The sequence below is a fragment of the Somniosus microcephalus genome, chromosome 13, assembly GCF_052327205.1.
Source record: "Somniosus microcephalus isolate GS21.2 chromosome 13, FLI_Smic_1.0, whole genome shotgun sequence".
Lineage (NCBI taxonomy): Eukaryota > Metazoa > Chordata > Chondrichthyes > Squaliformes > Somniosidae > Somniosus > Somniosus microcephalus.
Window position 1 is genome coordinate 192,480,933 of NC_140999.1, and position 114,726 is coordinate 192,595,658.

Below are 114,726 nucleotides of genomic sequence, written 5' to 3' on the forward strand. Positions count from 1 at the left end.
ATTTGGGTGCGCAGTGAAGCTCTTTCAACCCTATCAGGAGTGCGAGCAATTTGAAAACTCCTAATTATTTCAATGCCTTACACTTCTCCATTGTGTTGTCAGCTTCATTCAGCTCCGGGCTCGAGCGAGCCAAGTCTCTGAAGGAAGAAGGGAACGAGCTGGTGAAGAAAGGAGAGCACAGGAAAGCAGTGGAGAAATACAGTGCGAGTCTGAAGCTGAATAACAAGGAGTGCACCACCTACACCAACAGGTACACAAGCAGCATGGTCTGATTGTCAGTCCAGGCCTCTAGATTATTAGTCCAGTATTGTAACCACTACACTACCATACCTCATTCCTGGTACAATTCTGGCAAACCTCTCCCTCTCTCTCTCTTTCTCTCTCTTTGAAACGTATAAAATTCTAACAGGACTAGACAGACTAGATGCAGGAAGGATGTTCCTGATGGTGGGGAGTCCAGAACCAGGGGTCAAAGTCTAAGGATAAGGGGTAAGCCATTTAGGACAGAAATGAGGAGGAATTTCTTCACCCAGAGAGTGGTGAACCTGTGGAATTCTCTACCACAGAAGGCAGTGGAGGCCAATTCATTAAATATATTCAAGAAGGAGTTAGATATATTTCTTAATGCTAAAGGGATCAAGGGATATGGGGAGAAGGCAGTGACGGTACTGAATTTGGATGATCAGCCATGATCTCATTGAATGGCGGAGCAGGCTCGAGGGGCCGAATGGCCTACTCCTGCTCCTATCTTCTATGTTTCTATGTCCCACACAGTTGTGATGCCTTGTGTTTCTGCCTCTCCCAGGCGATTGCAGGGCTCTGGGTGGGGTGGGGAGTGTCTACTGTGATGCACAACTGTGTGGACAGGCTGGCGAGGCTAGCATTTATTGCCCCTCCCTTGAGAAGGTGGTGGTGAGCCGCCGCCTTGAACCGCTGCAGTCCGTGTGGTGAAGGATGGACAGGGTGGCAGGGAGTTCTACAGTCTTTAGTTCCTGAGAAAGAGTCTCGCGTAAGACGCAGTGGCCCAGAAATTCCGTTCGCAGGCCTCCTGCGGGCGGAGGGCTGTGATTTGGGAAAATCTGCGCCTGGACCGGAGGGCTCTGGGGAGGCGCAGAATTCCGTTGCTGGGCCTCTTCAAACTGTCGGTGCGCAGGGCCCACGTATCCCAGGGGCGCAGGTAGTTCGCAGCGTCCCTGGGATCACGTGGGCCATGGGGAGCCAATCAGAGCAGGGAATCTCCATTCATAGATTTGATAGGAAGACCTGTCAAATCTATGAATAGAAATCGGCCCCAAAACATAAATAAAACTTCAATAAATTAAAAAAAAAACACATTTTTAAAATGACTTAATTTATGTAATTTATAATTTTAAACAAAAATGTAAATTTTTGGAAAAAATAATTAAAGTTTATAACGGGGCTAAAAATAAACTTTAAAGAATTTTAAAATGATAAATCAGTGGAATTTTTTTTTTTTTTTTTACTTCACCTCTTAGCCTGGTAAAAGGCCTTGCGTCTGCTTTTCCAGGCGCAGCTGTTTCGGACTAACCTGGACTGAAGCAACTGTGGGGGGAAAAAACGGAAGTTGCAGCCGTACGCGCTGCCTCTCTGGCGCAGGCGTTTGTTCTGTGAAGCCCTTTCTTCACAGAATGGAAGTTCCGGTTTCCAGCGCATGCCTAAAACCGGCACTCTCGTTGGCCCTACGGGTGAGCTCACAGCGCGTACACACCCGTAGGGAACGGAATTTATGGGCCAATGTGATGAGTTCTTGATTGCAACACAGTGAGAATACAAAGAGAAGGGGTGTGTAAGACAGAGTAAGCGTGTATGGATCTTGTCCTCGTACAAGACCTGGGTCAGGCCTCAGTTAGAATACTGTGCTCAGTTTGGGTCTCCTCACATGCTGGGTGATGTTGAGGCTTTAGAAAGGGTGCGGAGGAGAGCCATGAGATTAATTTCCAGTTTAAAAACCCCCTTAGTTAGCCAGAGAGGCTCAACGAACTGGGTCTCTATCAATGTTCCCTTAAGGCTGCACTATTTTCTGCGCAGCCTGTTTCTTTCAGTGCAAAAGCTTGTGAGCGGCTTGCACTGGAGCTTGCAGATTACTGCGTGGCCGTGCGCACACCCAGCTTAAAGGAAGAACTGGTCTCTCTAGTGAAGTGTAGCTCGAGATTGATTTGATTGAAGTTTATAAAATAATGAAGGGACACGATTGTGTTCATGTGGACCACTTCTTTCAACTAATTAGGTTAGGGAGGACCAGGGGACACACTTATAAAAGTTATATAAGGGCAGAACTGGGTTGGATGTTGGGTCCTTCTTTTCCCAGAGAATAGTGGACCTGTGGAGAACAGGCTGCTGGTTTGTGCGGTGAATGCTGATTTATCTGTTTCTTGCCTCCCAGGCGATTGCAGGGCTCTGGGTGGGGTGGGGAGTGTCTGTACTGTGATGCACAACTGTGCGGACAGGCTGGGTGAACCAGTAGCCCTTTTCCTGTCCCATCATCCTATACACACAGGCTACGGTAGCGTAGTGATTATGTTACTGGACTAGTAATAATGAGCAGAAATTTTCTCCAATTAAATATTGGGAAGACTGAAGCCATTGTTTTCGGTCCCCGCCACAAACCCCGTTCCCGAGCCACTGACTCCATCCCTCTCCCTAACATCTGCCTGAGGCTGAACCACACTGTTCGCAACCTTGGGGTCATATTTGACCCTGAAATGAGCTTCCGACCACATATCCGCAGCATAACAAAGACCGCCTATTTCCACCTCCGTAACATCGCCCGTCTCCGCCCCTGCCTCAGCTCATCCGCTGCTGAAACCCTCATCCATGCCTTTGTTACCTCCAGACTTGACTATTCCAACACACTCCTGGCCGGCCTCTCGCATTCCACCCTACGTAAACTGGAGGTCATCCAAAACTCGGCTGCCCGTGTCCTAACTCGCACCAAGTCCCGTTCACCCATCACCCCCTGTGCTCGCTGACCTACATTGGCTCCCGGTTAAGCAACGCCTCGATTTCAAAATCCTTGTTTTCAAATCCCTCCATGGCCTCGCCCCCCCCCCCCCCGTCTCTCTAATCTCCTTCAGCCCCACAACCCTCCAAGATATCTGCGCTCCTCTAATTCTGCCCTCTTGAGCATCCCTGATTATAATCGCTCAACCTTTGGTGGCCATGCCTTCTGTAGCCTAGGCCCTAACCTACCTAAACCTCTCCATCTCGCTACCTCTCGCTCCTCCTTTAAGACGCTCCTTAAAGCCTCCCTCTTTGGCCGAGCTTTTGGTCACCTGCCCTAATTTCTCCTTATGTGGCTCGGTGTCAAATTTTTTGTCTTAAAATACTCCTGTGCAGCACCTTGGGACGTTTTACTACGTTACTGTGAAGTGGCCCTCGAAATAGTAGATGCATTGCTGGTCATCGTCCAAAATTCGATAGACTCTGGAACAGTTCCAATGGATTGGAGGGTAGCTAATGTAACCCCACTATTTAAAAAATGTGGTAGAGAAAAAATGGGGAATTATAGACCGGTAAGCCTGACATTGGTAGTGGGGAAAATGCTAGAGTCCATTATAAAAGATGTAATAGCAGAGCACTTGGAAAACAGTGACAGGATCGGACAAAGTCAACATGGATTTACAAAAGGTAAATCGTGCTTGACTAATCTACTGGAATTTTTTGAGGATGTAACTGGTAGAATAGATAAGGGAGAACCAGTGGATGTGGTGTATTTGGGCTTTCAGAAGGCTTTCGATAAAGTCCCGCATAAGAGATTGGCATGCAAAGTTAAAGCACATGGGATTGGGGGTAAGGTACTGACTTGGATAGAGAACTGGTTGGCAGACAGGAAGCAGAGAGTTGGAATAAACGGGTCTTTTTCCGAGTGGCAGGCAGTGACTAGTGGGGTACTGCAGGGATCGGTGCTAGGACCCCAGCTATTCACTATATATATTAATGATCTAGACGAGGGAACTAGATGTAATATCTCCAAGTTTGCAGACAACACAAAGCTGGGTGGGCGTGTGTGCTGTGAGGAGGATGCAGAGAAACTCCAGTATGATTTGGACAGGTTGGATGATTGGGCAGATGCAGTATAATGTGGATAAATGCGAGGTTATCCACTTTGGTGGCAAAAACAGGAAGACATTATTATCTGAACAGCAATAGATTGGAAAAAGGGGAAGTGCAACGAGACCTGGGTGTCCTTGTGCACCAGTCGCTGAAGGTAAGCATGCAGATGCAGCAGGCGGTTAAGAAGGCAAATGGTATGTTGGCCTTCATAGCAAGAGGATTCGAGTACAGGAGCAAGGATGTCTTGCTGCAGTTGTACAGGGCCTTGGTGAGACCACACCTTGAGTATTGTGTGCAGTTTTGGTCGCCTTATCTGAGGAAGGATGTTCTTGCCATGGAGGGAGTGCAGCGAAGATTCACCAGACTGATACCTGGGATGGCAGGAATGACGTATGAGGAGAGATTGGGTCGATTAGACTTATATTCGCTGGAGTTTAGAAGAATGAGAGGGGATCTCATTGAAACTTATAAAATTCTAACAGGACTAGACAGACTAGATGCAGGAAGGATGTTCCCGATGGCGGGGGAGTCCAGAACCAGGGGTCACAGTCTAAGGATAAGGGGTAAGCCATTTAGGACTGAGATGAGGAGGAATTTCTTCACCCAGAGAGTGGTGAACCTGTGGAATTCTCTACCACAGAAGGCAGTTGAAGCCAATTCATTAAATATATTCAAGAAGGAGTTGGATATATTTCTTAAGGCTAAAGGGATATGGGGAGAAGGCAGGGACCGGGTACTGAATTTGGATGATCAGCCATGATCTCATTAAATGGCGGAGCAGGCTCGAGGGGCCGAATGGCCTACTCCTGCTCCTATCTTCTATGTCTGTTTCTATATAAATACAGGTGGTTATTGTTGTAATCCAGAGGCCTGGACTAATGACCCGGAGACACAAGTTCAAATTCCACCATGGCAGCTGGGGAATTTAAAATTTATTTAATTAAATAAATCTGGAATAAAAATGGTGACCATGAAACTAACGGATTGTCGTAAAAACCCATCTGGTTCACTAATGTCCTTTTAGGGAAGGAAATCTGCCGTCCTTACCCGGTCTGGCCGGTATGTGACTCCAGACCCACAGCAATGTGGTTGACTTAACTCTGAAATGGCTCCTCGAGGGCAATGAGGGATGGTCAATAAATGCTGGCCTTGCCAGCAACGCCCACATCCCACGATAAAAATCATTTAGTTATGTTGCTTGGTTGACTTCCCCTGGGCCAGCATTTAGTTTCTTTCCCTGGACTCTGTCAACTTCCCCTTGTTGCAAAAGCCCAAATACGGATGTGAGGAATTGGGAGTTTGAGTTCCGTGCGCCAATGGTTCTGTATTTTTTTTTTAAGCTCAGCCTGTGCCTAGTTAGCTGACCCCATCTGTGTTGTGTCTGCTCCCTCGCCAGAGCCCTGTGCCACCTGTACCTGAAGCAGTACCGTGAAGCGGTGCAGGACTGTACATCCGCGTTGGGTTTGGATCCCAGCAATTTGAAGGCATTCTACCGACGCGCACAGGCTCGGAAGGAGGTGAAGGTAAGAAAGTACTGAAATCAAACGAGGATTTGTAAATGTTGCTAAAACGCGAGTAAGTTTCCCGTGGCATTGCCGCGATCAGTTGACGGAGAAGTTTTTCCTTTACACGTACAAGATGGCAACGGGAGCGAGACTTTAGAAACTGTTCCACTTCCCCGCTGCTGGCAGAGGGTGAAACTGTTCACACAGTATTTACAGCCCAGAAACAGGCCATTCGGCCCAACTGGTCCGTGCTGGTGTTTATGCTCCACACGAGCCTCCTCCCACCCTCTTCATCTCACCCCATCAGCATATCCTTCGATTCCTTTCTCCCTGTTGTGTTTATCCAGCTTCCCCTTAAATATCTATGCTGTTCACCTCAACCACTCCCTGTGGTAGCGAGTTCCACATTCTCACCACTCTCTGGATGAAGAAGTTTCTTCTGAATTCCCTATTGGGATTCCAAATGTTTAAATAGCAAGTTTCAATGTTAAATGTTGATGAGCGTGAGTAGAAATTGTGATGACAGGAAATTGGACAGCACGTGTGTGCATACACAAGATTTTTTAATAATACTGTCATGGCATCGCACACAGTGAGTCCGAGAATATGGATTCCCCATTTCCCGCCTCCGCTGTTTGAATGTTGCTATTTCTCTTTCTGTGCACCTCGAGTTCACTCTCTCTCTCTCTCTCTCCTTCTCTCCTTTGGGTGGTGGTTGGTGTCATGGGGAAAGGACTGACCAGCAGGGGTGCATTTGGGGGTTGCGGGGAAATGTAACCCTAAGTGGTTGCCTTCCCATCTCTTTCTTTCCCCCCCCCCCCCCCCCCCCGAACACTCGTACTTGTCCCAATCCCCTCGCTCCCACCATGTCCCGCTACCCCTTCCCACTGCCCTACCACATCCTCACTCCCATCGCTATCCCTACCTCTCTCTCTGAGCAACCCACAAAATCCCTTTATAAACCCCTTTATCCACCCCTCTTTGTTGCTCCACTGTCACTTTACCCTTAACCCGACCTCTAACCTTCCTCACCCCAGGGGCAGGTGGTGAGAGGCCTGCATTCCCTCAACCAGATTCCATCCCAAACTCCGTTCCAATCGGTTTCCCTCAAAGAGGCTAAGTTTGCTTTCAAAATTCAACTTGCATTTTTTTTTCCCCCAAAGAAAATAAATCAAATTAGTACCATTGAATGATACTGCACAGAGGGAGGCCATTTGGCCCATCGTGCCTGTGCCGGCTCTTTGAAGGAGCGATCCAATTAGTCCCACACCCCTGCTCTTTCCCCACAACCCTGCAGATTTTTTCCTTTCAAGTATTTATCCAATTCCCTTTTGAAAGTTACTATTGAATCTGCTTCCACCACCCTTTCAGGCAGCGCATTCCAGATCACAACAACTCGCTGCGTAAAAAAATGTTTCCTCATCTCCCCCTCTGGTTCTTTTGCCAATAACCGTAAATCTGTGTCCTCTGGTTACCGACCCTTCCTTCTGCCACTGGAAACAAGATTCATGATTTTGAACACCTCTATCAAATCTCCTCTTAACCTTCTCTGCTCTAAGGTGAACAACCCCAGCTTCTCCAGTTTCTCCACGTAACTGAAGTCCCTCATCCCTGGAATCATTCTAGTAAATCTCCTCTGCACCCTGAAGATGGTTGGGACTAGGACACTGCCCTGAGGAATTCCTGGGGCTGAGATGATTGACCTCCAACAACCACAACCATCTTTCTTTGTGCTCGGATATGATTCCAGCCAGTGGAGAGTTTCCCCCCCTGATTCATGTACTTGAAATTGCGCTGGTTGGGTTACACTTCCAAGTTTCCGATAAAATTAATTCACATAACCGCAAACGTAAAATCTTCCATGAACCAGCATAATAGAGCGTAATCGTTTATTTTTTATCTTTCCATTAAAAAGTATTCCCTGATGTGTTTAGGAGCGGTGACCTGGAGCAGTTTTATTAATAAGCATTTTAATCAGAGCGTCCAGTCCTACACCTGTCAGTAACCCGATTTAAAATCACCAAAAATTAACTTAAAAAAAACTACACTGAACCATTTAATAGTTTCATTCTCATTGGTTTCTCAGAAAACTAAATATTTTTTGATATGAGAAAATGTTTAAAATGTGCCGAATAGTGCCCGTGCACGAGAGACTGTCCCAAGCACCTCCCAAACCTGCGACCTCCACCACCTAGAGGGACAAGGGCAGCAGGTGTATGGGAACACCACCACCTCCAAGTCACACACCATCCTGACATTGGAAATATATCCACGTTCCTTCATCATCGCTGGGTCAAAATCCTGGAACTCCCTCCCTAACAGCCCTGTGGGAGCACCTTCACCACACGGACTGCAGCGGTTCAAGAAGGCGGCTCAGCACCACCTTCTCAAGGGGCAATTAGGAATGGGCAATAAATGCCAGCCTCGCCAGTGACGCCCACATCCCAGGAACAAATTTTTTTTAAAGCCCGAGGGCGATTTGAAGCGCCTTCCCGGGCCAGCGCACTCTCGCAATTTCCACCGGGGGCGGGGGCCATTTTGCGTCCAGAATGTGCTGGAATCTGGGCACAAAACTCGCGGAAGCTCAGCCCCGCGATGTTTGAAGCAACGTGTTCAGCAATACTCGAGAGATGATCTTCATATCGGTTTCACCCTAACATTCTATGAAGCTGCACTGAAGGGCTTGGTTGGAAATAGCGTGCTAAATACTGTTTTTTATTTCTTCAGGATTACAAGGGCAGCATTTCTGATCTTCGGGAGATGCTTAAACTGGACCCAAACAATGCGGCTGGACACCGACTGTTGCAGGAAGTCCAGAAACTCGTTAAATAAAAGCTTGCTGTTTGTGTGTGGGGGGGTGGGGGCTTCAGATTCGAACTTCTGAAACTAGCTCTGTGTACCTGTACGTCAGAGGGGGGCTCGGGCGCGTTTCGAACCCCTATATATTCAGTTATTTTTTGCTTTTCAAGGGCTTTACGGGTTGGTAGTCTGACACCAAAGAGCTCTATGTGAGAGTATTTGGAATTAAACGGAGAGAGATGTTGTCAGTGCGACTCGACTTGACGCTTATTCCTGCGCAATTAGAACAACGTTTGAAAATAGAAACCTTTCTATGCAGCTAGAAACCTGTTTTGTTCCTGACCGTGGCAACAAATTAATCTCTCTAGATTGCACAGCTCAATAATATTATAACATTATAATATAAAGAGTGAGAGAGAGCAACAGCCTGCTTGCAAACTAATTGTTGTGGAGGGATTTGATGTGTAATGTAACATTTCAGTTTTTTTTCCATTTTTGTTCTGGCTGTATTTGCACTTTAACCTTTTGGGTTGCATTTCGTTTTTCCCCCTCTCCAATTTTCTCTCCTTTCTCTTCCCCCTGCCATCCCCGCACTTTTCCTGATGCTGTTGACTCCCTGCTGGAGTACAGTTCCAGTCGTGCACCCTCTTCCAGCATCCTGGCTACCTGTGGACAGTGAGGATTAACAGGTGTCACAGCCAAACCTGACCATGTCCTCCCCCTCTCCACACATGCGCGCACACACACACACACTTTTATATATACACACACACACACACACTTTCAGATAAGGTTAGTTGTAACCTCCCCGAGGCCTATTAACTCGACACAAACCGGGCATCAAAACCTCTGGCGCTTTTTTTTTAAGGATCTTTTAAGTGGGTTGTCCTTGCGGCGAGAGGGAGAGGAGATAGTGGGACAAGACATCGGTGGTCTTTGCTAACTTGGTTCACGGTTGTTCTCTCTTTCTCTCTCCCTCCAACTCCAATCCCCCCCCCCCCCCCCACCTTATCGTTATTAACCCCTCGTCTAGATGCTTTGCATGGTTGCTGACTGCACTGTTGGGCTGTCTCCAATGAGAGTGCTCCTGACTGGGGAACAATACTTAGAAATTTAATTGGAACATGTATGTGGGGGGGGAAAAAACACACGCCAACAGGATGGTGGAAATAAACCATCCAAATAATGCAAGAGTTTGTATATGGGCGGGGAGAAATACCACCGAGAGGCATCAGAAAGTAACGGCGCTGTCCACAAACCCCGAAAACGTGGAATTTACTGGGATGTAAGTCACCAATTCCTTGGCATGGCAATCTGGAGTTATCCAAGGGTTTTGCTCTAGGTCACCGCATGTTGTTTAAAGGTGCCCAGAGGTGGTGGCCAGCAGTCGACAGACAGTTGGAATAGTTCTGAGATTCAGGCTGTTTTGACCCATTTACTGATGGACATGAGCGGAGAATGATGCTGAAAAGACCCAGAACAAATTGCACATTTGATCTCCCGCACAACACTTCTTCACACAGCTCCCAACTACTGGGAGAACAAATCTGGGAGTAAACTGGTTAAGTACATCTTTGCTGCTGAAGTGCTTTAAAAAAAAAAAAAAAAAAATTATATATAGATATATATATATATTGTTTTTGGTGTTGCTCTTTGTTGCTCCAGATTTTGTTGTTGAATTAGTGGAATCATCCACTGCAGCTTAAATTTGTTCTGTTGTCCAGTTCAACCAACTCCTGGTAGCAGCTTTTGCAGGTTCAGGAGAAACTGAGTTTTCCACTAACAAAAGTCCTCTTCAGTATTTTGATCAGGAAATCTTTTTTGCACAAGTATTGAGCGTGTGTTAGTGATTGCTGCAACTGAGGGGGGGGAATAGGGAATATTAAACGGTGTAGATTGAGTCAAAGTTAACCCACTTTTGCAGGCATCTGAAGATGGTTCTGCGAGTCAACATTGTGTTTTATGGACAAAAAGCTTTTAGCAAAGGACAAGTTTGTTTTGATTATTTAACCTGCCCCTTCACAGAAACGTAATGTTTATATCATTGTGTCTGGACTGTTAATAAACCACCTGTCTTTTGAGTCCAGTTCCACTGGGCCTGATGTTCAATTCCAGATATCTCGAGCTGTATGCTATTGGTTTAGTTTGAATGTTATATTGCACTGTAAACCTCTTGGACTCAGGTATTAAACTGTTAAGGTAATGACAACAGGCGTCCTTTTTATTTTGCTAGAGTGGAGGCATCGCCAGGGTCCAACCTCTCCGGAGGACGACAAAACAAACGACCGCAGTGGCGACTGCTCAGATACAGCAACAAAAAACCTAACCAGTTGTCAGCAGTGCCTCAGTGGGTAGCACTCTCCGCTGCGTCAGAGACTTGAGCACATAATCTAGGCTGACGCTCCCAGTGTAGTAGTGAGGGAGTGCTACACTGTCGGAGGGGCAGTACTGAGGGAGCGCCGCACTGTCGGAGGGGCAGTACTGAGGGAACGCCGCACTGTCGGAGGGGCAGTACTGAGGGAGCGCTACACTGTCGGAGGGGCAGTACTGAGGGAGCGCTACACTGTCGGAGGGGCAGTACTGAGGGAGCGCCGCACTGTCGGAGGGGCAGTACTGAGGGAGCGCCGCACTGTCGGAGGGGCAGTACTGAGGGAGCGCCGCACTGTCGGAGGGGCAGTACTGAGGGAGCGCCGCACTGTCGGAGGGGCAGTACTGAGGGAGCGCCGCACTGTCGGAGGGGCAGTACTGAGGGAGCGCCGCACTGTCGGAGGGGCAGTACTGAGGGAGCGCCGCACTGTCGGAGGGGCAGTACTGAGGGAGCGCCGCACTGTCGGAGGGGCAGTACTGAGGGAGTGCCGCACTGTCGGAGGGGCAGTACTGAGGGAGTGCTACACTGTCGGAGGGGCAGTACTGAGGGAGTGCTACACTGTCGGAGGGGCAGTACTGAGGGAGCGCCGCACTGTCGGAGGGGCAGTACTGAGGGAGCGCCGCACTGTCGGAGGGGCAGTACTGAGGGAGCGCCGCACTGTCGGAGGGGCAGTACTGAGGGAGCGCCGCACTGTCGGAGGGGCAGTACTGAGGGAGCGCCGTACTGTCGGAGGGGCAGTACTGAGGGAGCGCCGCACTGTCGGAGGGGCAGTACTGAGGGAGCACCACACTGTCGGAGGGGCAGTACTGAGGGAGCGCCGCACTGTCGGAGGTGCTGTCTTTCGGCGGAGACGTTAAACTGAGGCCCCACCTGACCTCTTGGGTGGGTGTAAAAGATCCCACGACAATAATTTGCGAAGAGCAGGGGGAGTTCTCCCCGGTGTCCTGGCCAATATTTATCCCTCCGCCAAATTCACTTTATTTAAAAAAAAAAAAAAAAAATCATATTGCTGCTTGTGGGATCATGCTGTGCATAAATCGGCTGCTGCGTTTCCTACATTACAACAGTGACTACACTTCAAAAAGTACTTCATTGGCTGTAAAGCGCTTTGGGACATCCTGAGGCTGTGAAAGGTGCTATGTAAATGCAAGTCTCTTATTACTTGCATTGGCAAGGCTCAAGCCAAATTGCCTGCCAGTTGAGATTGTGTTTGCCAAAACCTCCGCCCTTTCAGTAAACTTCATTCAAAGGGCAAATGGCCAGGAATATGTGATAGGAGATGTCCACTAACTGCATCAACTGACTTCCCTCCCTTTACTGCCCACACAGAGCATCCAAACAATCACCTCTTGGTATTTAACCAAATGATGGAATGTTTCCGATCTGGTGAGATCTAGAAAGAATTGCATTTATATAGCACCGTGCAGGACATCCCAAAGCACTTTACAGCCAATGATGTGCTTTTGTAGTCACTGTTGTAATATAGACAACGTAACAGCCAATTTGCCCACAGTAAGCTCCCGTAAACAGCAATCAGTGAATGCTTACAGCACAGAAGGAGGCCATTCGGCCTGTCGATTCCGTGCCGGCTCTCTGCAAGAGCACTTCAGCTAGACCCACTCCCCCGCCCTTCCCCCGGAGCCCTGCAATTTTTTTTCCTTCAGGTACTTATCCAACTCCCTTTTGAAAGCCGTGATTGAATCTGCCTCCACCACCCTCTCAGGCAGTGCATTCTAGATCCTAACCACTCGCTGCATAAAAAAGGTTTTTCCTCATGTCGCCTTTGGTTCTTCTGCCAATCACCTTAAATCTGTGTCCTCTGGTTCTCGACCCTTCTGCCAATGGGAACAGTTTCTCTCTCTCTACTCTGTCCAGACCCCTCATGATTTTGAACACCTCGATCAAATCTCAACCTTCTCTGCTCTAAGGAGAACAACCCCAGCTTCTCCAGTCTATCCATGTAACTGAAGTCCCTCATTCCTGGAATCATTCTCGTAAATCTTTTCTGCACCCTCTCTAAGGCCTTCACATCCTTCCTAAAGTGCGGTGCCCAGAATTGGACACAATACTCCAGTTGTGACCAAACCAGTGTTTTATAAAGGTTCATCATAACTTCCTTGTTTTTGTACTCTATGCCTCTATTTATGAAGCCCAGGATCCTATAAGCTTTTTTTAAACTGCTTTCGCAACCTGCGCTGCCACCTTCAATGATTTGCACACACATACCCCCAGGTCTCTCTGTTCATACACCCCCTTTAGAATTGTACCCTTTAGTTTATATTGCCTCTCCTCACACTTCCTACCAAAATGTATCATTTTGCATTTTTCTGCGTTTTCATCTGCCATGTGCCCGCCCATATCACCAGCCTGTCTATGTCCTCTTGAAGTCTATCACTCTCCTCCTCACTGTTCACTATACTTCCTTTGAGTCATCTGCAGATTTTGAAATTGTGCCCTGTACACCCACATCCAAGTCATTAATATATACCAAGAAAAGCACTGGACCTTGTACCGACCCCTGGGGAACACCACTGTGTACCTTCCTCCAGTCTGGAAAAAATACATTCACCACTACTCTCTGTTTCCTGTCACTTAGCCAATTTTGTATCCATGCTGCCACTGTCCCTTTTACATAGAAACATAGAAGATAGGAGCAGGAGTCGGCCATTTGGTCCCTCGAGCCTGCTCCGCCATTCAATGCGATCATGGCTGATCATCCAAATTCAGTACCCAGTCCCTGCTTTCTCGCCATACCCCTTGATCCCTTTAGCCTTAAGAAATATATCCAACTCCTTCTTAAATATATTTAATGTATTGGTCTCTACTGCCTTCTGTGGTAGAGGGTTCCACAGGTTCACCACTCTCTTGGGTGAAGAAATTCCTCCTCATTTCTGTCCTAAAAGGCCTACCCCTTATCCTTAGACTGTGACCCCTGGTTCTGGACTCCCCAACCACCGGGAACATCCTCCTTGCATCTAGTCTGTCCAGTCCTGCCAGAATTTTATAAGTTTCAATGAGATCCCCTCTCATTCTTCTAAACTCCAGTGAGTACAAGCCCAATTGTCCCAATCTCTCCTCATACATCATTCCTGCCATCCCAGGTATCAGCCTGGTGAATCTTTGCTGAACTCCTTCCATGGCAAGAATCTCCTTCCTCAGATAAGGCGACCAAAACTGCACACAATACTCAAGATGTGGTCTCACCAAGGCCCTGTACAACTGCAGCAAGACATCCTTGTTCCTGTACTCAAACCGTCTCGCTACGAAGGCCAGTATACCATTTGCTTTCTTAACCGCCTGCTGCACCTGCATGCTTACCTTCAGCGACTGGTGCACAAGGACACCCAGGTCTCGTTGCACGTTCCCTTCTCCCAATCTATTGCCATTCAGATAATCTGCCTTCCTGTTTTTGCCACCAAAGTGGATAACCTCACATTTATCCACGTTATATTGCATCTGCTATGCTTCTGCCCAATCACCCAACCTGTCCAAATCATCCTGTAGTTTCTCAGCATCCTCCTCACAGCACACACGCCCACCCAGCTTTGTGTCATCTGCAAGTTTAGAGATATTACATCTAGTTCCCTTGTCTAGATCATTAATATATATTGTGAATAGCTGGGGTCCAAGGACCGATCCCTGCGGTACCCCACTAGTCACTGCCTGCCACTCGGAAAAAGATCCATTTATTCCAACTCTTTGCTTTCTATCTGCCAACCAGTTCTCTATCCAAGTCAATACCTTGCCCCCAATCCCATGTGCCTTAACTTTACACGCTAATCTCTTATGTGGGACCTTATATTCCATGGGCTTCAACTTTGCTGGCAAGCCTATTATGTGGCACTTTGTCGAACACCTTTTGGAATGGGATAATGACCAGTTCATCTGTTTTTAGTGATGTTGGTTGAGGGATAAATGCTGGTGCTCCCTGGCTTTGTAAGAAAGAACTTGCATTTACATTGGGACTTCCTGAGAAGCACAAAGAACTACTTGAAAAGTAATGGTTGTTGTAATGTACGGAAACACAGGCCAATTTGTGCACAGCAAGCTCCCACAAATGAGATAAATGACCAGATAATCAGCTTTAACAAGGGGTAAGTATTGGCCCAGGAGAGCGGGGAAGAACTCCCCTGCTCTTTTTCCGATAGAACCGCGAGACCTGAGCGGGCGGACATCTCTTGGTTTAACGTCTCATCTGAAGGATTGAGCTTTCTTTCCGGACGGAAGTCAGGGCAGAAGGATGCGCTCCTCGTTGTCAGCCAAAAGATTTCCTGCATTTCTCCAAAGCAGGGCAATAATCATGATGCAGATCCACGGCTGAGATAAAAGTAGGCCGGAATAATCATTGATTGGCTGCTAAACTCACTCTATGATGCCAAATGGATTTCAACCAGCACCGTCTCAGGGCAACTAGGGATGGGCAATAAATGCTGGCCTTGCCCTCGACGCCCACATCCCGAGAATGAGATTTTCAGGGAGCCGCGAGGCAGGCTTTTAGGCGTGCGGGGGGCAAAAACCCCGAATTCAGGGGTCCCGACAGCATCCCGCCTCCATGTAAGTTTCAGAGGAGGCGGGTACCCGCCCCACACTGGGACCCACCGACCCGTGGCGGGAAGGGATTAGTGCCAATTAACTGCCTATTAACAGGTATGGTGTGGAGATGCCGGAGTTGGACTGGGGCGGACAAATGTAAGAAGTCACACAACACCAGGTTATAGTCCAACAACTTTATTTGAAATCACAAGCTTTCGGAGCGCTGCTCCTTCGTCAGGTGAAGTGGAGAAATGCATAAAGACACAGCTTATATAGTCAGAGAATCATGTCAGATGTTTACAGGTAATGTTTCTGTAGTGTATGTACCTTTAAGAGGAACTATGTTTTTGAAGCCCCTGTATACTGTAGTACCAGTAGTGACCACTCGGGTATATAACTGGTAAAATAGATAAGGGAGAACCAGTGGATGTGGTGTATTTGGACTTTCAGAAGGCTTTCGATAAGGTCCCGCATAAGAAATTAGCGTGCAAAATTAAGGCACATGGGATTGGGGGCAAGGTATTGACTTGGATAGAGAACTGGTTGGTGGACAGAAAGCAAAGAGTTGGAATAAACGGGTCGTTTTCCGAGTGGCAGGCAGTGACTAGTGGGGTACCGCAAGGATCGGTCCTAGGACCCCAGCTGTTCACTATATATATTAATGATCTGGACGAGGGAATTGGATGTAATATCTCCAAATTTGCAGACGACACAAAGCTGGGGGGGAGGGTATGCTGTGAGGAGGATGTCGTGAAACTCTAGCACGATTTGGACAGGTTGGGTGATTGGGCAGAAACATGGCAAATGCACTATAATGTGGATAAATGTGAGGTTATCCACTTTGGTGGCAAAAACAGGAAGGCAGATTATTATTTGAATGGTAATAGATTGGGAGAAGGGGAAGTGCAGAGAGACCTGGGTGTTCTTGTACACCAGTCGCCGAAGGTAAGCATGCAGGTGCAGCAGGCGGTTAAGAAGGCAAATGGTATGTTGGCCTTCGTAGCAAGAGGGTTCGAGTACAGGAACAAGGATGTCTTGCTGCAGTTGTACAGGGCCTTGGTGAGACCACACCTTGAGTACTGTGTGCAGTTTTGGTCGCCTTACCTGAGGAAGGACGTTCTTGCCATGGAAGGAGTGCAGCGAAAATTCACCAGGCTGATACCTGGGATGGCAGGAATGACGTATGAGGAGAGATTGTGTCGATTGGGCTTATACTCACTGGAGTTTAGAAGATTGAGAGGGGATCTCATCGAAACCTATAAAATTCTGTCAGGCCTGGACAGACTAGATGCAGGAAGGATGTTTCTGATGGCCGGGGAGTCCAGAACCAGGGGTCATAGTCTAAGGATAAGGGGTAAGCCATTTAGGACTGAAATGAGGAGGAATTTCTTCACCCAGAGAGTGGTGAACCTGTGGAATTCTCTGCCAGAGAGGGTGGTGGAGGCCAGTTCATTAAATATATTCAAGAAAGAGTTGGATATATTTCTTAAGGCTAAAGGGATCAAGGGATATGGGGAGAAGGCAGGGACCGGGTACTGAATTTGGATGATCAGCCATGATCGCATTGAATGGCGGAGCAGGCTCGAAGGGCCGAATGGCCTACTCCTGCTCCTATCTTCTATGTATCTATGTATAAGCCTGTGTAGCATCTTGTGTTGTTAGTTCACCTCGACTTTGTTCAGTAAACACTTGTTAAATCAACTCCTGCATTCCGTGTCTCCATTAACACACGGATCTAACAGTTTCCAACTGCAGTTAGAAACATTACCTGTAAACATCCGACATGATTCTCTGACTATATAAGCTCTGTCTTTATGCATTTCTCCACTTCACCTGACGAAGGAACAGCGCTCCGAAAGCTTGTGATTTCAAAATAAAGCTGTTGGACTATAACCTGGTGTTGTGTGACTTCTTACATTTGTTAACAGGCAGTTAACAGGCAGTTTTTAGCCTAATCCCTATTTTAAGGGTGTCATGTGGGATTCCCGATGGCTCCAAACCACGGCAGGTTAGAGCAGGTGGGCCGTCGGGTTGAAGGACTTGGAGAGGTCGCGATGTCGGTGTTCAGGTGAGTGATGGGTGCATGAGTGCAAAGGTAAGTGTGTTTGGTGTGTCTAAGGGGTGTAAAGAAATTTAAATTACCTGTACTTACCTTAACAGCCTTTCTTCCTCTAGGTGTCGGGAGTCCATCACTCAGCCGGCACTGAAAGCTGAATGGCTGCGATCTGTCAAAAGTGACAGCCTGCAGCTTTCAGTGCCGGCGAGAGTTCTAACTGAGTCTGCGTAGAAGGACTCAGGTTAGAAGTAAGACTGTCAGTGTTTGACAGCTTCAAACAGCTGTGAAACACTGATATTTCATCTGTCAAAAGCTCTTGATAGATGAAATTTCAGTCTGTGACGTCACCTGTTGCTGGGTGGCCCTTAATTGGCCTGCTGAGCCCACTGGGCGGGCTCAACAAGGTCAATGAAGGGAAAATCGCGTGGATTGGCCGGATGTCGATGGAGGCGGGACTAAAACCCAAAAGTTGTAGTCCCGCCTCCTTCCCGACTGCTGAATGAAAATCCAGCCCAGAGGGTGGATTGCCCCAGGGCGTCTCCAGATCCACCGCCCCAGCTTTGGCAGAGGCAATAAACTCATGAATGGGGGTTTCTGAAACTAGAAGCCCTGAGAAAATTCACCTCCAATTCACACACCATCCGGTTCTGTCCAAATCTTGGAACTTCCCCCCCCCCCCCCCCCCCCACCCCCACTGAGCACCATCACCACACAGTGCTTCAAGAAGGGCTAGTGTTGCCCATATCCCAAGAAAAACAATATTGCTTGGTGTTATGGCCCATTATCTGGAGAATGTAATTGTTTATTTATGAGATGTGGGCATCGCTGGCAAGGCCAGCATTTATTGCCCGTCCCTAATTTCCCCTCGAGAAGGTGGCGGTGAGCTACCTTCTTGAATCACTGCAGTCCGTGCGGTGAAGGTGCTCCCACAGTGCTGTTAGGGAGGGAGTGCTAGGATTTTGACCCAGCGATGATGAAGGAACGGCCGATACATTTCCAAGTCAGGATGGTGCGTGACTTGGAGGGGAACTTGGTGGTGGTGGTGTTCCCATGCGCCTGCTGCCCTTGTCCTTCTAGATGGTAGAGGTCACGGGTTTGGGAGATGCTGCTGAAGAATTTAACATGCTAATAGGTTATTTAGTTTGTGAAGTAAAATCCTCCAATTTCTTTTTCCACCCAGCCTAGCATCCTCCTCCAATCCCCCAACTCACCCAGCCTAGCATCCTCCTCCAATCCCCCAACTCACCCAGCCTAGCATCCTCCTCCAATCCCCCAACTCACCCAGCCTAGCATCCTCCTCCAATCCCCCAACTCACCCAGCCTAGCATCCTCCTCCAATCCCAACGCACCCAGCCTAGCATCCTCCTCCAATCCCCCAACTCACCCAGCCTAGCATCCTCCTCCAATCCCCCAACTCACCCAGCCTAGCATCCTCCTCCAATCCCCCAACTCACCCAGCCTAGCATCCTCCTCCAATCCCCCAAACTCACCCAGCCTAGCATCCTCCTCCAATCCCCCAACTCACCCAGCCTAGCATCCTCCTCCAATCCCCCAACTCACCCAGCCTAGCATCCTCCTCCAATCCCCCAACTCACCCAGCCTAGCATCCTGCTCCAATACCCCAACTCACCCAGCCTAGCATGCTCCTCCAGTACCCCAACTCACCCAGCCTAGCATCCTCCTCCAATCCCCCAACTCACCCAGCCTAGCATCCTCCTCCAATCCCCCAACGCACCCAGCCTAGCATCCTCCTCCAATCCCCCAACTCACCCAGCCTAGCATCCTCCTCCAATCCCCCAACTCACCCAGCCTAGCATGCTCCTCCAGTACCTCAGCCTGATCCAAGTTGGTTGTCTTCTGAGCCTTTTAGTATCACCTGTCAGTCTAAGCATAATTAATCATTAGCACCAGTGCTACTCCAGGCAACTCCTCCCAAGCTCATACCATACGGTGACAATAAATTGAGAGTGAATGAAGTGGTACCCCTCTCCACTGTACAAGCACAGGTCTGCACCATCCTCGATAGGATTGCACAGTCAGAGAGAGAGGGAGAGAATGCCATCGTAATGGAAGGAACAAGAGGCAGTGTTGGGAACTGGTTTAATTGTGGTGTAACACTAGCACAATTCTACAACTTCAAATACTACTCAGTGCAAAGGGGAGTGTGTTTAAAAAAAAAATTTAGTTACCATTCAACCACCCCCCCCCCCCAAAAAAAAAATGGTGTCCCCTTCATTGTCAAAAAATAATCAATGCCTACTTTGGGTATTGTCCATCAGGCCATCCAGGATCTGAACATACACTTCAAATTACTCCGAATCTTTTTCAGGGGAAAATAAAAGATTCAAAGACCAAAGCAGCCGCAATCCAGTTTCAGTGTACTTTAATAAAGGCGAAGGCGAAGAACCACACACGACAGGCCAGGACAGGACAGGGCAGGACACAGGCCAGTCTCGACACACGACTGATCTGTAATATCAGCAGAACCTTTATTCCCTCCCCCCCCCCCCTCCCCATCAAATCCTTGCTCAGCTTCCTTTCCCATCCAATCTTTAAATCACGTGACCAATTTATTCCAATTGTGTTTTACGGAAGATCTTTTCTTCGTGAAGCAGTTCTCGCAGAGTTACTCAAGTCTCCTGCAAAAATGGGAAATTCATTAACCAGCCACACCTTGCAGTTCTTGTGTTCTCAAACTGCCTCCTGCAAGTACAGCCACCCCGTCTCTCTCCTCCCACCACCCACCTCTTACTCACACACACTCTTGTGCTATTGGCTCCTTAATTTGTTCTGGGGATGAGAGAGACGCTGGCTTGGCTGCCCGTCCAGAGTTGACCCGAGGGCATGACGAGTCAACCATGTAATGTGGGACTGGAGTCACGTAGACCCAGACCGGGTAAGGGCCACAGGTTCCCTTCTCTGAAGATCAGTGAACCAGTTGGGTTTTTAAAAAGACAATCTGACAGCTTTCATGGTTATATTCTGGTCCAGTCTCCAGATTACAAAAAACAGATACAGAAGCACTACAGAAGGTGCAAAAAAGGATGTACAAGGATGATACCACAACTGAGGGGTTATAACCATCAGGAAAGACTGAACGGGCTGGGGCTCCTTTCTTTAGAAGAGTGAAGGCAGGGGGGTGACCCGATAGAGGTCTTTAAGATTATGAAGGTGTTTGACAGGGTAGACGTAGATAAGATGTTTCCATTTGTGGGGAGTCCAGAACCAGGGGTCACCAATACAGGATAGTCCCTAATAAATCCAACAGGGAATTCAGGAGAAACTTCTTTACCCAGAGAGTGGGGAGAATGTGGAACTCGCTCCCACAGGGAGTGGTTGAGGTGAATAGTAGATACATTTAAAGGGAAGTTAGATAAACATGTATAAGGATATGTTGACGGGGTGAGATGGAGTAGGGTGGGAGGAGGATCGTGTGGAGCATAAACACCAGCATGGACCAGTTGGCCTGAATGGCCTGTTTCTGTGCTGTACATTCTCTGTAGTATCATGTGGTGCCTATATTGAATTTAGACAGCAAGCTGCAAGAGCTGGAAAATATCCAGCTTCAGTCCAGTTTGAAAAGGGCACAAGCCAAAAACTCTTGTACCTTCCCACCGTACCACTTAACTACAGTCAATAGTCTTACCTGCTCAGGCAACGGTACTTCCCTTTCTCGGCACTGTATCTTTAGCTTGGTGAGCCTGGAGCACGGCCACAGCTTCCTCCACCTGGAAGAGCCCAAAACACACCAGATTCTTCAAGCTGCAGCTTAACCGAGGACAAGATACTCACTCGATACTCTTCGCAAAACCCTGCGAAGCGGCACGATGCAGGGAGATGGAATTGATCCAGAATCCGAAGCCTTGAGCAGATTTCCAGCATCCGCAGTATTTTCTTTGTGTATTAGTGTTTGGTTCACAGCCACTTCTCTTCCAGGAATGCCCACCTTGAAGAAGTTCTGCTCTTCTCTCCGACAGGATTTCAGTGCGTCTTTTACCTTGTTCATCTTCATTGCTTTCTGGTTCCCTTCTTGGGGGAAAAATTCGGTATCGCCCCATTTGGGGTGCCGTTATCGGCCGTGCGCAAAGTTTAGTGCCCGGCGCTAATTATCGCCTCCGACAGCATACTTGGCTTTTATCGCCCCTGGAGGTGATTGGAGCGCTAAATCAGGCGCTTCACACCTGTCTTAAGGCGCAAATGCCGAGGAGTGAGGCGTTAACTCAGAGCGCTGCGAAGCAAGGAAGGGCAAATCAAGATAAACCTGCAAAGTGCTGCTCAGTACTCAAAACTCCTTCACACAGCGTCGAATCTCTCCAGAAGTCTCTCTCTCTCTGACTGCATGCTGCAAAAATGTCAACGACAAAAAAAGGTAGGAAGCGGTCGCCTTTAAATAGCGCTCCCCTAGTCCCTTTCTGACAGCATAATGCTCCCCTCAACCTGTCATTGCTAGCGGCAGGCGGCGCCACTCAATATCCGGTCCGGGGCACTAACGGGGCGTTGCGCACTCGAATGACGTCACAATCTGCCGGCGCAGGAGATCGTGGCGGAAGTGTTTAGCGCCGCCGCAAAATGTCTAGTTAATTTTGCGAGCGCCACAAACATCGCCGCGCCCGGGCGCTAGTTGCTTTGCGCCCCAATTGGCGCCCTCTTAAGGCGCTAACGGGAGGCGCAAACAACGGAATTTCCCCCCCTTGTGTTTTATCAGGTATCTACCAGCGCTCCCTCAGCACTGCACCGAGAGTGCCAGCCTTGATTTTGTGCTCAAGTCTCTGGATTGGAACTTGAACACAACCTTCGGACCCAGAGGAGCGTGTGCCACCCACTGAGCCACAGCTGACACCATATTTTCGGGAGTGTCACTTTCAGGATGAACATGGAGACCTTGGATACCATTTTGACACAATGGGAATTCCTATTATTCGTTGGAATTTGAACAGAGTTTTATAGTTCTAAGTTTCAGTCTACATCTTGTAAATCAAGAAAAGGCAAGATAACAACTTGGCTCTTTCTATAGTAGAGGACACTGCAGATTAGAGAATGAATCTGACAAACACATCTAACCAAAAAAGGGACCCACACAACACAAATTTTCAGTAATCATAGACCTTCACTTAAATCTTGATTTACATCTATAGATATCTTCATTAACCTTGAGTGCCATGCACCCCATCCAACACCGGTATACCGTGGCTGCAGTGTGTACTATCTACAAGATGCACTGCAGTAACTCACCAAGGCTTCTTCAGCAGCACCTCCCAAACCCGCGACCTCTTCCACCTAGAAGGACAAGGGCAGCAGGTGCATGGGAACACCACCACCTCCAAGTTCCCCTCCCAGTCACACACCATCCTGACTTGGAAATATATCGGCCGCTCCTTCATCATCGCAGGGTCAAAATCCTGGAACTCCCTCCCTAACAGCACTGTGGGAGCACCTTCACCACACGGACTGCAGCGGTTCAAGAAGGCGGCTCACCACCACCTTCGAGGGCAACTAGGGATGGGCAATAAATGCGGGCCTTGCCAGTGATGCCCACATCCTAGAAATGAATTTTTTTTTAAATTATGTTATCCTCTGGATGACCCAACCCTCTCACCATTGGAGCTGCAGGTCATCACCCCACAACCTCTGCCACCACATCAAGGACTCCATTGGCTGGTTCCAAGACTTCAGCCACTTGCTGTGGGCCAGTAAAGTCTCACGGACTAGCTGCTGGGACACGATGCTCATGTATTTTAACCCCTCCCACACCCAAGTATTCAGAAAGTCATTGTTGACTTGTGTATCTGCTTTGTTCGCTGTGTGAACCCACCTGGAGAACTAGAGCAACAATTCTGCACCAAAAATTTACTCTGACACACTGTGCAATCGGACAGTTAAAGTTCTTTATTATTTTGCATCCCGGTTCTACTTTAATTAAAAATTGCAACATTTGGTCCTGGGACAGGGTTTTTACTCAACATAGCTTGTCCTGAATCTCAAGCCTTGGGCATCAAGGTGACCGTTCAGCCTTTCCCAATCTTTGGCAAGATCCATGTCACCAAATCTGGGAAAGCCATTGAATCCTCTACCTCCAAGTACTGGGTCAGGTTGAAGACCAGCATAGCCCTTAAAGGGGTCGGTGTCTCTGCAAGATTTTAACCAAATGGCCACGTCAATATTTTTGAAGAATAGTCACTGTTGGCCAGAGCACCGAGGAGAACTCCCCTGCTCGGCTTCGAAATGGTGGCCGTGGGATCACCTGAAAGGGCAGATGGGGTCCTCGGTTGAACATGGGCTCAGTACCGCACTGGGAGCGCCAGCCTAGATTTTGCATTCAAGTCTTTGGAGTGGGACTTGAACCCACAACTCAAGAGGTGAGGGTGCTACCCACTGAGCCACAGCTAAGGCCAAGACCAGTAGCGTACGCTGGCAGGGAAAGCGGCCCATAGCAATTCTATTGAGGAACTTGCCAAAAATCTAATCGAGAGCTCAGATTTAAATGAAACATTTTATACGAGGCGACTCCGAACGGTCCCGAGCTCCCAACATGGACCACTTGAAGTCTACCTGAAGCTCAATCAAGAGAAAGGGAGCAGGAAGCAGAGGAGCCCAGCTGGTCTTCATAACTGGGAAAAGGAATTCCTCTGTAAAAGCAAAAGACTATTTTGGCACCCTTTACATGCCTCAAAAGGAATGCGACAAAAGATTGTGGGGGCACAACCTGAAGGCATCCCTCACTTGAGTGCTTGGGTATAGATTATATATACACATCACAGGACACAAACCATTCATTCAGCTACGCCCGGAGGCAAGAACTGAGCACGAGTGACTCCATCTACTCCATGCCAGCTTCCCAAACACCCGATTTTTATTCGTTCCTGGGATGTAGGTGTCGTCGGCAAGGCCAGCATTTATTGCCCATCCCTAACTGCCCTCAAGAAGGTGGTGGTGAGCTGCCTTCTTGAATACAACCAAGTGTCTCGCTCGGCCATTTCAGAGGGCAGTTAAGAATCAACCACATTGCTGTGGGTCTGGAGTCACATATCGGCCAGACCGGGTAAGGGTGGCAGATTTCCTTCCCTAAAAAAGGATATTAGTGAACCAGCTGGGTTTTTAATGACAATCTGGTTGTTTCAAGGTCACCATTACCGACATCAGCTTTTTAATTCCAGATTTATATAATAATTGAATTTAAATTCCCCAGCTGCCGTGGTGGGATTTGACCTCATGATCATTAGTCCAGGCCTGTGGATTACTAGTCCAGTAACATAACCACTGTGCTACCATTCCCCTGTGACATCCAACTCCCTGACAAGTAATGTTAACCTGGTCTTCCCCTCCAAAAAAAAAAATCCTACCTTGGAGCGAAGGGATTCTTGCGATTCCAACATGTGTAGGAGCTCCGAGTTATCAATCTCCAGCAGCATTCCTGTAATTTTGCCGGCCAGGGCTGGGTGCATGCCATGGATCAGTGGATACAGGCGCTCACCTGTACAAAAGACAAGAGCTCTGAAACTTCCACAGGTAACGACCAGCGTTGCTTTTTTTATAAAAAAAAACAAATGGCCAATATTTAGAAATTTACGCAGGATTTTTTTCTCTCAAAAAACAGAAGCCGGATTAAACCAAAAGATGACGAGCTCAAAGCCGTACCACGAAGGCAACCCAATAGGCAACCCAATTATCAAGTCAACGATGGGAAGGTTGGGGTTAAGTCGAGAAGCAGAGAGACTTTGGGCGAGCTGCCGAGTCTGAAGGCGATGGCTTCCTGAGTCAGAGAGGACAATGCCTCTCCGCTTCCTTACCCCACAAGTGAACTGCGGTCAATATTTGCCAGGAGAAAAAAAAGTGACACAACAGAGATAAGTGATCCCATCAAGCTTGGCAACCGTGCCCCCACATCAATGGGGGAAATCAGTCGTCCAGCTCCCATGTGAAGGATGACCACTTGGGAGAGATACCAAATGGTGGCCAATTTCCATGGAACTGTACCTCAACAAATCACTGCCTCTGGGGAGGAAAGAGCGAGAGCAGAAGGCTATGTTTTAAATATTGTTCACTCATCAAATGCTTATGCCAACAACTTACATTGCTATAGCACCTGCAACATGGCAAAACATCCCAAGTGGCTTCACAGGAGCATAGTCAGACAAAAGCCGACACCGAACCAAAGGAGCCGATATTAGGAGGGGGCGATTAAAAGCTTGGTCAAAGAGATAGGTTTTTAAGGAGGACAAAGAGGGGAGGAGGTTGTGGGAAATTCCAGCGCTTAGGGCCCAGACAGCTGAAGGCACGGCTGGGGTGAAGGGAATGGGTACGAGGCCCCAATTGGGGGGAGTGCAGGCAGATTAACGCACCATCAGTGGTTCAGTGTCAGGATGGGACGCCGGATTGCTTTTACAACAACCTAATGCTTCCACCATCCCTACGTGGTCTCCGTTTTAAAACACGTACCCAGCATCTGTTTCTGTTCCTGTGGCAGTGCAGCAGCCAGCATAGAGGCAGTGAGTGGCATCTGACCGTGGACAAGGACAGCTGGCTCAGACACCTGCAACATCACCGCAAAACAAAATAAGCAAACCCCACTACAGACAGACCAACTTCAAACCCGGCTCAAAATAGGAAGTTACCTTCCTCTTACAATTCAAGTAGTGTAGGAGCAGGAGGAGGCCATTCACCCCTCGAACCTGTCCCGCCATTCAATCAGACCATAGCTGATCTGCACCTCACCTCCATTGACCCGCCTTTGCTCCGTATCCCTCGATCCCCTTACCCAACAAAAATCTATCGATCTCAGTCTTGAAAGCTCCAACTGACCCCCAGCATCCACAGCCTTTTTGGGAGAGTTCCAGATTTCTACCACCTTGTGTGTGAAGAAATTATTCCCGAGTTTAGAAACAGAAAAATAGGAGCAGGAGTAGGCCATTCGAGCCTGCTCAGCCATTCAATAGCATGGCTGATCCTCGATCTCAATATAATAGAATTTTGGATAACGACAACTAATGCATCCACTATTTCCATGGCTACTTCTTTTAGTAGTCTGGGATGCAGATCATCAGGCCCTGGGGATTTATCACCTTTCAATCCCATTAATTTCTCCAGCATTATTTTTTTTACTAATACTAATTTCCTTTAATTCCTCCTGCTCACTAGACCCTCAGTTCCCTAGCATTTCTGAGAAGTTATTTGTGTCCTCTTCCGTGAAGACAGAACCAAAGTATTTGTTTAATTGCTCTGCCATTTCCTTGTTCCCCATTATAAATTCTCCCGTTTCTGACTGTAAGGGACCTAAATTTGTCTTCACTAATCTTTTTCTTTTTACATACTTGTAGAAGCTTTTACAATCCGCTTTTATGTTCCTTGCAAGTTTACTCTCATACTCTATTTAATCAACCTCTTGGTCCTTTTTTGCTGAACTCTAAACTGCTCCCAATCCTTAGGCTTGCTACTTTTTCTGGCAACTTTAATGATAGTATTAGATCATTGGATCTAATACTATCCTTAATTTCTTTTGTTAGCCATGGTTGGGCCGCTTTTCCTTTTGTGTTTTCGCGCCAGAAAATAATGTATAACTGTTGCAATTCATGCATTCGTTCCTTAAATGTTAGCCATTGCCTATCCACCATCATGCCTTTTAATGAAGCTCCCCAATCTATCATAGCCAAGTCTCTCCTCATACCTTCGTAGTTTTCTTTGTTTAGATTTCAGACCCTAGTTTCAGATTGGACTACTTCACTTTCTATCTTAATGAAGAATTCTATCATGTTATGGTCACTCTTCCCTAAAGGACCCCGCACAACAAGATTATTAATTAACCCCTTCTCATTGCACAATACCCAATCTAGGATAGCCTGTTCCCGAGTTGGCTCCTCAATGTACTGGTCTAAAAAAATCATCTCGTACACACACCAGGAATTCATCCTCCACAATATTATTGCTAATTTGGTTTGGCCAGTCTATATGTAGATTAAAGTCACCCATGATTACTGTAGTACCCTTGTTACATGCATCTCTAATTTCCCATTTGATGATGTCCCCTACATTACCACTACTGTTTGGAGGCCTATAGACAACTCCCACCAATGTTTTCTGCCCCTTGGTGCTTCTTAGCTCCACCCAGACTGATTCTACATCTTGATTTTCTGAGCCAATATCCTTTCTCACTGTTGCTCTGATTTCATCTTTTACTAACATGGCCACCCCACCTCCTTTTCTTTTTTGCCTGTCCTTCCTAAATATGGACTATCCTTGGATATTCAGCTTCCAGCCTTGGTCATCCTGCAGCCTCGTCTCCTCAAAAGCCTGGCTCTAAATTTAAGATTATGTCCCCTTATTCTTAATTCCCCACCAGAGGAAATGGTTTCTCTGTAGCTACCCTATCCAATCCTTGAACATTTTAAGCAGATCACCACTTGCCCTTCTAAACTCGAGGGAATACAAGGCAAGTTTGGGCAACCTGGCCTCATAATTTAACCCTTTTAGCCCCGGTATCATTCTGTTGAATCTGTGCTGCTCCCCCTCCTTCCTGAGCAGGCCAGGCAACAGTCAAACTGTAGGATCCTTGCACACCACCACGGAGAGACCGGGGGGGGGGGGGGGGGAAAGGGGACACAGAGAGAGGGGGCGAGATAACTAGTTGGATTGTGTAAAAGGCTCTCGCTGCTCCGATAGGCAAGAGGTAACAAAGTATTCAGGAAAGCTGCTCGGCGATGGGAGCAGACATGTGCCACTATTGCAGCGACCGAGCCTCATCACCGGCACAAATGCTTCAGAAATTTAACCCAGTTTTTACTTTCTAACCAAAAGCTACAATGAATCGAGAAACATGCGAACAAAACCCCACGAGGATCATTGCCACCCGCAGATCTGATTTTCTGGCTACTGATTTTTTTGTTGTTTTTTTTTTGGCGCAGACCATTACCATGGTTTCCGAACATTTCACACACAAAGGTCGGCCAGAGCCTCTGGGGTCAGTACCTGCTGTGTGCTGGGAGGGCGCTGGGTATTGCAGACCCCAGTGGTGTATTTATACTGCGGGAGTACCCGCACCATGGGTCCAGAAAGGGCAGTACGTGGTCCAGCTGTCTGAGTTCCTATGGTGGCTGTAAGGTGCGAGTAGAGGATAATAAGAAAAAAAGAGAGAGGGGTTAAAATGCACACAGATTGTTAACGTAATGAACTGATAAAGACTCCTTTGCTCTAGATTGGGACCCAAAACTAGTTGAGTTTCACAAACCAGGAATAACAGAACAAAGCACATAGTGTAGTGGTTGCGTTACTGGACTAGTAACACAGAGACCTGGACAACCCAGAGAATGAGTCCAAATCCCACTCTGCTAGTTTTGAGAATCTCAATTAAGTTTTGAAAAATAAATCTAGAAATAAAAACCTGACTGGTTCACTGATGTCCTTTGGGGAAGGAAACCTGCCGTCCTTACCCGGTCTGGGCCTACACGCGACTCCAGTCCCCACACACCAACACGGTTGACTCTTAACTGCCCCTCTACATGTATAGCCGTCATCTCAAGGCAACTCGGTAATGGGCAGTAAATGCCAGCCTTGCCACATCCACAGAATGAATATTGTTTAAAAAAAACACTCGGCTAAATTGACTCAAATTTTAACCAATCACTATTTTAAGGCAGTTTTTAAAACTTTAAAAAAAGTAAATTTCCGTGAGATTGAACATTGCCTCCAGAAGGATATGATCGGTACTGTGCGGATTAATTACAAACAACAGCTTACATTTATATAGCGCCTTTAATGTAGTAAAGCGTCCCAAATGCGCATCACAGGAGCGATTATCAAACAAAACCTGTCACCAAACCACATAAGGAGAACTTAGGACAGACTAAAAGCTTGGTCAAAGAGGGAGGTTTTAAGAAGAGACTTAAAAGGAGAGAGAGAGAGAGACGGAGAGGTTTAGGGAGGGAATTTCAGAGCTTAGGGCCCAGGCAGCTGAAGGCACGGCCGTAAATGGTGGAGCGATGGAAATCGGGGAGACACAAGAGGCCAGAATTTTTGAACGTCCCGCGGAGATTTTCCTAGCCTGTGGTGAACAAGAGTTGCTGACGGACTCGGGAAGGTACTCACCCACTCTCTGTGTGTTGGACTGGAGCTGGGGGACCTGTGTGGATGCCTGCCTCACTGTGCTGATGGCTGTGGCCACTCGCCTGGGTGCTGCCCCTCTCACTGGGGGTAGGATGTTGTGGTAGGGGGCTGCAAACAAAAATAAAAACCCACTCAAGTCTCAGTTTAGAAACACAAACCAACCAAGATGGGTTTCACCTTCCAAAAAAAAACCGCAGCTAACATTACGTCACGCCCAGTGCAGTTACTGACAGGCCTGTCATCGAGCCCTGCCCACCTCCCGCTAACTCACTCGCCTCAACCCCAGAACGCAGAGGTGAGGGAGGCAAGATCAGGATTTCACGAAAAATCCGAATACTTCCCACCAATAACAAGGCTGAGCTCGGGAGGGGAATTGCAGATGTGATTCCTGGATCTTGCTGTGATCCAGCACTTGGGGCACCTTCTGGGCCAGTTGAATGAGTTCACCATCTCATCCCCTAATCTTCACAGCATGAGGAAGAGTTCCCCATTCCTCCTTCTATTAAATCAAAGATTAAATCAAAGATCATTCATCATCAGAATCGCTAGACGATAAAAGACCCAGGGCCCATCTAGTTCGCCTTGTCCCATCCCAGTAGTCGCACAATCCAATGATAATGGAGTTGTTGACCAATCACAGCGATCGATCTCTATCAATGAATCTACAACAGACCCAGGCACGAGGCGAGGAAAACCCCCAGTGGTGGAGAGCTTTGGGAACCACAGGTCCACAGTCACCTGTTCCTCCCATTGAACGCTAGTGTTGAACTCTTGCGTATCTCGCTGATATGTGACACTGTGCTGTGAGATGCTCAGTGAAACCTTTTAAACATTCACCTGTTTTGATACAAATCTATTTGAGTTACATGGCTATGGGGTCCAGCAATAATTTTTTTTTTTTTTTTTTTTTTTTTAAATATTTAAAACATTTTATGTTATAATAATTACAAAACATCAAAGCCAGCCTAGTCTCAGTGGTGGCGTTTCAGCCTCTCGGAGTTAGAAGGCTACGGGTTTGAGCCCCACTCCCAGGGAGCGGTCTCTGAACACGGGGTTGACATCCAGTGGGGCTACTCATGTTCGATGGGAGTGGATTGGCAACCCCTTGCGCCCCCCCCGCCATTGTATCTAGTTGGTAGGGAGTTACAAGTCAGGGTGATGACCTGCCCACACAAAAGTCGGTCGTTAGTTAAGATGCAACCCAGAGCACAACCTGCTGGATGCAAAAAGCAGTGGAGGGAATGGGTGGTCTTTGTGCACCACTCGACACAGAAGAGAAAAGAAGATCAAGAAAGAATTACAAAGCAACTTCCAATCAAAAAACACAAAGGAAATTCCCCATTTCATCCAGACGGTGACGTTTACAGAGGATCAGGACAAACCAGGCAGTCGAGTTTGTGGTGGAGACTGCCCTCTGTTGGTCAGTTTATGATCAACTCAAAAGGCTGGACAAGACCAACTCTCTCCTTGAAATGAGCTCCTGAAAAAAAGTGACCACATACATGATCCATGCTCATGTTTTTTTTGAGCTAGCAGAGTTCGTTATTTCCTCCCAATAATTCTTTAGTGGGCGGGTGGGAAGTCCGGCTTCACCAGATTGCTCCCTCTTCCTGGTGAATACCTGCGTTGCCTCAAATCCTCACTTACTTGGAGGCCTGACGGGCTGCCCTGTCCAGCGTTGAGATGGCCGGATCGGGGTCACGGGAGTGGTGGTGTAATACGCAGTGCGATTTTGAACCTGCGGAGACCAAAGCACTTTTAACAACGAACGTGCAGCTACCAGAAGCCCAAACACTCCAGTCAGAACAAAGACCACGCGACTCACTTTCATTCATAAAAACATGTCCAAGACACACAAAATAGTTCAGCCGCCCTCCACTTCACATGGAATCAGGAACTGGAATTCCAACACACCGGAAAAGCGCCTGGAATCCCGTGTAATAAAAATAGAATTGTACTTATGAACAGTACAGGAAACTTTGTTATATCCGGCACTGACGGGACCGAGCTGTTGCCGATCTATCAAAACTGCCGGACATACCAGCGTTAATGTTGAAGCATACGGAGGTTTTCATCTCTGTATCTAACAACAAACACTGTTGCTTAGCAACAGCGTCAAACAGTCGGCCCGTACCTTGGAAGCGTCTCTGTAGCTTAGCAACAGCTTCAGAGACTTTCCAGAGCCCGACTGTTGAAAAAAAAAAGCCACGAGAAGAAAAAAAACCTAACAAAACGGCTCCTGATTTCTGCCGGTAGATCGAGGTTTCCGGACATACAACCTCCGGATAAACCAAAGTTTCCTGTACTTGGGCACACTGCCCAGGACGGCATCAACAGCTTATATTTATACAACACCTTTGATGCAGAAATACATCCCAGGGTTCTTCAGAGGTAGAAAGAAAAACTGACGGCAAGCCAATGGAAGGAAAGATTAGGATGGAGTGACTCAAGAGGCTGGTGTGAGAGGAACAGTATTTGGAGAGTTGTGGGGCTGGAGGATGTTAGAAAGATAGGGATGGATGAGGCCATGATGGGAATTAAACACAGGATAAGCACTTTAAATTGGAGGAACCAGGAGCCAAGGTAGTTCAGTGAGGACAGGGTGGTGGGCGAACGGGACTGGGTGCGAGTTAGGACACGGGGCAGTGAGCACAGGGGGTGGTGGGCGAACGGGACTGGGTGTGAGTTAGGACATGGGGCAGTGAGCACAGGGGGGTGATGGGTGAACGGGACTGGGTATGAGTTAGGACACGGGGCAGTGAGCACAGGGGGGTGATGGGTGAACGGGACTGGGTGTGAGTTAGGACACGGGGCAGTGAGCACAGGGGGGTGATGGGTGAACGGGACTGGGTGTGAGTTAGGACACGGGGCAGCAGAGTTTCGGATGAGCTGAAGTTTAGAGAGTGGAGGATGGGAGGCCGGTCAAGAGGACATTGGAGTAGTTGAGTCTGGAGGTGACAAAAGACATGGATGAGGGTTTCAGTAGATCAGCTGAGGTAAGGGTGGAATTGGGCGATGTTACAGAGGTGGAAGTAGGCGGTCTTTGTGATGGGAGAGGATATGGGGTCAAAAACTTGGCTCAAGAGTCGAACAGGGTGCTAAAGGTTGTGAACAGTCTGGTTCAGCCTCAGAGACCCAAGGAGAGGGACGGAGTTGGTGGTGGGGGCTGAAGATGATGGCGAGTCTTCTCAAGGTTTAACTGGAGAAAGTTATGGCCCGTCCAAGACTGGCCATCAGGCAGGCAGTGCAGCAGCAGAGGGGGAGCTGGGCATCATCAGCATACACATGGAACATGACCCCATGCTTGTGGACGATGCTAAGAGGGGGGTGGAGATTGATGAGGAAGAGGAGGGAGCCAAGGATAGTTCCTTAAGGCAAACTGGAGGTGGTGGTGCAAGGTTGGGAAGAGAAGACATTGCTGGAGATGTTCTGGCTACAATTGGACAGGTAAGAGTGGAACCAAGGGAGTGCAGTCCTACTGTGCTGGACAAGTGGAGAGACATTGGATGGTCAACGGTTGAAGAAGAGGTCAAGGAAGACAAGGCCAGATGGTGCACAGGTACACTGTCAATCATGAATTGGGTTAGGGCCATTTCAGTGTTGTGGGGGGGGGGGGGGGCGGAATTCAGAAGGGAGTCGCGAATATTTAGTGCGTACAACTGAACCCTTTCCGCGCTTCAATATACGGACCCGGGTCATTGGCCAAAATAATAATAATGAGCCGCTGCCAACAAGGCTACGCCCCAGTTCCCGCGAGCCCTCCTCCCACCTATCGAAGGTTGACGAGCACCCACCACCCGAGGTTAGGAGAGCGGGGAAATGGCACTCGTTTGAGGAATTGCACAACTCTGGTGTGGTGCAGTCCGCTCAAACATAGCTCCATATTTAAGTGTGTTTGTAATCTTGTGTCACGATGAATCATCGCTAAAACGTATCCAGTGCTGCAGCAATGAGGGTGCAAAGTATTATTTTAAAACACCCAATTCTCAGGGTGTGGGTGTCGCTGGCGAGGCCGACATTTATTACCCATCCCTAGTTGCCTCGAGAAGGTGGTGGTGGGCCTTCTCCTTTAACCGCTGATGGCAGGTTTGGTCCAACTGAGGGGCCCCTTCGGTGGGCAGCTAAAACTCAACACGTTGGTTTGGGTCTGGAGTCACATATCGGCCAGACCGGGTAAGGATGGTAGATTTCCTTCCCCAAAAGGACATTAGTGAACCAGATGAATTTTTACGACAATCCGACAGGTTCAGTCACTTTTACTCAGACCGGCTTTTTATCTCCAACTTAAAATTTAAATTCTCAAACTTGCTGCGGTGGGATTTAAACTCACAATCTCCAGTAACACAAACCACTGCTGCACCATACCCGGTTATCCCATTATTTCAGAAGGTTGGCACAGGGCAGCACCACATCTCTCTCTCACTCTTTTACCTGCGGCACAGCCGGCATGAAGTACCCGGAGTGTGTCAGGTGTTGGAACGAGCCGAGCAGGGTACTGGGTATGGCTCTCAGGTTGGCCAGTCTCTGCATGTACTGGTTGGTCAGATGCGCTTTGCGTTCCTCCTTGCGCTGAGCCAAGGCCACGTACAACGGCTTGGTGCTGACGATCCGCCCGTTCATCTCAGTCACGGCTTTCGTAGCTTCTTCCGGTGAGGAGAAGCAGACAAAGCCGAAGCCTTTGCTGTGGCTTCCATCGGTCATCACCTGGAACAAAAAAAAAGAACCACAATGCGGGTCGGGAGTGCCGCGGGGTCAGAGGCGGTAGCGGATGCAGTGACTGCACCAGGAACTGACTGGCCTCCGACTTTCATATCGGGCCGAGCCGAGCTGGAGAAATAACGGCCGCGGTAACGACGCACGCCATTATTAATGCGCGAATCGGCCGGCACGTCCAGGGGATGAAGAGATACCTCATTAGGCGCGAACACTGTTCCCTTTAAGCTGCACGGCAGGTCCCGCGCAGCCGGTGAACCGGCTTTTAAATAGAAAAACCGCGGAATCTTGAACAACCCGCGCAGCCCATTACAAGGCAGCTCCGAAAATAAAAAAATTAATTAATTAGAGGGAACATTGGTTGCGAATCTCCAGAAATCACTGGTCAATTTACGCCGCTCTGCTCTGTCTCACACAAACGGCATCACACCCTTGGCCTCCCGTTAATTTTAAGAACTTGCTGGATTTGCACATTAATTGCCCGTTAACTTTCTACGGCGAGTTTAAGTCTGGCAATTAAGAGTGCAAGTACCCTTGTAATGATGTGATAATTGTTAAAGCAATGCCAATCAATCTCTCTGGTCCAGAATAGGAACAATTTAAACTGTGGAGTCATTCCTTCAGGTGGTAAATTGTTCAAGAGAGATTTTAACATTTTTACATTTTTTCCTTACTTTTCCTTTCTGTCTTTTTTTTCCGCTCTCTCTCTGAATCCAATCTTTCTCTTCTGTACCCGATTTGATTCTAATTCACCCGATTTCTTTCTCGGTCATTCCTCTGTTTCCTCCTCAATCCTTAAATCTCACTGGTTAAGGAGATAGATGGTTGGTCCCGCCGCTCACCGAGGTCTCGGATGCCCCATTGCCGTCGCCGTTATCAGCTCGTACTCCCAGCAAGTTACTGGGCGAGGAAAAAATTCTAAATAACGGGGCACGCTGCGAGATGCCCCACTCCAGCAAGATCTGGCCCATTATCCCTAGATATGGGCACCCACACGGGCAAAGATCCATTCATTGCCCATCTCTAGTCGCCTTGTAGCGATTGCTCAATAACCCAATGGCTTGCGAGGGCACCAAGAATCAACATGCAGCGAGAGACTGGCGTCACATGTAGACCCAACCGGGCAGGGGTGTTCGGTTCCCTTCCCTGTCGGACATTCGTGAACCAGCTGATGTGGTTTTTTAATTTTCTGATGCCAACTCACAAATTACGAGTTATTGAATTCAATTTCTCAGCTTTCCAATGTAGGAACTGAACTCATGACCTGTGGGTTGCTGGTCTGGTACCAGAACCACGATACTCCTATAACCAGCAAGAACCAGTTTCTTGCCAAGAACATTTCAGATCACAATGTCTAGGATTTACTTCAGGAGGGGTGGGGGGTGTTGCCAGTCCTTCACTCAACAGGGTTTAATTCAAAAATCACTTCCCCCACCACCCCCCCCCCCCCCCCAAAATGCCCCACCGCACACAAGTTGCCATCAAATCCCCAACTCCAAAGCTGCCTTTTCCTCTTGTACTTCTTTCTATGTCAGTGGGGAATTCATGTCTCGTACCTTTGCACTAGTGATTGTCCCATACGGAGCGAACTCCTTCCTCAAACGCTCATCGTCAATCCCATCGTCCAGATTCTTCACGTACAAGTTCACTCCCTAAAAGCCAAGAGCCGGTAGAATGCTTAGAACCCAGGGAGGGAGATGCCGACCCTAGCAATACATTTCCAAAAGGTTGCTCCATGCTTCTAGAAATCACTAGGATCAAAGTCCATCTGAGAGACACCTGGAGTACTGCGTACAGTTTTGGTCTCCTTATTTAAGGAGGGATATACTTGCATTGGAGGCAGTTCAGAGAAGGTTCACGAGGTTAATCCCAGAGATGAGGGGGTTGTCCTATGAAGAAAGGTTGAGCAGGTTGGGCCGATACTCATTGGAGTTTAGAAGAATGAGAGGTGATCTTATTGAAACATACAAGATTCTGAAGGGGCTTGACAGGGTAGATGCAGAGAGGATGTTTCCCCTCGTGGGGGAATCTAGAACTAGGGGGCAGTTTCAGGATAAGGGGTCACCCTTTTAAATCGGAGATGAGGAGGAATTTCTTCTCTCAGGGGGTCGTGAATCTTTGGAATTCTCTTCCCCAGAGAGCTGTGGAGGCGGAGTCAGTGAATATATTCAAGGCGGAGATAGACAGACATTTGAACTACAAAGTAATCAATGGGTATGGGGAGAGAGCAGGAAAGTGGTGTTGAGGCCAATATCGGATCAGCCATGAGGTTATTGAATGGAGGAGCAGGCTCGAGGGGCCAAATGACCAACTCCCACTCCTACGTCTTATGTTCTTATGTTCCGTCCTCCCTCCCAGTTCTGGGCAACACCCTGTGCAAGCCAGCTTCAAAGAGGGAAGTCCTCGGAGCGGATAGCGAGATCAAAGCATTGCCAATTGGCAAGTCAACTTCATGTTATTGCAATTGGCTACCAAAATAGCTACATCTCCTCAATGCTGCACTCATAGGGACTACAGAAAGTAGTTTGTTGGACATAGTGCCCTCAATGTGAACTGGGGGCTCATACTCAAACTCTTTGAAGGTGGCAGGACAAGTTGAGAAGGCTGTTAAACAAGCACATGGTTTTATTAATAGAGGCAGAGAGTACAAAAGCAAGGAACTTATGCTAAACTTTCATAAATCACTGGTGAGGCCCCAGCTGGAGTATTGTGTTCAATTCTGGACACCGCACTTTAGGAAGGATGTCAAGGCCTTGGAGAGGGTGCAGAGGAGATTTACCAGAATGGTCCCAGGGATGAGGGACGCGAGATAAGCTGGGCATGTTCTCCTTAGAGCAGAGGTGGTCAAAGAGAGATTTGATGGAGGTGTTCAAAATTATGAGAGGTTTTGATAGAGTAAATGAGAAACTATTCCCACTGGCGGGAGGGTCGGTAACCAGAGGACACAGATTTAAGATAATTGGCAAAAGAACCAGAGGGGAGATGAAGAGAATTTTTTTTACACAGCGAGTTGTTGTGATCTGGAAAGCTCTGCCTGAAAGGGCGGTGGAAGCAGATTCAATAGTAACTTTCAAAGGGAATTGGATAAATACTTGCAGGGGAAAAATTTGCAGGTCTCTGGGGAAAGAGCAGGGGGAGTGGGACTAATTGGAGAGCTCTTTCAAAGAGCCGGCACAGGCACGATGGGCCGAATGGCCTCCTCCTGTGCCGTAAGATTGTATTCTATGAACATGAACTGTAGTTACGGGGAAGGGCAGTCACTGCCCCATGGGGAAAGTCAATCTTACCGAGACTCCCAAGCCTGTGAATCACTGACCTGGTAGCGACTGATTCGCTCTTGTTTCATCATCTCAAACTTGCGTTTCAGCTCACTCTGCCGCTCCATCTTCTTCTGAGCTCGGCCCACGTAAACAGCCCGGCTGTTAATCTCTTTCCCGTTCATCTCAGCCACTGCCTAAACACAACAAAAAAAAGAGATATTTTGGAGGTCTTCTCTGCCTAGCTCTCCCATACAGGAAGCACGAGCCATTACCAGATGCCCCAAGACACACGATCAACATCAGGTGCTTTCATGTCATCAGCGAAAGAAATGGCCCAGTGCCCAACTCCTTCCAGATATCGAGTCACCAACGGAGAAGCCAGATTCAGCACAGTGGCCAGTGTGACTTGGACAAGAGGAACTATTCCATTGGCGGGAGGGTCGGTAACCAGAGGACACAGATTTAAGGTAATTGGCTAAAGACACGGAGGGGAGAAATTTCTTTTATGCAGCGAGTTGTTGTGATCTGGAACGCGCTGCCTGAAAGGGCGGTGGAAGCAGATTCAATAGTAACTTTCAAAGGGGAATTGGATAAATACGAAGGGGAGAAACTTGAGGACTTTGGGGAAAGAGCAGTGGAGTGGGACTAATTGGAGAGCTCGACCAAAGAGCCGGCACAGGCAGGGTGGGCCGAATGGCCTCCTCCTGTCACTGTAAGATTACTCGATGAAGACTGTGAAACCAAACTACAGAAGACGACAGCCATTTACAATGCAACTTCTGGTTTGGTAGTTGAGGACTTTGTATATGAATGGTCACCACAAACCCTCAATTAATTCCTCAAAATCGATCCTGGGCCCCGTTACAATGTTTAGATGAGGCTCAGATTACCAATTCTGAAGGACCATTACGTTTAGACATGCTCCATCCCTGGAGACCACCCGTGAAGAAACCCACTCAAATTCTCACCTTGCGAGCGTCTTCGTGCTTTTCAAAGTTAACAAACCCAAATCCCCTGCAGCGACCTCTCTCGTCAGTCATCACCCGAACACTCAGCGTCTTTCCTTAAAAAAAGAGCGAAAGTAACTTTAAGACTGGCTGATGCTCTGGACCGTAGAATTCAAGTACGCTGCTGCAAACAGGTTCAGGCTGATGCAACTACAAGCCTCCTCCAGCCCTACAACCCGCCGAGATCTCTGCGCTCCAATTCCAGCCTCTTGCGCATCCCCGATTTCCTTCACTCCACCACTGGCGGCCGCGCCTTGTGCTGCCTGGGCCCCAAGCTTTGGAATTCCCTCCTTAAACCTCTCCGCGCCTCTCTCTCCCCTCAAATCCTACCTCTTTGACCAAGCTTTTGGTCACCATTCCTAATATGGTCATGTGGCTCGGTGTCAAATTTTGTCTGATAAACCATTCTAAGCTGCGTCACAGAAGCGTTACTATGTTGAGGTGTTATATAAACACAAGTTGCTGTTGATGTAGGGGCCACAGTTACCCTCGCCGGAAGTGATTGAAAGAGGACCAGGTTTGGCTGTGAAATCCCTGCTCCTCCACAATCCGTCTGCGTGAGGTGGAGTGGAATCTTTGCTGCACACCACCTAGAGTTGTGTATGAACATTGGCCATGAAGATGAAGGACTGTACCCCAACACCTTCTGGAGAGGTTTGTTAATTGGGGGAGGCGCAAGAGGGCTGGGGGGAGGGGGGTAAAGAGACAAAGGGAGAAAGCGGAGCAGAGATTGATCAAAAACACATTGAGACTATTCACAACCACTTACTGGAACCTAACCCAACGGCTGGGAAGCAATTGGCAAAGCCAATCGCTCTCGACATTCAGCGCTGATGGACTATATACGGTGCGAGAGGGGTATGTGCACCTCTATCCACTCCCCTTCTGCCCCCTTTCCCCAAAGTGCCCAGTGGGGAGCAGGAAGTTCTGCAGTCGTTGCCTCGCTGTAGTTATCAGCTCTACGGGCACAACAATGCTTCCTTCGCCAGTCCAACCTGTGCCTGCACCATGAATGAAAAGGCCTCAATAAAATGAGCTCTTCATTAGGAACAGAGGGAGGCCATTCAGCCCCTCGAGCCTGTTCCGCCATTCATGGCTCATTTGTTTCTTAACTCCATCCACCCGCCTTGGTTCTGTAACCCTTAATACCCTTACCCAACAAAAATCTATCAATCTCAGTTTTGAAATTTTCAATTGACCCCCAGCCTCAACAGCTTTTTGGGGAGAGTTTTCCAGATTTCCACCACCCTGTGTGTGAAGAAGTGCTTCCGGACATCACCCCTGAACGACCTGGCTCTAATTTTAAGGTTCTGCCCCCTTGTTCTGGACTCCCCCCACCAGAGGAAATAGCTTTTCTCTCTCTACCCTATCAAATCCTTTAATCATCTGAATCATTTCAATTAGATCACCCCTTAATCTTCTAAAGTCGAGGGAACACAAGCCCAGTCTGTGCAACCTGTCCACATAATTTAACCCTTTTAGCCCCGGTATCATTCTGGTGAATCTGGGCTGCTCCCTCTCCGAGGCCAGTGTATCCTTCCTGAGGGGCGGGGCCCAGGAATGAACACAGTGACTCCAGATGGGGTCTGACCAGAGCTTTATATAAGTTTAACATAACTTCCACCTCTTTCATTTCTGGTTGGCTGGTTAAGAAGTCTGGGAGGATGGGGAAAGACCAACAGGCTAAACTTGAGTGTCCATGTGTGACTGAAACCGACTCCAAGGCAGTCTTAATATAAAGTAGAACCGAGCTACAACCTGTAAATATGGACCCAGACTCCTCATTGCTCAGTAGGGCTTGTGGAGTTCGTCAGAAATTTTCAGGACTGTCTGAATTTTAACAACTTGTATTTATATAGCACCTTTAACATGTCAAATTGTGAAGCGCCTTAGGGCATTTTGCTAAGCCACACAAGGAGATGTTTGGACAAATGTCTAAAAGTTCGGTCAATGAGGCAAGTTTTAAGGAGCATCTTAAAAAGGAAGAGAGGTAGAGGCAGAAAGGTTTAGGGAGGGAATTCCAGAGCTTAGGGCCCAGACAGCTGAAGACACGGCCACCTATGGAGGGGCGATGGAAATCGTGGATGTGCAAGAGGCCAGAATTGGAGGAGCGCAGAGATCTCAGAGGTTTGTAGGGCTGGTGGAGGCTACAGAGATAAGGAGGGGGCGAGAAAGGGCCACCGAGCCCTCGACACCCACTCCTTTCACAGCCCATTGACTGCAGAGGTTCAAGAAGGCGGCCCTCCATCACTTTATTGATGGCAACTAGGGATAGGCAATAAATTCTGGGCTGGTCAGCAACGCCCACATGAATTGATTTTTATTTTAATTTTTTTAAAACAATCTACTACATTATGGAATCTACCCCACACATTTAATCCCCTGGGGTGAGGGGAAGGGAATTTCTGCAAAAATTCTCCGATCCTGAAAATTAAAATCAAACAAAACTTCATCCATCCATCATCCAACTTTGGCCTGCTGTCCTCAAACAAACAATCATCCAACCATCTCCAGCCAAGCGGCAAAAGAACGATAATTTCTTAAGAGTTTTTAATCATCTCAAACCTGGATACTCAACCCTGATTGAAACTCGTCACCCCCCAATTCCCCTCCCTCAAAAAAGGGGAAACCACAGTCCCATCCGATCTTGTACATCATCAGCAACCTAGCGGGCCAGTGCCACGTAAACTGTTGCCGAACATCACAAGAGGTTTTTGATCCCAAGAGGATTTCAAGCCAACACCGATCCTCACACTCAGCAACCGAGCAATTAAAGGCAAGAAGTCGACAGCAACTGATGGCAGCCTGCCATACAAACAGAACAAGTGACCGAATCAAGCAGCCAATACAATTCAGGATCACCAGCTCGCCGAGTGCAGCGGTGACCGGATGTGGTTTTACTGAACTGCTCTGGTCTGCAAAAAGGAACCCAAACTGACCAAAGTCGTTGAAGATCTCCCTCAGTCTGGTGCTGCTCATGTCTTCCCCAAAGTTCTTGATGTAGATGTTGGTGAACTCCACAGTTCTAGTTCCAAATTCGGCCTCACGCTCTTTATGGGACTTGAAGTGACCCACAAATCTTTTACAAACACAAACCCCAAATTAGTCAATTCACAAAAAGGGGTAAAAGTGGATCAAAAATAAAGCTTTCACTTGGTTAATTAACAGCAAACTTTTAACATGGTCAACAAACATCTCCCTGATTAAAATGACTATTCGGAGTTACTACCTTGCCAATTTTAGCTCCCGTTGTACTTTAATTAGATTCTCACATTATTTGACCCTAAAATGTATCTCTGCTGTCTCCACCTAGAATTCAATCATCTTACAACATTCAACAGAAGTCCTGTAAACAAATCGCAGGAGAACACAAACAGGAGGTCCCATGTCTATAGGACGATCTTCCATCTGAACACTGGAGATTCTGCCCAATATCAAAACCTCAACCGAACACCCCCTTGGGATTCATCAAAAGATGACATGAGCTTAGCTCGGAAGAGACGCCACCTCAATGGAGGTGCATCAGACAATCCCCAAGTGGTCCCAGCCCCTCAAGATGGAAGAGGTGCTGGACTGAACAACTATCGGGAGTACCTCCATCGCCAATTCTGAACAATTAGCAGCCCAACGTCAGCAGAGTTGGGATTAAAAACTCAAGTTCCTCATGGATCTGACGCACAATGTGCCGCAAATTCACCCGATGTCCCACCAATCACTGGGAGGAAGTTACAAGGGAGTTCTCCCCGGCATGCTGGTCAATATTTTTTCCTCAACCACACATCACTTTAAAAAGAACCCAGATTATCTGGACACCTTGCTGTGCGCAGATTAGCTGCCGGTTTTCCAATAGCAGGGCAGATCTCAAAATGAAGAGACAACCCTCCTAGTCCGAGTTTCCTTCAGTGCTAGCTGTCTGTTGACAAATCAGCCAGCTTGGGGAACTGGGCCGGAATGGGCTCACCCAGCATCGGGTGTACGTACTGAACAGGACAACCTCAACTTAAATCAATGAGACACCTTGTTTAAATATCTCTTTGGCTTTAGGTTAACAAAGACACGCACGACCCAGCAATTATTTTACCTACAACACCGCCACGGTCAAAAGTAAAATAAGTGACAAGAAAAAAAAACCCTGCAAATGTTGGATATTTGAAACAAAAACAGAAATTGCTGGAAACACACAGCAGGTCGGTCTGGAGCGGAGGAAAGGGCGGACAAGTTAACTTTTGGGAACTGATCCTTCAATGGAACAGGTGACCTGATGAACTGTCCGTACCCCAAACATTAGCACAACCGTGCCTCTCACTCACTGACCTGCGGCTTCGAAAGGGACAAGTCGGGAAAAAAATGTCAACTCATTTAGTTTGAAATGGGACCAAATTCAGGAACAGTTGTATTTGTTTACAATCGGTTTGTGTCGGCTCGCTCTCAACATCTCTCCAAGGTTAACAGATCCAAGGACTGAGAGATTCACACCATCACACAGCTCAGGTCAGCACCAACACTTTGTGGCAGAGTGTGTTTAAAAGTGAGCAGCGTCACAGCGGAAACCTTGGGGACCCCGCTGCACTACCCTGTCTCTATCTCGGTCTGATCATCCCCCCACCTCCCTTTCATCTGTCCATTCCCCCTTCCCTCCCTCCCTATACCCCCTTCCCTCCCCACTCCCTTCCCTCCCTCTACCCACTTCCCTCCCCCTCCACCCCCTCCCTCCCCGACCCCCTTCCCCCCTTCCCTCCCTCCCCCGACCCTTCCCTCCCTCGACACCCCTTCCCTCCCTCCCTCCGACCCCCTTCCCTCCTCCCTCCGACCCCCTTCCCTCCCCCGACCCCCTTCCCCCTTCCCTCCCTCCCCCGACCCCCTTCCTCCCTCGACCCCCTTCCTCCCTTCCTTCCCCGACCCCCTTCCCTCCCTCCCTCCCCGACCCCCTTCCCTCCCTCCGACCCCCTTCCCTCCCTCCCTCCGACCCCCTTCCCTCCCTCCCCCGACCCCCTCCCCTCCCTCCCTCCCCCGACCCCCTCCCCTCCCTCCCTCCCCCGACCCCCTTCCCTCCCTCCCCGACCCGACCCCCTTCCCTCACTCCCTCCCCGACCCGACCCCCTTCCCTCACTCCCTCCCCGACCCGACCCCCTTCCCCCCCCCCTCGGCCCCCTTCCCCCCCCCCCCCACCCCCCTTCCCCCCCCCCCCCACCCCCCTTCCCCCCCCCCCCCCACCCCCCCCCTCCACCCCCCCCCCTCCCCTCGGCCCCCTTCGGCCCCCTTCCCTCCCTCCCCCCCCCCCTCGGCCCCCTTCGGCCCGCTTCCCTCCCTCCCCCCCCCCCCTCGGCCCCCTTCCCTCCCTCCCCCCCCCCCTCGGCCCCCTTCGGCCCGCTTCCCTCCCTCCCCCCCCCCCTCGGCCCCCTTCCCTCCCTCCCCCCCCCTCGGCCCCCTTCCCCCCCCCCCTCGGCCCCCTTCCCCCCCCCCTCTGCCCCCTTCCCCCCCCCCTCGGCCCCCTTCCGCCCCCCCCCCTGCCCCCTTCCGCCCCCCCCCTCGGCCACCTTCCCCCCCCCCCCCTCGGCCCCCTTCCCCCCCCCCCTCGGCCCCCTTCCCCCCCCCCCCTCGACCCCCTTCCCCCCCCCCCTCGGCCCCCTTCCCCCCCCTTGACCCCCTTCCCCCCCCCCTCGGCCCCCTTCCCCCCCCCCCCTTGACCCCCTTCCCTCCCCCCCCTTGACCCCCTTCCCTCCCCTCCCCCTCGACCCCCTTCCCTCCCCTCCCCCCCTCGACCCCCTTCCCTCCCCTCCCTCGACCCCCTTCCCTCCCCTCCCCCTCGACCCCCTTCCCTCCCCTCCCCCCCTCGACCCCCTTCCCTCCCCTCCCCCCCGACCCCCTTCCTTCCCCCCCTCGACCCCCTTCCCTCGACCCCCTTCGACCCCCTTCCCTCGACCCCCTTCCCTCCCCCCCGACCCCCTTCCCTCCCCCCCTTGACCCCCTTCCCCCCCGACCCCCTTCCCTCCCCCCTCCCTCGACCCCCTTCCCTCCCCCCTCCCTCGACCCCCTTCCCTCCCCCCCCTCGACCCCCTTCCCTCCCCCCCTCGACCCCCTTCCCTCCCCCCCTCGACCCCCTTCCCTCCCCCCTCGACCCCCTTCCCTCCCCCCCCTCGACCCCCTTCCCTCGACCCTCTTCCCTCCCCCCCCCCCTCGACCCCCTTCCCTCGACCCCCCCTCCCTCCCCCCCCTCGACCCCCTTCCCTCCCCCCCTCCCTCCCCTTCCCTCCCCCGACCCCCTCCCCTCACCCCTTCCCTCCAGTTCCCAGACTTACACTTTTCGATCATTGAGCAACATTCCGTTCATTGTCTCAATCGCCCGGTTTGCAGCTTCCTGTGTTTCGAAGTGTACAAAACCATATCCTTTCGATCCGCTCTCGTCACTGACCACCTACAACAGAAAAGAGAAAAGATTTTCGTTTTTAAGAGCAGGCATAAAAGTGCATCCCTTTGAAGGGCGATGCCCCCCCTCTCTCTCCTGAACCCATTTATTGTGTCTGCCTCAATGCCCTTCCCCCTCAATGCCTACAATCTATAATTCGATCACCCTCTGGGTGGAAAAATAAAAATTCACCAGACTTCGCTTCCTAACCTTAAACGTGCCTATTTTTTCCCCAAAACCGGTGACTCTCCTCCACCCCCCCACGCCCCCCCCCCCCCCCCTCAGTATCTAAACCCTTTACCAGTGAACAATTTGCCTGGATCGACTCGGTCACTCCCCTTCATAACATTGGGAGGTTAATGGCTGCAGCTGCACATGTCTTGGGCTAGACTGTCATAGGGTGAAAGTGTTATTCCTTCCTCCTGGCCCTACTCACCTGCCACAGTAAGCGACTCCACCGAGCTGCCCACTGAACCAGTACTTGCCTCAGCACCACCCCCCCCCAGTCCAAAACCTACATCACTTGTCCCAATGCGTTAGCTTCTATACAAGAGGCCAATTAGGAATCCAGATGTGGCTAGATCTGCACTTCTGTTTAGTGAATAAAACACAAGTCATTGGGCCTGTGTCTCGATACGTATATTCGCACGCGTACTTTAACCATATTGAGCGTTTGTTGGTAAAATGTTGAGGGGATAAGCAGAGTGTGTCAGTGTGTTTTTTGATCAATGTGACTGCTTTACTCCCTTGGTCACAATGGTGGGAGATGGTTGTTAAGTAACATTGTGTGTCAGGCAATGGCTCAGTGAGTAGCACACTCCCCGAGTCAGAAAGTTGTGGGTTCAGTCCCACTCCAGGGACTTCAACATATAAAGCTAGGCTGACACTCCCAGTGCAGTGCTGAGGGAGTGCTGCACTGTCGGAGGTGCCGTCTTTCAGATGAGACATTAAACCGAGGCCATGTCTGCTCTCTCAGGTGGACGTAAACAATCCCGCGGCCACTATTTCGAAGAAGAGCAGGGGGAGTTCTCCCCGGTGTCCAATATTTATCCCTCGATCAACATAACAAAAACAGATTATCTGGTCATTATCACATTGCTGTTTGTGGGAGCTTGCTGTGCGCAAATTGGTTGCTGCATTTCCCACATTACAACAGTGACTACACTTCAAAAGTACTTCATTGGCTGTAGAGCGCTTTGAGACATCCGGTGGTTGTGAAAGGCGCTATAGAAATGCAAGTCTTTCTTTAAATATACACGTGTGGAGTTCATTTACCCATGTTGTGTGTAAACAAACAGACCCCAGTCTGTCAAATTAGGTAACCACACCTCCCCCCCCCCCGACCCTGAACACAGGGGCCCCACAAGGATGTGTGCTGAGCCCCCTCCTCTACTCCCTCTTCACCCACGACTGTGTGGCTGTTCATGGTTCCAACACCATCATCAAGTTTGCGGATGACACCACGGTAGTAGGCCAGATCACCAACAACGATGAGTCAGCCTACAGGGAGGAGGTCCAGCATCTCGTGAAGTGGTGCGCCGATAACAACCTAGCACTTAACATCAAGAAAACCAAAGAAATCATTGTGGACTTCAGGAAGTCTAAACGCGGAAGTCACACCCCCATCCACATCAATGGGGCTGTGGTGGAAAGGGTGGACAGCTTTAAGTTCCTCGGAGTCCACATCACGGAAGACCTCTCCTGGTCCCTCAATACCTCCTCTCTGGTGAAGGCCCAGCAGCGCCTATATTTCCTAAGGAGGCTGAAGGGATGTAACCTGTCACCCCCTGATCCTCTCTAACTTTTACCGCTGCACAATAGAGAGCATCCTGACAAACTGTATCACAGTATGGTATGGCAGCTGTAGCTACTATGACCGGAAAGCCCTGCAGCGGGTAGTCAAAACTGCCCAACGCATTACCGGCACCCGGCTACCGACCATAGAGCACATATACCAGAAACGCTGTTTACGGAGGTCACGGTCCATCATCAAAGACCCTACCCACCCCAGCCACAGTCTGTTCGCCCTCCTGCCATCTGGGAGACGCTACAGATGCATTCGCACCCGTACGACCAGATTTAGGAACAGCTTCTTTCCCAGGGCTGTCATCCTACTGAACTCCACAAATAAACTCTAAAGCCTGCACATCTGCCAATGCACTTTATTATGGTTATGTTTATGTTAATGTATTTCAAGCCAAATGTATGTTGAATGTTTAAATGTCTTAATCTAAATGTACACTCTCGGGAGCCGCAAGCCTACATTTCGTTGTACTGCACTTGTGCACTAACAATGACAATAAAAGTTGATTTGATTTGATTTAAAGGGTTTTCTACTGAAATTAGTGCAGTGGTTAAAATAGCATCACCATAGCCACATCTGTGGCTGGGCAGCAATTTCTATTGGACAACACTGTCCAACAAGGTGGCTCAGTGGGCAGCACGCTTGCCTGAGTCAGAAGGTTGTGGGTTCAAGCCTCACCCCAAGGACTTGAGCCCATAATCCAGGTTGACACTCCCAGTGCAGTGCTGCACTGTCAGAGGTGCCGTCTATCGGATGAGATGTTAAACTGAGGCCCTGGCTGCCCACTCAAATGGGCATAAAAGATCCCACGGCAGTATTTTGAAGAGGAGCAGGGGTGTCCTGGGGCCAATATTTATCCCTCAACCAACTTCACTAAAAAACAGATTATCTGGTCATGATCTCATTGCAGTTTCTGGGAGCTTGCTTTGCGCAAATTGGCTGCCGCGATTCCAAATTACACTTCAGAAAGTACTTCATTGGCTGTAAAGCGCTTTGGGATGTCAAGCGGTTGTGAAAGGCGCTATAGAAATGCAAGTCTTTCTTTACATATCAAGGTGATGATTCAACTTCCACCTCTCTGTCTGACAGCCCGGTACAGGATATGTTGCGGTTGCAAATCCCCCACCCTGAGGGTCTTACCTTGCAGGACAGAATGTTTCCAAAAGCAGAGAACGTATCATACAGAGCCTTGTTATCAATGGATTCGTCCAGGTTTTTTATGAAGATGTTTCCCACTCCCGACTTGCGCAGCGAAGGGTCACGCTGGGACCACATGATACGTACGGGACGGCCTTTAATTACTTCGAAATTCATAGTGTCGAGGGCACGCTCGGCTGGAGACAGAAGGAAGAGAAATTACTGCCCGCATGGAGTAGCTCAACAACTACTTCTTCAGTACGGACATCGCTGTAGTGACTTAACACCCAGGGCTGTTTAAGCTGATGTCAAACCATAGACTCTACAGCCCAGAAGGAAATCCCTCGGCCCATTGCGTCTGTACTGGCTCTTTGCTAGAGCAACCCAAAAATAATCCCAACGCTCCCCCCACTTTCCCATATCTTCCTCTACTTCAAATATTTATCCACTGAAAAAGGTGCAATAGTCTCTGCCTCAACTACGCCGTGGCAGAACATTCCATGCACCAACACTTGGCATAAAATATTTTCTCCTAACCTCTCTCCTCACTCTCAGCGATGACCTTAAATTGATGAACCTTCTTCATTGACTCCTTAACCGGAAAAAAAACTGTCTTCCCCTATTTACTCTTGCAAAACTCTTCATAAATCTTAAAAAACTCTATTAAATCTCTGAGCCATCACTCCTTCAATAGAAATAGGCCAAAGTCTCTCTTCAAAAACTATAGTCTTCCATCCCTGGCATCATCTTGTTGAATCTACACTGAATGTTCTCTTATGGCTTTCATGTCCTTTCTGTAATGGGGTGACCAAACCTTCACACAGTGCTCCAACAGTGGCCTAACCATTGCATTATACAAACCTTCACACAGTGCTCCAACAGTGGCCTAACCATTGCATTGTACAAACCATTACACAGTGCTCCAACAGTGGCCTAACCATTGCATTGTACAAACCATTACACAGTGCTCCAACAGTGGCCTAACCATTGCATTATACAAACCTTCACACAGCGCTCCAACAGTGGCCTAACCATTGCATTATACAAACCTTCACACAGCGCTCCAACAGTGGCCTAACCATTGCATTATACAAACCATCACACAGTGCTCCAACAGTGGCTTAACCATTGCATTATACAAACCTTCACACAGTGCTCTAACAGTGACCTAACCATTGCATTATACAAATTTATTACAACTTTTGTATTCATGTAAAATATGCTCCCATTTATAAAATCTAAAATGCTATTTTTTTTTTTAATGGTTTGATCCATCTACACTCGCACTTTCAAGGAATGATTTAATTGAATCCCAAGGTCTCTCTGTTCATCCACGCCAGTCAGTATCTTCCTGTTGAATGTATATTCCCATTCCTCATTTTTCCTGCCAAAATCCATTACCTCACATTTATACAAATTAGATTGCCTCTACCATCTGCCTACCCATTCCACTAAAGTGTCAATGTCCTCTAGAAGTCTATTGTGGTCCTACTCTCTGTTTTCCAAACCCCTACCTTTGTGCCATCAGTATATTTCACATTCAGGCTCCTTATCCCAAAGTTCAAATCACCAATATACACTCTGAGAACAACAGTGGACCAGCATTGACCCCTTGGGGTGCTTCATCCAACCTTTCTCCAATTCAAGCAACGCCCATTAACCCCAGTGGAAATATGCAGAATGCTGGAACTCAATTTCACTCCCATGTACTGGGATGAAGTTCTCCTCTTTGCTGGTTGCAAGAGTCCCACATGAAATGAGTCCGTGTAGTCAATTTCCCCCCTCTCTCCCCATTATAAATTCCTGTGTCTACATTTATAATGGTAACTGTCTATGTAAACCCATCACGCTGTAGTTACACCTTCCTGCCAGTTGGTGGTGCTATAGCACCACAGTTTTGAAACTCCCACTTCCTCGGCCTGTGCTCAAGAGAATCTCTTCTGCTCCAACTTTACTTCTTGGTTTCCCAAATTACCACACGTTTAAATATAAAATCAAATATTATTTAAAAATAAGGACAGAACCCATGACTTTAAAAATGGAGACTGAATTACATCAGTATGCCTCGATCCTTGCTTCACTTGAAGGCTACATTTAGTCTTGGTTCCCCGTGTGCGAGGCTACAGGAGATAGACAAACAGTGCGTCAGCCCTGGTGAACACTCTCGTCTGAATCAGTAGATCGTGGGTTAAATCCCGGCTCGGGCTGGAGCACATAATCCAGGTGGACACTGCACTGCAGTACTGAGGGAGCGCTGCACTGTCAGAGGAGCTGTTAAACCGAGACCCATCTGCTCTCAGGTGGATGTAAAAGACCCCATGGCACTATTTGAAGAGCGGGTTGCTGGAAGTTGAGTCCTGGCCAATATTTATACCTCAACCAACATGACTTTTTAAAAAAAAAAAAAAAAAAAAAAAAAAAATTATCAGGTCATTATCTCATTGCTGTTTGTAGGAGCTTTCTGTGCGCTAATTAGCTGCAGAATTTCCCGACATTACAACAGTGACCACAAGGACTTCATTGGCTGTAAAGCGTTTTGGGGACATCCTGAAGTTGTGAAAGGTGCTATAGAAATGTAAGTCTTTCTTTTACTACAAGTATTGTTTTGAGCCAATATCTGTGCTACAGCAGTTTATATTTAGGGACACTAAATGTGTACAAATTATTGGAAGATTCACCCTGCAAACAACTGGGATAGACCTTTGGAAGCTTCATCACTCCTTCGTAGCATTACAAAGCCCTCCAAGCAGCTCGCTTGATTGGCACCCCATCCACCACCTTAAACATTCACTCCCTCCACCACCGGCGCACCGTGGCTGCAGTGTGTACCATCTACAAGATGCACTGCAGCAACTCGCCGAGGCTTCTTCGGCAGCACCTCCCAAACCCGCAACCGCTTCCACCTAGAGGGACAAGGGCAGCATGCGCATGGGAACACCACCACCTCCAAGTTCCCCTCCAAGTCACACACCATTCCAACTTAGAAGTATATCGCCGATCCTTCATCGTCACTGGGTCAAAATCCTGGAACTCCCTACCTGACAGCACTGTGGGAGTACCTTCACCACACGGACTGCAGCGGTTCAAGAAGGCGGCTCACCACCACCTTCTCAAGGGCAACTAGGGATGGGCAATAAATGCTGGGCCTTGCCAGCGACGCCCAGATCCCATAAGTGAAAAAAAAAATTACACGGATGGCGAATTCCTTGGTCCTTCACTCACCATCAGCGGGTTGCTGGAAGTTGATGTATGCATAGCCCAGGGATCGGCGCGTGACCACATCGCGGCACACTCGGATGGACATGATGGGTCCAGCGGGGGAGAACTTCTCGTAGAGCATTGCTTCAGTGACATCATGGTGCAGGTCCCCAATGTACAGCGAGGCAATCGGGTAGCCAGGGCCAGTTGCATTCATTCTTGGTGGTGGCTCAATTCTACAAGACATTTCAATAGTTATCTTTGGGGGAAAACAAGCAAATACCATCATCTGAGAGTTGAATTCTTTTTAAACACCATTTGGTGCACTGCAGGGAGTGAAGGGACTGGGCCGTTAGGTACCTGGTTTCATAACCTTCCACTCCATCTCATATTTGGTTTCAAATTCTATCTCGGGGCTTCTTTTGGTGGAGTGGGGGTGAGGGGGTAAAGAGAAGATGGAGTGAAGACAAGGTTCTCTCAGACAGCTGGGTATCACAGCAAATCAAAACTAAAGGCACCACCGGATCACTATCCAGAGACGCCCCCGCTGGAAAGTGTTCATCAGGTGAGAACGGGATCAGCCATGATGCCCCTCAGAGTTCAACAGCTGCCAAACACTCACTCTTTAGGCTTATGGTGATGAATGGGTGGCTGGCAACCGTGTTACTGCAGTCCAGAAAAAGATAAACGGAAACTGGAGGGAAATACTCATAACTAACAGAAACATAGAAGATAGGAGCAGGAGTAGGCCATTCGGCCCTTCGAGCCTGCTCCGCCATTCAATGTGATCATGGCTGATCATCCAAATTCAGTACCCTGTCCCTGCCTTCTCGCCATATCCCTTGATCCCTTTAGCCTCAAGAAATATATCCAACTCTTTCTTGAATATATTTAATGAACTGGCCTCCACCGCCCTCTGTGGCGGAGAATTCCGCAGGTTCACCACTCTCTGGGTGAAGAAATTCCTCCTCATTTCAGTCCTAAATGGCCTACCCCTTATCCTTAGACTGTGACCCCTGGTTCTGGACTCCCCGGCCATCAGAAACATCCTTCCTGCATCTAGTCTGTCCCGACCTGACAGAATTTTATATGGCAACGATACACACAAGGTGGTGATGGACCTTAGCACTGAACTATCGGCACTGTTCCATCAGCCAAGGAAAAGAGAACCGATCATTCAAAACTAAAGGACAAACTCATTCACATTAAAAGTAATACACAGCTTCAAGTGTACTTTGCCCATTGATCATTTGTTCCATTTGTTGGCAGAGTACAGCTGAACATTGATACCATTCACTGAAACGTCGCTGAAAATGAAGCCATTTGGTCATTAATGGACCAAGAAGCAAATCCAGACCAGACCGGACCGGACCAGGGCGGACCAGAGCGGACCGGACCAGGGCGGACCAGCACTCACGGTAATCAAAGGAACCCATCCATCCGAAACTACCGGATTGTGAAAAACCCATCTGGTTCACTAATGTCCTTTATGGAAGGAAATCTGCCGTCCTTACCTGGTCTGGCCTATGTGACTCCAGACCCACAGCAATGTGGTTGACTCTCAACTGTCCTCTGAAATGGCCTAGCGAGCCACTACAAAACACTGCAGCGGTTAAAGGCGGCGCCTCACCACCACCTTCTCCAGGGTAATTAGGGATGGGCAATAAATGCTGGCCTTGCCGGCGACGCCCACATCCCGTGAAGGAATAAAAAAAACTCTGCAGGACCACAAACAGTATCAAAACTTTGCATAGCAACAGATGGACCAATGGACAACCTCTGGTTACTGTAGTGCCCCAGGCCCATTCAGGCTACATCTGCATTAGAAGAGGATACATGCAGTTAGGCTGCAATAAGTCAGAGAAAAGGATTGAAGAGATATTCTTGGTCGATATTGGGTAGATTTGTGATTCAGTGTCAGGCTCACTCATTCCTCCAGACCAGTCTCTACTCTTCTCCCCAACCACCATTCCCCCAGACCAGTCTCCACTCTTCTCCCCAACCACCATTCCCCCAGACCAGTCTCTACTCTTCTCCCCAACCACCATTCCCCCAGACCAGTCTCTACTCTTCTCCCCAACCACCATTCCCCCAGACCAGTCTCTACTCTTCTCCCCAACCACCATTCCTCCAGACCAGTCTCTACTCTTCTCCCCAACCACCATTCCCCCAGACCAGTCTCTACTCTTCTCCCCAACCACCATTCCCCCAGACCAGTCTCTACTCTTCTCCCCAACCACCATTCCCCCAGACCAGTCTCTACTCTTCTCCCCAACCACCATTCCCCCAGACCAGTCTCCACTCTTCTCCCCAACCACCATTCCTCCAGACCAGTCTCTACTCTTCTCCCCAACCACCATTCCCCCAGACCAGTCTCTACTCTTCTCCCCAACCACCATTCCCCCAGACCAGTCTCTACTCTTCTCCCCAACCACCATTCCCCCAGACCAGTCTCTACTCTTCTCCCCAACCACCATTCCCCCAGACCAGTCTCCACTCTTCTCCCCAACCACCATTCCTCCAGACCAGTCTCTACTCTTCTCCCCAACCACCATTCCCCCAGACCAGTCTCTACTCTTCTCCCCAACCACCATTCCCCCAGACCAGTCTCCACTCTTCTCCCCAACCACCATTCCCCCAGACCAGTCTCTACTCTTCTCCCCAACCACCATTCCCCCAGACCAGTCTCTCTTCTCCCCCATTCCCCCAAACATCCACTGTTCAAAGAAAACAAAGAAGGGGATTGAATGATTCAATAGTTAACACACTATACTTTCATCTCAGAGATAAAAGACTGGGTGAAACAAGATTAAAAAAAAAAGTTTAAAAGGTAGCGTAGAGAGAGCTTTACTGTGCAGCTAAACTCGAGTGTTGTTGTGAATACTGAGTGTAAAAGAGTTCAATCTTGCAGCAGACACCATTCACCTCACCACCTGTCCGCCCTCCCCTTCCAAAGTTTTACTGGAGTGAACTCAATCAATACCCTTTGCACAAGTCCCAACGCATTTCCCGTTGGACTGAGTGCTTATTACAAGCAAGGTCCGTGGAAAACCTCGCCAAGAGCTCAACCCAATCTCACCCAGGTGCAAGTCCCTTGCCGCGGTCCGTCACACCAAGATGTCCAGACACTTTGAACTAACCCCAGTGGGGGATGGCCAGGAGAAGGAATTGCAAACGGACCTTCAAGAGGTTTGCTCGATGGAACTTTCAGTCGGACTCCCCCGCTCGAAGGTTGGAGAGGAGGAACCCAACCCAACTCAACTCAACGCCAACATGGTCCATGGGAGGCGAGGGCCAATGGGACCCATGGGGAGAATCTCCACTCCAAAAGAACCAAGCGTTGTCTTCTCCCCAAAGTTCCCACTGGCTCCCAGGATGAACTCCAGATGTGGTTTCAATCCTTCCTACAGAATCTGATCATTGCAACTTTTTTTTTTCCAAAAAAAAACTTCAGGAGAAATAAAACTCTCACTAACCGCGGTTATCAAACGCCGTCTTGTTGCTCTTTCACTTTAAAGACACTATTTTTCCCCCCGCTTCCCCTTTTTTTTATTTTTATATTTTATTTGGCTGATACCAAGACCAACCAACTCTTTATATCTCCGCCATGGAGACCGCAGCACTACTTCCTGCTGTAAATAGTGCCGGGCATGGAGTGGGGAGGGAAACAGGTCAATAACTGTTTAAACCAGTAATAACGCGGTCTGCAAGGAGACTCTGCCTTGATTAAGCTCCAGGTAGTCCTATAATTGTAATTTGAGACGAGGACAAATCGGTTCCTTCCTAATTAAACTGCATTTGGAATTATTGTGCACGTTTATTTATAATAAGTAGCAAGATATTTGAATAAAGCCTCTGCTGACGCACATGGTTTGGGAATACTCCCAGCTTCCTGGTGCAGTGTCCATTCTTTCATTTATAAGCCTGGCTGGTCTGTTCGACCACAATCAGGGGGAAATGCTGCCCTGCACCTATTGTTTAGTAGAATCACTTTATCAGGTTTTGTTTGTATTTGATTTCCCCATGACAGAATTTCAATTCCAATCACTTCCTGTCTGGTGTCATATAATTGTGTAAAGACCTATAAATGACCATACAAGCTGTGTGAATGGCTCAATGATTGGCCTCGTCAATAGGGGTCAATGACCACTGATCTCTTGGGACCACAGCAACAGGAAGAGGCCATTCAGCCCCCCGAGCCTGTTTTGCCATTCAGTGAGATCCTGGCTGATCTGTAGCTTAACTCCATCCACCTGCCTTGGCTCCATATCCTTTTCTACCCCTAGTCTAGCCAAAAATTATTGATCTCAGATTTCAAGTTATTAATTGAGCTGGCATCCATTGCTTTTTGTGGGAGATATTTCTACACTTCTATCACCCTTTTGTGTGAAGAAGTGTTTCTCTCCCGAATGGCCTGGCTCTGATTTTCAGGTTCTGTTCCCCTTGTCCTAGACTCCCCACTAGCAGAAAAAGTTTCTATCCTATCAATTCCTAAAACCCTCAATCAAATCACCCCTTAACCTTCTATGTTCCAGGGAATCCAAACCAAGTTCAAATAATCAAGGATAAAGGTTGATGGGGCAAGCATTGCACGCAGGAGGGGTGATAATGTCTGGTGTTTACTAACCAGCTCCATGCTCCAAATATTCCCCTGACCAGGATTCGAACCAGGAGCTCAGCAGAGCCACACCCTAATCATTGGACCACCAGGGGAGCTACTCTTTCGTAACATGTCTGCCATTTTCTTCTCACCCCACCCTCATATTTTGGGTGACTTTTGGTTTTGTTGTTGTCTAGTTTCTCCCCTTCTCCTGAAAGTATTGCCCCATACTAGGAGGAGGGGGGATACGAAGTGGAGCTATAGTAGGGGGTGATGCACAGCCAAATATAGAGGAAAAAAACAAGTCAGCCTGGAAGGCAGAGCAAATATGTAACGGCACAAGGGAGTAGGGCAAGGCTGGATGGCATTTATTTTAATGCAAGTAAGACAGATGAATTGAAGGCGTTGATGAACACATGGGAGTATGATATTGTTGCTATCACAGAGACATGGTTGAGGGAGGGGCAGGACTGGCAGCTCAATAATCCGGGGTATAGAATCTTCAGGGGAGACAGAGGGGGGTGTAAAAGAGGAGGGGGTGTCGCAATATTAATCAAGGAGTCAATTACTGCAGTAAGGAGGGATGATATCTTAGCAGGTACCTCTAATGAAGCCATATGGGTAGAACTTAAAAACAAAAAGGGGGCAAGCACTTTGCTGGGAGTGTACTATAGGCCCCCAAACAGTCAGGGGGAGATAGAAGAACAGATAGGTAGGCAAATCTCAGAGAAGTGTGGTAATAATAGTAGGGGATTTCAAATTCCCCGATATTAACTGGGATAGTCAGAGTGTGAAAGACTTAGAGGATGCGGAATTCTTAAAGTGCATCCAGGAGAGCTTTTTGAGCCAGCATATAGAAAGTCCTACGAGAGAGGGGGCGGTACTGGACCTAATTCTAGGGAATGTAGCTGGGCAAGTGGTAGAAGTGTCAGTAGGAGAGCATTTTGGTGACAGTGACCATAATTCGGTGAGATTTAAGGTAGTTATGGAAAAGGACAAAGACGGACCGGAAATAAAGGTTCTAAATTGGGGGAAGGCTGATTTTAATATGATAAGGCAGGATCTGGCCAAAGTGGACTGGGATCAGCTACTTGTAGGAAAATCCACATCAGAGCAGTGGGAATCTTTCAGAAAGGAAATAGAGAGAGTACAGCGCCAATATGTTCCTGTAAAGGTCAAGGGTGGAACCAACAAGTCCAGGGAACCCTGGATGTCAAGGGATATACAAGAATGGATTAGGAAAAAAAGGGAGGCTTTTGGCAGATACAAAGGACTAAAAACAGTGGAAGCCCTAGAGTATAGAAAGTGCAGGGAGGTACTTAAAAAAGAAATTAGGAGAGCGAAGAGGGGGCATGAAAAAACACTGGCGGGCAAAATAAAGGAAAATCCCAAGGCATTTTATAAGTATATTAAGGGCAAGAGGATAACCAGGGAAAGAGTAGGGCCCATTAAGGACCAAAGTGGCAATCTGTGTGTAGAGCCGGAAGATGTAGGTGAGGTTTTAAATGAATATTTTGAATCTGTGTTCACTATGGAGAAGGATGATGTAGGCATAGAAATCAGGCAGGGGGATTGTGATATACTTGAACAAATTAGCATTGAGAGGGAGGAGGTACTAGCGGTTTTAGCGGGCTTAAAAGTGGATAAATCCCCAGGCCCAGACGAGACGTATCCCAGGCTGCTGTGTGAGGCAAGGGAGGAGATTGCAGGGGCTCTGACACAAATTTTCAGAACCTCTCTGGCCACAGGGGAGGTGCCAGAGGACTGGAGGACAGCTAACGTAGTACCATTATTCAAGAAGGGTAGTAGGGATAAACCAGGGAATTACAGGCCAGGGAGCCTAACATCAGTGGTAGGGAAATTATTGGAAAAAATTCTGAGGGACAGAATTAGTCTCCACTTGGAGAGGTAAGGATTAATCAAGGATAGTCAGCATGGCTTTGTCAGGGGGAGATCATGTCTAACCAATTTGATTGAATTTTTCGAGGGGGTGACTAGGTGTGTGGATGAGGGTAGTGCAGTTGATGTAGTCTACATGGACTTCAGTAAGGCTTTTGCCAAAGTCCCGCATGGGAGACTGGTCAAGAAGGTAAGAGCTCATGGGATCCAGGGCAATTTGGCACATTGGATCCAAAATTGGCTTAGTGGCAGTAGGCAGAGGGTGATGGTTGAAGGTTGTTTTTGAGACTGGAAGCCTGTGTCCAGTGGTGTACCGCAGGGATCGGTGCTGGGTCCCTTGCTGTTTGTAGTATACATTAATGATTTAGATATGAATGTAGGAGGTATGATCAGTAAGTTCGCAGATGACCCGAAAATTGGTGGAGTGGTAAATAGCAAGGAGGGAAGCCTCAGGCTACAGGACGATATAGACGGGTTGGTTAGATGGGCAGAACAGTGGCAAATGGAATTTAACCCTGGAAAATGTGAGGTGATGCATTTTGGGAGGACTAAGAAAGCAAGGGAATACACAATGAATGGTAGGACCCTAAGAAGGACAGAGGATCAGAGGGACATTGGTGTGCATGTACATAGATCCCTGAAGGCAGCAGGACAGGTAGATAAGGTGGTCAAAAAGGCATATGGGATACTTGCCTTCATTAGCCGAGGCATAGAATATAAGAGCAGGGAGGTTATGATGGAGCTGTACAAAACGCTAGTTAGGCCACAGCTGGAATACTGTGTGCAGTTCTGGTCGCCACACTATAGGAAGGATGTGTTTGCATTGGAGAGGGTGCAGAGGATATTCACCAGGATGTTACCTGGGCTGGAGCGCTTCAGCTATGAAGAAAGACTGGACAGGCTGGGGTTGTTTTCCTTGGAGCAGAGAAGGCTGAGGGGGGACCTGATTGAGGTGTACAAAATTATGAGGGGCATAGATAGGATAGATAGGAAGGAACTTTTCCCCTTAGTAGAAGGGTCAATAACCAGGGGGCATAGTTTGAAGGTAAGGGGCAGGAGGTTTAGAGGGGATTTGAGGGAAAACTTTTTCACCCAGAGGGTGGTTGGAATCTGGAACTCACTGCCCTCACAACACCATAGCATACAAGGCTACGGACCAAGTGCTGGAAAATGGGATTAGAATAGACAGGGCTTGATGGCCGGCGCGGACATGATGGGCCGAAGGGCCTCATTCTGTGCGGTATAACTCTATGACTTTATGAGTTGTGGCCAGTTCTCACGTGTGAGACTAGCTAATGTCCTCATGCAACGCCTACACAGATGCCCCTTCCAGTAGAAGTCACTAGATAATGATCAGAAGCAGGGACCGTGGCTGTTTTCCCCCTTCCCAATTGAAACCAATTGTAGCACCCCGACTCCATTGAGATCAGCTGCCTCAGCACAGACCATGGATCAGGCCTGGGCTCTACTGGTGTATGTGACTTCGTTCCACTTTGGTCAGTCAATGTATCAGCTGTGGGATGGTGTCTTACTCTGATATTCACTAGATTCAATGGATAGGGTATAAACATGATTAATGACTAACTGGAGGCTGGGTCATTGAATATATTCAAGGCGGAGATAGACAGATTTTTGAACAATAAGGGAGTCGAGGGTTATGGGGAGCGGGCAGGGAAGTGGAGTTGAGGCCAAGATCAGATCAGCCATGATCTTATTGAATGGCGGAGCAGGCTCGAGGGGCCGAATGACCGACTCCTGCTCCTATGTCTTATGTCTATGTCTTATGCACACCTATTAGATGCCTGAACATGACCTCATCAATGATACCAATTCATTGAGCGGGGTAGGCGGTGTAGTGGTTATGTTACTGGGCTAGTAATCTAGGGCCTTGATTATTAACCCAGACATCATGAATTCAAACCCCACCACAGTAGCTGAAACAAAGAGCTGTGGGCTTTTTTTTGGCGGGGCGAGATATTGATGTCAGTATAAAAGTGACCATGAAGCTGTCAGATTGTCATAACCAAACCTAACTGGTTCACTAATGTCCTTTTTAGGGAAGGAAACCTGCCGTCCTTACCCGGCCTGGGCCTATATGTGACTCCAGTCCCACACCAACGTGGTGGCTGATTCTTAACTGCCCCTCTGAAGAGGCCCAGCAAGACCCTCAGTTGTATTAAAATGCTAGAAAGCACTTTCTCAGGGCAACTAGGGGTGAGCAATAAATGCTGACTTGCCAGTGACACCCACATCCTTGGAATGAATATTTAAAAGAAATACATCCCTTAATAAGATTGTTATAGATATCAGTGCAAAATGTTAGCTTCATTTAATGAACATCAAAAACATATTTTTTTTAACTTAACATCCCCCCCCCACCCCAGATTGACGTATTCAGGAGAGGCTGGAGTAATTGCAGGAAAGTGGGTTGGTTCCCAATTAAATTGAAACTGTACAGGGCCGGACAGCAGTGCTGAGATCTTGAGTTGAGTTCTGCTATTTGCCTTTCTAAAGATGAAAATCTATTAGCAACTTTGATCATTAATATCACGGGGCACAGGTGAATTCTGCTTAAAAACAAATAGTGTTTGACGTAAGAAAACTACTAGGCACTTGGTCTAAGCGTTAAACAAGGCTTTAATCAACTGTTTTACAACATGGAGGTCTAGTTGTGTCCTTCACTAGTTCCTGTTAAGAATGTCCTGAGCAAGCTGGGCCCATGCCCAAGTATTTATACTCTCCCTGGACAGCGCCACCCGCAGGCCACTCAGTTGATTCTTGTCAGTGTTTGGTTTAAATTTTAGAGATTTCTGCACAGTCTATACTAAAACCCAGATTGATTCAAAAACAGGTAAGTGGCAACACTAGAGAAGAGAGACAGGGAATGAGAAGGACTCTCACCCAACATCTCATGTGGTTACCCCAAAATGTAATGCAAACCTATCTTTAGATTGATATGTCTGCCCCTGGAAATATGAGTAGCTGAAGCTGAGACAGAGTGTGGGATGGGAGAAGCAGTGGGCAATTGCACATTGAAGGGAAATAACCACTTTAAACTTGGGAACCAGGAACCAAAGATACCGACTCACCTTCTGTGAAGCGAGACCAGTGGAATGATCTGGGTGGTTACCCTTCAACCCTGGAGAGAAAACGATTGTGCATTTGTATAGCGTCCTTCACATCCTCTAAGTGTCGCTTTGTGTTGTACATCTGAGTGACATCACTCAAAATTCATCTGGGCTTTAATGGGGCTCAAAAGCCGGATATTGGAGCGTTCTTTGAGAACGTGAAGGAATGCGCTGCAATTTTTTGTATAGGGTGTTCGCTCTTCAACTGGCCGCGTTACTGAAAATGTTCAACTCTACCTTAACGCCAACCATTTATCCCAAACTCCACAAATAGTCTTACTAGGAAGCCTTCCCAAGAAGATTAGGGATGGACTATTGTGTGGATCTTGGCCCATCTCCAGCATTAACTTGGATTCTTGACCCCTTGTCGAAGGATTCTTGGCCAGGTTAGCTTCTGTTCCTAAAATAAAAACAGAAAATGCTGGAGATACTCAGCAGGTCAGGCAGCATCTGTGAGGAGAGAGAAACAGAGTTAACGGTTCAGGTCGATGACCTTTCGTCAGAACTGGAAAAAAGCAGGAAATGGAACAGATTTTAAGCAAGTGCAGGGGCTGGGAAATGGAGGAGGGGATGAAAGACCATTGCTGAGGGAAGATACGTGGCTGTGAAAGCGAGCTTCTGTTCCTCCTCGGAGGCGAGCGCATTTTGATCTACCATCCGGTCCATCTCCCTTTGGCGTCACCAACGGGGTCTCCGTCTTCCAAAGGGAGATGGACCGGATGGTAGATCAAAATGCGTTGCAGGCCACTTTCCCATATCTGGACAATGTGACCATCTGCGGCCGTGACTTGCAGGACCATGATGCAAACCTCGAAAAATTCCTCCGCACCGCCCAACTCCTGAACCTGACATATAACAAGGAGAAGTGCATATTCCGCACAAACCGCCTCGCCATCCTTGGCTGTGTTGTGGAACACGGAGTCATCGGCCCCGACCCCGACCGGATGCGTCCCCTTATGGAACTCCCACTGCCCCACTGCCTCAAGGCCCTGAAGAGGTGCCTAGGGTTTTTCTCCTATTATGCCCAGTGGGTCCCCTACTATGCGGACAAGGCCCATCCGCTGATCAAGTCCACCTCTTTTCCCTTGACGGCAGAGGCCCGCTTAGCCTTCCACCGTATCAAGGAAGACATTGCCAAAGCCACCATGCACGCAGTGGACGAATCCATCCCCTTCCAGGTGGAAAGCGACGCGTCCGACTTTGCCCTGGCCGCTACCCTCAATCAGGCGGGAAGACCCGTGGCCTTCTTTTCACGAACCCTCCAAGGCCCGGAGACCAGACACTCCGCTGTTGAGAAGGAGGCCCAGGCGATTGTGGAGGCTGTGCGTCATTGGAGGCACTACCTGGCCGGAAAACGATTTACCCTGCTCACTGACCAACGTTCAGTTGCTTTCATGTTTAACAACAAGCAGAGGGGCAAAATCAAAAATGACAAGATCTTGAGGTGGAGAATCGAACTTTCCACCTACAATTACGAGATCTTGTACCGGCCCGGGAAGCTCAATGAACCCCCGGATGCGCTATCGCGTGGCACCTGCGCCAGCGCGCAGATCGATAGACTGCGGGCCCTCCACAATGACCTCTGCCACCCGGTGGTCACCAGGTTCTTCCACTTCATCAAGGCCCGCAACCTGCCTTACTCTATTGAGGAGGTCAGGACCATGACCAGGAACTGCCAAGTCTGCGCTGAGTGCAAACCGCACTTTTATAGACCAGACAGGGCCCACCTGATAAAAGCCACTCGCCCCTTCGAGCGCCTGAGCGTTGATTTTAAAGGGCCTCTCCCCTCCTCCGACCGCAATGTGTACTTCCTCAATATTATTGATGAGTACTCCCGTTTCCCGTTCGCCATCCCCTGCCCGGACATGACCAGTGCCACGGTCATTAAATGTCTGAACGACCTCTTCACCCTGTTCGGTTTCCCCAGCTATATCCATAGCGACCGGGGCTCATCGTTTATGAGCGACGAACTCCGTCAGTACCTGCTAACTAGGGGTATTGCCACAAGCAGGGCCACCAGTTACAACCCCCGGGGGAACGGACAGGTGGAAAGAGAAAATGCGACAGTTTGGAAGGCCGCCCTGCTAGCCTTAAAGTCTAGGGGCCTTCCAACCTCCCGCTGGCAGGATGTGCTCCCCGATGCGCTCCACTCTATTCGGTCACTGCTCTGCACTGCCACTAACGCCACCCCTCATGAGAAAATGTTTGTCTTTCCAAGGAAGTCCACATCGGGGACATCGCTACCGCCATGGCTGACGTCCCCAGGGCCGGTCCTACTGAGAAGGCACGTGAGGACCCATAAAACGGACCCCCTGGTCGAGAGGGTCGACCTCCTCCACGCCAACCCCCAGTATGCTTACATTGCATAGCCGGACGGGCGGGAGGACACAGTCTCCATAAGAGACCTTGCACCCTCGGGGGCCGCAGTAACCCACTACTCACTACCACCCCCCCCCACGATCCGATATCCAGCCCCAGCAGACGGCAGGCCTGGGCCCCGCGACCCGCTCGACATCTACGAGGACGACACACCTGTGCCACAGCCCACGCAGGACTCGACGCCGGAAGCTCCACTACCCCTGCCGTCGCCACGCCGATCACAGCGGCAGACAAGACCTCCAGAGAGACTCCAATACACTAACTTTTAATACACTTCACCCCGCCGAACTCAATTTTAAACAAGGGGTGAATGTGGTAAACCACTGTTTGTATTCCACTGTGTACATGCCTGGACATGCCTCGGCTGACTCCTCCCACAAGTCCTAGTATAAAGGTGACTGCTCCCCAGCCCTTTGTATTTCTGGACCGGTCGACCACTCGAGGCAGACCTTCATTCTTTTGTTAATAAAAGCCTTTAGTTACTCTCTTAACTCTCAGTCTTTTATGAGTAATTGATAGCGCATCATGCTGGAGATACTCAGCAGGTCAGGCAGCATCTGTGAGGAGAGAGAAACAGAGTTAACGGTTCAGGTCGATGACCTTTCGTCAGAACTGGAAAAAAGCAGGAAATGGAACAGATTTTAAGCAAGTGCAGGGGCTGGGAAATGGAGGAGGGGATGAAAGACCATTGCTGAGGGAAGATACGTGGCTGTGAAAGCGAGCTTCTGTTCCTCCTCGGAGGCGAGTTGAGCTGGCTGAGAGGTAGTTATTCTGTAATGGTTACGGATCCATTGCAGGCATGACATTAAAGCCAGCGACCCCATCACTTGTGGTCTCCCTTGATGCATACTGAGTGTAATGGAGGTCCCTTCGGGGTTACTCCCCTCCCTCCCAGATCGTGAGTTTTTTTTTACTGAAGAACTCGCTACTTTCTCCTCATCTTTGTTCGTTCCCTGGAGGCACTCGTGGAACACAGAAGGAATCAATAGATTCGCATCATGCGGCTCCAGAGTATATTTCAGTAAATGAGTGATTTTATTTTGTAATTTTTGAGAGAGGACCACATTATTTAACAAACAGAAAAGTTTGCAATATTATCAGGCTCTAAAATTAGCTAGATGTCCAATGCCAGCCCTTTATTAAGGTCTTGGTCTCTCACCATTATGGATTGTCTCCACTGTGATAGAATCATAGAAGAGTACAGCACAGAAGGAGGCCATTCGGCCCATCGAGTCTGCGCCGGCTCTTTCGAAGAGCAATCCAGTCAGTCCCACTTCCCCGCTCTTTCCCCATATCCCTGCAATTTTTTCTCCTTCAAGTATTTATCAAATTTCCTTTTGAAGGCGACTATTGAATCTGTATCCACCGCCCGATCAGGCAGTGCATTCCAAATCCTAACCACTTGTTGCATATAGTTTTTCCTCATGTCGCCTCTGGTTCTTTTGCCAATCACCTTAAATCTGTGCCCTCTGGTTATCGACCCTTCAGCCTTTGGAAACAGTTTCTCTTTATTTACTCTAACGAAATCTTCATGATTTTAAACACCTCTATCAAATCTCCTCTTAGCCTTCTCTGCTCCAAGGTGAACAACCCCAGCTTCTCCAGTCTATCCACGTAACTTTATTCCCTCATCCCTGGAACCATTCTAGTAAATCTCCTCTGCACCCTCTCCAAAGCCTTCATGTCCTTCCTAAAGTGTGGTGTCCAGACTAGGACACAATACTCTAGCTGGGTTGTGTACAGATGTATCAGATGGTTAATCTGTCTCCTTCCAAAGTGAGAAGCGACGCCATTGATTATTAACCCATTGCTAATAAAAAGACATACAGACATAAGGGATCGTTTCCTCTCGTAATGTAGTGAATAGAGTTTTAAAATGGAGATTTCAGAATGCAGAGGGTTAAATTATGAGGACAGGTTGCATAGACTTGGCTTGTATTCCCTTGAGTTTAGAAGATTGAAGGGTGATCTGATCGAGGGGTTTAAAATGTTAAAAGGATTCGATAGGAGAAACTATTTCCTCTGATGGGGGGAGTCCAGGACAAGGGGGCATAATCTTAAAATTAGAGCCAGGCCGTTCAGGGGTGATGTCAGGAAGCACTTCCTCACACAAAGGGCAGTGGAAACCTGGAACTCTCTCCCCCAAAAAGCTGTGGATGCTGGAGGTCAATTGGAGCTTTCAAGACTGTGGTCGGTAGATTTTTGTTGGGTAAGAGTATCGAGGGATACGGAGCAAAGGCGGGTAAATGGAGTTGAGGTCACAGATCAGCCTTGATCTAATTGAATGGCGGAACAGGCTCGAGGGGCTGAATGGCCCCCTCTTGGTCCTAATGTTCCTATGGCGTATGTCTGTAGGGTTGATGGTTGCCCTGCAGGTGCGCCAGAATAGAGACAATCTAGAAAAAGAACTTGCTTGAAGTGTCTTTTATACAGAATGAAGGCACAGAGCCTTACCCTGTTGTTGTTGGGTGGATTTGGGTTAATGTAAGGTATTCCTTCTGGATTAAAAAAAAATTTGTTTATGGGATCAGAGCGTCATTGGCAATGCCAGCATTTATTGCCCTTGAGAAGGTGGTGGTGAGCCGCCTTGAACCCCTGCAGTCCCTGTGGTGAAGGTACTCCCACAGTGCTGTTAGGTAGGAAGTTCCAGGATTTTGACCCAGCGATGATGAAGGATCGACAATATACTTCTAAGTCAGGCTGGTGTGTGACATGGAGGGGAACTTGGAGGTGGTGGTGTTCCCATGCACCTGCTGCCCTTGTCCTTCTAGGTGGAAGAGGTTGCGGGTTTGGGAGGTGCTGCCGAAGAAGCCTTGGCGAGTTGCTGCAGTGCATCTTGTAGATGGTACACACTGCAGCCGCGGTGCGCCGGTGGTGGAGGGAGTGAATGTTTAAGGTGGTGGATGGGGTGCCAGTCAAGCAGGTTGCTTTGTCCTGGATGGTGTTGAGCTTCTTGAGTATTGTTGGTGCTGCACTCATCCAGGCAAGTGGAGAGTATTCCATCACATTCCTGACTTCTTCCTTGTAGATGGTGGAAAGGCTTTGGGGAGTCAGGAGGTGAGACACTCGCCGCAGAATACCCAGCCTCTGACCTGCTCTTGTAGCCACAGTATTTGTGGCTGGTCCAGTTAAGTTTCTGGTTAATGGTGGCCCCCAGGATGTTGATGGTGGGGGATTCGGCGATGGGGAGGTGGTTAGACTCTCGCTTGTTGAAGATAGTCATTGCCTGGCACTTCAGTGTCTGTTAAAGCCAGCGGCTCCTTGCCCGTTCCCTCTAACTGTTGGGCTGGAATCTTGGGCCACATCCTATAAGAGAACCGATGGGGGCACCAACCTCCTGTACAGGAAAATCAACGTAGAGGCAGTTTTAGTGGCTCAGACACTGTGGAAGGGTCCACCGATTATGGGGGGGGTGACTGCTTTCGGATCTTGTGATAAGAGCTGGAGCGGGCTGATGTTTTGAATAGGAAGATCTTGAGTTGGGACAATTACATGGATGATACCAGAACTGAGAGGTTACAACCATCAGGAAAGACTGAACAGGCTGGGGCTCTTTTTTCTCTCGAGAAAAGAGAAGACTGAGGGGCAACCTGATAGAAGTTTTTAAAATTCTGCAGGGGTGCTCCTGGCTGGAGAGTCTCGCACCAGGGGTCAGTCTCAGAATAAGGGGTCGGCCATTTAGGACTGAGATGAGGAGACATTTCGTCACTCAGAGGGTGGTGAATCTTTGGAATTCTCTACCCCAGAGGGCTGTGGAGGCTCAGTTGTTGAGTATATTTAAGACAAGAGATTGATAGATTTTTGAATATTAAGGGAATCAAGGGATATGGGGATCAGGCAGGAAAGTGGAGATGAAGTAGAAGATCAGCCATGATCTTATTGAATGGCAGAGCAGGCTGGAGGGGCCGAATGGCCAACTCCTGCTCCTATTTCTTATGTTCGATAGGGTAGATGTAGAGAAAATGTTTCCACTTGTGCAGGGAGTCCAAAACTAGGGGCCATAAATATAAGACACTAATAAATCCAATAAGGAATTCAGGATAAACCTCTTTACCCAGAGAGTGGTTAGACTATGGAACTTGCTACCACAGGGAGTGGTTGAGACGAATAGCATAGATGCCTTTAAGGGAAAGCTAGATAAGGGAGAAAGGCTATGCAGATAGGGCAAGACGAAATAGGGTGTAGAGCATAAACACCGGCATAGACCAGTGGCAACTGTAGGTCAAGTTCTTATAGGCGTAACAGTGCTTCAATCCCAGAAAAACCCATGTGGCCCGATTACACAGATCTTCTCCCACAGGCTCAATGACTTGCGTCCTGCAAATTGGACCTCGCAGGACCATGTCTAATGGCAGCTGAACATTCTTTAATCACTTCCACAAATGAAACAGAGCTGCTGGTAGCAGTTGGCGTAGTGGGTTCAGGATGAGATACACCGGGGGAGTGCCAAAGAATGAAGTCCTTTATTGGCACGGGGGCCAATGGCGGAGAGATGAAAATCGGAGATACGCAAGAGGCCAGAATTGGAGGGGCGCAAAGATCTCAGAGAGTTGTAGGGCTGGAGGAGGTTAGAGAGATAGGGAAGGGCGAACACCAGATAGTCAGATAATAGTTTGCTTGAAATAAAATATTACTGCCCAAAAGATGTTATGATTGTTTGGCAACTAAATAGCCCATTTACAAATCAGAAGCTCAATAGGAACCTAGGATTTGTTAGACAAAGACCAAAGGTCCATCTAGTTCAGCTTCTACCATCCTGGGAGTTGCACGATACAACACTAATGGAGTTATTGACTGATCACAGCAATCAATCTCTATCGATGAGTCTACAACAGGCGAGGAAAACCCCCAGTGGGCGAGAGCTTTGGGAACCAGAGGTCTAAAGTCACCTGTTCCTCCTGAGTATGCTACATGCACCACACGTTATGTCTCAAATTACTGATAGACTGTCAAAATATTATTTTCTGAAAAAAAAACTTACATTTGCATTTGAATGAATCAATACTGACTGCTTTCACCATCTCCCTGGGGAGCCTGATCCAAAGATTGACCACTGAAGATATATTTTCTGTTAGAACACTGGTTTGAGTTGATTGAATTGAACAGATGTGTCAGTCACCTGCACCGAGAGACTTGGCATCGCTTCCCAGCTAGCTGTAGCTCTGCAAACAGCAATGGCTTGAGATTGTGATGGCTTCTGCATTGGTAAAACAGCCCACTTAAAGTGCTGGTTAGGCCACAACTGGAGCATTGCATCCAGTTCTGGTCACCACACTTTAGGAAGGATGTGAAGGCCCTCGAGAGGGCGCAGAGATTTACCAGAATGGTCCCGGGGATGGGGGATCTTAGCTATAAGGACAGGTTGGAGAAGCTGGATTCGTTTTCATTAGAGCAAAGGAGGTTGAGGGGTGATTTAATAGAAGTGTACAAGATTATGACAGGTTTGGATAGGCTAGACAGGGAACCACTAGTTGATGGTACAAGGACTAGGGGACACAGATTTAAAGGAAGAGATACAGGGGAGGGGAAAATGTGAGAAAACTTTTTTTTTATTTTTAAAAACGAGTGGTGATGACCTGGAATTTGCTGCCGACGGAAGTGGTGGAAGCGTCCTCTGGTTACCGACCCTCTCGCCAGTGGAAAACCTTTGATAATTTCAAATACCTCTATTAAATCTCCCCTTAACCGTCTGCTCCGATTACAATCCCACCTTCTCCACATAACTGAAGTCCCTAATCCCTGGTAGCTTTCTAGTAAATCTCCTCTGCACTCTCTCCAAGGTTTATCCATCAGGTGAAATTACACAGACCACAGAAATCTTCCTCTTGGGAGCTGCAGGCTACTCCAATCAGTGAGACAAGATAACAGAACCACACAAGTTACTCGATAAAACCTTTATTTTCCACTCTGAACTGTCTTGTACATGTTCTGGGTTTATTTTCTCGCAGTCCATTGAAAAGAGTTACACAAATCTAATCGTACATCAAAAACCACATTTAAAATGTTTTGCACTACTATAACACAATCACGTGTGCTACAATGGGCACAGAAGCGACTGGAGGCAGAACACTGGTCAGTAAAAACGAAGCAGGAAGGCAGCTACGAGATACACAGACGTGAGACAGAGTCCGCTCCACATTCACTCCCAGAGGTCACTTAGAGCTCAAGTGCACATTTGCTCAGCTAAAAGTGATGTCATTTTTTTTTCAAGCACAGGGTGTGTTTTCCAGTGGACAGACAGACAAGTTGCACATCGTGGAATGTAATAAAAAAAAAACAGGAAACACATTGTGACACTGACCGTTTTAGCACATTCCCACCCAGGACTTTTTCCTTCCTCTGTTTCAAAATAGTGTCAGTTTCCCCCCCCCCACCCCCCCAGACTAGCAGCCATGTTAAGCAGGGAACTATCAGACCACTCAGCTTACACACAGAACCTACTGACTACATTACTGGGCCGCGCAGCCTACTGGCCGAGAGTAAGCTCATCTTTCAGGCACCAATGGAAATCCTACAGTCTGCATTTACCGTTGAGAGAACAAGTCAATTGAAGTTAGAGTGATTCTGACGAATTTCACATTCGGGCACACACAGTATTTTAAGTAGGCTGACAGAGGATGAGATCGATTCAGACTGCATCAATAAAGCCTGTGCACATTTGCATGCTCGTGGACTTTGGGAAACCTTTAAAAACAGCACTACTCAGGAGGCAAGGGAATAGCTAAATGAAATGGTGTCGTGCAGATTGCCCCCCCAAAAAAGGCCCACAAAGTTATAGGGAAAGGTCTGGGCTTAATACCGAAAGCACTTATTCAAATACTAATCAGAATTAAAACAGGATGGGGAGGGGGTTTGATGAAAGTACCAGTTATTACGCCACGTGATTGAGCTTGTGCAAGTACATCAAAAATATCAGGAAAAGTTGGATGCATGTGAATGCAAGACAGGGAAGAACAGCGCATGTTGCTGCAATCTGGCTCCAGTCCCCATTCTGGTGATCCGATTCAAGTCGGACTGGAAATGGGGGCGGGGAGCCCAAAGCAGAGTGAAGAGAGCAGAGCTATTTGAGCACTACAGTCAATCTCCACACAACAGGTACAGAACACGAACAGAGCTGGGGCTCAGTGGTCAGTGCCCCACAATGGTTTGTGTGGGGCGGGGAGAAGAGAGTGAGCCTGTTTAGATAGAACTGCACCAACACCTGCAGGACAATCACTGGGGAAATCAGCATTCAGATCCCGTAAAAGGTGGCCCCAATATTAAGGCTGCCTGAAATGGTGAAGCCCAGCAGCATTTTCTTTCTTGTTGATTCCCGAAGACCACCCCGCCCCCTCCCAAAGCTGCATCAGGCGAGCATTCAGTCCCGCATCACGGACGGCACCCAGCGACACCGCGCCTCCACAAGAGCGCGCTCGCTAAGCAGGGCGGGAGGGTGCAGAGGACGGGGTTCGCCATTGGGAGTGCGCACTCGGGCGAAGGGAGCGAGGAATGCAAACTGCAGGTCAGTTTAGGAGGGGCAAGTCGCGAAGCAGGAATTGTCGAGGAAGCTGCCGGCCTTCCAGGGTCAATTAATTGAACAAGCAGCGAGGCCCTCGCCAAGCAGAGCAACTCTTGCGCCTTCCTCTCTCCCTGTACACCACCCCACCCCGCATACAACCAGGGGGTAGGTTTGGCGTCCAAGAAATTCTGACCCCTCTGCCAGTTGGTTTCCTGCCACATGAAGCCAACAACTGCAACAAGACAGCTGCTGCTGGTGTCAGGCTTGTTCCCCTCCGAGTATTGTCGGTGTAGCAGAATACAGCGTGCTGGTGTGAAGCTCTGTGCAGGTGATCCTGGAGTCAAGAGGATGGTGCGCATTGTCTAAAGAAAAATGTTGATGAGGAGCAAGAGGACGGTGGGACAGTGTGGCCAGACAGGAGCAGGTGAAAGTGAATAAATGGGAAAGTTAGAAGTGTAACAGGTGATTTAGTTCTCCCCCTCGCCAGTCTCCGCTTCATCTGGCTGGTTGTCCGATGTCCATAACTGCAGAAAGAGAAAAAAAATACACAAGTAAAAAATCAAGAATGCTCGTTACAACCAAACACTGGTAGGAACAGTTTTCTATTTAAAAAAATGCACGTTTGTAGCATCTTAATCAAGAAAATTACAATAGGTTTTGAATACTGATGGGTAGATTCAGCAGGTCATACACAAAATGGACATCACTGCTCTGGAACACAGGAACACCAGTCGGTCATTGAGCCCAGCAAGCCTAATGGAACACTGGTCAGCCATGGCAGCTCGATCTTTTAATCCCAATTCCCTGCCCTTTATACTCTTACTTACCAAGCAAGCACCTGCCTTCCTTTAAAACATCTCAATCGACTTTCCACCCTTAGGCTTTGAACATTCCACAAGCTAACGTTTGTCCATCTACTGCCATTCTGCCCACTCACCGGATCTATTGCGAAGAGAGCAGCAGATAGCAAATTGACACAGCTTAGTGAGTGGAAAGATTGACAGCAGAGGCGGGTTAATGTAGTGTGGTTGTACACTTCAGATGTAGAATGTCACGTGACTATACGGGGTGGGGTGGTCGATGAACAAAAGCTAGCTCATGGTGGGGAGGGTGGGGGAGTTAAGGAGGTTTAGAATGTAAACGCAACAAGGGTCTACTGTTGGAGATGGAACAGGTTTTTAAGCAAGTGTCGGGGCAGGGAGGGGGAAAGAACAAAAGGGAAGGTCTTTCCTCCCCTCCTTCCCACCCCCTACATTTGCTTAAAAACCTGTTCGATCTCCAACTTTTTCCCAGTTCTGATGAAGGGTCATCGACCTGAAATGTTAACTCTGTTTCTCGCTCCACAGAAGCTGCCTGACCTGCTGAGTATTTCCAGCATGTTCTGTTTTTATTTCAGATTTCCCACATCCGCAGAATTTTGCATTTGTAGAAGGGTCTACTGTGGCTTTACAGCCTTCCGGACCGAGTTCAACAATATCAGATCATCCCAGTGTTGTGGGCAGCAGGTGTTGGTAATGATGCTGCTGTTGCCAGTTACACCTCCTCTACACCCATCTTTTGCTTCTTTACTTGTCCCATTAACCACCACCCCCCCCCGTTTGCCACGCACCATCATAGAATCAAAGAAACGTACAGCTCAGAAGGAGGCCATTCGGCCCGTCGTGTCTGTGCCGGCTATGAAAGAGCAGTCGTGCTCAGTCCCACATCCCCGCTTTTTGTCCGTAACCCTGTCAGTTCTACATCCTCATGTACCGGTCCAACTCAAATTATTTATGGAAACAGCCTCCACCACCTTTGCAGGTCAAGCGTTCCAGATCCCGACAACATTCGAGTGAAAGAGATTTCTCATCTCTCCTCTAGATCTTTTCCCAATGATTTTGAATCCATGACCTGTGGGTTATTGACCCACTCGCCAGAGGGAGTATTTTTTCCCTATTTACTCATCAAAATCTCAACTTCTTGAAAACCTCGATTAGGTCACCTCTTAACCTTCTCTGTTCCAAATCATACCCTTTGTCATTTAATCTCTCCGGCCTTCCACCCGATCACAGACCTTCCCTTTTGTTCTTTCCTCCCCTCCTCCCCGCTTTCCCCGCCTCTGAACTTGCTGACAAATCGTTAAATCTTTAACTTCCAGTCCTGACGAAAGGTCATCGACCTGAAACGTCAACTCGGTTTCTCGCCCCAGCATCCGCAGTATTTTGCTTTCAAGGGTCTATTGCAGTTATCGAGCGCACTGGTCAGAGCTGCTTTAAGACTTTGTTTAAAAATGCACAGAATCGTTGGTGTGAAAGCAGGTACCGATTTAGCTCATTTAGTTCATCAATCTGAAAGCGTCAGAAAAGTGTTTTGAATAGAATGTTCATTGACTGCAATTAAAAAAAGTGACTGCAATTTAATTTAATCTTTGGGAGTTTTCTCCCCTTCCGGTGATACGTACAGTTAAATTGTCCCGTAGTAACTGCATAATCAAGGTGCTGTCTTTGTATGAATCGTCACCCAATGAATCCAGTTCTGCAATTGCGTCATCGAATGCCTGCAAACACAAAAGGCAGGGGTGAGGTTTGTTCATTACACAACAGGCTGCTCTACACCCAGTCAATTACAGCAACCCGTTATACTGAAGCTGCCTCCAGGGGCAGCTCTTCAACTCAACACCTATTTCAGTCTGAAACTGCCCCAGCAAACCAATGAAAACACGTCGACCGGGAACCCAAGCAAAGAAGGTGGTAAATACCCACCTCCCAGTTCCAACCCAAGATAAGTGGCTTCCCTACCAGTGCTTTACTCAAAATTTCCTCCGACCCCTCGACCAGACATCCACAAGCACTCCTCCTTTGCCTCCTCTCTGCTGCAAGCTCTGCATCCAAGAAATAGCACAGTGCAAAACTCCTTCACTCACCTGTACCCTTACCATGCCAGCCAGTGGGATCAGCTGATGCTTTCACGGCTGATCCACTGCGTCCCAGCCCTTTAAAAAAAATAGTGGTTTCACGCAGCAGGGAACGACTGACTGTCGCTCACTGAACCTGCTGTCGCATTCCCCCCCCCCCCCCACCTCACCTCACCACTGGGGTCCCACTCCAGCTAGACACGGAACCCAGGGAGATGAACACTGGCCTCGAAATGAGCTCACCTCTCAAAACCCTGCCAGCAGTCCCCCCCCCCCCCCCCCCTTGCACAGGGACATCTCTAGGCTCGTGGGGGCAGGGGTAGGAAACCAAAAATGCAACAGCTCTCCCTGGCTCAACCTTTTCCACCCCAACTAAACTTTTCAAAGAACATAAGAAATCGGAGGAGTCGTCGGCCACTTGGCCCCTCGAGCCTGCTCTGCCATTCAATAAGATCATGGCTGATCTTGGGCTCAAAGCCACTTCCCTGCCCGCTCCCCATAACCCTTCACTCCCTTATCTTGTAAAAATCTGTATCTCCACTTTAAAATGTATTTAATGACCCAGCCTCCACGGCTCTCTGGGGCAGAGAATTCCACAGATTTACAACCCTCAGAAGAAATTCCTCCTCATCTCAGTTCTAAAAGGGCGACCCTTTATTCTGAAACAATGCCCCCTAGTTCTAGATTGCCCCACGAGGGGAAACGTCCTCTCTGCATCGACCTTCTCATGCCCCCTCGGTATCTTATATGTTCCAATAAGATCACTGCTCATTCTTCTAAACTCCAATGAGTATAGGCCCAGCCTGCTCAACCTTTCTTCATAAGTCAACCCCCTCATCTCTGGAATCAACCGAGTGAATCGTCTCTGAACTGCCTCCAATCCAACCTGAAAATAAAACTGCGTGCGGACGTGTGGCCTGCAATATCCCTTGAAGTGAAACCGGGCTGCACCAGCTTGCCTCGCAGTCAGAAGATTGTGGGTCCAAACCCCACTCCAGAATGGAGTGCGAGTCTAGGTTGACGCACAGTACTGAGCAATGTTCCCTGTAAGCTGTGCGGCCCTCCGGGGGACCCCCGCGCAGCCGGCTTTTCAATGAGAAAAAAACACGCTTGCGTGGTGTTTTAAAGGAGCCGTGCAGCGCCAAACAAAATTACTGGGAACGGTTTCTACATCGTCGAAGCGCCCGTGGCTGGGAATTTAAAGATCCCGTATCACTACCCAAAGAGCAGCGCGCGCGCCTGGTGCCCTGCCAACACACTTTCCTTATTCAAAATATCACCCAAAAACAAATCAACCGGTTGCTCAGCGCTTTGCCGCTGTTGGGATCTTGCTGTGCACAAAATGGCTGCTGCGTTGGCTGGCATAATTCACCCTATGCGAAGTTTCCGGTGGGCGCGATATCGATGCAATTCCTTTCATTTGCACATAGCCTGGATTTAGCAAGATTTCATCTCTCAGGCACCCCAGAAAGAATGGCAGCTACCTCATCGACAGCGCACTTCGCAACCAGTGCACCTGATGAGAGCGAATAGTGAACGGAGTGTAAAAGAAAGACTTGCATTTCTATAGCGCCTTTCATGACCTCCGCACATCCCAAAGAGCATCACAGCCAATAATAAAGTACTTTTTGAAGTGTAGTCACCTTTGTAATTTGGAAAACATGGCAGCCAATTTGCACACAGCAAACGCCCACAAACAGCGCTGTGATAATGACCAGGTCATCTGTTTTAGGTGTTTGTTGAAGGATAAATATTGACCAAGATACCGAGGAGAACTCCGCCTGCTGCTCTTCGAAATACTGCTACGGGATCTTTTACGTCCACCTGAGAGCACAGACCGGGTCTCAGTTTAACGTCTCATCCGAAAGACGGCTCCTCCGACAGTGCGGCGCTCCCTCAGTACTGCTCCTCCGACAGTGCGGCGCTCCCTCAGTACTGCGCTGGGAGTGTCGGCCTGGATTATGTGCTCAGGTTTCTGAACAAAGGGGTAAAACGGGAGAACTGAGGCGGGGCGAGGATACAGATGAAGAAAATGAAACTGGAAGGAATGATCTGCAAGGTTTCCATCCCGTCTCTGTCCTTCACATTCCTGAAATACTCCAGGTCTCCCTCCGATTGTCCAGTTGGTAGAGATAATGTGTGACCCAGGGTCAGAAGGTCCCAGGGCCATATCCTAGTCTGTGCTCAATTCACTGAACTCAGCCAAAAGCAGCAGCTGAAGCATTGCCAGCAACCACAGCGACACTGGGTTAAGGTGGGGGCGGGGGAGAGAAGAGAAACCAGCCATGGTTACGAAACCCTGATCACTATCCTGTGACCAAGTGGAGAGTGTGAATATTGGTTAAGGATCGGGCGTGGCTATGATGCCCCCCACAGTTGACTAGCCTACCAAGTCTCTCGCACAAGGACTGGGCATTTGACTTGGGTACCAGCAGGTGCCCTTTGCCAGTGGAACTAGAACCCAAGCAAGAGTCAGCACTAATCAGCATAGCAAGGGTGGAATGAATCCTTGTTTGATTGTGAAGAATGAGAGGTGATCTCATTGAAACATACAAGACTCGATGAGGGGAACTGCCAGGGTAAATGCAGAGAGGTTGTTTCCCCTGGCTGGGGAGTCTAGAATTGTGGGGACAGTCTCAGGATAAGGGGTCGGCCATTTAAGACTGAGATGAGGAGGAATTTCTTCACTCGGAGGGTGGTGAATCTTTGGAATTCTCTACCCCAGAGGGCTGTGGAGGCTCAGTCGTCGAGTATATTCAAGACAGAGAGCGATAGATTTTTGGATATTAAGGGAATCCAGGGATATGGGGATCAGGCGGGAAGGTGGAGTTGAGGTCGATGATCAGCCATGATCTTATTGAATGGCGGAGCAGGCTCCAGGGGCCGTGTGGCTGACTTCTGCTCCTAATGCTTATGTTCTTATGTCTACTCAGACCCCAATTGGGAGCAGGGGCTGAGAGCAACGCTGGAGGCAGTGTCAGCATGTTGGCACCAGGGCATAGGCTCGGCCAGACCTCGAACGACTCCTTTGTTTTTACTCACTGACTTTGCCAGCTGGCACGCCTGTTCAGGAGAATTCAGGATCTCGTAGTAGAACACGGAGAAGTTGAGAGCCAGGCCAAGTCGGATGGGATGTGTCGACTCCATTTTGGTCTTACTGATATCAAACGCTTCCTGGTAGGCTTGCTGCGAGTTTTCCACCGTAGCTTCAGAAAGGAAGAGAGGAGAAGTTGTTACTGGTGGTAGACACTTGTACACACAAATCATCAGGAGTGACAACGTCTCATTTAGAAATTACAACCCACCGCTACAACAAAGGCCCTCTCCAACATCGAATGTACAGCCCAGAAACAGGCCGTTCGGCCCAACTGCTCCGTGCCGGTGTTTCTGCTCCACACCAGCCTCCTCCCACCCTCTTCATCTCACCCCATCAACATATGCTGGTATTCCTTTTCCCTTCTGCACTTAGAGCTTCCCCTTACATCAATGTTATTCGCCTCGACCACTCCATGTGGTAACGAGCTCCACATTCTAACAGTGGGTAGAATCTCAACACTTGCAAGAACTGGTGGGAGTTCCAACGCACTCGACTGTAAACAAAGGGGATCCTTAAGAAAAGCCACATGTCTGGGGGACCGGGGGGGGGGGGGGGGGGGGGGGACCTGCCGTTGTTGACTAGTCTGGATTGTAAAATTGGACGAGTCCCTTTGTGTCTTTCAGTGCCCTGTAAGTGTGTATCGGGGGCTTTGGAAAGAAGCTGGGCATTTTGCCAAGAACAGATGCTTACAGAAAATACGAAAAACTTCATTTACAGAAAAAAATAATTCATACATAATGTACCAAAACAAGAGCGAGGGCAATAACAAAATAGAGCTGTATATAAACCTTTAAAAATACTATTAACAACCAAGATTGCTCCCAAAAATACAAACATTAAGTTTCCCGGACATCCTGCGAGATGTTCTTTTGGTCCCCATTGGAGATAGTCACAATCTTGTGGGTAAATGTCATTGCAATGGTTCCAAACCTTGAACACTCCCTGGACCTGCAGATGGTGGATCCAATAGAGCAGCTCGTTTGAACTGCAGGGGGAATCCTACAGGTAAAAATAACAAACGGCAACTAATGAGAATTGGTATATAAAAAGTGATCAAATCTCCAACCACACCTTTCTTCTGGTCCTGATTTGCAACCTCCGAGAGGTATCTGTAGTAATCGCCCTTCATCTTCAGGTAGAACACCTTGCTGTCAGCTTGACTGGCATTGGGGATGAGGAATTTGTCCAGGAGTCCCTGAATGAAGGTGGTAGTAAACACAGAGATCAGATACTACACAAAAACACCAGTCAGTCATTCACCAGTCCTGGCATCAGTGTTACTTAAGAGCACGGGTGTCAGGGCACTGTAGCAACAAAAAACAAGATTAATAAACTTTACCGATATGCTTCTCCTTTGCCTCTTACACTACCAAACCTGTAATCACCAGCCTGTTAAAGGCACTATATAAATACAAGTTGTTATTGTTGTCCCCAGTTGCCATGACACCAGAATGATACCAGGGCTAAAAGGGTTAAATTATGTGGACAGGCTGCACAGACTAGGCTTGTATTCCCACGAGTATAGAAGATTAAGGGGTGATCGAAATGAGATGTTTAAGATGATTAAAGGATTTGATAGGGTAGATAAACTATTTCCTCTGGTGGGGAAGGGGGGGGGGGGGGGGGGAAAAGCACGCACAAGTCCAGAACAAGGGGGCAGAACCTTAAAATTAGAGCCAGGTCGTTCAGAGGTGATGTCAGGAAGCACCTCTTCACACAAAGGGTGGTGGAAATCTGGAACTCTCCCCCCCGAAAAAGCTGTTGATGCTGAGGGTCAATTGGAAATTTCAAAACTGAGATTGATGGATTTTTGTAGGCCAAGGGTATTGCGGGTTACAGAACCAAGGTGGATAAATGGAGTTAAGATACAGGTTAGCCATGATCTATTTGAAATTTCTACAGAGGGTGGTGAATCTTTGGAATTCTCTACCCCAGAGGGCTGTGGAGGCTCAGTCATTGGGTATATTCAAAACAGAAGTCGATAGATTTCTGACTACTAAAGGCATCAAGGGATATGGCGATAGGGCCAGTGAATGGAGTTGAGGGAGATGATGAGCCACGATCTTCTTGAATGGCCGACTCCTGCTCCTATTTCTTATGTTCTTATTACAGGAGGACATTAATATACTTGCAGAATGGGCATATAATTGACAAATGAAGTTCAACACAGATAAATGTGAGGTATTACATTTTGGTAGGAAGAATAGGGAGGTCACTTATTACTTGGAGGGTGCGAGTCTGGGTGGGGTAGAGGAACAAAGGGATCTCGGAGTACAAATACACAAATCACTAAAAGTTGCGACACAGGTTAGCAAGGCCATAAAAAAAGCAAACCAAGCACTAGGGTTTATTTCTAGAGGGATAGAATTGAAAAGTAGGGAAGTTATGCTAAACCTGTATCGAATCTTGGTTAGACCACACTTAGGGTACTGCGTACAGTTCTGGTCGCCATATTATAAAAAGGATAGATTTCTAGACACAAAAGGCATCAAGGGGCATGGGGAGAGAGCGGGAATATGGTATTGAGATAGAGGATCAGCCATGATCATATTGAATGGCGGAGCAGGCTTGAAGGGCCGACACCTGCTCCTATTTTTCTATGATAGAGGCACTGGAGAGGGTACAGAGAAGATTTACAAGGATGATATCAGAAATGCGAGGGTATACATATCAGGAAAGGATGAACAGGCTGGGTCTCTTCTCTTGGAAAAAAGGCTGAGGGGCGACCTAATAGAGGTCTTTAAAATTATGAAAGGTATTGATAGAGTGGATACAGAGAGAATGTTTCCACTTGTGGGGAAGAGCAAAACTAGGGGCCATCAATATAAGACAGTCACCAAGAAATCAAATAGGGAATTCAGGAGAAACTTCTTTACCCAGAGAGTGGTGAGAATGTGGAACTCGCCCCCACAGGGAGTGGTTGAGGCGAATAGTATAGATGCATTTAAGGGGAGGCTGGACAAGCGTATTAGGGAGAAGGGAATAGAGGGTTATGCGGATAGATTTAGAGGAAAGATGGGAGGAGGCTCGAGTGGAGCATAAACACCGGCATGGACTGGTTGGGCCGAATGTTCTGTTTGTGCTGTATATCCAATGTAATGTAATCCTATGTAATGTAACTGGAGTGTTGAGTGGGTCACAGTTCAAAAATATCATGGCTCAGTTGGTAGTACACTCACCTCTGGGTCAGAAGGTTGTGGATTCAAGTCCATTCCAGAGACTTGAGCATAAAATCTAGGCTGACACTCCAGTGCAGTACTGAGGGAGCGCCGCACTGTTGGAGGTGCTGCCTTTTGGATGAGACATTAAACCGAGGCCCCGTCTGCTCTCAGGTGAACGTATAAGATCCCACGGCACTATTTTGAAGATGAGCATGGGGGAGTTCTCCCTGGTGTCCTCGGGCCAATATTTATCCCTCAACCAACATCACTAAAAACAGATTATCTGGTCAATATCACATTGCTGTTTGTGGGAGCTTGCTGTGTGCAAATTGGCTGCTGCGTTTCCCACATTACAACAGTGACTACACTTCAAAAAGTACTTCATTGGCTGTAGAGCGCTTTGGGACGTCCAGTGGTCGTGAAAGGCGCTATAGAAATGCAAGTCTTTCTTTAAGTTTCACCCAATCCATAACAGAAAAAAATTGAAATATTTGAGTTAATTCTTCCTCCTCTTACTTGTTGCAAGAATCCCAGAAACAGTTCCACTGCAGTGTTAGTTCACAAAGGTACATTTTATTATTTCTGCACTAACATTCTAGAGCCAGGCAACAGAATTAGGCAATCCTTGAATCAGTGGTTTTATATGTAAATAAATTAAACTTGTAATATTCATTTATTCCTTTAGTAGTGCAGGAGGATTATTCAATCTTTGTGGGTGCAGAACTACCAATTCAGACTTTTTGGCCGGGGGGGGGGGGGGGGGGGGGGGGAAAGAAAGAAGAGAGAAGGGAAGCAATTATCACAATCCATCAATGATTCACCCCCTCGTTTATCCCTCCTGCCGTTAGTATATTAGATTTAGTAAATTAGATTTAGAATGACAATGAAGTCACCAGACATGTCCACTTTATTTTATACATATGCACGTTTAGGATAGATGCTATTAGATTTTGGAATTAAAATGCAATGCAGATCATCGAAATGCTTGAACTGTAGCTGGCCGCACAACACTAGCAGTCTAATCACCCCTTTTTACAAAAACAATTCGACAAGGCCACCCCTGTGGAAAGAATGCAGTCAGGTACAAGGAGGTTACATTCCTATAATTAGATAGAAGGCCATGGATGTCACCACTTAAGGTAGGTTGTTTTTGTAACTTTCCTTCAGCACAATGAGGTGTATCGAGTGTCACCCTAGGCTGTCGCTTCAGAACTTGAATAGAGGGACAGTAGCACAGTGGAGTCTGCATCCCTGGGATAAGAACGCTACGGTTAAGCTGAAAACAGCTTCTGGTGCCACCCAGATTTGGTAATTATCAATCCGTTTAGTTTACAGGTACAATCTGTTAAATGAAGGATGTTACTATACGACTAATGTACATGAATATTATACTATGTCCTGGTCAATGTTTATCCCTCAACCAACATCACTAACAGATTATCTGATCATTTATCTCATTGCGGTTTGTGGGAGCTTGCTGTGCACAAATTAGCTGCCGCGTTTCCTACATTACAACAGTGGCTGCACTTCAAAAAGTGCTTCATTGGCTGTAAAATGCTTTGGGGTGTCCGGAGGTCGTGAAAGGTGATATATAAATGCAAGTTCTTTCTTCTTGATGTGTCAACTTTGTAGACTATCTTACGCAACAGGAATTTTGCACTCATTTGGTATATGATTTGTATTGGTGTTTATCTAAAGCAATTTGCCTAAAAAATTACCTAGCCATCAACAATGACCCATGCAGGGCTTGAGGGGGTGGTAGTGAGAAACTTCTTTACCCAGAGAGTGGCGAGAATGTGGAACTCGCTACCATAGGGAGTGGTTGCAGCGAATAGTTTAGATGCATTTAAGGGGCGGTTAGATAAGCATGAGGGAGAAGGGAATCGAGGGTTACGCTGATAGAGTTAGAGAAGGAAAGATGGGAGGAGGCTCGAGTGGAGCATAAACACCGGCATGGACTGGTTGGGCTGAATGGCCGGTTTCTGTGCTGTATGTCCTCTGTAATCCAAGAACTCCAGTTAAGGGTCATTCTGCTCATTTTCTGGTGACTTCCCAGTCTCCTTGGGTTTGAATTGAGCGTCTGAAGGGCAGCTACGTTGAAGAACCGCTCGTGTTTACCACACATTACTGCTTACAAAGTCCTGTTCGCTCAGCACCCCTGTGCTCAATGACCTACATTGGCTCCCAGTCCGGCAACGCCTCGATTTTAAAATTTTCATCCTCGTGTTCAAATCCCTCCATCCCTCTATCTTTGTAACCTCCTCCAGCCCTACAACCCACCAAGATCTCTGCACTCCTCCAATTCTGGCCTCTTGTGCATCCCCGATTTTAAAAATCGCTCCACCATTGGCGGCCATGCCTTCAGCTGCCTTGGCCTGAAGCTCTGGAATTCCCTCCCTAAATCTCTCCGCCTCTCTTTTTCCCCCTTTAAGAAGTTCCTTAAAACCTACCTCTGACAAAGCAGTTGCTCACCTGTCTAATATTTCTTTGTGGCTTGGTGTCAAATTTTGTTTGATGACTCCGGTGAAGTGTCTTGGGATGTTTTGCTACGTTAAAGGCGCTATATAAATGGAATTTGTTGCTGTGTAAATTTAACCAACAACCAGGACATCTTTTTTGCAGATCTCTTTGGCAGCAGGTTTGGGGCAGTCCCGCTTGGGTCTTCCTCCTCCTGAATTGGTACTACTTCGGCACGGCTGCTATAGTCTGTGACGGGTGCCTTTGCTAATATCTACAGTGAAATCCATGTTCCTCCTCCAGTTGATGGAGACTTGGATAAAAAGGGGGCACATTAATGTGCTGTCTGAAACAAGACTGCAGAACAGAGCTACCCTCGCATGTCTGCTCAGATAGGGGCTACCAAGGCCTGTAGCTCACCAGCCTCGTGGGTTGATGCTAATGCTACTCACCGCACTGCCTCTCAAGCAAGAAATGTAAAATTATACATTGAGTTTTAAGCAGAGGGCATACCATCTTACTACAGATAGGAACCAAGGGAGATCTCCCTGGCTACAACCTCCCACATAGCGCGTATGAAGGGAAACGCAAAGGGAGGAGAACCTACTGGACCTGACGGTAATGACTGATGCAAGGTTATGAGGGCAGCAGCACGTGCTCAAATAGGACAGAGCTTTAGCCTCTTCTCAAAGGCTGCAGCAAGGATTGCTTCAGGCCAAGCTGGTTCATCACAATGATTGGTTATAGAATCATACAGCACAGAAGGAGGCCATTCGGCCCATCGTGCCTGTGCCAGTTCTTTTGAAAGAGCTCTCCAATTAGTCCTACTCCCCTGCTCTTTCCCCATAGCCCGCCAAATTTCCACCCTTCAAAAAAGTACTTCATTGGCTGTAAATTGGATAAATAATTGAAGTGTAGCCACTGCTGTAATGTAGGAAACGCAGCCGCCAATTTACACAGCAAGATCCTACAAACAAAGGGCTCGATTTTGCCATTGGGTGCGGGCTGGGGCGTGTCAGGTGGTTTGTCAGGACTCTGACGCGAAGTGGGATTTTGCCCTAATTGGGCACTTGATTTCCAGCGCGTGGAAACCCCTGGCCCAATGAGTCTTCATACAAAAAGTCGCCTCCGATGATGTCATCAATGCTGCTGGATTCAAGGCCTGCAAGCAGCCTTGCTTCTTTGAGACTTTAAACTTTATGCCCATTGTTGTGATCGCTTCATTCAGCAACTATGTCCAGCAGTAGGCCAAAGTGTGCTCCAAGGTTTGATGAGGCCTCCCTCAAAGCTCTGGTGGAGGGAGCAAGATCAAAAGGTGCTCTTCCCTTCCTCGGAGGAAAAAGCCTCCCCAGCAGATTAAAGCTGTGTGGCTGCAAGTGGCCCAGGAGGTCAACTCAATCTCTATGTGCCACAGAACCTGGTTGCAGTGCAGGAAGAGGTTTCATGACCTTCTCTGCACAGGAAAAGTGAGTATGACTTTCCCATCACCCTCAATCTGGTCCCTATCACCTCTCCTCACCAGCACTCTGCTTTGCCAACCTCTTCCTCCACATCCCACTTGACACTGACATCCCTGCACTCTTACCCATTCCCTCTCTATGGTCACATTCACTTAACTATTCGACCATGCAGCCCTCACACTCCCGATTACTGTGATGCAATGACAACTTACAACACAGGGAGGGCCGGCCCTTTGTCTCCTAAGCATCTATGCTATGGAATCTCTACACTCACTCCTTCATTCTCACTCAAACTCCACTCGTGTCCCTCATTGCAGGAAAAGAGAGCCCACAATAAGAGGGAAAGAGTGAGGACAGGAGGAGGGCCACCCTCAGTAGCCCAGCTCACCACCTCGGAGGAGGCGACCCTGGAAATCGCCAGTGTCGAGGACGATTCGCAAGTGGGGGACGGACAGATGGGTGCATCACAGCAAGCCGGTGACAGAATAGTTTGGCATCTCTCTCATTTACATTGTATGAGTGACTGATAATGATTCTGATACTCTAACAGATTGACGTATGATCATCTGCACAATTCAATGTGCATGCAACCTTTACCTCACATCTCTAACTCTTTCCTTTACTCCCCCACAAGACCATCGACAGCCCCTGTCCAGGAGGAAGAGCCCGAGCTTCCAGACTCCTCAGAGGAAGCTGCAACCTCAGGGTGCTCTGCCAGCAGAATTCAGTGCACCCAGCACCAGCGCAGATACTCACACCTCGGTGGGACCTTCGGGACATACACGAGGTGATAACACTGCTCTATTACAGCTCACATGTGAGCATTAGCTGATGGTGGAGACAGGGACAGCAGTGGAGAGTCCTCGTCGGAGGGCACAGGACTCTGCCAGCTCTGCTCCGCTGCATGTCAACCCTCTGCCTCCAGGTCCAGCCAGGAGAGCAGTGCTGGAACTCCAGGAACAGGTGCAGGAGTCTCTGGCAGGTTTTGTCTCCAGGGTCGCTGCGAGTATGGAGGAGTCCATCGCGAACATGAGCAGAGCTTTTGTGGAGACATTGGTGCATGAACGCATCACCATGGAAAGGATGGCTACGGCCATGGAGGAGCTAATTCGCCAGTGTTGAAAACATGGTCATTGTTCAGAATAGACTGACATCTCTGGAGGAACGATGGTCAGCTATTGAGCATAGAAACTAGACCTTCATGGAAGTCCTCTGGAGTAGGACTTCCAGTGCAGAAATGGGTCCTCATGGCCCCCCTGAAGTGCAGCAAGGTGCTGTCAAGCCACTTGCTAGCTCTGAACTGGAGCGGACCCATGAGGGATGTTGGTGGCAGACAACAAGGAAGTGGGGGTTCCTCTCCAAGCGCTCCGACGACCATGCCAGTGCAAAGCCCTTGGTCAGAGCCCCCACCCAACTGAGATCGGCGTCTCAGCCTCTGTACAGCCGCAGGAGCAGCAGACTGTTGCCAAGCCCTCAAAAGGCTCGCAACCCCAGAGGACACTCACCAAAGGTGTCGAGACAGAAGCAGCAAGAAAGTGAGCAAGGGGCCTCCACATCTGCTGAAACCACAGGGGAAGCACCACGTAGGAGCACACGCAAGAGGAAGATAAAGCACAAGTAGTCACAAGGGTAGTCACTTGGGTGTTCTGTTGGATGGCTTGTCAAAAAACAATACTTGTAATGTGATGATAAACAGATTTGATGGCAAACTGTTGAAGTTGTGGCCGGTGTCATCTCACAAATGGGACTTCCACATTGAGGGCTTAGAGCGACTTGCAATTGTCAGTATGGTGGTCAGAGTGATAGGAATCCACAGCTTCTTGTCTATCGTCGATGCTCTGGTAAGGTGGCGAGAGGCAAAAAAGTGTTTGATTGATTGCGCAAGCTAAGCATATCTGGCCAACATGAGTGCGTCCCTTGCATCCCGGGCGGCAATGTGGTTGCGCACTGGTGCCTTCTGGCCTGTGCAGCTTCAGGTGGGTGAGCAGCAGCCTGGTGCTCCTGTTGTTGCTGCTGTTCATGGTTCTGCCACGGCTGGTCTTCGTCCGAATCTAATGTCCAGCAGGAAAGGAAATAAATGGTTCATGCTTCTGGTATATACCTCAGTTGAGGAAGTGCTCAGTCAAGGTGGGGAGAGGAGTTTCACAGCAGGTCACACTGGAGATGGTGTCAGGCTCCAAACTTCCACAACAATGAGTAGGCCTGCTAAAAGCTCCCCACAGACCCGAGACAACAAAGGTCTGCCACCTGCAAATGATGATTGGTGAAAACTCCTTTTTAATGGTGGAGCTGCAGCTGTGATAAGCAATCCACATGAGGCCGCCAGGATTAACTGGCGTGTTCCAGAGGAGGATGTAGGAGGGGGGAAAATGTCTAAAAATCAGAACGGCCTCAAAATGGGATTATAGAGGCAATTAACTGGTTAAGGGCCTATCCCACCTCCTGGAGGCAGGATGGAAACGGGGTCTGAAACCCCGATTCTGGGAAATTTGCTGAGGTGGGATCGGAGCCGTCTGCAATTTTTACATCTCACACGCCTCCAGTCCCGCCTCCTTGGGCCTGGCATAAATCGAGCTCAAAGTGTCAGTTTTGGCCCAGTGGGTAGCACTCTCACTCGAGTCAGAGTGGTTCAAGTCCCACTCCAGAGACATGAGCACAAAATTCTAGGCTGACACTCCAGTGCAGTACTGAGGGAGCGCCGCACTGTCGGAGGGGCAGTACTGAGGGAGCGCCGCACTGTCGGAGGGGCAGTACTGAGGGAGCGCCGCACTGTCAGAGGGGCAGTACTGAGGGAGCGCCGCACTGTCAGAGGGGCAGTACTGAGGGAGCGCCGCACTGTCAGAGGGGCAGTACTGAGGGAGCGCCGCACTGTCAGAGGGGCAGTACTTCAGATGAGATGTTAAACCGAGGCCCTGTCTGCTCTCAGGTGGGCGTAAAAGATGCCATGGCACTATTTCGAAGAGGAGCAGGGGAGTTATCCCCGGTGTTCTGGGGCCAATATTTATCCCTCCATCAACATCACTAAAACAGATTACCTGGCCATTATCACACTGCAGTTTGTGGGAGCTTGCGGTGTGCAAATTGACTGCTGTGTTTCCTACATTACAATAGTGACTATACTTCAAAAAGTACTTCATTGGCTGTAAAGCGCTTCGGGAGGTCCCGAGGTTGTGAAAGGCGCCATGGAAATGTAATTCTTTCTATTTATTCCCTTTTGAAAGTTACTATTGAATCTGCATCCACCACTCTTTCATGGCAGCGCGTTCCAGATCATAACTCGCGGTCTTAAAACAAAATTCTCATCTCGCCTCTGGTTCTTTTGCCAATTATCTTCAAATTGGTGTCCTCTGGTTACCGACCCTCCCGCCAGTGGAACCGTTTCTGAAGGAGGTTTGAGGGGCCCAAGTTTCCCTCAACACTGAACATTTACACAATGGGGAGAAAGAAAGATGAATAAAAGAATCCCACCCTCTACAATTAACCACCGATCCCACAAAGTGCAGGGCCTTACCAGCACATCGCTGCAGATGTCCTGAAGCTCTTTCTCGACCTTCTCACGGTATAATTTGGCCATTGCTTGCTTCCTTTCGCTGCCTTCGTTTTTCTGCTCGATGCTGGAGATGACCCGCCAGGACGACCGACGGGCCCCGACAACGTTCTTGTAGGCGACAGAGAGAAGGTTCCGCTCCTCGTTTGAGAGTTCATCGCCTTTCTCCGTGATGCCTTTCATCGCGGCTGCCATATCGTCATAGCGCTCTGCCTGCTCGGCAAGCTTAGCTTTCTGGACCAGCTCAGCTTTCTCCATCTTCAGGACTGCATGGACACAAGAGATTATCTTGAACAAACCACACTTTAGGAGCACTGTGCACACTTCTGGTCTCCATATTACAACAAGGATATAGAGGCACTGGAGAAGGTGCAAAAAGAGATTTGAGGAGAGGTTATACCCATCAGGAAAGACTGAACAGGCTGGGGCTCTTTCCCCTAAAATCAGAGCCAGGCTGTACAGGAGGGAAGTTAAGGAAACACTTCACACAAAGGGGGGGTAAAAGTGTGGAATCCTCTCCCACAAAAGGCAGTAGGTGCGAGCTCAATTTATCATTTCAAATCGGAGATCAATAGATTTCTGCTAGCCAAGTGTATTAAGGGATATGGAGCCAAGGCAGGCAAGATGGGGTTTAGGATACAGATAAGCCATGATCTCATTGAATGGCAGAACAGGCTCGAGTGGCCTCCTCCTGTTCCCATGTTCTAGAAAAGAGAAGGCCGAGAGGTGCCCTAATAATAGAACTCTTTAAAATTATGAATTGGTTCGATAGGGTAGGCATAGAGAAGATGTTTCCACTTGTGGGGGAGGCTAGAACTAGGGGTCATAAATATAAGAGAGAGAGTCACTAATAAATCCAATAGGGAATTCAGGAGAAACTTCTTCACCCAGAGAGTGGTGAGAATGTGGAACTCGCTACCACAGGGAGAGGTTGAGGTGAATAGTATAGATGCATTTAAGGGGAAGCTGGATAAACACATGAGGGAGAAAGGAATCGAAGGATATGCTGATAGGGTGAGATGGAGTAGAGGGTGAGATGGAGTAGGGTGGAAGGAGGCTCGTGTGGAGCATAAACACTGGTATGGACCGGATGGGCCGAATGTACAGCACAGAAACGGGCCATTCTGTGTAAAATTACACAGGATCAGGCAGATGGACCAATTAGACCACACAAAAAACTGATTAAGGCCTTTGAAGAATATCAGGTTTACATATTTCCAAGCCGACAATCACAGTCACGCTTTCTGAACAAAGTGAGCGAGTCAGTTGCCGTGACTAGAATAGACCGCTCACAAACAATCAGCAATACTTGCAGTTTTGGAGATTTGTCTTTAGGTTCTGCATTTCCTCTTTGTAATAACACTTTTAGCCATTAATTGATGCAGTTAAACCTATGCTGTCACTGAACACAACAAACAGCTGCAGCTGACTAAAGGTGGCCATGTATTGTACTGGGGCGCTGAGCGAATTGGACTCGAGCATTGGGCAATCTAGTTTAGCCCTCCAATTCACTCCTGACCCTGCACAGTTGCTCAATCAGGTACTAGATACAAATACAAAATACAAGGCAAAAAAGTCAAAACTGTTCTGAAGGCCAGTTATTATACAAGGGCAAGAAAAATCCAGCAAACAGAACAAAAGCTGCTTTTATATTAGAGTCAGCAGGGGGGGGGGGGTGGGGGCAGGGCCCTCGATAGGGGTCAGTGGTTCAGACTCGAGAGCTTGGTATTACTTTTGAAATCTGGTAACTGGAATGGCTTGGTTCGGTTTACCTAGAAAAGGAGAGTTGACAGCGGCTGGTGTGAACACAAATAATTGAATGTAATTGCTGGTCATATTATTCCAGAGACATTTATGATTTTTTTTTATCTATCAATGTACAGGAAACTTTTTTTTATCCGGCACCGACGGGACCGGCGTGGTGCCGGTTGATCAAAAAGTCCGGATTACAGAGAGGTATACGTACCAAGGTACGAGAGCCCCGCACACGGCCACAGATCCAGGAACCCCGGTTACACGGCCACTAATACAGTAAAACTTGCCTGAACCTACTCCTCAATTTTGCCGGTTAAGAGAGATTTCCGGATATTTAGGTGCCAGTTAAAAAAGAGTTTCCTGTAGTACAGTATGTGACTAAGAAATTGAAAAAATGCCAGATGACGAAGTCCAACACCACCTTCAGTGTGCCAGTGCAGCCTTCGGTCACCCGAGGAAGAGAGTGTTTGAAGACCAGGACCTTAAACCCGGCACTAAGCTCATGGTCTACAGAGCGGTAGTGATACCCGCCCTGCTGTATGCCTCAGAGACATGGACCATGTACAGCAGGCACCTCAAAGCACTGGAGGTACCACCAACGCTGCTTCTGCAAGATCCTGCAAATCCATTGGAAGGATAGGCGCACCGTCAGTGTTCTTGCTCAGGCCAACATCCCCAGCATCGAAGCTTTGACCACGCTCGATCAGCTCCGATGGACGGACCACATGTCCGCATGAGACTCCCAAAACAAGCGCTCTACTCAGAGCTCCGACACGGCAAGAGAGCCCCAGGTGGGCAGAGGAAACGCTTCAAGGACACCCTCAAAGCCTCCTTGAAAAAGTGCAACATCCCCACCGACACCTGGGAATCCCTGGCCCAAGACCGTACAAAGTGGAGGAGAAGCATCCGGGAAGGCGCCGAACAGAGTCTCTTCGCCAGGAGCAAGCGGAAGCCAAGCGCAAACAGCACACGTTAACCCAAGCACCCCACCCACCCGCCCCTTCAACCACCGTCTGCCCCACCGACTGTAGGTCCCGCATTGGACTCAGTCACCAGAGAACTCATTTTTAATGTGGAAGCAAGTCATCCTCGGTTCCAAGGGACTGCCTAAGAACGACCTGTCCCACCGGTTCCAGTCGGGTCAGTTTGGGAGCAGCTGAACACTCACGAAAATCGGGTGGGGCGGGTTGGGTGTCTGAAGCCATTTTTTCAGATTTTCGCTACCAACCCGCCTCCTCAGGGCTATTGTTTTGAGCTTGGAGTCCATGCTGTGCTTGTATTGGCTCAGTACACCGAATGGAGTTACAAACACATACCTGTTAGCAGCAGAGATGGTGCACAGGAGTCTGAGGCAAAGTTTAAAAGCAAGCCAAAAACAATAGAATGAAACAGTTGGAAGTACTTAATGTGCCAGGAGTAAGGGATCGGCACAACTAAAAGGTCAGGTTGCTGTGTGAAGAGGGAGACAGAAAGCAGGAAACTATAGGCCAGTTAGCCTAACATCTGTCATTGGGAAAATGCTGGAATCCATTATTGAGGTAATAGCAGGACATCTAGAAAATCACAAGACAATCAAGCAGAGTCAACATGGTTTTACGAAAGGGAAATCGTGTTTGACAAATTTGCTAGAGTTCTTTGAGGATGTAACGAGCAGGGTGGATAAAGGGGAACCAGTAGATGTCGTGTATTTGAATTTCCAGAAGGCATTCGATAAGGTGCCACAGAAAAGGTTACTGCACAAGATAAGAGCTCACGCGGTTGGGGGGTAATATATTAGCATGGATGGACAGAGGATTGGCTAACTAACAGTCGGGATAAATGGGTCATTTTCCGGTTGGAAATCAGTAACTAGTGGGGTGCCACAGGGATCAGTGCTGGGGCCTCAACTATTTACAATCTACATTAATGACTTGGATGAAGGGACCGAGTGTACTGTAGCCAAGTTTGCGGATGATACAAAGATAGGTGGGAAAGCAAGTTGTGAGGACAGAGTCTGCAAAGGGATAGAGAGGTGTTAAGTGAGTGGGCAAACATTTGGCAGATGGAGTATAATGTGGGAAAATGTGAGGTTATCCACTTTGGAAGGAAGAATGAAAAAGCAAAATTATTTAAATTGAGAGACTACAGAATGCTGCGGTACAGAGGGATCTGGGGGTCCTCGTACATGAAACACAAGAAGTTAGCATGCAGGTACAGCAAGTAATTAGGAAGGCTAATGGAATGTTGGCCTTTATTGCAAGGGGGGTGGAGTATAAACGTAGCGAAGTCCTGCTACAACTGTACAGGGCATTGGTGAGACCGCACCTGGAGTACTGCGTACAGTTTTGGTCTCCATATTTAAGGAAGGATATACTTGCATTGGAGGCAGTGCAGAGAAGGTTCACGAGGTTGATTCCTGGGATGAAGGGGTTGACGTATGACAAAAGGTTGAGCCAGTTGGGCCTATACTCTCGAGTTTAGAAGAATGAGAGGTGATCTTATTGAAACATAAGATTCTGAGGGGGATTGACAGGATGGATGCTGAGAGAACGGCCCCAATTTTCTGCCAGCCGTTGGACGGGTTCAGGCGGGTGGGGGCCGGGAAAAAACGCAGAAATAGGGGGTCGCGACCCCCTCCCCCCACCCGATTCCCCACCCCATCCGACTTTCGGACCGCCGTTTCTCTGCAACCCCAATCAGTCCCGCCCGCTGCTGGCGGGACTGGCCGTCTGGACCCTAATCACCAATTATTGGCATGTTTAATGCCATTTTAAGGGGCCCTTGCGATTTTCAAGGGTTCCCCATGTTAAACACGCCTGCGGGGAACCCCGCTGATGAAACCTGGCGTGAAGCTTGCCGGCTTGCTTGCTCTCAGCTGCAGGTCATTCGGGAAAGCTGCGATTTAATCGCAGAGCATTTGTATGTTGAAGGACCTTGTTGTTGCAGGCTTGGGGCTACTTGTTCAAGGCTTAGGCACAGCTGTGGAAGGTTGGAGCCTCACACACTTCTCCAATGTGATCTCCTGGGAAGCCCCTCTCGCCACCCTCACTCAGCGCTTCCTCAGCGGAGGCATCTACCAGAAGCATAGGACGCCTTCTTTTCCTTCCCTTCTTGCCATTACAGGATCTCCAGCAGCAGAGGCGGCAGCAGCAGAACAGCAGGATGAGCACCAGGAGCACCAGGCTGTTGCTCACTCACCTGAAGCTGCACAGGCCAGAAGGGGGCCAGCGTTTGGAAGTGGCTTGAGAGCATCTTGCTGCGCTTTAGGGGGCCATGGGGACCTGTATCTGCACTGGCAGTCCTACTCAGAAGGACTTCCATGAGGGTCTGGTTTCTCTGTTCAATAGATGGCCAACACTCAAGAGATGTCATTCTCTTATGAGCACTCACCATGTTTTCCGTACCCTGGCGAGTTATCGCCTCCATGGAGGTTGCCAACCTTTCCATGGTGATGCGTTCATGCGCCAATGACTCCACAAAGGCTCTGCTCATGGTCGCTATGGACTCCTCCATTCGCTCCACACTCGCAGCGACCCTGGAGACAAAACCTGCCAGAGACTCCTGCATCTGTGCATGGAGATCCATCACCTCTTCTCTTGCGGATGGACCCAGAGGGTCGACATGCAGCGCAGCTGAGCTGGCAGAGTCCTGCGCCCTCAGACAGCAGTGGAGAGTCCTCGTCGCTGTCTCCAGAATCTGCTGAGGCTCACTTGTGAGCTGTGAAACACCAGGTGACAACACTACTCTATGTCCCGAAGGTCCTCCAGAGGTGGGAGTGTCTGCGCTGGGTGCGCTTACTTCTGCTGACGCTGCGCCCTCAGAGGTTGGAGCTTCCTCTGAGGAGTCTGGCTGCACAGCCTCTTCCTCCTCCACAGTGGGGATGGGGGCTCTGGATGGTCCTGTGGGGGAGTAGAGGAAGGAGTTAGAGATGTGATGCCAAGGTTACATGCACATTCGAGTTGGCATCTGCTGACACCTGCATCCATAGTCTCAGTGGGAGGCCTCTTCCTCCCTGTGGGCCCTAACCCCATCCAATAATGCCTGCAGTGAAGCTTCGTCGAATTTGGAGGCAGCTCGGGGTCTGGCACTGGCCACAGCTGCTGCAGGCTCCTCTGCCATCCTGTATGTTTGTTTGCTTCCAAACGAACTAGAGGAAGCAATGCTTGCTGTGGACCTTGACGTGCGGTGAAGATCATGTCCATTCCGCCCACTAAGGGGCACAATGGACATGATCTTCACCGCACGTCAATTACAAGAGAAATGCAGGGAACAGCACCAACCACTGTACATGGCCTTCTTTGATCTCAAAGGCCTTCGACACTGTCAACCGTGAGGGATTATGGAGTGTCCTCCTCAAATTCGGATGCCCTCAAAAGTTTGTCACTATCCTCCGCCTGCTTCACGACAACATGCAAGCCGTGATCCTGACCAACGGTTCCACTACAGACCCAATTCACGTACGAACCGGGGTCAAGCAAGGCGGTGTCATCGCACCAACGCTCTTCTCGATTTTCCTTGCTGCAATGCTCCATCTCACCCTCAGTAAGCTCCCCACTGGCGTGGAGCTAATTTACAGAACAAACGGGAAACTGTTCAACCTCCGTCGCCTCCAGTCCAGATCCAAGGTCGTCCCATCCTGTCATCGAATTACAGTATGCAGACGATGCTTGCATCTGCGCTCACTCGGAGGTCAAACTACAAACCATCGTAAACACCTTCACCGAAGCATATGATAGCATGGGCCTTACACTAAACATCCGTAAGACAAAGGTCCTCTACCAACCTGCCCCCGCCACAGTGCTGCCCCCCCGATTATCAAAATCCACGACAAGGCCTTGGACAACGTGGACCACTTTCCATACCTCGGGAGCCTACTGTCAACAAGGGCAGATGTCGACGACGAAGTCCAACACCGCCTTCAGTGTGCCAGTGCAGCCTTCGGTCACCTGAGGGAGTGTGTTTGAAGGCCAGGACCTCAAACCCGGCACCAAGCTCATGGTCTACAGGGCAGCAGTGATACCCGCCCTGCTGTATGCCTCAGGGACATGGACCATGTACAGCAGGCACCTCAAAGCACTGGAGAGGTACCACCAACGCTGCCTCCGCAAGATCCTGCAAATCCATTGGCAGGATAGGCGCACCAACGTCAGTGTTCTCGCTCAGGCCAACATCCCCAGCATCGAAGCTCTGACCACACTCAATCAGCGCTGATGGACGGGTCACATTGTCCGCATGCCCGATACGAGACTCCCAAAACAAGCGCTCTACTTGGAGCTCCGGCACGGCAAGAGAGCCCCAGGTGGGCAGAGGAAATGCTTCAAGGACACCCTCAAAGCCTCCTTGAAAAAGTGTAACATCCCCACTGACACCTGGGAATCCCTGGCCCAAGACCGCACAAAGTGGAGGAGAAGCATCCGGGAAGGTGCCGAACACCTCGAGTCTCTTCGCCGGGAGCAAGCGGAAGCCAAGCGCAAGCAGTGCAAGGAGCGCACGTCAACCCAAGCACCCCACCCACCCGCCCCTTCAACCACCGTCTGCCCCACCTGTGACAGAGACTGTAGGTCCCACATTGGACTCATCAGTCACCTGAGAACTCATTTTTAATGTGGAAGCAAAAGTCATCCTCGGTTCCGAGGGACTGCCTAAGAAGAAGGGACCTTGAAAGCACCACGAATGATGACATCATGCTGTGGGGCTTGCCGACTAGAAATTGACAATTAGCAAGGCTGCCCACACACTGGAAATTAATTGGCCACGAGGGAAAATTGCGTGCAGCTGGCTGACCCTTTTTTTTCCCCCCCGGGTCAGAACCCCACATTCGAGGAATCCGACCATTTCCCACACAATCCACAAAAATCGGGCCCAATGTTTCCCCTCGTGGGGGAATCTAGGACTAGGGGGCAGTTTCAGAATAAGGGGTCGCCCATTTAAGACAGAGATGAGGAGGAATTTCTTCTGAGGGTCGTGAATCTGTGGAATTCTCTGCCCCAGAGAGCTGTGGAGGCTGGGTCATTGAATATATTCAAGGCAGAGAGAGACAGACATTTGAACTACAGGGGGGTCAATGGGTATGGGGAGAGCAGGAAAGTGGTGTTGAGGCCAATATCGGATCAGCCATGATGTTATTGAATGGAGGAGCAGGCTCGAGGGGCCGAATGGCCTCCTCCTGCTCCCGTTTCTTATGTTGTTATCAATAAAGGGGTCGGCCATTTAGGACTGAGATGAGACCAACACAAAAGCTCCCAGGAAACTATTTGAAGAGCAGAGCAATTCTCCCGGGGTCCCAGCCAACACTTACACCAGCCACCGCCCCCCCCTCCCCTCCCTCCTCAAGCAACCCCACTGGAAAACTGGGGATTCCTCTCATTGCTAAAGCTGGGATCTTGCTGTGCACAAATTGTCTGCGCCTGCCACCCCCCCCCCCCCAGCCAAAGCAGTGGCCACACTTCAAACGTAATCCGTCGCTGTGAAACACCTTTGGGACCAACGTGAAAGGCTGGTTATCAATGCAAAGCCTCTTTCTTTCTTCCTTCAAGGTAACAATTAAATTTCACAATCCGGGAGAAACCATCGCAGCAAAGAGTCAGGAGTATAACTTTAAAACTGACTAACTTGAACATTACACTGGAAGAGCTTGAACAAAGACTGGGGCGGGGGTTGCGCTCAATGAAACTTCAGCGGAGGACAAACACAATGCCTGCGACACATACAGGGTACGTATATAGCAAGGACTCAGGAGCAGTTTAAAGAGGCAAGTCTAAAACAGATAAGACAAAAAAGAAAATCAGAAAACAAACCCGGCAAAGCCTGTTGGAATAAAAGTAACGGAAAGCGCTGGGATGAATAAAGAAGCCCCCTAACCAGTTTCCAAATTACAACAGTGACTACACTTCAAAAAAAAGTACTTCATTGGCTGTAAAGCGACATCTGGTGGTCGTGAAAGGCGCTATAGAAATGCAAGTCTTTTTCTTATTTTAAAAAGCACAGAGGGGTAAAGAGAAACCAGCACAGCTGACAGAGACAGGCGGGTGCATGCTAAATGATTACATCCTGCAATTATTCAGCACGGTCGACACTTGTACCAATGCCACCCACTGTAGGAGATCCACAATCAACGTAACCATTGTGATAGCAATTATATAGACATCCTATGCAGGCTCTTGGCCAATAAATTCCCAGGGGCAGGTTACATCCAAAAAATGACAAAGATCTGGACAATACACACGCAGGCAGATGAAATTCAATGCCAATAAGAGCAACGTTTTGCACATTAGGGGAGAAAAAAACCACAGCCGTTCTTATTTGGACACCGCCTCTCAGAAGGGTACACTGGCCCCGGAAGGGGTAAAGTGCAGATTCACCAGAATGATAGCAGGGCTTAAAGGGAAAGGAGTAAATTATGAGGACAGGTTGCATAAACTTGGCTTGTCTTCCTTTCAGTTTAAAAGGTCGAGGGGGTGATCTAAATCGAGGTCTTTAAATTGATAATGGGGTTCGATAGGGTAGATAAGGGTCAAGAACCAGAGGACACAGATTTAAGGTGACTGGCCGAAGAACCAGATGCAACATGAGGAAAAACTTTTACACGCAACGAGTGGTCAGGATTTGGAATGCGCTGCCTGATCGGGCGGTGGATACAGATTCAATAGCAGCCTTCAAAAAGGGAATTGGATAAATACTTGAAGGAGAAAAAAATTGCAGGGATATGGGGAAAGAGCGGGGGAGTGGGACTGACTGGATTATTCGTCAAAGGAGCTGGTGCAGACTCGATGGGCCGAATTCCATGATTCTATGAAAGAGAAATTATTTCCTCTGGTCGGGGGATCCAGAATCAGAGGGCACAATCTTAATATTAGAGCGAGGCCGGTCAGGAGTGAAATCAGGAAGCATTTTCCCCACACAAAGGGCAGTGGAAACATTGAACCCACTCCCCGGAAGGTTGGAGATGCTGGGGGTCAATTGCAATTTTCACAACTAAGACTGAGATTTTTGGTTAGTTAAAGGGTATCCCTGGAGCCTGTCCCATCATTCAATGAGATTGTGGCTGATCTACGCCTCATCCCCATCTACCCACCTCTGCTCCGTGCCCCTCGATACCCTAACCCAACAAACATCTGTCGATCTCGGGCTCGAAAGCTCCAACTGACCCCCGACATCCACGGCATTTTTGTGGGGAGTTCCAGATGTGCGAGGAAAAATTGCTTCCCGATTTCACGAAACGGCCAAGCACTAATTTTAAGATGGTGCTCCCAGTAAACGTGGTGAAAGGACAGTAAAATTTAATAAGCAAAGTACACGAGGAGAAAGTGAGATCTTGCCAGTGAAGCCCACACTGCACTGGATCTTGAAAAACAGCACCATCGTTCTTTTCAAAGCAATCCCGAAGCACAATCATAAAAAGGATGGTGTAGACACGGGATGCAATTTTGTACTGCTAGCCAACCTCTGGCGTTGTACAAGGGAGGTGAATATTAAAGCGTAATCTTCATCTTAAATCAAGTTACTGGATAATTGGACCAGGGTAAACGGAATTAATTCAGTTCCCATTGAAGTTGTATATCCTGTCTTTATTATTTTTATATTTCAATTATAAATTCCGATGACCACATTTATAATGGACACTGTCCATCGAACCTTGTCACTGAAATTACTGGAGCACAAAATCCAGGCTGACACTCCCAGTGCGGTACCGAGGGAGCGCGCCGCACTGTCGGAGGGGCGGTACCGAGGGAGCGCGCCGCACTGTCGGAGGGGCGGTACCGAGGGAGCGCGCCGCACTGTCGGAGGGGCCGTCCTTCAGATGAGACTTTAAACAGAGGTCCCGTCTGCCCTCTCTGGTAGAAGTAAAAAGATCCTGTGGCCACATATTTAGAGGAGCAGGGGAGTGCTCCCCGGAGTCCTGGTAAAATTTTTATCCCTCAACCAACACTAAAAACACAGATCTGGTCATCATCACACTGCTGTTTGTGGGAGCTTGCTGTGCGTACACTGGCTGCCGTGTTTCCCTACATTACAACAGTGACTACACTTCAGAAGTACCTCATTGGCTGTGAAGCGCTTTGGGATGTCCTGAGATTGTGAAAGGTGCTGTAGAAATGCAAGAAATAAAAACAGAAAATGCTGGAAATACTCAGGTGGTCAGGCAGCATCTGTGGAGAGAGAAACAGAGTTAACGTTTCAGGTCGATGGCCCTTCGTCAGAACTGGAAAAAGCTGGAGATGGAACAGGTTTTTAAGCAAGTGCGGGGGCAGGGAAAGGGGGGGGGGGGGAGGAAAGAACAAAAGGGAAGGTCTGTGATAGGGTGGAAGGCAGGAGAGATTAAGGTTTAAGCTCCTGCCTTCCATCCTATCAGACCTTCCCTTTTGTTCTTTCCTCCCCTCCCCACTTTCCCTGCCCCGGCACTTACTTAAAAACCTGTTCGATCTCCACCTTTTTCCAGTTCTGACGAAGGGTCATCGACCTGAAACGTTAACTCTGTTTCTCTCTCCACAGATGCTGCCTGACCAGAGTGTTTCCAACATTTTCTGTTTTTATTTCAGATTTCCAGCACCCACAGTATTTTGCTTTTGTAGGAATGCAAGTCTCTCTCTTTTCTTAGTCCCCCTTTGCTATTGATTTGCATCTTCCATTTCATTTTAGCTCAAGTATGAGCTGTATCGCTTTTAAAAAGAATACTTTTATAATGTTTTATAACAGCTAGGTGGACTGATCACTCAGATCATTAACAGGACCTTTCCATTCAGGTGGGGCACTTTTAACTTTTATTCTGATGGCGCTGTGCCAGCAGGAGACAGGCTCGCACCCATGACTCACCATATGCAACGTGCCAGGTGTTTAGGGAGTGCCGAGTATGGCTGCCCCACATGCAGCAGAGAAATTTTAAAATTTAAAGTAAGATCAAAAAGGGAGGAAGCCAGCAGATGGTGCAGTCTGTAGGAGTGCCTTCATCTCTAGAACCCGGGTTTGAATCCAGACCAGACTGTCGGCACAAAGGTCTCTTTTCATAGGATCATACAGCAGGAGGCCATTCAGCCCATCGTGCCTGTGCCAGCTCTTTGAAAGAGCTCTCCAATTAATCCCACTCCCCTGCTCTTTCCCCATAGACCGGCACATTTTTACCGTCTCAAGTATTTATCCAATTCCCCATTGATACCTTTAAATGAGCACAAATTCACAAAAAACAGGTTGGTAAAGTAAATTCAATCAAGAGTCACCCTGTAGTATTCAGGCATCATTTCTTGGAGCACGAGCAGTGCACTGACACTGTACAATCCCATGAAGTAATACAGCCACGTACAGTATTTTTACAAGTGGGACTTGGCAGGAGCCGAGCCTGGCTCAAACCTCCAGCACTGGGCACCAGAGTGATGGAACATGGATTTATTCCCATGACCCCTCTTCCCCAATGGATTTTTAATCTTAGTGAAGGGGAGGTGGGGAAGAAAAGCCTCAAAGCACAATAACTTGCATTTATATAGCACCTTTAATGTTGTAAAAGCATCTCAAAGCACTTCACATGTGTGTTATCAAATTTGCCACCGAGCCACGTAAGGAGAGATCAGGACAGGTGACCAAAAGCTTGGTCAAAGAGGTGGGTTTTAAGGAGCATCTTAAAAGGAGGAGCGAGAGGTAGAGCGGCGGAGAGATTTGGGGGGACATTCCAGAGCTGAGGGCCCAGGAAGCTGAAGGCACGCCCACCAATGGTGGAACGATGGAAATCGGCAGATGCGCAAAACTGGAGGAGCAGAGATCTTGGAGGGTTGTAAGCAATGTTCCCTTTAAGCCGCACGGCGCTCTAGGGATCCCACAGAGCCGGCTTTTCAATGTAAAAAACCCCGCACCTGTGGTATTTCGAAGGGGCCATGCGGCACCCAAAAAAAGACAGGGAACATGGTTGGAGGAGGTTACAGAGATAGGGAGGGGCGAGGCCATGGAGGGATCCGAAAATATTTTAAAATTGAGGCAATACCAGACCGGCAAGCACAGGGTTTAAGGGTGAACGGGACTTGGTGCGAGTTAGGATACGGGCAGCAGAGTTTTGGGTGAGCTCAAGTATACAAACAGGCTTCAACATAGCAGCGGAGGTACTTAGGAGGAGGTTGATCAATGGTGGGAAGACACACAACCGCGAGAAATACAGAAACCGAGGGTCTTGTGACGAGAGCCGAAATAGTTATTACTGGCCAATTCAACTTCTGCCAACTTAACGGATCCTAACCCAGCTACAGAAACACCATTCAGTACATAAGAAAATAGGAGCAGGAATCGGCCACTTGGCCCCTCGAGCCTGCTCCGCCATTCAATATCATGGCTGATCTTGGGCTCAAAGCCACTTTCCAGCCCGCTCCCCATAACCCTTCACTCCCTTATCTTGTCTATCTCCACCTTAAATGTATTTAATGACCCAGCCTCCACAGCTCTCTGGGGCAGAGAATTCCACAGATTTATGACCCTCAGAAGAAATTCCTCCTCATCTCAGTTCTAAAAGGGCTCGTGTGTAGTATAAACACCGGACTAGACCAGTCGGGTCGAATGGTCTATTTCTGTGTGATAAGATTCAATGCAATTCAACAGCTGACAACCAATTATTCCAATATAGTAACTGGTTCTTACAACAAACAATATTTGCTCTACACACTAGAAGCTTAGAAATGTCTGGTTTTCAGATGTTACAGTTTAAGAGCTTGCAAAAGTTCGTGATCCAACACTATCTACAAGCATTCACTCCACAGTTTAAGGTCACTAACATCATGCTACTCAACCATTTAGATCCTTTGTCTCACCTACTCATTAACTTGCAATGATGTCTGTGCAGGAAATCTTCAGCTCCCTTCACTCGACCAGCAACCTGCTCACTGGGCAAATGGAAACCGGAGATGCTACTCCCACAAGCAGAAACCCAGAAGCACTCAGCTCGTGATGCAATTTGTTTCAGCAAACTGGTTCGACCAGTACTCCCACTGCGAATAAACAAGTTGTTACAACTCCTGCAAGGCTCAGAGTTACAAAAACAAGCAGCTCAGCACCAAATGCAACCAACCTGCTTCTTTTTAGGGAGCTGCTGTCTCAATTGAAGACCCTCCTGCTCAGTGTGGCCCAGTACCACATCAGGTGCACTGAGCAATCAGGGGCAGCCACTTTGCTGTACTTAGTCCCAACTGGTCAAATGAACAAACTGCTTAAATTGCTCAAACTGATCAGTGGCGCGTGGACCAATCAGAGGCACTTTAATATTGCTGTGCTCGTTGCTTGATATTGAAGCACTGAAGTGCAAAGATTTACAAGGACGGTACCAGAATAGAGAGGATGCAACGAACAGGAACATTTGAGCAGGCTGGAGCTCGTTTCTCTTGAAAAGAGGAGACCTGAATGGGTTCAATAGGGTAGATGTAGAGAAACTGTTTCCACTCGTCGGTGAGTCCGGAACAAGGGGGGAATAAATAGAAGATAGCCACTAACGGACCAAATAGAGAATTTAGCAGGAATTACTTTACACAAAGTGGTGAGAATGTGGAACTCGGAGTGGTTGAAGCAGTGAGCACTCATGTATTTAAGGGGAGAAGGAATTGGAGGGATAGGGGGACAGGTTGGGAAAAGGCCATTGGAGCAGGAGGAGGCTCGTGTGCAGTATAAACACCGGACTAGACCAGTCGGGTCGAATGGCCTGTTTCTGTGTGATAGATTCGATGCAATTCAACAGCTGACGACCAATTGTTCCAATATAGTCGACCTCTGATATTTCATGTTTGCACTAAAATATGTAAATTATCCAATATTTTGAATCAAACAACATAAATAACAAGGCGGGAGCTTAGTGCAAAAAAAGTGAATTATCAGATAATGTGAATTGAACAACTCTGAATAAGCAAAGTAACAACAGAGAGTGCTGGAAACACTCAGCAGGCCAGACAGCATCTGTGGAGAGAGAAACAGAGTTAACGGTTCAGGTCTGGGACCCTTCATCAGAACTCTGAATAAGCAATGCTCACAGAGCGTATCTCCCAGTCCCCAAGCTGTACAGCGCTTTGGGACGTCTATGGTTGTGAAAGGCGCTACACAAATGCAAGTCTTTTGCTTATCCTCATTTTACAGCGCTTTTACACCAGTATCCTATGCTATCGTATTACTGCTCCAGCCTGTTTCTGTTACCGGGCGATGACTCCAGTCTCACTCAATTGCTGCAACTTGGGGACGATTTTGTTAATGGGAGCGCGTCAGAGGCGGGACTGCTGCTTGGCGGGTCGATGTCCCGCCTCCATCGATTTGTGGCCAACCCACGCTATTTTCCCTTGACTGACCTTGTTAAGCCCCGCCCAGCGGGCTTAGCAGGCCAATTAAGAGAAAGCTGGTTGCAGAGAACGTCAACGTATGATGTTTCATCTGTCAAACACTTTTGACAGATGAACTGTCATCGTTTGACTGCTCTGTGAAGCTGTCAAACACTGACATGCGCTGTAGTTTGATGAGGTCTTCTTTCTTTTGCAGAAATGAGATGGTTGTTGCATCTGAGCATGCAGCGGCCATCTCTCACCTGCAACACGGAGGTCCGAGACTCTCTGCATACACACCGACTGAAGCCTGCAGGGAGAAACAAAGGCAAGTACACTTTTACTAACACTTTGCACTTACATCGGATGTTCACCTCTACACTTTGCACCCATCACTTACCTTCACAGCACACCTTTGCACCCCTCCGACCCCCACAGACCCAGTACTCGCCTCGCTGAGCTGGTGGGTTTTGGAGCCTTCGGGAAGCCCGCACTTGTGAGGGAAAAAAGGGGAGAATCCTATTCTCTGCCTGTTAACGGGCAGTTAATAGGCTTTAATCCCTTCCTGCCTCCAAGGAGACGGGACCCGGCGCGGGACGGCTACCCGCCTCCCGGGAAGATGGCATGGAGGCGACTTGGGCACCCGCCCCCAAATTCTGCCATTTTCCCGGCAGTCCCGCCTCCCCAGGGCTGGCAAAATCGCCCCCCAGTTTCCTGTGTTCCTACCCTAGTTTGCCTGTCTCCTCCGGTGTTGTCACACCGTTATTCAAGTCTCTCCAGTGCCACTGCACTATTGCGGTGGTATTGTGCCATTACTCTAGTCTCAATCTCCATTTCTGTGTCTTTACTGAAGACTTTCCTCATTGTTGCACTTACTGTAATCTCCCTAGCATTTTTTGCATGTTAAATGCAATCTCACCTTGCATTCTTGTCCTAGATCATTCTTCCCACTGTTCTTACATAATTACTATTCTCTCCCAATTTATTGTCCGATTGCTGCCTGCTGCCTTGTGTTGCTGCATGATTACTCCAGTCTCTGATATTAATGCTCGATTACTCCGGTGTACCTGTGTTACTGGAGTACTCTAAACTCTCCCCTTGTGTTCCTACATTAGTCCAGTCTCTCTCAATGGTACTGGAGTACATTACTGCATTATTACTCCACCCATCACCAAGTGGCTGCATTACTCCAGTCTTTCCTTGTGCGGTGGCACTATTACTCCAGCCTTCCTGGACTGTTCCTCCACCCTCCTTGGGTTACTCCATCATTGCTTCAGCCTCTCCCTGCATTATTGCACTATTACTCAATTATTTCCGTGTACTCCAGTCTATCCTGATTTTCTGCATTACTCCAATGTTTGCCCATTTGTTAAGTCTCTCCCCATTAATCCTCGATTCCTCGGGTCTCTCCCAGATACTGCCCTATTACTCTGATCTCTGCCCATTACTCCAATCTTTCCCTGTTACTGTCCTATTACTCCAGTCCCATTGTTCCAGTGGTCACCTGTGACTCCAGGTTCTGCCAGTTACTCGCTTATTACTCCAGTCACTTCCTGTTACCGCCGATTACTCTGGGGTCGCCCAGGTACTCCCCCATTACTCCGGGGTCTCCCGGGTACTCCCCATTACTCTGGGGTCTCCCGGGTACTCCCCCATTACTCTGGGGTCTCCCGGGTACTCCCCCATTACTCCAGGTACTTCCCCATTACTCCGGGGTCTCCCGGGTACTCCTCTATAACACCAGTCTCTCACTGTTACTCAATATTACTCAGATCTCTGCTCGATAGTCCCATATTCCGCTGCCCGTTACTCCCATTACTCCTGTTACTCCTGAAGAGCAGGGGAGTTCTGCCCGATGTCCCAGCCAATATTTATCCCTCAATCAAGATCACCAAAACAGATTATCTGGTCATTATCACACTGCTGTTTGTGGGATCTTGCTGTGCGCAAATTGGCTGCCGCGTTTCCTACATTATAACAGTGACTACACTTCAAAAAGTACTTAATTGGCTGTAAAGCTCTTTGGGATGTCCAGAGGTCATGAAGGACGCTATAGAAATTCAAGTCTTTCTTTCTAATCTTTCTGTTGTTGCCATATTATTTCAGTCTCGCCCGGTTACTTCTTATTACTCTTGTCACAGTCGTCGTTACTCCCAGATTACTCCAGCCCCGTTACTCCCAGATTACTCCAGTCACAGCCTATCATTCCCAGATTACTCCAGTCACTCTCCCTAACTCCCAGATTTCTCCAATCACTCTCCGTTACTGTCAGATTACTCCAGCCACAGCCTGTAACTCCCAGATTACTCCAGTCACTCTCCGTTACTCCCAGATTTCTCCAATCACTCTCCGTTACTGTCAGATTACTCCAGCCACAGCCTGTAACTCCCAGATTACTCCAGTCACTCTCCGTTACTCCCAGATTTCTCCAATCACTCTCCGTTACTCCCAGATTACTCCAGTCACAGCCTATCACTCCCAGATTACTCCAGTCACTCTGTTACTCCCAGGTTTCTCCAATCACGCTCCGTTACTGTCAGATTAGTTCAGCCACAGCCTATCACTCCCAGATTACTCCAGTCACTGTCTGTTACTCCCAGATTACTCCAGACACAGCCTGTTACTCCCAGATTACTCCAGTCACTGCCTGTTACTCTCAGATTACTCCAGTCACAGCCTGTTACTCCCAGATTACTCCAGTCACAGCCTGTTACTCCCAGATTACTCCAGGCACAGCCTGTTACGCCCAGATTACACCAGTCACTTTTTCATTACTCCCAGATTACTCCAATCACTCTCCATTACTTCGATTACTCCAGTCATTGTCTGTTACTCTCAGATTACTCCAGTCACAGCCTATTAATCCCACATTACTCCAGTCACAGCCTGTTACTCCCACATTACGCCAGTCACAGCCTGTTAATCCCAGATTACTCCAGTCACGTCCTATTAATCCCACATTAATCCAGTCACAGCCTGTTAATCCCTTATTACTCCAGTCACAGCCTGTTAATCCCACATTACTCCAGTCACAGCCTGTTAATCCCTTATTAGTCCAGTCACAGCCTGTTACTCCCATATTACTCCAGTCACAGCCTGTTACTCCCAGATTATCCCAGACACATTTTATTACTCCCAGCTTTCTCCAGACACAGCCTGTTACTCCCAGTTTACACCAGACACAGCCTGTTACTTCTATATTACTACAGACACAGCCTGTTACTCCCAGATTACTCCAGACACAGCCTGTTACTCCCAGATTACTACAGACACAGCCTGTTACACCCAGATTTCACCAGTCACAGCCTGTTATTCCCAGATAACTCCAGACACCGCCTGTTATTCCCAGATTACTCCAGACACCGCCTGTTACTCCCGGATTACTCCAGACACAGCCTGTTACTACCAGATTTCTCCAGAAACAGCCTGTTACTCCCAGATTACTCCAGTCACAGCCTGTTACTCCCTGATTACTCCAGACACAGCCTGTTATTCCCAGATTACTCCAGACACCGCCTGTTACTCCCAGACTACTCCAGACACAGCCTGTTACTACCAGATTTCTCCAGAAACAGCCTGTTACTCCCAGATTACTCCAGTCACAGCCTGTTACTCCCAGATTACTCCAGACACAGCCTGTTACTCCCAGATTACTCCAGTCACAGCCTGTTACTCCCAGATTACTGCAGACACAGCCTGTTACCCCCAGATTACTCCAGGCACAGCCTGATACTCCCAGATTACTTCAGCCGCTGCCTGTTACTCCCAGGTTACTCCAGTCGCTGCCTGTTACGCCCAGATTATTCCAGTCACAGCCTGTTACTCCCAGATTACTGCAGACACAGCCTGTTACTCCCAGATTACTGCAGACACAGCCTGTTACTCCCAGATTACTCCAAACATAGCCTGTTACTCCCAGAATACTCCAGACACAGCCTGTTACTCTGAGATTACTGCAGACACAGCCTGTTACTCCCAGATTACTCCAGTCGCTGCCTGTTACTCCCAGATTACCCCAGTCACAGCCTGTTATTCCCAGATTACTACAGACACAGCCTGTTATTCCCAGATTACTCCAGACACAGCCTGTTACTCCCAGATTACTGCAGACACAGCCTGTTATTCCCAGATTACTCCAGACACAGCCTGTTACTCCCAGATTACTGCAGACACAGCCTGTTACTCCCAAATTACTCCAGTCACAGCCTGTTACTCCCAGATTACTGCAGGCACAGCCTGTTACTCCCAGATTACTCCAGACACAGCCTGTTACTCCCAGATTACTCCAGGCACAGCCTGGTACTCCCAGATTACTCCAGTCACTGCCTGTTACTCCCAGATTACTCCAGTCGCTGCCTGTTACTCCCAGATTATTGTAGTCACAGCCTGTTACTCCAGATTACTCCAGACACAGCCTGTCACTCCCAGATTACTCCAGTCACTGCCTGTTACTCCCAGTTTAATCCAGTCGCTGCCTGTTACACCCAGATTATTCCAGTCACAGCCTGTTACTCCCAGATTACTGCACACAGCCTGTTACTCCCAGATTACTCCAGTCACAGCCTGTTACTCCCAGATTATTCCAGTCACAGCCTGTTACTCCAAGATTATTCAAGACACAGCCTGTTACTCCCAGATTACTCGTCACAGCCTGTTACTCCCAGATTACTCCAGTCACAGCCTGTTACTCCCAGATTACTCCAGACAGAGCCTGTTACTCCCTGATTACTCCAGACACAGCCTGTTACTCCCAGATTACTCCAGTAACAGCCTGTTACTCCAGTCACAGCCTGTTACTCCCAGATTACTCGTCACAGCCTGTTACTCCCAGATTACTCCAGTAACAGCCTGTTACTCCAGTCACAGCCTGTTACTCCCAGATTACTCCAGTCACAGCCTGTTACTCCCAGATTACTCCAGACACAGCCTGTTACTCCCAGATTACTCCTGACACAGCCTGTTACTCCCAGAATACTCCTGACACAGCCTGTTACTCCCAGAATACTCCAGTTACAGCCTGTTACTCCCAGATTACTGCAGACAGCTTGTTACGCCCAGATTACTCGTCACAGCCTCTTACTCCCAGATTATCCCAGACAAAGCCTGTTACTCCCAGATTATTGCAGACACAGCCTGTTACTCCCAGATTACTCCAGACACAGCCTGTTACTCCCAGATTAGTCCAGACACAGCCTGTTACTCCCAGATTACTCCACACAGCCTGTTACTCCCAGATTACTCCAGTCATAGTATGTTACTCCCAGATGACTCCAGTCACAGCCTGTTACTCCCAGATTACTCCAGTCACAGCCTGTTACTCCCAATTACTCCAGACACAGCCTGTTACTCCCAGATAACTGCAGACACAGCCTGTTACCCGCAGATTACTGCAGAAACAGCCTGTTACTCCCAGATTACTCCAGACACAGTCTGTTACTCCCAGATTACTCCAGACACAGCCTGTTACTCCCAGATTACTCCAGTCACAGTATGTTACTCCCAGATTACTCCCGTCACAGCATGTTACTCCCAGATTACTCCAGACACAGCCTGTTACTCCCAGATTACTGCAGACACAGTCTGTTACTCCCAGATTACTGCAGACACAGCCTGTTATTCCCAGATTACTCCAGTCACAGTATGTTACTCCCAGGTTACTCCAGTCACAGCCTGTTACTCCCAGATTACTCCAGTCACAGCCTGTTACTCCCAATTACTCCAGACCCAGCCTCTTCCCTCCCCTGACCCTCTCTCTCTCTCTCTCTCTCTCACTCACCCTGTCGCTCCCTCACTCGCTCTCCCGCCGCGCTGCTTCCGCTTCCGCTCCCTCCACCCCCAGGGGTTGCCCTGGTAACGGGGGGGGCGTGGCCTGGAGCCCTGACGTCACCGTCACCACGGCAACCGGCCCGCTGAGCGCGCCTGCGCACTGAGTGCCGGAGCAGGGCCGACTGTCCCGGGGCTGGAGTTTGTGTCGCCCCAGAGCCTGTGCTCAGGGAGCGGCATCCCGGCCCCGGCCCGCCTGGTCACCGAACGACAGCCCGGGAGAGTGAGCGGAGGGAAAAACAAGCGTGTGGGCTTTAGGTGAAGCAGAGTTAGTGCAGCGCCCTCGGCCCAAAGTCCAGGCCCACACTGACAGGGCAGCACTGAGGGAGTGCCGCACTGTCGGAGGGGCAGTACTGAGGGAGCGCCGCACTGTCGGAGGGGCAGTAGTGAGGGAGCGCCGCACTGTCGGAGGGGCAGTACTGAGGGAGTGCTGCACTGTCGGAGGGGCAGTACTGAGGGAGCGCCGCACTGTCGGAGGGGCAGTGCTGAGGGAGCGCCGCACTGTCGGAGGGGCAGTGCTGAGGGAGCGCCGCACTGTCGGAGGGGCAGTACTGAGGGAGCGCCGCACTGTCGGAGGGGCAGTACAGAGGGAGCGCCGCACTGTCGGAGGGGCAGTGCTGAGGGAGCGCCGCACTGTCGGAGGGGCAGTGCTGAGGGAGCGCCGCACTGTCGGAGGGGCAGTGCTGAGGGAGCGCCACACTGTCGGAGGGGCAGTGCTGAGGGAGCGCCGCACTGTCGGAGGGGCAGTGCTGAGGGAGCGCCGCACTGTCGGAGGGGCGGTACTGAGGGAGCGCCGCACTGTCGGAGGGGCGGTACTGAGGGAGCGCCGCACTGTCGGAGGGGCGGTACTGAGGGAGCGCCGCACTGTCGGAGGGGCGGTACTGAGGGAGCGCCGCACTGTCGGAGGGGCGGTACTGAGGGAGCGCCGCACTGTCGGAGGGGCGGTACTGAGGGAGCGCCGCACTGTCGGAGGGGCGGTACTGAGGGAGCGCCGCACTGTCGGAGGGGCGGTACTGAGGGAGCGCCGCACTGTCGGAGGGGCGGTACGGAGGGAGTGCCGCACTGTCGGAGGGGCGGTACGGAGGGAGTGCCGCACTGTCGGAGGGGCAGTACTGACGGAGTGCCGCACTGTCGGAGGGGCAGTACTGAGGGAGCGCCGCACTGTCGGAGGGGCAGTACTGAGGGAGCGCCGCACTGTCGGAGGGGCAGTACTGAGGGAGCGCCGCACTGTCGGAGGGGCAGTACTGAGGGAGCGCCGCACTGTCGGAGGGGCACTACTGAGGGAGCGCTGCACTGTCGGAGGGGCACTACTGAGGGAGCGCTGCACTGTCGGAGGTGCCACCTTTCGGATGAGATGATAAACCGAGGCCCCATCTGCTCTCTCAGGTGGACGTTAAAGATCCCGCGGCACTATTTCGAAGAAGAGCAGGGGAGTTCTAAGAACATAAGAACATAAGAAATAGTAGCAGGAGTAGGCCAATCGGCCCCTCGAGCCTGCTCCGCCATTCAATAAGATCATGGCTGATCTGATCCTAACCGCCAATCCAGTATCACAGAACCATCTCCTGAATCTAACAGAATTAGACACACGAAATAGGAGCAGGATCAGGCTACACGGCCCCTGGGCCCGCTCCGCTACCCACAGGGCCATGACCGATCCGAACCTAGACTCATGTCCAAATTCCTGCCCGCTCCCCGTAACCCTTAATTCCCTTTACTTCTAGGAAACTGTCTATTTCTGTTTTAAATTTATGTAATGATGTAGCTTCTACAGCTTTTTGGGGCAGCATATTCCATGGACCTACCACCCTCTGAGTGAAGTAGTTCCTCGTCATCTCAGTTTTGAAAGAGCAGCCCCTTATTCTAAGACTATGCCCCCTAGTTCTAGTTTCACCCATCATCGGGAACATCCTCCCCGCATCCATCCGATCCAACCCCTTCACAATCTTATATGTTTCAATAAGATCGCCTCTCATTCTTCTGAACTCCAATGAGTAGAGTCCCAATCTACTCAACCTCTCCTCATATGTCCATCCCCTCATCCCCGGGATTAACCGAGTGAACCTTCTTTGTACTGACTCGAGAGCAAGTATGTCCTTTCTTAAGTATGGACACCAAAACTACACAGTATTCCAGGTGCGGTCTCACCAATACCTTGTACAACTGAAGCAATACCTCCCTATTTCTATATTCTATCCCCCTAGCAATGAAAGCCAACATTCCATTGGCCTTCTTAATCACTTGCTGCACCTGCATACTAACCTTTTGAGTTTTGTGCACCAGGACCCCCAGATCCCTTTGTACTTCAGTACTTTCCAGTTTCTTGCCATTAAGATAATAACTTGCTCTACGATTTTTCCTGCCAAAGTGCATAACCTCACACTTTCCAGTATTGTATTCCATCTGCCAAATCTCTGCCCACTTACTTAGCCTGTCTATGTCCCCTTGCAGGTTTTTTATGTCCTCCTCACTCACTACTTTTCCTCCCATCTTAGTACCATCTGCAAACTTTGATATGTTACACTCGGTCCCCTCCTCCAAATTGTTAATATAGATTGTAAAGAGTTGGGGACCCAGCACTGACCCCTGCGGAACACCACTAGTTACTGATTGCCAGCCTGAGAATTAACCATTTATCCCAACTCTCTGCCTTCTGTTAGATAGCCAATCCTCTATCCATGCCAGAATATTACCCCCAATCCCATGATTTTTTATCTTAAGCAATAATCTTTTGTGTGGCACCTTGTCAAATGCCTTTTGGAAGTCTAAATACACTACGTCCACTGGTTCCCCTTTATCCACCCTATATGTTGCTTCCTCAAAGAACTCCAGCAAATTTATCAAACATGACTTCCCCTTCATAAAACCATGCTCACTTTGTCCTATTAAATTATGATTATCCAAATGTCCTGTTACTGTCTCCTTAATAATGGACTCCAAAATTTTACCTACCACAGATGTTAGGCTAACCGGCCTATAGTTTCCAGCCTTCTGTCTACTACCCTTTTTAAATAAGGGTGTTACACTAGCAGTTTTCCAGTCTGCCGGGACCTTTGCCGAGTCCAGGGAGTTTTGGAAAATTATTACCAATGCATCCACAATCCCTACCGCCACTTCCCTCAAGACCCTAGGATGTAAGCCATCAGGTCCAGGTGATTTATCCGCCTTGAGTCCCATTATTTTACGGAGTACCACTTCCTTAGTGATTTTGATCGTGTTTAGCTCCTCCCCCCCTTTAGCCCCCTGTTTGTCCAGTGTTGGGATATTCTTAGTGTCTTCTACTGTAAAGACTGATATAAAATATTCATTCAGTGTTTTTGCCATCTCCATATTTCCCACCATTAATTTCCCGGTCTCATCCTCTAAGGGACCAACATTTACTTTAGCCACCCTTTTTCTTTTTATATAACTATAAAAACTCTTACTATCTGTTTTTATATTTTTTGCTAATTTACTTTCATAATCTATCTTCCCTTTCTTAATCAATCTTTTTGTTATTTTTTGCTGTCTTTTAAAGTTTTCCCAATCCTCTATCATCCCACTAGATTTGGCTACCTTATATGCCCTTGTTTTTAGTCGAATACTATCCTTTATTTCTTTACTTAGCCCCGGTGTCCTGGGGCTAATAATTATCCCTCAACCAACATCACTAAAACAGATTATCTGGTCATTATCACGTTGCTGTTTGTGGGAGCTTGCTGTGCACAAATTGACTGCCATGTTTCCTACATTGCAACAGTGACTACACTTCAAAAAGTACTTCATTAGCTGTGAAGCGCTTTGGGACGTCCGGTGGTCGTGAAAGGCGCTATATAAATGCAAGGCTTTCTTTCATCCACATCCTGACAATGAATTTTTTTTAAAGGCCATCATTTATTGCCCATCCCTAGTTGCCCTTGAGAAGGTGGTGGTGAGCCGCCTTCTTGAACCGCTGCAGTCCGTGTGGTGAAGGTGCTCCCACAGTGCTGTTAAGGAGGGAGTTCCAGGATTTTGACCCAGCGATGATGAAGGAACGGCCGATATATTTCTAAGTCAGGATGGTGTGTGACTTGGAGGGGAACTTGGAGGGGTTGGTGTTCCCATGCGCCTGCTGCCCTTGTCCTTCTAGGTGGTAGAGGTTGCGGGTTTGGGAGGTGCTGCCGAAGAAGCCTTGGCGAGTTGCTGCAGTGCATCTTGTAGATGGTACACACTGCAGCAACGGTGCGCCGGTGGTGGAGGGAGTGAATGTTTAAGGTGGTGGATGGGGTGCCAATCAAGCGGGCTGCCTTGTCCTGGTTGTGTGTTAATTGTTGGACAGGCAGTGCGATGGCACAGGGGTGTGTGAGGAAAGCTGGTGGAGGGAGACTTCCCCATCAGCCTTGCACTAGCAGCAGCACAGACCCACTTTTCTTCATGGGTGTCCTGATTTCCCAGCCTAGCAAAAAAAACTGCTGCTCTGCCCGGCTAAACCTACTGAGCTGGGACAATGCATCCTGATGCCAAATAGCAGAATGATGTCAGCACACAAATACCTGAGCCTGGCACAGTGTCAGCTTCTCTGAACCACCGACTACAATTGCATCACGATATAATCACTCCAGGCACGCTGATGGAGACAGGAGTGAGGGGCAGAATACTTTGGGAGAATTAAACAAAAGACAAACTTAAGCATAAAAACATCTTTAAACAACAACAACTTGCATTTATATAGCGCCTTTAACATAGTCAAACTTCCCAAGATGCTTCACAGGAGCGATTATCATACAAAATTTGACACCGAGCCACATAATGAGATATTAGGACAGTTGGCCAAAAGCTTGGTTGAAGAGGTAGGTTTTAAGGAGCGTATTGAAGGAGAAAAGAGAGGTAGAGAGGTTTAGGGAGGGAATTCCAGAGCTTAGGGCTGAGGGAACTCGAGGTACGGCCGGCAATGGTGGAGCGAAGGAGATCGGGGATGCGCAGGAGGACGCAGAGATCTCGGAGGGTTAGAAGTTGTTGTGAATGTGTCACGCCCTTTCCTGCATTAGGGGAAGTATCTGAGATCCTATTTCCTGCTGTCTTGTTTGTTTCTTCTATATTTAACCCTCTAAATATTATCGCAGCGCAACATGAAAGTAGAAAACACGCATCGGTTACTTTCGAAAGTTGAATCACAAAGGTGCTCGAATTCTGCTGCAACCTGTTGCAGTTTTTCCTTTTGCTGATGCTACGAGAATTTGCAGAATGTCAAAGGAGGTCCAGCCCTAGTGAGTGTTTTCAACTCATGCCCGTACAAGTCAGAAATGAAAGGAATGTGGGATAATCTGTTGTAGTGAGTGAGAACACTTTTTTTCCAGTGAGTTCGAATACAGCCCCATTACTGATGGGGTGAAAGCCTCCTGTTTCTGCCAGTTGTTAAAAGACTTGCATTTCTATAGCGCCTTTCACAACTTCAGGACGTCCCAAAGCACTTTACAGCCAATGAAGTACTTTTGAAGTGTAGTCACTGTTGTAATGTAGGATTCCTTCTGTGTCCATTCACTATCAAGCCTGCGCAGAGGATGGGATCGGACTCGTCTGTGATGCACCTCAAGGTTAAATTTCCCACGGACACTAACCGTTTAGGATGATATGTGAAGAGAGTGGCCATTTGGACAATTTCACAGTGGCACCTTGCAGCTGCTGGGCAGGGAACCGTTCCCCACTGAGGTTCAGTATCTTCAGGGGGAGGAGGAGGAGAACTGGCGAGGTGGAGTGGGGGAGATAGAAGAATAAAAACATGGCAGAAAAATACAACACTGTCTACTCCCAACAATTCATAGTCGGTCTTCTGCTAAAAATATAAATGATCAGATATGTATCTTAAAGTGTCAGCCGTGGCTCAGTGGGCAGCACTCTCGCCTATGAGTCAGAAGGTTTTGGGTTCAAATCCCACTCCAGAGACTCAAGCACAAAATCCAGACTGACACTCCAGTGCAGTACTGAGGGACAGCCACACTGTCGGAGGGGCAGTACTGGGGGAGCGCCGCACTGTCGGAGGGGCAGTACTGAGGGAGCGCTGCACTGTCGGAGGGGCAGTACTGAGGGAGTGCCGCACTGTTGGAGGGGCAGTACTGAGGGAGTGTGGCACTGTCGGAGGGGCAGTACTGAGGGAGCGCTGCACTGTTGGAGGGGCAGTACTGAGGGAGCGCTGCACTGTCGGAGGGGCAGTACTGAGGGAGCGCTGCACTGTCGGAGGGGCAGTACTGAGGGAGCGCCGCACTGTCGGAGGGGCAGTACTGAGGGAGTGTGGCACTGTCGGAGGGACAGTACTGTGGGAGTGCCGCACTGTCGGAGGGGCAGTACTGTGGGTGTGCTGCACTGTCGGAGGGGCAGTACCGAGGGAGTGCCGCACTGTCGGAGGGGCAATACTGAGGGAACGCTGCACTGTCGGAGGGGCAGTACTGAGGGAGCGCTGCACTGTTGGAGGGGCAGTACTGAGGGAGCGCTGCACTGTCGGAGGGGCAGTACTGAGGGAGCGCTGCACTGTCGGAGGGGCAGTACTGAGGGAGTGCCGCACTGTTGGAGGGGCAGTACTGAGGGAGTGTGGCACTGTCGGAGGGGCAGTACTGAGGGAGCGCTGCACTGTCGGAGGGGCAGTACTGAGGGAGTGCCGCACTGTTGGAGGGGCAGTACTGAGGGAGTGTGGCACTGTCGGAGGGGCAGTACTGAGGGAGCGCTGCACTGTTGGAGGGGCAGTACTGAGGGAGCGCTGCACTGTCGGAGGGGCAGTACTGAGGGAGCGCTGCACTGTCGGAGGGGCAGTACTGAGGGAGCGCCGCACTGTCGGAGGGGCAGTACTGAGGGAGTGTGGCACTGTCGGAGGGACAGT

At 48.8% G+C, this 114,726-nt stretch overlaps 3 protein-coding genes across 9 annotated transcripts in view; 1 reads left to right on the forward strand and 2 right to left on the reverse strand.

The window, feature by feature from the left end:
- The window catches only part of LOC147108928 (mitochondrial import receptor subunit TOM34-like), a 25,943-nt gene extending 15,356 nt beyond the window's left edge, over window positions 1-10,587 (forward strand). Inside the window, exons 5-7 of the mRNA XM_086005881.1 lie at window positions 103-250; window positions 5,471-5,597; window positions 8,307-10,587. Coding sequence (XP_085862007.1) covers window positions 103-250; window positions 5,471-5,597; window positions 8,307-8,411 — 380 coding nt within the window. The 3' untranslated portion in view covers window positions 8,412-10,587. The remainder of the gene's footprint in view (window positions 1-102; window positions 251-5,470; window positions 5,598-8,306) is intronic.
- A 9,114-nt stretch (window positions 10,588-19,701) lies between these two features.
- On the reverse strand, window positions 19,702-54,598 carry LOC147108929 (embryonic polyadenylate-binding protein-like). Of its 4 annotated transcripts, none has more exons than XM_086005882.1 (16): window positions 54,430-54,597; window positions 50,978-51,189; window positions 47,759-47,952; window positions 44,708-44,823; window positions 41,348-41,487; window positions 38,370-38,464; window positions 37,458-37,595; window positions 35,698-35,793; window positions 33,860-34,132; window positions 31,076-31,166; window positions 29,411-29,536; window positions 28,295-28,419; window positions 25,772-25,865; window positions 24,676-24,806; window positions 20,982-21,063; window positions 19,702-19,974 (listed from the first exon to the last, which is right to left on the reverse strand). In XM_086005882.1, exons 2-15 carry the CDS (start codon window positions 51,168-51,170, stop codon window positions 20,986-20,988), a joined length of 1,890 nt encoding a protein of 629 aa, XP_085862008.1. In that variant the 5' UTR covers window positions 51,171-51,189; window positions 54,430-54,597; the 3' UTR covers window positions 19,702-19,974; window positions 20,982-20,985. The 4 variants fall into 4 exon arrangements, with proteins under 4 accessions (XP_085862008.1, XP_085862010.1, XP_085862011.1 ...); XM_086005884.1 differs by lacking the exon at window positions 54,430-54,597 and adding an exon at window positions 54,134-54,368; XM_086005885.1 differs by lacking the exon at window positions 29,411-29,536.
- Window positions 54,599-68,838: 14,240 nt separating this feature from the next.
- Window positions 68,839-107,933, reverse strand: LOC147108930 (14-3-3 protein beta/alpha-1-like). Of its 4 annotated transcripts, XM_086005889.1 has the most exons (7): window positions 100,847-100,946; window positions 100,594-100,766; window positions 87,037-87,338; window positions 77,519-77,642; window positions 76,393-76,556; window positions 72,898-72,993; window positions 68,839-70,981 (listed from the first exon to the last, which is right to left on the reverse strand). In XM_086005889.1, the coding sequence occupies exons 2-7, from the start codon at window positions 100,595-100,597 to the stop codon at window positions 70,925-70,927; spliced, it is 747 nt and encodes a 248-aa protein (XP_085862015.1). In that variant the 5' UTR covers window positions 100,598-100,766; window positions 100,847-100,946; the 3' UTR covers window positions 68,839-70,924. The 4 variants fall into 4 exon arrangements, with proteins under 4 accessions (XP_085862015.1, XP_085862017.1, XP_085862018.1 ...); XM_086005891.1 differs by lacking the exons at window positions 100,594-100,766; window positions 100,847-100,946 and adding an exon at window positions 107,851-107,933; XM_086005892.1 differs by lacking the exon at window positions 100,594-100,766 and having other exon boundaries at window positions 100,847-100,948.
- Between the last annotated feature and the right edge of the window lie 6,793 nt (window positions 107,934-114,726).

Excerpts from the sequence above, each read along its gene's own strand:
- LOC147108929 (XM_086005882.1), bottom strand. The coding sequence starts at position 51,170 with ATGAATGCAACTGGCCCTGGCTACCCGATTGCCTCGCTGTACATTGGG. Across the intron at positions 47,953-50,977 it reads CTTCCAGCAACCCGCTGATG|CCGAGCGTGCCCTCGACACT; the intron begins GTGAGTGAAGGA and ends TTCTGTCTCCAG. Across the intron at positions 24,807-25,771 it reads GGAACAGAAACAGATGCTGG|GTGAGCGCCTGTATCCACTG; the intron begins GTACGTGTTTTA and ends TCTTTTGTACAG.
- LOC147108930 (XM_086005889.1), bottom strand. Across the intron at positions 72,994-76,392 it reads CGTGCCAGCTGGCAAAGTCA|GCATTCGATGACGCAATTGC; the intron begins GTGAGTAAAAAC and ends TTGTGTTTGCAG. Across the intron at positions 70,982-72,897 it reads TACTACGGGACAATTTAACT|TTATGGACATCGGACAACCA; the intron begins GTACGTATCACC and ends CTCTTTCTGCAG.